Source organism: Nothobranchius furzeri, chromosome 11 (assembly GCF_043380555.1).
Source record: "Nothobranchius furzeri strain GRZ-AD chromosome 11, NfurGRZ-RIMD1, whole genome shotgun sequence".
Taxonomy (NCBI): Eukaryota; Metazoa; Chordata; class Actinopteri; order Cyprinodontiformes; family Nothobranchiidae; genus Nothobranchius; species Nothobranchius furzeri.
In genome coordinates, this window is record NC_091751.1 from 43,556,871 (window position 1) to 43,701,049 (window position 144,179).

At 41.1% G+C, this 144,179-nt stretch overlaps 1 protein-coding gene across 1 annotated transcript; it reads right to left on the reverse strand.

Moving 5' to 3' along the window:
• Nucleotides 1-2,455: 2,455 nt before the first annotated feature.
• On the reverse strand, nucleotides 2,456-106,120 carry LOC107383561 (collagen alpha-1(XI) chain). The gene is made up of 67 exons (XM_015956284.3): nucleotides 105,775-106,120; nucleotides 97,210-97,374; nucleotides 94,544-94,757; nucleotides 91,827-91,989; nucleotides 81,005-81,133; nucleotides 73,184-73,282; nucleotides 72,811-72,909; nucleotides 70,709-71,014; nucleotides 69,600-69,665; nucleotides 67,851-67,892; nucleotides 67,421-67,483; nucleotides 64,338-64,412; nucleotides 63,841-63,924; nucleotides 62,067-62,123; nucleotides 61,601-61,654; nucleotides 61,475-61,528; nucleotides 61,077-61,130; nucleotides 60,883-60,936; nucleotides 60,259-60,312; nucleotides 60,130-60,174; nucleotides 59,411-59,464; nucleotides 59,268-59,312; nucleotides 58,587-58,640; nucleotides 57,761-57,805; nucleotides 57,295-57,348; nucleotides 57,167-57,211; nucleotides 55,940-55,993; nucleotides 55,818-55,862; nucleotides 54,928-54,981; nucleotides 54,731-54,838; nucleotides 54,393-54,446; nucleotides 50,954-51,007; nucleotides 48,110-48,154; nucleotides 47,905-47,958; nucleotides 47,685-47,729; nucleotides 47,329-47,382; nucleotides 47,145-47,198; nucleotides 45,968-46,021; nucleotides 45,467-45,574; nucleotides 45,123-45,212; nucleotides 42,147-42,200; nucleotides 38,686-38,793; nucleotides 38,492-38,599; nucleotides 36,974-37,027; nucleotides 36,582-36,635; nucleotides 32,650-32,757; nucleotides 14,868-14,921; nucleotides 14,273-14,326; nucleotides 14,115-14,168; nucleotides 13,596-13,649; nucleotides 12,631-12,738; nucleotides 12,340-12,393; nucleotides 12,059-12,112; nucleotides 11,621-11,674; nucleotides 10,077-10,130; nucleotides 8,842-8,949; nucleotides 7,701-7,754; nucleotides 7,533-7,586; nucleotides 6,904-7,011; nucleotides 6,693-6,746; nucleotides 6,562-6,597; nucleotides 6,399-6,452; nucleotides 5,981-6,239; nucleotides 5,744-5,856; nucleotides 5,603-5,671; nucleotides 4,625-4,858; nucleotides 2,456-3,139 (listed from the first exon to the last, which is right to left on the reverse strand). Exons 1-67 carry the CDS (start codon nucleotides 105,887-105,889, stop codon nucleotides 2,993-2,995), a joined length of 5,478 nt encoding a protein of 1,825 aa, XP_015811770.1. The 5' UTR covers nucleotides 105,890-106,120; the 3' UTR covers nucleotides 2,456-2,992.
• Nucleotides 106,121-144,179: the final 38,059 nt, after the last annotated feature.

The window sequence follows — 144,179 nt, forward strand, 5'->3', positions numbered from 1 at the left end:
ATGCCACAGCAAGTCATTTTGTCCAACAATTGCACAAATAATATCCAAAAAAGAACGCACAAACACAGAGACTCAAAATACCGGAACAGTTTCCAAGCCAGACCGAGGCTCTACTGAGGCCTTTCCCCGGAGCTAGCTCTGTGGTCACGTGGGTCTGATGCTCATTAATTATACAGAATGTTAGGCTTTTAATACACTTAAACAGATGAGTGAGAAAAAAATTCACCCCCCTCAGAGTTGTCATGAGTGTAATCTAGATAATTTAAACCAAAAACATGTTTTGGAACCAGGCTGTAAACATGTTTATTTCTGCTGTGAAATTGGTATTTTTAACATGGGAGTCAATGAGGATTTGCTCGCTTCTGACACCAGCCCCCAGTGGAGGAGGGTGGAACTGCAATTTATTTCACTTACGCATTGGACTCAATTTCTGTCCCGCATTGTGGGGTCTTAGTTTGACCGCGTCTCTCGGGGGGCCCTGTGGGGGGTACTCCGGGAGTATGGGGTACCAAGCCCCCGATACGGGCTGTTAGGTCCCTGTATGACTGGTGTGAGAGCTTGGTCCGCATTGCCGGCAGTAAGTCGGGCTTGTTTCCAGTGAGAGTTGGACTCCGCCAAAGCTGCCCTTTGTCACCGATTCTGCGAAGTGTGCACCCTTTTCGCGACCCGACTCCGGATAAGCGGATGAAAATGGATGGATGGATGGCATTTCATTTTTCTTATCTCCTGAAAATAAAGTAACTTTTCAATGTGACAGCCAACGTGCAGAACAACCTCGTCACTTATTTCCTTCCTGTTTGTTTAGCGATGGGAGTCATAATTGGTTTTCTGTCTATTTTTTGAGACGTCTCTGAATAAATGGCATGCTTCGTTTTCCACGGGCTTTCACAACATGGCTAAAATGACTAACTCCTTGGAAAGAAAAGGTAATTACTGCTGATTTGCATTTGTCGTGGACACTTGAGCGACACGGATAAAAGCTGTTCTATTATCATGTCAACATTACACGGATCATGCTGTTAATCGTGCTTCATGTGATCCTTGCATTTCATTAACGATTTCAAATGGTGACAATCGGAGAAAAGATAAGGAAGAGTGCAGAGGTCTTTTCATGGCACCAGCACGCTCTCTGACACAAACCAACTGATGTAGCTTCAGCAAAGTGATGGTTGTGATAATAGTTGTCTTGAAAGGGAGTAATTGTTGATAACCCTCTGCAGCAAAGGCTTTTTTCTTTGGTTATGCAGCAACAATTCCAAAGATCCCACCACAGTGCAGCTTTCTTAATGCTGCATACCCAGCAGGATAGAATCTAAGAAGAAAATGAATAACTTAGCTCACCCACAGCTGAAACAGAACTAGGTTTATAATGAGGTGAAGGTCAGGTCACCAATTATGGTGTGGTGATCCAAATTTCAATTAAGGAGCCAAATCGGAGCCCAAACTAGCAAAATAATCAACTTAGAGCAGCTGAATGCTGGATCCAAGTCAAAAACAACCCAATTTAGTGGAAAATGAGTCTGGTTCACCATCCTAAAATGAGTCCTATGAACAATGGCAATTTTTTTCAGCTGATTACATGTCCCACAGGAACGTGAGGTGTAATTAGGAATCTATGGCAGGCTGAGCATTGTTCTCATGCTGGTGAGATCTCATTGTGCATTGTGGAGGCACTCACTTGTTACGCTTGGTTTTCTGTCATACTATGTAATCTGCAAGTGAATGCAAATGATCTCAATGTGCACTTAGCAAAGCACCAAAGATTTATTTCAGTTGCACAAAGCTTGTAAACATACACAGGGTCGGAAGGAGATCTCAAGTCTGCTACCGCGGCCTTAAGTTAAGACGGTGGAGATGCAAACAGACCGTGATCAAAAATCAAATCTGAGTCAGAAACAAAAAGCTGAAAAAGTTAGTAAAACAATCGAATCCTCGTCTTTTTTATTATTGTGACCAACAACGGTGATGCCAACAGGCCACAGAATCACAAAAAGGGAACAATACATTCAGCCCAACTTGTTTCAGAACTCCGTTTTAATTGGCACTTTAAAAAAAACACTTTTTGTTCATTGTTACAGAGAAAATATCCACATGGCCTCGCTGTGATTTTACCACATGATAAAATGTAAACATGTTTTAAGCTAGTATGTCAAAGTTTTTAGAGAACAAAGAGGTACAACAATGATTTTTATCCAAAACTATTTATATTACTATCTTGGTTTGTTATGGCTTAATTTCCTGATGGGAATCAGGCTTGTCATGAAAAACACAAACTGCTCTTTTGGATTGAATTATCACCTCCTAGTTTGTTTAAGCACATAAAAATAAATCCTGACAGTAATATTTACAAAAGGACTGATTCATAGTTACAATTTGAGGCTGTTTTAAAAGTATATCATGGACATGACTCTCTTCTAAGAAACTTTAAATATAATCATAAAATTTATTCTTCAAGCATGATTAACCAAATATTTATTCAACCCTTAAGAGGCACATGCAGGCTTTTAGAGTGGATTTGGTGAGGAACAGTAATGTACAAAATTGCTATGTTAAAAAATAATTACAATTTTATCAAAAAGCACTATTTGTAGCACCTTGGGTGTTTTGTGATTCTGCACAAAAGCACCTCCGTGGTTGTACTCTGAGCATCACCTGGAGCATCCAGAGAGGAAGAGGAGGTGGGAGGGGAGAATGTGGGATAATTGGGTTTGGGGGTGAGTGGATCCTCTCTTTAATGCTGAAAGTGTGCTACTGTCCACCACAGCATCTAACCTCCTTTTCCTGATGTCACTCAAGTTAAAGTCATGTGGTTCTGGCCCTACGAGGGCGAGGAGGACTTCCCCCTGGTCAGACGTCTTCTTTCCTTCCTGCTTGATTGGGTCTTCTTTGCTTCGTAGGGAGAGAAGGTGATGGTTGTCAGATCTCTGAGTGTGGGTGTTATTATGTACCCTCTGACCCTGTCTTTCAGCTGGGAGGGGTGGGGAGGGGTCGTCTAGCCGAGGAAACACACGGCACCAACCTCAAAGCCAAACCTCTGGTTGGTGCCCCCAAAGTCATTCAGCATGACGTCAATGATGGGCAACTGGTCGATGCGGGGAGTGTTGATCTCCAACGTAGTCCTGGAATAGCCCTGCTTTAGCTGCAAAGTGAAGAATACATGAAAACGTTGTTTACTAAATGATCAAAAATGCTTTTTAAAATACACGGAGATGGATGTGTAGCCACAAAAGTGCAGCATTTAGAATTCAGCGCATTCTAGATATTCAGGTAGAAAAAGTGATGAAGCTCTTACGGTTGAAACGGTAGTTTTCTGCACTTTTCTGTTTAAAAAAACATTGTTTCTTAGTTGAAATACTAAAAATATTCAGCCAAGCTAAAAAAAAGACGAAGAAAGAAATAGAACTGTGTTGCCTTGTTTCTGAACCCACTGAGGTTAAAGGTGTAGGAAACTCATTTAATCAATACATTTGCAGTTGCCTCTGGTAGGAATGAATTACATTGATCAGCATGGACAAGTCTGCAGCAGAGAGTGGCGGGATTAGGAGTCTTATTTCCTGATATTTTGGCATCTTGCCTCTGATTGGACAACAGCGACGTGACTCTACCACTGTCTACATTTGCTCTGCAACATGGATGTTTTCTCTCCACAAATAACACAAGCTTGGAGGAATGATGCTGTGTGGTGGAGTTGCTAATGGTAACGGTTAGCTTCTGCAAGCCAAGATATTTTCTGCTGCTTCCTGGACGCTAAACCAACGACAGCCTTCCCCGTCGTGAGTCAAGACGGGTGAGTCCAAGCGACCGATTGACATACAGCAGTCAGGATTTACAAATCCTAGAGTTTCACTGTATATTTCTATCAGAAGCTAATGCAGGAAATAGATGTAGGAGATGATTTTTATGTTCAGCCTGTGTGAAAAACACAGAGTGACTGATTATAATCAGAAATAATTATTAAAACGTGTTTTTTCAGTGTTCTATGCCTTTAAACTAATTTAAAAAATGAATATCTTGAAATGTGGATTATCCTTGCTCAAAACTAAACTATAATCTGAAGGAAAAGTAAACTGTTTTCATTTCATGAAGCTTTATAACAGGAAGTTTGTCGTCATTTCTTTAAAGGTAAAAGAACATGAAGTCCTAACTGCCAGAAAACAACAAAGATGAAAAAGATCAGAAATAAGGCTTCTGCATTAATTAGGAAACGTCAAAAAAGTTTATCTAGTAACATTTTTCCTTTTGCAAAATGAGATTTTTATACATGACTCTTTTTCCAGAAGTTCTAATGTCTTGAATTCATATTATAACAAATAAGAGGAAATTGCACAAAACTAATGAATAAAAAATCTACAGCATCAAGACAGTTAAAAAAGTAAACAAATAAAAAATCTTCCAGCACTGGTGTAGGAGAAATCAACACATGTTTTTGTAAATAACTCCACGAGCAGTTTTCAAACAACAATACCTACCTATTAATTCAGCATTTACTTTTGTCTCAAACATACTTTCTGACACTTTTCTACAATCTTCTGTATATTGGTGAGGATTAGTGTGACGTCTCTGGATTTAGAAAAAGTTTAATTACAAGCACTCAGTGTGAGAACGAGAGAAAGCGAGTGTTTACCGAGCAGCCGTCCATCAGCGGCTTGATGAAAGGATTATTGTCATAAGACATTTCCTCATCGTTGGAGCCCAGGAAGCGCAGCGCCTTGTCGTAGCTGTCAGCTTTGGCATCATACCAGGCGACGGATTGATGGCAAATGTAGGTGAAGTTCTGCCGGGCTGAGGAGCTCAGCAGCTTTAAGAAGGTTATCTGAACCATGTTGATGGTGTTCTCTGCCATGTCGACGTAGTTCAACTGGGGACAGGCGAAGAGAAAACAAAACTTAAAAGGAAGAAAAGTCAGAAGGATATTTAAAAAAAGGATGTCTCAAAAGTGTGGAGCACTCGTTTAATCAATACAACTGCAGTGGTCTCTGGTAACACTGAATGAGGGGGAACAATTCCAGTGTACCATTTCCTGGAACTAGAAGTGAGCCACATCACAGCTGAGCTTCAGGCGGCATGTTTTCGAGTTTCATTTCCTGATATTTGGACATCTCGTGACTCTCCCACTGACTTGCAACATGGATGTTTCATCTCCACAAATAACACAAGCCTAGAGGAGTTCTGCTGTGTGTTGGAGTTGCTAATGTTAACGGTTAGCATCTACTAGCCGAGACGTTCTCTGCTGTTTCCTGGATGCTAAACCAACAACAGTCTTCCCCATCGTGAATCAAGATGGGTGAGTGAATGAATGATAAGTGACAGTGTGACGTAGATCTGTCAGGATTTTCAAATCCTAGAGTTTCACCGTCTATTTTCTATCAGATGCTAATGCAGGAGATAGTTGTAGGAGACTATTTTCATGTTTAGCCTGCATGACAAACTCAAGAGTGATGGATTATAACAAGATTTTAATAATAGATTTTCAGTGAACCACACCTTTAATGTGGATGCTGGAGAAAGGTGTGTCGGCTGAAAGAGTGTAATGAAATTGAAAAAAAAATAGATGAAAGGGAGAAAAAAAGAGGTCTGCGAGGAGCCATGTGGGTGGACTTACGATTTTCCCTCGTTTGAATTCACTGAACCAAGAACCTGGAGACTCCTTGGGCCAGTTAGATATTCTAACCTGTAACAGGAATGTCAGCATTATGTTGACCATTTGTGTTTTCTACTGCAGTTAGTAAGCAGCGTAACTCACTCCTGTAGACTTCTTGTCTGGGTAAATACACGTTTCTCCACCTGCTGTGAAGTTACAAAACACTTTGATGGCGTCTCCAATGCAGCCCTGGTTTGGATCGATCCAGTATTCACCTGAGAGAGAAGCAGAAGCGTGAAACACTGCCAAACACAAGCTGTTTGGTTTTGACCATCTTTAAGGTTTTTTCCACGATCCCGAGCAAAATCACTGATGGCTAAAGCATTCTCTCTGTTGTACCATCTGGGAAGTCGGGCTGGCTGAGGTGCAGGTCGTTGCAGGTTCTAGCAGGGTTGTCTTGCGTGCCCATGGGGAACTTCATGTGTTCGATGTCTTGTTTGAGGTTGTTGAGAGATCCAAAGACATCCTCCATTCCCTCTGTGCCCAAACCTATGCCATAGTCGGCCAATGCCTCGTCTCCCTGCGTGTCGGCCTGCCGCCTGCTCTTTTTGCTAGGCTGATGAATGGGCAGCGACTGGATGATGTCACCAGGTGGACCCTGCAGTGCAGAAATTAAAGATTGGCTTTTATTATTTTCCAATATCAAATATGTATTTTAGTTTTGTCAAAAAGGAAAACAAATCTGAGGAGGAAATTGGTTTAATATTTTTGTAAAATATTCTGTTTTGCGATGAAAACAGCTGAATCTTTAACTTACAGGTGGTCCAGGTTGTCCAACCAGCCCAGGGTCTCCCTTCTGACCAGCCGAACCCTGACAGAAAACAGAATTATGAGCATGTGGGAAAACAAAAACATTTCCTTCCAACATCCATTAAAATAAAAACATAATCCAAACACCAAAACAGTAAAACGTAACTTACAACTGAACCCTTAGACCCTTTTTGTCCTTGTGCACCCTGATGAGATAATAGACAATATTCAGATATGAAGAAAAGAATCAGTGAGACAGAAAGTGTAAAATCACATTTGTTCTACAAGAACTACGACTTACAGGAAGTCCAGGAGGACCAGGAGGACCGAGAGGACCATTGGCACCCCCCAACCCCTTATGACACACAACAAAATCAAATTAAACATCATGCCGAAGATACATTATATAAATCATGTTTTATCTCTGGATTTGTCAAAAACTATTAAGTGTTTAAATGTACATAAAGTGAGAGTAAAATTGATTTAGTTTAAAGTCACTCCAGGATACCTACAGCGTCTCCCTTACCACCTGCAGAACCCTGAGGTCCAGGCAGACCTCTGTCTCCCTTCTCTCCGGGTTCACCAGGAGGTCCAATCAGACCAATGAGACCAGGATGACCCTGAAGCAGAAAGGGAAGCAAATCGTTATCTAGCACTACCAACCACCTGCTCAATAAAAAGTCACGTCCACAGCAAAAACAGTCTACTTTCTGTCCGTTTTTCTGTTTGATTAAGTTAAAACCATTCATGCTAGTTCACGGACAATTTTACACAAAGCGGCTACCTAGACGAACCCTGAGGGTTTTTATTTCTATCAATAAATAATCTGAATGCTCATTGTGGGTGTCATATTTAACAATGGTGTGTCTCTGCATCTGCTGCTGGGCAGAGTTATGATCATCTGCTTCTGACTGCAGCACGCTGGCAACCAACCAATGACCATTACAAAGACGATATCATCAGACTTATGCATATTCATTTAGTGCATTAAATCACTGAGTGGAAAAACCAAACTCATTTTCATCTCACTGGGAGAGAGCAAACCCTTTGCTTGCTTTGAGAGCTTCAGATAAGGCGCAGAAGTAGATATGGAAAATACAGCATGAGGGAATTTTAGATTAGCATCCCAATAATGTCTCACCTTCTCTCCTTTGAATCCAGAGTCTCCTTTCATGCCGGGAAGTCCAGGGGGTCCCTAAGGAGGAGGAATCAGTTTGTTAGGAGGAACTGAAACGCCAATTGTTGCAACTGAGGTTTTAAGTTCAAATATCAAAACAAAACATGCAGGTAGAGGAAAGTAATGTCTTACAATGGGTCCAGGAGGACCATCTTGTCCAGAGGCACCTGGAAGTCCTTGCTCACCCTGAAAAAATAGTTAAAACAAAAAAAATAATAACATACAACAGTTTTTGACCAACAATTTGACAACTTCATAAACATATTTTATGTTCTAGTGCATGGGTAGGCAATCATGTCCCTTAGTGCCACTATCCAGCAGGCTTTTGTTGTTCCCCTGCTCCACCACACCTGATTTTAATCAGTAGGTCATTAACAGGCTTCTACAGAGCTCAATAACCTGATGAACAGGTGATTAAACCACTGAGATAGCAGGAAAACAACTAAAACATGCTGGACAGCGGCACTCGAGGGCCTACCCTTGGAAAAACGTGACCTTGGAAATTTGTCATTAATTCCCGGTTATGTACTGCCATGTAAAATGTATGGGGACGAGGTCCTGCCTCAAGTGGAGGTGTTTAAGTATCTCGAGGTCTTCTTCACAAATTAAGGAAACATGGAGCGGAAGATCAATAGACAGATTGGTGCTGCATCTGCAGCGATGGTGGCAATGTAGTATTCTGTCCCGGTGAAGAGAGGTGAGTTGGAAGACGAAGCTCTTGATTTACCAGCCAATCTATGTTCCAACCCTCGCCTGTGGTCATGAGCTTTGGGTAGTCATCGAAAGATTTGGATCAGGATATCCATTTTTTCCCCCCCCTTGATTATTACAGAGCGTAGCGAAGGGATCTGGGATTCAAGTGGCCAAATTTAGTATTCTCTGCAGGGTGTCTGGGCTGTATCTTAGAGATAGGGTGAGAAGCTTGATCATTCAGGAGGGGCTTGGAGTAGACCCGCTGCTCATCCACGTCGAGAGTAGCCAGGTAAAGTGGCTCGAGCATCTGGTTATGAAGCTTCCTGGACGCCACCCTGGTGGGCTTTTCCGGGCACGTTCAACCGAGAGGAGGAAGACCTAGGACATGATGGAGGGACCGTGTCTCTCTGCTGGCCAGGGAACGCCTTGGGATTCCTAGAAGAACTGGCCCAAGTGGCTGGGGAGAGGGAAGTCTGGGCTTCTCTGCTTAGGCTGCTGCCCCCATGACCCGACCCCAGAGAAGCGTACAAAAATGGATGACTGGGTGGATAAAATGATAGCTTTCTGCTCACAAACTCACAACAGGGCCAGGAATTCCACGCAGACCTTCAGCACCAGCCTTTCCGGGTGGCCCCTGAGGTCCCACAGGTCCAGTTTTCCCAACAGGTCCTTCTGCTCCAGATTCTCCCTAAAATCACAAATACCCTCTAATTATTAATTATTTTTGACCAAGCATGCTTTTACTTGCTGTAAAGGAATTATTTACAGAAAAGAAACACCCATTTCTACCAACTAAAACGTTAAAACGAGCACTTTCCTAATTGAATCAGTCATGTGATTCCTGCTCTACACTATATCTCTCATGCTGTCAACTCTGTCTTTAGATAATTGTTATTCAGTTTAAGGACTGAAGTATTCCTGTTTCCCTGAAACACATTGTTCTACATTCCACGTTTCCCATCACAGAAGCTAAGAGTGGGAGGATACGAGGATTTGCAACGCTCAGACAGATCATATGTTTCCAGGTCTCATCCATCTGAGCAGGAATAGCTTGTTTTCATGTATCGATGCTCCGCAGATGTGATATTGGCCGTGATGATAGATGAAGGGAATTAAACCATTTTGACAGGCAATTAGGCCCAGATTTGACAGAGTTGAATCTTCACGCAGGCTTTGCCTTGTCTGTCAAATTTACTCTAATCTTTTACCTAAATGTTGATGGTGTTAGGTGTGTGTGTGTGTGTGCATGTGTGTGCATATGACTGGGTGCACGTGAAGGGTAGAAATAAAAGAAAAACAAAGAAACAGATTGAGACTATTTTGGTCTTCCAGGTTTTCTGACGGTGCAAATCTGATGTGGTATCAAACACTGTCTTTACGGCTTAAAGGGTTTCTTCCTCTTCATGCTCACTGATTGTGCAAACACCAGGATGTTAAAGATTTCAACAAAGCAGTCTAATATTTTGATTGTCAAGAGACAGCATTGCTTTTTATGTGTGACTAGTTTGCCAATTTTTAATAGTATATGGGATTCCTGAGCGGGGTATCCAGGGGAGACAGGCTGCGCCCCTGGGGATCCGTGACATTTTTTGCTTCCTTTTAAGATTGCCTTCCTGAGGAAGGTTTGGAGCAAATAAATAATCCAATCCACAAAAGTGACTCTCAAAGCAGTGACAGTTGACTAATAAAACACCGCTGCAAGTAGGACAGCTAAAATATAGAGCTGAAGTTGCTAAAAAGGAAAGTTAAGCTGAAAGGTTGATTTCATGGTCAAACTCAGACTGACAACATTTTATTTCAATTACCAGAGCTTACCTTGGATCCCTTTTCTCCTTGCCTGCCCTCTTGACCTGCTTGTCCAAGAGGTCCCTAAAGATAATTAAAAACAACATTAGATTTTTCTGATGATCACTCTGCCAACATTCCCTAAAAACCATTAATTCTGATAAATATCCAAACATGTTCTGACCTTGAAGAGGAATGCAGCACCAGTGCAAAGAAAACTGTTATACAATCTAAATATAATTTGATAAAAATTGAGCAACGTTTCGTCCCCAAAACAGCCTCTAGTCACATCTTGTAAGTGGGCTGACACGTGGTGTTAAAAAGCCTAATCACTTTGACCAAACAAAAGCCACGGGTCTTCGATGTAGGTTAAGATCCCTGGCAAATATGTGTGAGTGCACAGGGCTGTGTGTGTGCACCAAAGCGTGACTGTGTGCTAATGTAGTCAAAGAGCTCCACGCATCAGTGAGCACCAAAACTGGAATCGGTTTTAAGGAGATATTGCAAGAGAGGCTAACCCAGAATTACCTTGAAGAATGAAAAATTATACCACAAAGTTCATTAGTATGGACGGCTAACCGCGGTCTAATTAGTTCTGTAGACTCCGATGCTAACGTGAGGAATACAAACTCAGGCGACATAAAAGTGCTTTCCACACAAATTTGTCTCCGAATACACAATCACTGCTTACATTTGAAGTTAGGCCATTGTAAACTAAAAAGACACTGGTGTCCACTAAACATTTCACACAGTTAAGTGGATTTTACATCTCTCTGGCGCTGTGACCATTTTCACTCAAGCAAGAAGTAGACTTGATTCAAAACACACGATGAGCTGGAGAAATTAATCTTGTTTATTCTAAACAGAAAGTTGGTACATTTGTAAAACATGCTGTATATTTTAGGTACTAAATGAAGAATCATATATATATATATATATATATATATATATATATATATATATATATATATATATATATACACACACAATGCAAAAGGGCAATGTTTTGCTGTTTTCTAGAAGTTAAAGTGTTAAAAGTAGATTTATCAACAATATCAGATTTAATCCTGATTTATTTCCTAATCACTGTCAGTCAAAATATCTTAATGTTGATAATTATAAAACAGCATCACTGCCTTCTGCGATCCAAACTCGTTAGACTGTTTTCACTAATGGGCCAGGATTCCTTGGAAACATGAGAAAATCAATCTAAAATCTTGTTTATTTATGTTTATTTATATAGCAGACACTTTTACCCAAAGTGACTTACAATTTATAACCTATAGGGCATGTTGTGATCTGTGGGGGAAACCAGAGTACCCGGAGGAAACCCACGCATGCATGGGGAGAACACGCAACTCCACGCAGAAAGGCCGCATCCGAGTTTCGAACCAGCAACCTTCATGCTGCGAGGCAACAGTACTGACTACCATGCAGCCCAAATCAAAGCGTATGATCATAAATATGCATCAGCGGGTAATGAAGTAGCTTGGGGCTTGTTATGAACACTTAAAAAGAGAGAAACTGGCTAAAGAGCTGTGCGGAAGTAAAATTTTTGTTTGAAACATACTCACCCTTTTACCAGGAGGCCCTGGTACTCCGGCTTCACCAGATGGACCTGGAGGGCCCTAAATTAGAGCAGATAAAACACTCAAACTCCACTTCTTAAAACATCAGAGCAATGCTACATCACAGGACATCCCAGTTTGGAAAAAAATGATATTTTATTTCACTGAATGAAGCTGGCGCTCATGAAATATGACAGGTTTGCTCTCTCTTTTTGACTCTCAAGACTATATTTGAATTTAACAATGATCTGCATGTTTTATCAATGACTACTATAATTTTACCCATAGATGTGAAATAATGAACAAACGTCAGAAGACACTGGGAATTTTAAATATCACACAAAAAAGTGACTTGCATCAATATTCTCTCAATCTTAATAGCAATATAGAATTTAATTGTGGAGTTTATGTGCTAAAAACAATTCTGATTAAAAAAAGACTTACTGGTTGTCCTGCCTCTCCATCATCTCCCTTATCACCAGGTAAACCATCAAGACCCTAAACAAACCACATGTGATTCAAACATGATTTAATAAAAATGTAACCAAATTACAGAAGCACATAAGACATTATATTCGTAGCAGCATGGAGTCGTTCTTATCATATTTGTGTTGGGGGTAATTTGAGCATGTAATTATATTCACAAATGCAATTGTTATTCATAGTCATAACGGTTCATAGTCAATAACGGCTATTCAGAAAGAAAATATAATTTCAGTACTTACAGCAGCACCTGGCTCACCAGGGGGGCCTGGGTCTCCTGGGAAGCCGACAGGACCCTGCAGACACACAGAGACACTGATACGTCTGAGCCTGACTCATATATTTGACACTGTGTCAACAACAGCACTGTCAGCAGGCAACTCAACAGAGAAATACAACACAATTACGCTGTCAGAGAAAGCTCTAATGACGCACCAGCTGTGTGTGTGTGTGTGTGTGTGTGTGTGTGTGTGTGTGTGTGTGTGTGTGTGTGTGTGTGTGTGTGTGTGTGTGTTGAAATGTTGGAGACGTACAGGGTTACCCTTTGGACCATCATCGCCAGGGGGTCCTCTGGCGCCTGCAGGCCCAGCAGCTCCAGGGGGGCCAGTCTCTCCCTTCTCTCCAGTCTCTCCTCGAGGGCCCTGAGTCAAAATTCACCATCACAAGCAAGTAAGTGAGAGTAAAAACAACAAAAGACACACAGCTGGGATCAAAACAAGCAACAAGAATAACCTGAACAAATAAAAAACAGAAACTCAGGTTTTAGAAAATCCTCTGAAAAATATTTTAATGGAAGAAAATGAAACCCTGAATATCCCAGGGTTGTTTTAACCCTAGACCCGATGGACACAGGTTCTTCCAGCTTGCTTCAGTGCAGCAGCTGAAGCCTGATTGCAAGTCCAAATTTATTAGCTGGCCCATTAGAGCTGAGCTCTTCACTAGTCAATGCCAGTATGGCTCTTTACATCTGGACTGGGATGACTCTGTGTGTCACTGTAAACAAATATGAAGCACAGATCGATCTGTCAATACAGTCTGAGTGACTCAGACACAAGAAGTCTCACACCTGTGGCTAGGGTGAGACGTGCCTGGCCTTGGAGGTGCTGTGGCTACTCCTCAGCCAGGATCAATGGAGCAAATCTGATCTGAGGTTTTCCACCAGCTAAGAGTTGAAACTAGAACCATTTTAAAAGGTAGCAACAATCTGAGATGAGTCATCATTATAGAAATTGATGCAATGACGAAAAATGACAGTAAACTAAAAAAAAAAATTCTAAGTAGTAAATAAAATCAATACTTTTCTACATTCAGATACTGTGGAAACAGGAATGAAAATCCTGTCTATGTACAATTCAAACCCCATTATATATATATATATATATATATATATATATATATATATATATATATATATATATATATATATATATATATATATATGTAACAATCTTTCATTTGAAAAGATACAATGATCACGTTACTGGAGTTTTACACTTACTCCAATACCAGGTTCTCCAGGTGGTCCTGGGTTACCAGCCTCTCCAGTTTCTCCCTGTAAGTAAATAAATAAGAATGAATAAATAGATAAATTAATTAGTTAAAAAAAACAACAACAACAATAATAACCCAGCTTCATCAGCTAAATATTGTATTAGCTTCCACCTCAGTGTTTTAGTACGTTTATAGTACACAAACACAGCTCAGTGGACTAGTATGAGTGTCCACCCTGAGACTGGGAGACTGTGGGTTCTAATCCACAATCGGGTCATACCAAAGACTTTAAAAATGGGACCCATTGCCTCCCTAGTTGACACTCAACATTAAGGGGTTCGACAGGGGGATTCAACCACCAAATAGTCCTTGAGCGCGGCCATGTCTGCGGCTCACCGCTACTCCAGGGGATTGGTCAAATGCGGAGACATCATTTCACCATTCCGTGTCGACCAATGAGACTTTATGTGTAAACATTGTAATGCATCACTACTACATTATTAGTTTCCAGTTCATTGGTTCTTACTTTCTCACCGACAGCTCCCATTGAACCAATACCTCCAGGAGGCCCTTGTGCACCCTGGAGATAAATTAGAAACACATTAATGAAATTAAAACACCATACCAACATGACATGGATTTTTACATCCTTTAATTTTGAAACAAACACAATATAAAACCTACATCAGCACCACTGGGGCCCTGTGGACCTCTGGGACCAGGAGGACCTGGTGGACCCTGTCAAAAAGAGATATTTACTTTTAGGAGATGTTTACAAGCATGTTGATACATGCATGAAGAGACATATTCCTGGACTGATTTGTTACTTATTTCATTGTTTTAACAGAAGTGTTATCAAATGCAGTTTTGAAAGTTTAAGAAAAGGTTTCAGCTGAGAACTTCCTACTGAACATCTGCAATACATGATGGTGACATACTAAAGTGTAGATAAATTACATAATGCTCAGATCACGCTATGACAATGTTCAGATGGTAAATGTGTGAAGATTGTCAGAAAGAGAAAAGGTCGGCTGCTTTTTCATTCATTAAAATAAATCATCAGACACTTGCTACATTTTCCTTCACTTTACAATTTATTCTGTAGCTCTACAAAAGTAAAAAAAACTGTGCACAACAATAGTGATTGCAAAGTTTGAACAAGTTGCAAACGTATAGTGTATAGTGTGTATAGACATGGGTCAAAACTTGCAAAAGAAAAATGTGAAAATCCAACTAAAATGAAATACTTGTGAACAAAGAGAGAATGAGCTGCGCTCACCATCGCTCCAACGTCCCCGTTTTCTCCCTTCTCACCGGGAGGACCGGGCAGACCCTGTGAAGAGGTCACAGTGAAAAGGGTCACGAAGCAGCACCTGAGACCAAACTCCGCCGGCAGGAGCATGCACACATTTCGGTTTGCTCATTACCAGATACCTTCACATGACACATTTTGAATAGTGGCCTTCAGGATGCAAAGTGAGTGCATTAATACCAGCAGAACCCCCTGAGTATAAACACGCAATTAGTCAAAAGGACACCTATTGTAATTAAAGGGTACGGGAGGCTTGGGTGTAATCAGCCTGTGTAAATTACAGGGTGGGAACTCCATCCATCTACGTCCACACCAGCTTGAAACGAAGACCGCTGCTATGCAGCTTTTACAGTATATTTATTCATGCCTGACCAAACAGGAATGAGTGCACCTCAGAAAGGTGCCAGTGTAACAACAACAAAGAACCCACCACTCGCTCTTGTAGATTATTGTTCATCTGCATGATTGTAGTCATTATGTTGTGTTAGATTAACTATAATAATGGAGCATGAATAATCAATTGGTGCACGGAAAGCTGAAGTAATAAGTTGCTGCAAAGCTGAACTGATGTGGACATCAATCACTGAAATAACATGTGCAGTTTCTGGTCCATTTTGTTGATTTAGTTTCTCTGCAATAAGAGAGAAGAGTGATATTTATCAGGACTCTTGTGGGATTTGTGTCACAAGGGTTGTTAGATTGGAGAAATGGATAAGCCAATTTGATGTACGTTGGAAGAGAAAGCATTGATCCATGTTGGGAGGGTTGTTAAGTATGTGTGCTAAACTCTGAACATGTCAAAAGAAATCAATAAAAACATCAGGTTTGGCATTTTCCACATCTATCCTCAAATGCAAGGAAGTTTGATACGAGCAAACTGTTTTTAACTCTCCTCTATGACCTAATTTTAACCTCTTAATCGGAGGAATTCTCCTGCACACCAAAGACTAATATTCCACAAGGAGCACAGCTGTGATTGATGGAAGGCTTTCCAACCGAAGCCATTTATTTCCCCTCTGGTCAAAAATCGTTAATGCTACAGATAATAGCGCTGAAAAGCTGAGCTTGTGGCAGCTGCTGCCTTGTATTGAAGGGCAGCTTAAGCAAAAAATAATTTAAAAAAAGGGCGATGGGGTGCATTATGCCCAATTAAAAGCCAATTGCACTTAATTACATTGTTATCTAGCCCTATTGACCAGCGAAGCTTTGCTCTAATTTCATCCTCGGTGGGTCTTTGGATAATGACTTAGAGACATTCTATAGTTTTTTTCTTTTTTTAATCCATTGCCACCAAAGGATGCTTCCTAAACGTCATCCTACTGCTCTAAATAAATCAGTGTCTTGACCTTCTGCAGTATTTTTTTTTAGTTGCCATTTTAAGGAAAGGGGGCCAAAAGAGAGCAGTGAAGCCATAACATCAATCTTCTTCTCGATCAAAGCAGTCATTAACGGCCCGGGGTCAGCCTCTTAACAGCAGAGATATGGCAAAGGCAGCATCCTTCTTCTGTTAACACGTCTGTAGCTAGATTAGCCTTCATGTTACTTTTCTAAAGTAATGTCTATCTTAATGTCTCTTTAATTAATTTGATCTTTTTTCTTCACATTTTAATTAAGCACCAAGGTTTACTGAGGATCAAAATGACTTTTCATTGCAAAATGAATCATTCTAACTAAATGGCCTGTATTTGATTAATCACTTCTAGAGTCCTGGAACCCCCCAAGGCACTTTACAACACAATCAGTCATTCACCCATTCACACACACATTCAAACACTGGTGGTGATGAGTGACATCATAGTCACAGCTGCACTGGGGCACATGACTGAGGCGAGGCTGCCGAGCACCGGTCCCTCCGAACACCACCATCAGGCAAAGTGGGTTAAGTGTCTTGCCCAAGGACACAACGACACAGACGGGCTGGGTGGGGATCGAACCTGCAACCTTCCAATCACGGGGCGAGCACTTAACTCCTGTGTCTCCATCGCCCTCATTAACCAAGTTTTGACCAATAGCTTTCTGCTTTTACAGTGGGCATAGGAAAGAATCACCCCGTTTGACAGACTTCAATCCTTTTGCTTTGAAGCCTAAATGGAAACACTTTTACCAGCTTTACTTATCAAATGCAACCAATAACTTTCACTGAAAAATATCAAAGTTACAGTTCAAGAAGAAAAAATAAATGAAAAGAAAATAATAAGAAGAAGACAATTAATAAAGTATCACCACCTCCTTAAAAGAAATTTTACACCTAGTCGGGGGGGGGGGGGGGGGGGGGGGCACCACTTCCTCAGAAGAACATGGTTACTGGCTTCCACCTGTGATCAGCTGTAATCAACGCGATTAGTGGAGCTTAAACCACAGCTGTTCCTGGAGCGTTCTCTTGCTTGGTAGTGCAACTGACAGCAAACAACTGACTCTGGTTGACATAAGGCAGGAGACGGATGCAAAAGAATCTCAACGGCTTTAGCAATCCCGCAGAACACAGTAACGCCTCTAATAAAGACGTGGAAAGCATTTGGTACCACTAGGATCCTCCCTGGACCCGGTCGTCCCTCCAAACTGGTTACCAAGAAGCCAGTGGCCACTCTGAAGGAGTTGCAGGACTTCATGCCAAGAGTGGTCATTCTGTGCACTTGACACACTTCACAGATGTGGCTTGTTCGGGAGGATTGCAAGGAAAAAGCAACTGTCCAGAAAGGCCATATTAACTTTCATTTGAGCTTTGCCAGAATGCCTAATGAAGATTCTGACACCAAATGAAAAATTGTCTTATGGTCAGTTGAAACCTAAATGGAACTGTTTGGCCTCAACATCAAACTGTACACTTGGTGTAAATCCAACACTGTTCACCATTTACAAAATACCATACCTAGAGTAAAGCATGGAGGTGGCAGCTTCCTGTTGGGGGTGCTTCTCTGGCTCAGGAACTGAGGCTCTCATTAGGGTTGAAGGAAAAATGGATGGGGCAAAAGACCGTAAGACTCTTAGGAAAAGCCTTCTACCTTCTGTCAGAAAGTTGCCGATGGGCAAAAGAGTCACCTCTCAACATGACAATGATCCAAAGCACACAGTAAAACTGACCGCACAGTGGCTGAAGGAGGAACAAGTGAACGTCCTCATGTGGCCCAGTCAGAGCCTAGACCTAAATCCCACTGACAATCTGATTACAGATGACCAACGCCTAGACCCAACTGGAAGTGTTCTGTAAAGAAGAGCAGGCAGTAATTGTTAAATCCAGACGTGCAGTTGATAGAAAAGTTCCATAACTGACTGTTATTAAAGCAAAGGTTGGTTCAACTAAATATTGACACTGGGGGATGATCCTTTATTAATCTCAATATTTCTTGTTTTTTATTTCTGAATTGTGATATTTTCCTGTTGGATGTTGTTGGTTGCTTTGGATAAGTAAAGCTGGAAAAGGATATTTTGTGTTTTGATTTCAGGAAACAAGTTTCAAATCTTTCACAGGGGTGATTCTTTTCTATACCCTCTGTATGCATGCTGACAACAGCTCCCCCTTCCCAAACTGTTTCATGGATCCAAATATCAATGTAATCAATACCAAACACACTTTGGGTATTGATGACATGACATATAAGTAATGAGATCAATAGTCCAGTTTTACTTTCTCTCCCTTGTTCAGTGACTTGTTCCAATTAAATCTAAAAGTAGACATCTCTTTTCAGATTCATGTTTAACCCTCCCACTGTTCTAATGGGTGTGACCCCGCGAGGAAAGTTGACCATTGAGCAGGGTTGATGGTTTATCCCTTGGGTCCATGTGGCAGGGGTGAGGAGTGAGCACCACCTCACCCCTGCCATGTGGACCTCAAGGGATAAACTATCAATCCTGCTCAATGGTGTTGAGGGTCTGACCTCATGAGGAAATTACTATGCAGTGATTTTCTCCAAAATGACTGTGCTTAAATTGCTCTGAAAAGCAAATAATCACATCAGCGCCAAGAAACTTCATTTCCCATGATGCTTTGCACACGGAAGCATTGTGATGACGTCACCGCCTAGTACCAGAAACACGTTCTGCGCATGTGCGGGAAGCCGTGGAGCTTTTCCCGCGAACTAAGACCATAAATCTTCAGCAGAGACAAAGAATCCTCGTTCTTTTGCCCAGGATACCTGGCGGTAAGGACACGCTTGTCAACGCTCCGACTCCCTTGAGCACGCGGAAGCTCTAAGTGCCCACGTTGAGCCCACGGAACTGCTGGAAACTAAACTGCAAGCCCATCAGATCTGCTCGTTTCTGCTCCCCTCCAGCTGATGTTTGAGGACACAGAACTGCGGAGGAAAGCAACAACTCCATCAAGCACGCTGTAAGTTATAACTCAGCACAGAAAGAAACTGCTGTCTCTGTCCAGCCCGTGGAGAAACACTCGTGAACGCCAAACAACGGAGAAAGCATCAAACCGACGGATGACGCTGGAAACTGCGGAGAAAAACGGAGAACCGTCAAGTCATAACAGCGGGGGACGCCTTGCTGCTTTGGTGATCAGAAAACTCATTTTTTTCTCTCATTCTTTCCTTCTCCCGTTTCCTCTATAGTCTCAAATAAGCAATAAACCGCGTCTATTGCTTAAAAAGTAGCTTCGTGTTTTCCTCTTTCGTCCCAAACACGTCCGTCGGGTCATTTTGAAAGAATAAACTGCTTATTGATCATTGTTTGGTATCTTAAAATGGTTTCTGTCATGGCCAGGCTGAAACTAAAAGATATTAATTTGTGATTAATCTTTTGTGTTGTTTCATGATCTTTTGAAATGTTTTGAGTGATTTAAGGTTAAGTTACTACTGATTCTAAGTGCTTTGGAAGTTAAAGTGCAAGTTGCCACCCACACTTTAGCCAGACAAAGGGGTCAGCCATCTTGTATTCAAGACTCCATTTTGAATCCATACACACGCACACACACACACACACATACACACTACTCCTTTGTGAGAACAAAGGACCCCATTCATACATCCTCCATCACATGCAAACACATCCATCTTCAATCATATCACACGGTTATTATTCATCTATTCCACTGTTTATTCATTTGACAAATTGTTAATTAAATGTTATAAAATTCAGATTTTTGTGTCCAGTAGCTTTGTTGTGTCGAAGAGAAGTCTCTGCTCCAAGGATTCTACGAACTTCAAGAAAGACTGATAAGAGTTTTGGATTCAATTTTTCCCCGGTTAAAGGGGAATGGTGCCCCGTATATCTAAGAATATCTTAATTAATTAATAAATCAGTAAATATTCCCATATTTACAGAATTTATTGAAGAATCCAAAAGTAAGTTGAAGCTTACTAATTGTTCGCTCCTAATAACCCCAACATTTTATTGGTGCCCCGTGTGAGGCTTGGATACACAGAGACTTTCTATCCGACACAAACAAACAAATAAATCCAAAGAGCTTGAATTAAAAATAATCAGTTGTTCAGCCTTGAACCAGCAACAGAGTGGTGCTGATTTCGCTGAGCAGGAAGCTGCATCGAACTCTCACCAGTAACTCAGTGCTTCTTTAAAGGTGCAACGTGTAAATTAATTCTGGTTGACCTTTTAGGTTAAAAATTCAGTTTTCCTTAAAGGTGCAACGTGTAATTAATTCTGGCTAACCTTTTAGGTTAAAATTCAGTTTTCCTTAAAGGTGCAACGTGTAATTAATTCTGGCTAACCTTTTAGGTTAAAATTCAGTTCCTCATTAAAGGTGCAGCGTGTAAGTAATTCTGACTAACCCTTTTAGGCTAAAATTAACTGCTAATTTAGCGACTTTAACTCACAGTGGCTATTGTAACTAACTGAAACCTTCACTCAAAGACTGATAACACCTTGTTTGCTAATATTCTGAAGGAATAACTAGCATATTTAACACTGCAAGTGTTGTAAGACGTTGCTACGGCAACGCACCAGCTTTTGCTAAAATACTGAAAGGAATAGTATTTTAGGCGTTAGTCACGGCATTCCGTGCAATCTTAAAACGCTAAAACCTGTGCGCACAAAGGTTAATTTAGTGTTTTTCTGCTACAAAGCTAGCAGTTGCTGCCCAAAAGGTGCAGCTTGAGCTATCTGCAGAAGCTCTACTAGGCTATTTTTGGTTCGGTTGTTAAAATGGAGGGACAGAGTAGTGAACTGACCAACTCCCAGCAACCAGGTGGCGCTGCGGCCCACGACTATGAACCTGGCCTACTTTCTGGACAAATATTGTCCAAACTGGTCGCAGTTGCTCGAGAACCCGACTACCCTTCTAGGGATTTCACTGAAGAACAGCGTAGCGACGAGCTAGAAGCTGTAATTGATCAAATAGAAAACCCGGATGGTACAAAACCAATCCAGGTTCACTTAGCTAAGTTAGCCTTGATCCTCTATCAGAGAGAACTCCAACATGATCGAGAGATCATGAACCTCCAGAGTATGCTAGCTGAAAAACAGCGAAATGGAAGGCTGATCGAGGAAGACGACACCCGCACCGATTCTGGGGAAGATGGGGAGGAGACCCCGCCCCCCTCTGCTGATGACAACAGACAGTGGGAAGGGGGGAAACACCAGGACTCTCTGGACGGACGCACGCCGCAGGAGAGAGATGAAGCTCATCTGTTCCAACCTTCGGCCCCGTTCCCTACACACACTATAGGGCATTCAGGACCACCTAGGGGCCGAGAGCAGTTCACCCTCAAATCCCAGGTTGGACCCTCATCTTCACGGCCTTCTCAATCAGTGAGAAGTCGACCAGCTGAGCGGCACCTCTATTTAGACCGCTCCCCCAGTCCACGAAGGGTGCAAGGTGCCGGCTGGGGTTATGCACAAGCCCAAGCTGCACCTCAACCATCCACCCATCCTAGCTACTCCGGTATTCGGCATGCCGATAACCAGCTGCAGGACAAAGCATCATACGCCAGTCCGTACCCGGACAGAGCGTATTACGCAGAAGCCCCAGTTGAAAGACGCAGGCTGCACTTCGCAGACGTGCCCCGGGAGGAGGACCTCCCAGGACACCCACGTGACGTGCCAGCAGCCCGCCACAACATGCCGAACCCCGATTTGGGCCCCAGGAGTCAACATTGGGAGCCCAGAGCACACCAGCGATATCCAGCGCCTTCTGAGACAGACCGTGGGTCAGAGTCAGAGGATGACGCGCCGTACCGTGAGTCAGGGCTCCGTGTACGTCAAATTGAATCGCTAGCTAAAGACATAGAACGCTTTGATCCTAACACCAATGAATCCAACGTCGACGATTATCTCAGGGAGATAGAACGTTGTCTGCTTGATCTTCCAGCACCCTCTTCAAGGGAAAAGCTCAAGCTAATTTGGAAAACCACATCTAGAACGGTGCACGGTTTCATGGAAACTCTACCACCTGACATTCGAGATCGGTACTCCTCGCTCTGCCGAGCGTTGAGGGATGAATACGCCACGTATGCAGACTCTGCGTCAGCTACAATGGGGGCCTTCTCCATCAAACACGGGAGAAACGAACCCCCCAGAGAGTATTATCGCCGACTCAAAAGTGCTTATTTCCAAGGTCGAAACGGCCCTGGGCTCGAGGAAGACCCTGCCTTCAGATCCCTGTTCATTCACAACCTGCACGAGTGTGTTCGCTCCGAAGTCTCAATGTATTGTCGGATAAAAAAACTGACAACTCAGGAGATTAGGAGATACGCTCAACAGGCTTGGGAAGCCGGCGGAAAGCCTCAAAAGCCTGATGCACATCACCGCGTCATGCACCTAGCTCCCGACGCCGAGCCGCGTTTGGAGCTCGAAGGCACAAAAGCTCCACCCACTAAGCCAAAATCTGCTAAACCTAGACCTGATAAACCACGAGAGCAGTCCCAATCTCCTCAACAGGGGAAGGGGGGTGCTGATTGGCCGCCTAGGTCTGGACAATCAGACAGGAAGTGGCCCAACCAAAACCAACGGCAGGTAGGTTGGAACAGTGGAAGGTTTAAGGAGCGCCGCCCACAGGTAGGTCCCGAACACAAGTCCGCAGGTGAGTACTTGACCAAAGCCGACCTCCAGGAGATGTTTCAGCAGTTCCTAGCTAAACAGAAGGAACAGCTGAGATCTGCAGATGAGACCCCTGCACCAAAGTCTGCTTCTAAGAAGCCAGACCCAGAGCCAACGTCCGCATGACTAGGCGTGGCTCAACCTCCCAGCGTGGCCAGGACCTACCTGATCAGCTGGGGGAACACTACTGGTAGATCACAGGAGTCTCCTGAAATCTACCCCCCAGAGAAACCTGATACTAAATTTCTGAAGTTCCTTGGTGACTTAACAAACCATGATCATGCTCGCCGTTTGTACTGTAGCACCAACGTAGGTGGATGCATACAGGTTGATGCTCTGCTGGATACTGGCTCAGAAATCACCCTGATATGCTCCACATTGTTCCATCGCGTGTCTGACACCATGCGGTCGCTCGGGAAACCAGTCCAGGTTGAACCTTGTGACCTGAAAATCACCAGCTACACCCAGACCCGGGAGTGTATCACTCACCGGGCGTGGCTGGATATCACCTTCCAAGACATGACTCTGGTTCACCCGTTTTATGTCTGCCAGCTAGACACTGAACCATTTCTCGTTGGTCAGGACCTGCTTGAACGTCTAGCTCCCCTCATCGACTGCCAGAAGGGTCAACTGTGGGCCCAGGTGGACACACCTAAGCCCTGGAACCCAGATAGCAGCCGACCATCCTCCATTCTTGAAGTCAGCATAAGTGAGCCGCAAAACCCTTGTTCCAAGGTCATGCCCCTCCCTACAGCTCCCACAGACGATGTCCGCCTGCAAAGGCATGAAACCGCTCCTGGAACTCCGTTCCGCACACATTCATCTTTTCTCTGCTCGCTGAAGAACGTCAGCCTGCAGCCATATGCACCACACATAGTTGGTGGTCTTACCATCAACTGCACCCACATCTCAGATGCTCGCCTTGCTCTTTGGTCTGAAAAGTCAGCCATCAGCCAGCAGACGTTTGAACACCTGCGTCAGAAGGACCCCCTTCTGGTCAGTGTGACACGTAGCCATCGGCTCTTGTCACCTACTTGGCCGCAGAGGCTCCTGAAAGCGCCAGAGGTCTGCTCTCTGACTATCCAACTTGGAGCAAGACAGCTCACACATACATTCAGCATCATACCACAGCTTGATCCACCTGCACTCATTGGAGCAGATCTGCTGGTTCGACTAGGTGCCCAGCTGGACACTTGCCATCAAGTCCTTTGGGCCCGGGCCACACCTTCCTCTGAGCCTCGCTCAGAAGGCCGTGAACACTTGCTGTCCGGACAGACCATTCCACAGGCCTGCCGTGCAGTGGTTGAGGCCAGCACGGTTCTGCCCCCACTGGTCAAAGGAGTGCCTGTTCGTCTGACTCTGATGAAGCATCAGAAGCTGCCAGGCACACAGGCCTTCTTCCAGCCATCACCACACTTCTTGGAGCTCAACTTAGCCGTCTGTGGCACGCCACTCTTGGAGCTGAACAATCGTTCTGCGTACTTGTTGGTCGAAAATCCGACCCAGAGTCCTATCCACCTGCCGGCAGGAAAGCCCTTGGGCATGCTGATAGATAGCTCATTCCATGACTTTGAACTTTCAGTCCCCGTGATCGGACAACTTCCGTTGTTCTTGAACGACAGACAGGTTGGTGCAGACACATTCAGTACTTTCCCTTCACAAATGATTACCATCAAGCGGCATGAAGCCCTTCCTAAGGAACCCATTTGCAGTGCAACCTTAGATACTGACAGCGGTCAGTGTCTAACGGTTTTTGCAATAAATACTCAACCCTCTGAGTCACCGGTTGAAAGCCCGGAACACCAGAGACCCTCCTCCTCTGAACCTTATGACGGCTTCGAGGCCGAAGTCAGCCAGCAGCTTGACAAAGCGGATGCGCTGGAGTCAGAGGAGCAGAGAGCAGCGCTTAGAAGCCTGTTCTATGAGTTTCAGTCCATCTTATCCAGGGACTCCCTGGACTGTGGACTCACAAACCTGCACACGGTTCGCATTCCGACGAACCCGAATGCCCCTCCTACTTTTGTACGTCAGTACAAGATTCCCCTCGCTGCTTATGAGTCGATCCAGGAGATCCTCGATCAGCTGAAGGAGAAAAACATCATCAGAGAGTGTAACTCCACTTACAACTCTCCCATCTGGCCGGTTCTGAAACCGACTGGGAAATGGCGTCTCACCATAGACTATCGTGCACTGAACAAACAAGTACCTCTCTCCAGGTGGCCTATGATCCATTTAGATCAGGAGCTAGCCAGAGTCAGAGATGCTCGTTTCTTCTCTACGGTTGACGTAGCCAACGGCTTCTGGACCATGAAGGTTGAGCCGGCGGACCAGTATAAGCTGGCTTTCTCCTTTGGAAATCGCCAATATACTTGGATTCGCTGCCCCTTTGGCTACTCTGACTCACCTGCCGAGTTCAACATCTTCCTCCACAAAGCCATGTCAGATGCTGCTTCCAGAGGGAACCTCATATATGTCGATGACATCTTGATGAGGAGTCGAACCTTCGAGGAGCACCTGGCCGAACTCCGTCACGTGCTGCAACAGCTCGCTGACGCCGGAGCTAAATTGGCGATTCTCAAGGGACAGTGGTGTCGAACCAAAGTGGAGTATGTTGGACTGCTGGTTGGCCCTAATGGAGTCGAGCCCCAAGCGGGACGCATTAGAGCCATTCAGGACATCAAAGCCCCAGCTAATCTGACTGAACTCAGGAGCTTCCTCGGAGTCTGCAACTACTCCAGACAGTTCATTGAGGAGTACGCTGAAACAGCGAGGCCCCTCACTGAGCTGCTTCGGAACGACACACCTTTCGTGTGGGACAGACCCCAAGAACTCTCCTTCCAGTTCCTAAAACAGAAGTTGGCATCCGCACCCTGTCTGGCTTACCCAGACAAGGATAAAGAGTTCTACATAGAGGCTACTTTCTCCTCTCACTGCCTGAGCGCTGCTTTGAAGCAGAAACACGATCAGGACATGAGAGTTGTGGCATACGCCAGCAAGCCTCTGAGCAAGGTGGAACTCCAGTTCTCAGACTGCGAGAGAGCTCTCCTCTCTACAGTCTGGGCCGTCGAACACTTTCGTAGTTACATCGGTGGACAGAAAGTGATCATTGAAACGTGTCATCAGCCCGTCACCTTCCTAAACAGCCAGCGTCTGCGCGAAGGAAGAGTGTCAAACAGCCGCATTGCGACGTGGATGATGGTGCTCCAAGGATACAACATTGAGGTCAAGTATGGTCAGAACACCAAGCTAGCACTAGGACAAGGGCTAGCAGGCTGCCAGCACTGTGACTCTGACTCCGTCATGGCCCCCCTGGACACACCTGCCGCAGTCTACCCAACCGCATCCAATCATCGCTACTTTGATGAGAATGTTTGCCAAGGGCTTCCGAAAGTTTACACTGACGGATGCGCCTACCTTCACGAAGGCCAGCTCCGTGCCGGGGTTGGAGTCGTTTGGGTGGACTGTGACACTAAGCAACCAAATCACTACCGGTTGGGCCAAAAGTCTAGTCAGTACGCCGAAATTGCTGCAGTGTTGATAACCCTCCAGCAGGCGGCAGCCTTGGACATCACTCAAATCGTCCTTTGCTCTGATTCAAACTACGCTAGACACAGCTTCATCTCTCACTTCCCCATGTGGAAGGAGAACAACATGAAAAACGCCAGGAACAGAGACGTGAAACACTCGGAGTTATTCCTAGCGTGTGATCTGCTCACCACTGAGAAAGGCATAATGGTCTACTGGAAAAAGGTCAAAGGTCACTCCAGGACCCTAGGTCCAGAGAAAGATGGTAATGACGAAGCTGACCGCCTTGCTAAGCTCGGTGCTGACCAGGGAACCTGCTGGGAATTCAAAGACGAGTGGCTTCCACCCAAGGCCGTTCACGAGGTCTGCGCGATTACTCGTCGCCATGCTAAACAGGCAGACGAACCTCAGAACGTTGGGGTACCCGTGTTTCTAGGCAGACAACCAGACGACGCGGACCTAGTCACCATGCAGGAACAAGATCCTGACCTGAAGCTCATCCGCGAGCTTCTCCAAAAGGGCCCGATGTCTAAACAACCGTCACCACCTACTGGCGCAAGCCGAGATTTGGTAACCCTGCATCGTCAACTCGCGCATCTGAAACTACAAAACGATTTGTTAGTTTACATACGTGACGATCACAGCCCGCCGCGCTGGGTTGTTCCACTCGACCACAGAGGAGTGATGCTTGCCTACGCCCACGACACTCCGGTTGGAGGTCACCGCGGAATAAAAGCTACCCTCGCGTCACTGACAGAAGTAGCATATTGGCCATCGATGTCCAAGGATGTACACAGCTATGTCCAAGGCTGCCTCATCTGTGCCCAGTTTCAACCCTCCCAGCCGCTTGCTAGAGCACCACTGCAACGCAGGGGAATAACCTTCCCTTGGTCCCACCTGCAGATCGACTGGGTTGGACCGGTTCCTAAATCGGCAAGAGGAAACAAATATATGCTAACTGTAACTTGCAGTTTCACAAAGTGGGTGGAATGCCTTCCAGCGCCAAACGATACAGCTGTCACAACCGCTGTACTGCTGATTAACCACGTTTTCAGTCGATGGGGACTTCCACTCTGCATTGACTCTGACCGAGGAACTCATTTCACATCCAGTGTAATGACGTCCCTGTTTGAACTTCTGGGAGTGGAAGTGAGATTCCACCTCCCCTATCACCCACAGTCATCCGGACAGGTCGAACGGATGAACCGCACGGTCGTCTCTATGCTCAAAAAGTACGTCTGCTCCACTGGGAAGGACTGGGACGTCAAGCTCCCTCTGGTCCTGATGGCCATACGGTCCACTCCACAGCGATCCACTGGGGTTACGCCCTTTGAGATGATGACCGGCAGACTAATGACTCTACCACTGCACCTCCTGTATCACCCAGAGGATGTCAGTGTTGCCACTGCCTATACCGCTCATCAGTATGTGGCAGACTTGAAAACACACCTCAGAGCTACGTTCGCGCACGCTCAGAAGAAACTGGAGACCAACGTAGAAGGCGCTAAAGCCTACTACGACCAAAAGACAACCAGCCGCGAATACGAGGTGGGTGACAAAGTATTCTACTTTCGGTTCGCCCAACCGGCACGCAAACCTAAGAAGTTCCTGCCCTGCTGGTCAGGACCATTTGAGATCGTGGCAAAACTCTCTCCAGTTGCATACAGGTTACGCATCACCAAAGCGAGACAGGAGCCTGTCTACAAATGGGTGCATGCAAACCAAATCAAACCCTACGTCAAACCATCCCCGCGGGTACAGAGACCAGACTCCCCGCAGGAGGTAGACGTAGTCGCTACATAGTTCTATGCATGGAAATGGAAAAGGGGGGGAAGTGCACGTTTAACCCACTAACATGTACTAACCGACAAAGAACCAGGCCCCCCCCCCCCCCCCCCCCCGCCGTCACTTTCACTAACCAAGAGAAACTCCTTCCTAGACCGCTAACAGGATGTACCTACTAAAACCTTACAGGGTGCTCTGGTACCTATTCTAGGCTCTGATTAATGAATCTCTACGTGCAATCAAGACTTTGTCTGAAACCATACCTCAGGATATTGTGTACACACGAGTGGTGAGAGATTTGATGTAGGACCTGCTCAGGGAAGTAAGTTCCACGCTGGACAGCTTGGTTGAAAGTCGTATTTCCCCGTACTTGGTACCACTGGACCTGCTCAAAGTTAGCTTGACAGCTGCTACCCCTCTACTGTGCACCTTTCACAAATCCACCTAGCGTACAGCCTAAGTAGTGCAATGCCCATTCACGTTGGAAAAAAATTAGAACTCGGTTTCCTGTTAAACGTTCCCATAATTGTGACACCTCACATCTATAAGTTTAGGTCGATGCTGAACATTGGTATTTGAAAGGACGGTAGGCATTTCCACCTTGAACTAAAAACCTGGCACTCCATCACCTCAACCTCGAACAGCATGATTCGGAGATTGAGATCATGGACGCTTTCCAGGGTTATAACTTTACCATCGATTTAGAAATTGACCAACAATTACTGATTGAAGGAACCAAATTTGCTGAGTTCACACAAAACCCGCGTGAACTTACTTTGACGCCCAAGACGCTACATTGACACAGATTATACGACTTTAATCTGCACATTGGTCGCCCTGGGGATGGAATGGCTCATCACGGCCGTGATTGCTTATTCCGCCTACAAGCGTGTTAAGAAACTCCAAGATAAGATGCACTTGCTCACCTACGGTGTGCCTCGTAACTGCGTTCTGGGAGACTCCAAGCGTGAATGTACCACACCTGTCTAAAGGGGGTGAGCAACATTTTCTTTGTTATTCTGTAAACCTAAGAGTAGTTCTCATTTTAGTCTACCTCACATATTTATCTGAATGTTGCAGTATGTCACATTCTTTATAAGCTACACACTGAATGTATGACCTAAGAATGTATTTTATGAGACCTCAAGGTTGCTATGAATTTTCTTGGATGTTATATGTTACATGGTTTTTTTTTGGGTTTTCTGTATTTTTGTTTCTTACTTGGTCACATATTAACTAGTGGTTATGTGCCGGCCCAGCTCAGTCTGTCAATGACTCTGTCTGACGCACCAGCACATTGTAGTACCTCTTAGTTTTATGGTCCTTGTTTTAGCCCAAAGACTGTCCTGATCCACCCTTTGGACCAAAAAGGGGGGAATCTTGGGACCACATAGGTCAATGCGCGTTTGCGAACTATGGACCTCGTACATCACCGCGTGCTCCATAAACTGAACTGTATGGCCGGCGGTGAGATGCCTTTGTGTCCACTCGTGGAGTTAACCGCCCACCGACCTTCCTCCTTCTACACTACTACCTCTCGCATGGACGACATCATCATTGCGTACCACCTGCGTGAGTGGCTTCTTCTCGTTATGCGCGTTGGGGACTATCCCGTTTCCTATCCTCTTTGTGCCTGACCAGGATCAAAGACCAAAGGCGCCAGGATCCAAGACAAAGACCAAAGACAAAGGCGTCCAAGGAGACCAACGTCCTAAGGGACAAACCCACCTGTGCTTCCGACAATCAAGTCGACCTACGTTCATGAGGAACAAACCCATCTGTGCTTCCGACGATCGAGCTTTGGGCGCGATCCCCGAAACCAAAAGGGGGAATGTTGAGGGTCTGACCTCATGAGGAAATTACTATGCAGTGATTTTCTCCAAAATGACTGTGCTTAAATTGCTCTGAAAAGCAAATAATCACATCAGCGCCAAGAAACTTCATTTCCCATGATGCTTTGCACACGGAAGCATTGTGATGACGTCACCGCCTAGTACCAGAAACACGTTCTGCGCATGTGCGGGAAGCCGTGGAGCTTTTCCCGCGAACTAAGACCATAAATCTTCAGCAGAGACAAAGAATCCTCGTTCTTTTGCCCAGGATACCTGGCGGTAAGGACACGCTTGTCAACGCTCCGACTCCCTTGAGCACGCGGAAGCTCTAAGTGCCCACGTTGAGCCCACGGAACTGCTGGAAACTAAACTGCAAGCCCATCAGATCTGCTCGTTTCTGCTCCCCTCCAGCTGATGTTTGAGGACACAGAACTGCGGAGGAAAGCAACAACTCCATCAAGCACGCTGTAAGTTATAACTCAGCACAGAAAGAAACTTTGCTGTCTCTGTCCAGCCCGTGGAGAAACACTCGTGAACGCCAAACAACGGAGAAAGCATCAAACCGACGGATGACGCTGGAAACTGCGGAGAAAAACGGAGAACCGTCAAGTCATAACAGCGGGGGACGCCTTGCTGCTTTGGTGATCAGAAAACTCATTTTTTTCTCTCATTCTTTCCTTCTCCCGTTTCCTCTATAGTCTCAAATAAGCAATAAACCGCGTCTATTGCTTAAAAAGTAGCTTCGTGTTTTCCTCTTTCGTCCCAAACACGTCCGTCGGGTCATTTTGAAAGAATAAACTGCTTATTGATCATTGTTTGGTATCTTAAAATGGTTTCTGTCATGGCCAGGCTGAAACTAAAAGATATTAATTTGTGATTAATCTTTTGTGTTGTTTCATGATCTTTTGAAATGTTTTGAGTGATTTAAGGTTAAGTTACTACTGATTCTAAGTGCTTTGGAAGTTAAAGTGCAAGTTGCCACCCACACTTTAGCCAGACAAAGGGGTCAGCCATCTTGTATTCAAGACTCCATTTTGAATCCATACACACGCACACACACACACACACATACACACTACTCCTTTGTGAGAACAAAGGACCCCATTCATACATCCTCCATCACATGCAAACACATCCATCTTCAATCATATCACACGGTTATTATTCATCTATTCCACTGTTTATTCATTTGACAAATTGTTAATTAAATGTTATAAAATTCAGATTTTTGTGTCCAGTAGCTTTGTTGTGTCGAAGAGAAGTCTCTGCTCCAAGGATTCTACGAACTTCAAGAAAGACTGATAAGAGTTTTGGATTCAATTTTTCCCCGGTTAAAGGGGAATGGTGCCCCGTATATCTAAGAATATCTTAATTAATTAATAAATCAGTAAATATTCCCATATTTACAGAATTTATTGAAGAATCCAAAAGTAAGTTGAAGCTTACTAATTGTTCGCTCCTAATAACCCCAACAATGGTCAACTTTCCTCGCGGGGTCACCCAATAAAACAGTGGGAGGGTTAAAACCTTTTTGCTTTAACAAACCATCTAAAATATACCCTGCTTTTTATTATGTTCATTGTGAAATAAATAAATTCAGAAAGTAAAGGAAAGGAAAACAAACAAAATCTTAATTTTCACTAAAGGAATAAGTTTTAGAAGTAAAACTGGGACATTGCATTCATAAATTAGGACAAATGGTCTTTCCCTTCATGAACGTACATTAGTTACTTTAACCCTAACCCAAATCTCTTTCTGGTTTATAAGCTCTACCATAATAAAAATCGAAGGACAAAAAATATGAAAACATTAATCTTGGTTTCCCAAAACTTTAACTGGTCTAAAAATGTCCACGCATTCCATGGCCCTTTAGGATTTTCTTTTTTCGTTTCCAAATGGACAAATGTTTCTTTGGTTCTCTGATGATCACAGGGGAAATCGATGAGCTGCTGCAATGAAAAATATGGATCGATGTGTCAAGCTGGAAAGCCAAACTGTGAATCAGTTATCGATGAAAGCCTTCAGATCGCTCTCTCCCATTACCTTCAACATGCAAACGCTGCAGTGGCTGAGAATCTCTTAGAAATAAACTCATATTGGGAAAAATAATTGAACTAGACCGTATTTAGAACATCTGAACAAATACAGATGATGTAGGTCTGAGGGCACTGCAGGAGGGTCATTTACCATGTGACATTAATGCAGTCTGAATGTAACCCCCCCCCCCCCCCCACACACACACACACACACACACACACACACCACACCTACCACAAATGCAGCAGAAAAACATCAAACGTGAGAGACAGTGATGGATTTGTGGAACGGTCTATAGCAGAGAAAGTCCTTGAGGGGAAAAGCATTATTTACCCAGGATTTAAACAAAGTACTGTCAGGAGTCAGAACCACATAAATAAAACAGCCTTTGTTTTGATGTAATATAAATAATGGAAATGAAATGTTGGAGGGTTTAAGGAGGGAGGAGGTAATTCTACTGCTCTGGATGGCTCAGACAGACAGAAAGTAACACTCACACCCATGGGGCGACATTTGGTGCGAGTTTACAAAACAAAAGCAAACAAATGGAAATGAGGGTAAAAAAGGCATACCTGCAGTCCGACGGGTCCTGGTAGTCCTGGAAAACCTCTGGGTCCTTCGTCTCCTTTCTGACCGAACATGCCCTGCTGTCCTCTTGGCCCTGCTTCACCATCGCTGCCCTGTGCAAAGTCAGGGTTCAGCAAATACAACTCCTCAAATGCTGGCATGCATTCTTTGTTCGTGCCTTAATCACCTTCAAGGTTGTGAAGTAAGTTCACCTAGCAGAGACTGATTCCACGGACAAATTCGGACATTTATTTTGTTGAATATCTCAAATCTGAAGCTGATATTTGCTTGTTATTATTTCTGTTTCATTAATTTGTTTGTTTTTCCTTGATTTTGTGAGGGAATAGAACTTGTCCAGGTCCTCATGTTGCAGAGGTCAAAAGCCAGCATCGGGGTTAACTCATGAGCTGGAATTTGCCCTCAGAAGCCATTTTGAGCACCGTGTCTAGCTGCATGAAGTCGGTTTGTTTGCAGAATAAAACACCAAAACAAGTGTGAGGCAAACTCCAGCCGGAAGCACGGCTCTGCTGTGCTACCTGAGGGGAAAACTCCGATATCCTAACAGAGACTCTCATCAGCAAAGGCAGGATACAGTAATGCATTGCCACAGGGTCACAGTAAACAGTGTATGTGAAAAATGCTGACTTCTGTGAAGGCAGAGGTGCACTGAGCTACAGAGGATAGAACGAAGAGACTGTGGGGAAAGAGTGAAGTGCTGACAGACTGTGAGTTTTCTGTTCAAACACGTGTCAGCACTTGAAAGTGCTTGAGGAGCGCTCGCTGAGCCCTGGGACAAGTAGGGAGCCTCGGGAACTGCTGCTGAATGCAGATCAGTTTAGAAGGAAACGTTAGGTGATTATGGGTGACACAAGCAGAGCTTTCCAAGGAAAAGACAAGGTGGACTTAAGCTTTTGAGACAAAACAAAGTCACATATCTTATCTCCTCAAGGGAGACAGGAAGCAGAGATGTGTCCAAAGCTGGAGAGCTTGGATTTATATGCTGTCCTAATTTGTTATTCGTTGTAGAACAGCGTGCACAACTAATCGCTATTTTCGTTGACGTAAGTGAAACGGTTTGATGGAGACTCTTAGAGGAACTGTCACAACATGGAGGCAAGCATGTGACTGTCAATGCCACCAATTCACTTGTGAGCAGTTGCACAACCATCCAGTAGAGTTTGTTCTTTTGACAAGAATTCAAATGAATTTAATTTCATATTTGAATCTTTAGTAAAATAATGAATATGGGATTCTCCTGTTATTAAAAAAGAGGAGTAACTTTATTATTGTTTACACATGCATTTTCCAGGAACATTTACAAAAATAAAAACAAATTCTACAAAGTTTTTGGATCGTAAAGCTGTAAAAAGTAAATTGAAGCTATAATCTAATAACAAGACTTGTTTTATAAGTTTTTTAATAAAATGCTGCATTTTGTCTACATGTAAAAACTGTTTTTCTTCAGTAAAAATGCTTTAGGAATAAGAAAGTCATAGAAAACTTTGCTTTGTGTAGAAATACTTGTCTTGTAATTGTTTCCTCTACTTAAGGCACATCAGCTATGTTTGAGTATTTTCTTTTTCTACTAATTCATTATTTAAATGAAATGCATTTTTTATTTTTTGTGAATGGCTTATCTTTAACTACCATTTATTTCTGCCCACAGATGCCCGCCAGAGTCTGAAGATTTGTCAGCAAACTTGACATTTGAGCTTAGTCTTCTCTTCAAAACACTCAGAATGCTTGTGAAAAAAAAATCTTTTCAGGTCTGGTGCCTAATTTCCCCTAAAATTTACATTTTTACTCGATTTTTAATCTGGTCCTACAGCATATGGAGACAAATCTAAAAGTCTTATTTTTACATCCTTGTTAACAAAGGAGAGCTAATTATGTCGAGACAACACAGCATGAGTCAGGATTCAGTCGTGGAGACATGAATAAGCAAACGGACTCTCCAGGATAAACAGCTGTAAAATAAGTTAATTTTCAATGCGGGTGCTCAACCTGCTTACAGCAGTTCGTCTCACCAGGACTTGCCCAGCCCCCACAGAGCCCTGCAAATGGTAGATTTTTTGTTAAAGTGGCTGGTTAGGCCTTATTATTATTTCTAGCAATCATTAGGCTCCTTCTGGTCGTCAGTTCCAGCAGGAACAGGACTTTCTCTCTGAGCGGAGGATGTTCTGCACTAAAATTCAGCTGGTAATCGTGCTGAATGAACTAGGGTGAGGATAGGAATGGCAGCTGGTAGGCACATCATGTGGTTGTTTTGTAAATAGAAGACGTTTAATTAAAATGTGGACTCACAGTGACAGAAAAATGTTTGACTTGATCGCCACAATAAAAATCTTGCAAAAACGATGCGGCATTGCAATGGCAAAAAGAGGTCTCCTCAAGATTGGAATACATTACCTGCTAACTTAAGATCTATTTAATCTTTTCGTATATTTCGTAATTCCATTTATGAGCATGTGATGACAACTTGTAATTGTTTTGCCTATTGTGTTTAATATGGTGGCCGCACTCAATTTATGTTGTTTCTCTATTGTTAAATTTTTATCTGTTAATGGATGTGTATGTGTATTTTATATTTGTTGTTACAAGTATGCCTACATATACATGGGGTAAGCCACAGCAAGTGTTATTATTATTATTATTTATTTTTTCTTAATTTGCTTTGGTTTAAGGACTTTGCCTTCTTATTCTTTACTTGTTGTATGGTAGGAGGACCTGCTCGAAAACGAGATGCCACATCTCAAGCAGTTTATCCTCCTGGGAAGAAAAATATAAGTTAAAATAAATTTAAAAAAATAAATAAATATGAACCTGTGTTTTTGGAGGAGCAGAAACAAATAAAGGATTCCAAAAGGCTTGCACCCATCCTTACTGATATGTGATCTGCTGATTTGGGAAATAAAATTACTTATTTAAAAAATTGCCCTACTAGTCCCAGCAAATCTTGTTTTCCATTTTAAGCATTTTTTCATAATTTTGTGGACTAATAAAAATGAGCTTTTAAACTAAATAAAACAAATTAATAATTATAAAATAATATCAAACCCTCAACAGTTACTGACTGCCTGCTGAAATAGATTCAACTTTTGAAAATAGCTGCTGGTGAATGTTTATTTCATTGTACACTTGTGCAATCACAATGAATTATCTTGAATATTTATTAAAATCCCAACAATATATTATCTAGCATTCTGAATGTGATCTGTTTTTTTAAAGTTCTTGCAGCACATTTTTGAATCTGTATTAAAATATCAAGTCAAGAAGGAAAAGAGAATAAGTCTATCTGACACAGACGCTGCTAAATCTAGTGGAAATATTATTTTATTCTGTAAACAAACAAAAACAGCTTAGAAAATGTGTGATTTATTTTCTCATCAAGTCATTTTATCCCCATTTACTCACAAGTATGGTGATAGTATGGGGTTATTGTATTAAAACAAACCGTCTTTAAATTTTTGGATAACTTGTATCAGAAGAAAAACATGTAAGATGACCATAGAATGAACATATGTGTATTTAATCAAACAGGCTGGGATCATCAGGTCACATGTTCCAGTGGTTGTTTGATACACATCTCCACAGGCTCCATGAGGCCTTGACTAGAAAAAAACATTCCACACCTGGGTGCATAATTCATCGCTTCTCCTTGAGGCTCGAGGATAAGATTAAGCAAGCAACACATTCTTATGTAAATAAAAATGCATTAAAAATTCAAGATGTCTCAAATAAAAGCTTAAAGCCTTTTATATAAAAAGAAAAATATATTTGGGGTGAATACCGATGTTCGGGTGATGTCTAGGATTTAAATCATGTATTTTTCCTCACTGAGAAGGACATTAATAAACGTTCAAGTCAATAATAGAAGGTTTATTTGTATTTTATGGGGAAATTTTCATATCAGATGGTTTAAGAAGCTGATACTTACAGCTGGACCAGGAGCTCCAACCACGCCCTGGACACCTGTTGGACCCGGTGGACCCTAGGGATAAATAGGATGATGTCATGAAGTACGAAAAAGAAGCTGTTTATGCAGAATTATGGAAAACAATAACTGCTAAATCTAATTATTATCAATAATCTCAACCTAAAACTAATGCAAATGAATGGAAACATCTAAATATTAACTCTTAACCAGCACCTTTGTTCTACTTGAAAAATGAAAACAGCTAATTGCTATTTATGCTTAAAACAAATAATCTATGCAGTTAAGGCTTAATGAACGCTGGTCTCATTATTAATTCATTGAGTTGATCAATTAGATCAGTTTATAAAAAAAAGCCTTAACTAAAAATGAAATTAGATGAGAAAAAGACTCACAGATTCACCCTTGTCTCCTTTGCTGCCCTTCTGTCCAGGTCCACCAACTTCTCCCTACACACACACACACACACACACACACACACACACACACACACACACACACACACACACACACACACACACACACACACACACACACACACACACACACACACACACACAAATCTGTCATATTCCTCTTCAACATCTTTAAAAGCTTTTCCCTCCCATATTTGGTCCAAGTCCTATATCTTCAAATGTCACCTTTATCCTGATTGGCCAGTGAATCTTTCTCAAGGGATTCTAATTTGATTGGCCCAGAAAGACCTTGGGCAAGTGTTTTCAATTAATTGATTGGCTCTCTGTCTCACCTCATCTGCAGAATGATTGACAAAAAGGTTCGATGGGAGACGTGACTTGGAACAGGAAGGTATGATGGTTGCAGATGTAGAAATGCAGATTAGTGATTCAGTGAGTGAGACTTACTGGCCTAGGGGTAAACATTTTATGTATACGCTGCTGCTAGTCTTAACACAAACCATGAGAACCGAGCACATCATTCCTGTTCTGAAATCTCTGCACTGACTACAAATAAACCACAGAATCAATTTCAAAGTGCTACTACATGTTTATAAATCACTCAATGGCATGGGCCAAAATACATGTTGGATCTCTTTGCAGTATGTAAACCCAGCAGGGCTCTGATAACTTTTGGAAGCAGTCAGCTGGTAGAACCTTGGGTCAGAACTTAAACAAGGTGAATCTGCTTTTAGCTACTATGCAGCATACAGATGGAATCACCGTCCTCGTGACCTCAAATGCGCCCCAAATCTAGTGGCTTTTCAATCAAATTAGAAAATATTCATTTATACATCTGCCTTTGAATTCATGTTTCTTATGCTGCAATCTCTGCACTGTAACTGCTGTCTTTAACGTAGCCTCTTTATTTTATTTCTTACATCTAATTGTATTTGTGTATTTTTAAATGCGGCTTTATAATCTGCTGTTTTATGATGTCACGTTGATTTTAATCTTTTGTGTTCCTGATGATCTTGCTCCTGGAAAGCACATGGAGTTACCTTGCCTTGTCGAAACGAGCTTTTTCAGTGGATTTCTTCATCCATTGTTGCTTGTTACAATACGTAACAAGCGCTTTGTTTGTCCGTTTTGGGCATGTGAAAGGGTTTATAAATAAAGTTGATTTGATTTACGTCTAGGGTTAATACAAAACATCTTTATGAAGCTTTTTGTACAAAATCCCTCTCACATAAAACAATTTCAGAATTTTTATTCTAGACATTTTCAAGAACATCCAGACTGAATGGTTACAGGGCTCTGTCAGTTTATAAACAAGCTGGCGCTGGCCACGCCCACCCACCCCCCTCCAGGCTGCTATAAACTAAGAAGCTCAAATACCTCCTCATGGTCCTCCAGCAGCAGCTCGCTCTTGAAAACAAGCGGTAGTTCTAAAAACTAGATTTTCTCTCCTTCTGTCTCTTCTTTTTTGGTATTCACACAGCAGGTATTATTCTTTACCTTGTCACCGTCCTCTCCAGGGGGACCCTGAGCACCAGCTGGACCAGGAAGACCTACCGGGCCTTGAATCCCATCACGACCAGCTGGACCCATGGGACCTTTCTCTCCCTATGAATAACATTAGTCACAATTTGACAACAATGCACAAATGCAATGTTGGAAAATAATGTTTAGAAATAAATAAATAAACTTACAGGACCGCCTTTCTCTCCAGCAGGACCAGGTGGTCCTTGTGGACCATTCCGTCCTGTCTGACCAATAGGACCTCCAGGACCAGCCGGACCTCTCTCACCAGGAGAACCCTGTCATCAAACACCATCAGTTATTGCTATACCCCAACTCCCCAACTCTAACCTTAACCATTGCTGATCTATTCCTAACCCTAACCTTAACTAAAACTTAATTCACACCATACCTCTAACTGGTATAGTAAGCTTCTGGTAAGCTTCTAAAAAAAAAGTGAGGACCCAATAAAATGTCCTCACTTTGTAGGGAAAATGGTCAAATGGTCCTCAGTATGTAATACACACACATTCTCATCTTACATTCATTTTGAGGACTGTCATTGACTTCCATTTATTTTAGTGACTGGATTGCGCCTAACCCTAAAACAATTCACACCAGACCTCTAAAGCTAATGAGTACAACCCTGTAACATTGTACCAAAGTGAGGAGCAGGCAAAATGTTCTCACTTTGCTACTAATTTTCTCAGTTTACAGGTGAAAAGTTTGTCATTGGTTCTCACTCTGATGTATAGACAAGTACACACACACACACACACCCACACACACACACACACACACATTGAATAATTCCAATAGAAATAATAATTTAGAATGACGACAAGGTCTGTAAACCCTGTTATTTAATGGAGGGTTTTAGTCGTTTAACCAACACATTTGTGGTCTATAGGAATTAATTCCTTGCCAGTCGTACTTGGGGGAAATATAACGGTGAACCATTTCTCAGACCTAAAAGTTTCCTTATCACAGCTGAACTTCAGACGACAGGACTTGAAGTCTTATTTCCTGATGTTTGGTCATCTCGCTCCGTATTGGACAACGGCATGTGACTTTACCACTTTGCGACATTGATACTTTAGCTTTACAAATAACACAAGCCTGGAGGAGCTTCTGCCATGTGGTGGAGCTGCTAATGCTAATGGCTAGCTTCTATTAGCCGAGACATTGTCTGCTGTTTCCTGGATGTAAACATTTGATGCTGAAATTTAAGTGACAGTGATGTAGATCTGTCTGTTTTTTATCAGAAGCTAATTCAGGAGGTAGGTGTAGGAGACTATTTTCATGTACAGCCTGCATGAAAAACTCAGAGTGACTGATTATAATCAGAAATAATGTTTTAATTGTTTTATATATTTTTCTACTTTTAACATACTTTCTATTCAGATGAAATGAACTGAAAAACACCCCAAAACAAATCCAGGTGAAAACACACATTGAAGTTGTCATGTACATTTTGAATAAATCTAAATCTAATTCCTGTAAAGCTTTTTATTCTGCTCCTAGGTGAAATTTCAGTTTTACTACAAATTTACTGTCTAGACCAATAATGCATAAAACCCTGTCAGGTGTTTTCAACAGCATCTAGTTGACATCTTCAGTTGTTTTCCTGACTAACAGGAGCAAACTAACTTCCTCTGGCAAGGCATTATAAGGTCTGGGCAATCTTTTCCATCATCAGCATTGTCTTACTTTTGTGTTATGACTTTTCTAAGGTGGAAGCTCATCACTAAATAGGAGGCCTTAAACACCACCATTTTTATGATCATTGGTCATTGTGTCACAGGGAAAGTCTTGGGCTGCTTTTATAAGTAAACAAAATACAATTTGTACATAAACAGGCAAAAACAACCAGCCCATTCACACTTTTGCTCACTGAATCAGCTGCTGATGTGAGCTGCCGTGCACCTGGCATCCTCACATCATGCCTGATCTATTTCATGACACACACGATGCTTCAAACTGTCACCCAAAACCTGCCAATCTGCCCACCAGGACTAACACACACAGATATAATCCTCCACCGGAGTACGTTTGACAGAATATAGTTTACTATTCTTCCCTTTGTTTTATTCACATTTTCTTCCCACACATTTGATTGTTTGCCCAGAAACAACAACAGCAGTAGCAGCATGTGCTTAAACACACACACACACACACACACACACACACACACACACACACACGCACGCACGCACGCACGCACGCACGCACGCACGCACGCACACACACACACACACACACACACACACACACACACACAACTTGTTTCATTCTTTTTTTTTTTGTGGTAATCTTTCTCGGTCCGCCTCCTTCTGATACACAAGCCTCTAAAAAGACAATGAAAAAGGAACACACACACACACACACATTTTACAATTGCACAACGGCGGCTTGATCTCTGGCAGGAAATCGATGGAGGAAAATATCAGATATCTCGTGTGTGTGCCCGCCGCATACTGCCTTCTTTATTTATTTATTTTTTCAAACATTACCATAACAGCCCATCACCTGAATCCAGGAAACGGTTCACTTTTCAAGCCAATTTAGGAAAACTGTCTCACTTCGCAGAGGAAATGGATTCGCTCGTTCAAAGGCTTCTTTCTTTCATCATCTTTTCATCCCTGCCCTGCATATCTGCTGTCATCTATAGCGTTGCTCCGTCGCTGCTGGTGAGCATGGGGCAATTATCGCGAGCCTGCGTTTAACGCTCGAACAAAATGACAGCCAGTTCAAAGCTACCTGTCAGTCAAATAAGGAAACAAAAATCTCTATTTTTTGCTGTCTTTATATTTAACTGAGAGGTTGGAGACTAAGGCAGGAACAAAAAGCATCCCACTTATTATTGGATAACTCTGCCCCTCCTACTCCTCTTTAATAGTCAAAAACACAGTCTGATGGTAACCAAATGTACATCATATATTCTAATATTGAAGCTATCATATGCATTGATTAATGCCAAATAGGTCGGTAACCCTAACCCTTTCTCCACAAGTGGTCTTGCATAAAAGACTTCTAAAAAGTAGACAAATGAAAGGCTATTTATCCATCTGCCACAACAGTTGCTATAGCAACTGTGAAGAAAACACCCATGACTAGTCAAGCAACAAGAATTAAACTGGCTGTTGTTCGATTAGACAGTGAAGCAGCGATTAGGTCACATTTCATGGCTAAGAACATGGCTAATAAAGCAGCAGCTCTAGCTCAGATTTACACATATGTAGACCATGGATTTTAAGCTAAACAGAAGAATTTACTGCCGTTCAGGAGCTGCAGTGATCTCTAACAATAAATGTCACTGTTAAAGTTGGTTTGTAAATAAAGTTTAAAAACATCTGACCTCGTGTTCCACATAAACTACGTTAATGTATAAGAGGACATCATAGAAAGTATTAGCAAAAATAATAAACATTTAAAGTAACATTTCAAATCTGTGGAAGAATAGATTTCCTCCATACCGCCACACTCCCCTCAGCTATTCTCAACACTGCAGTTTACATTACACTTGCTGCTGAATGGCCAGAAGATGAAGCTGCGCACAGCATGCACAGCTCAATTATCTAAACACACAAGTCACTATTCCTTGCACTCTCTGTGGCTAGAGATGAGGTAACCATAGTAACAGGTTACTTACAACAGGGCCAGGGGGACCCTGAGGCCCTTCTCCTCCCTTTAAGCCAGCTGGACCCTGAAACAGAGAACAGGAGAGGGTTACATATTGCTCACACTGAACCACCTCTCAAAGCTATTCAAAAAGCAGCAATGGCAGCTGTCAAATAGCCATATGAATGCCCATACGTGTGTCTCCATAATTAAGTATGCACACCAACTTACAATGGAGGGAATTCAGAAAAGACAAAGTAACGGATATCATTGTAAAATATACCTGCAGTGGTCGGCAGGACTTTTTCCACTTTCACATGTCAGTGACAACAAATTTTGCTTTTACACAATCCGATTTATTGGTCATTTTTTAAGTTTACTCTCTGTTGCACACAGTTTTTGTGCGGCATGCACATACACCTTAGGTGTTTAACCACCTGATGACACACTATGTTTCTTCATGATGCATGTCTTTGGCTGCAGAGTTTCAAAGGCCAGAAGAAAATGCTTAAGCTTCTTTAAAACACTCTGCATTTAGCACTTTCCAATAAATCTGATCACTTGTTTCTGTCACAAGACTAAAAAGCTGGTTCTAGCAGAGTCACTTAGAGGAGGGCTACTGGATGGCTAGCTGGTCCAGTAGACGGCTACTGGAGAAAATAAGACACAACTGAATGAGAGGAAAAGTAAAGCAAACTGAAGTTGCAAAGGGGACATATGTATATTTATAGAATAGCTTATGCAAACTGTGTAAAAACTGTAAAAATTATTCTCTGAATCTCCTCCACACCTTGGAGCAGCGGAGACTGGATTGCATGCTGGATGGGTGCAAACCCTCCTGGTGCAAAGGAGATCCCTGCCTCCCCCATCCACCACTCGTGCATTAATGTTGTGGTCTAAAAATGTGCTTTTATGTTTGATGTGTTTCCCTTGAACCCCAACTCTTCCCCCGCTGGGATCAGGGTCCTGTTTATCTCCCTATTCCCTCCCGAAGTCACCCCCGTGAGTGCCGTGAAGTGGCTGCTTTCACAGCCTGCCTGAACCTGTTTTGATGATATGTTTGTGTGTATCTCTTGGTCAGGTTGTGCTGTGAAGTCAAATGTCCTTGTACCAGGATGCTAGTTCAATGACAATAAAGATGATTCTGATTTAGATTCAGTTTCACGGGCTCAGTGGAGTAGTGGTATTAGAGTATTAGAGTCCACCCTGGAACTGAGAGATTGTGGATTCAAATCCACGGTCGGGTCATACTGAAGACTTGGGATCCAATGCTTCACAGTTAGGAGGTTCAACTGGGGAGTTAAACCATCAAATAGTACCCGAGCGTGGACACACCTGCAGCTCACAGCTCCCCATGGGGATGGGTCGAATACTGAGATGTGTTTGAAGACTAATGGTACTTTAACTTTAACAAACCAACAATCAGGTTTTTTTGGGGTCTTGGCTCTACTCTAACTAGTCGTTTTCTCATCTGTCCTGAGGCATGTAAAAAAAAAAGAAAAAGAAAAATTCAACCATCCCATCATGTGTAGATTATTTTTATGCTGGGGCAGAAAAGTTACATCAAGATAGCCAAAAGATCACGTTTGTAAACATCTGATGACAACAAAAGCAAGAAACCCTCAATCAGAGAGCAATTTGCCCAAGGTCCAAAAACCAGAGTGCTAATTCAGTATTAACACAATTAAACACACATTTATGTATTTCCAACATTTCATTAGGCTGCAACTCAGTTCCCTATTAGAGGTAAAGTGTCTGTTGTTTAATAAATGATGTTCTAGCCGAACCTGTAAGCGTATTCATATAAAGAATGTGATAGAAGTCATTACACAAGCTTCAAAGGATATGAAAAGAGAGGGGAGATGAAAAGGTTCTAAAGCCCACAGTGAGTCACAACTTTGAGTTATAGTCCATCTATCTGTAAACCCTTATCATCGCTTTGAGTTTCCAGCCCTCTGAATGCCAATGGCCGTGCTGAATCACAGCACAAGGAGGCTGTGGCTGCATGTGGAAAACACAGCTGACTGACGGTGCTAAAGACTTTTATTATAAAAACTCATTTACAGGATCCAGCAGAGCCAGGGGGTGCAGAGGCTGCCAAGCAGGCTCCCCACCTCTCTGGCTCATTTCTCCACAGTGCAGTAAGAGGCTAGAAGCATTTTTCGATGCTGAGCTCATGAAGTAATTTTTTGGCACAAATATTACCACCGTGCCTTTTTCTCAAGATGGGATAAGGACGCATTTGTGGGGGTATGTGTGGGGGTTTTATAAAAAACAAGGAGAAATTTATACTTGCTGTCACTAACCCAATAGACTCATGAAAGGGTGTGTGTGTGTGTGTGTGTGTGTGTGTGTGTTTGCCTGTATTTGGTGTGTGTGCTTCCATTATTAAAGGAACATCATCCCTCTGCACACATGGGACAAACACAATGGCTGTAATAAGTCTGCTCTGCGCTGTTGCATGCTCTCTTAATGGTCAGCCTTGAAATGAGCTCTGGTCACAGTCCCTCACACAGATCTCATGCAGCCTCTAATAGCCCTCTTCTCTCACCTTCAACTGTTTTCTCCCCTTTTTTGGGGGAGAATAAGAAAAATTTACACGTAACATAGTCACATGACATGTTTGAAAGTGGAAGACATCCATTAAAATGAAACAAATTCACCTGCACAACTTTAATTAATTGCACAAGTCTATGAAATAAGGGCCGCCTAAACTTGCACTGGTGGAAATGATGACACATTTTTTGCAGCAACTTGCTTAAAAACTACTGACTTAATTTTAGTACTTGTCAATATTCTGTTGCTTACTCCTCTCATAGTTTTATGTGAGCCAGTTGTACGCTATTTCATCATGAACAACTCTCAAGCCTGACATTTGGTTGACCAGCAGGTTGTTAGTCTGGTAACTGATGTTTAGAGCTAAAAATCAACTGAGAGGATAACCAGGATGTCAATTTGCATGCTTCATACGTATAAATGAAGGTGGTGAAATGGGAAAGAGTGTTACCATAGCTCCTGGAAGACCTCTTGTCCCTTGGAAACCTCTAAGGCCAGGAGGCCCCACCTTGCCACCAGGACCCTGAAGACCTGGATCTCCCTTAATTAAAAATAGACATTTTAAAATGTGTGTTTTCTTTTTTTTTGCATGGCATTTGATGGAAATATGGGCATGAATTTGCACAGGTTGTATAAAGAAACAACTTTTAAAGTTTTTAAAGTTTTTAAAGTTTAAAGAAAATATGTGAAAGAGACTTGGCCAAGGTCAATAAATAAGAGAAAATAAGAAAGTTCAGTAGTGTAAATTTTTAATGGATACAAATGAACAGGTATCACAAATGCATTTATTTTCACCTTTCCACCCTCCTTTCCTGCAGCTCCTGGTAAACCTTGCTCTCCAGGTGGACCAGGGGAACCAGGGTGTCCTCGCTCTCCACTTGGTCCTGTCTCTCCAGTCGGTCCCTGTCAAAAGACCACAGAACCAACAATAGATAGAACTGTCCATAAGCCAGGTGTTCATGTTGACTCTTTTATGTGAACAGAACATTAGTAATTACTGCGTTTCAGCCCTGAGTGTGAACCTCAAGACAAAAATAATTTTATCCAGTTCAGATTCAACTTAATAAGATTCAAGTTAAAAAGGTTCAGTGTTTAAAAAAATGAATGACTCAATTGAATTGAATTGAGTTATTCAACAATGTTTTAAAACTACTTGTAGCAAGATTTTGCATACCAGTCTTTTTAATTAAGAGCTATTGGTACACAGAGAAACTTTGAAATGTCCCGACTCTACAACCACAGATCCACACCGAGGAAGAACAATTAACACACAAACAAACAATGTTTTATTTGTACCTGAGGTCCAACCACTCCTACGGGTCCAGGGGGTCCATTTTTTCCTTGGAAGCCCTGAAATGTTTCAAAAACATGAGTGAAAATCTGAGACAAACATGTACCAATAATCAACGTGCATCAAGTTGCATAATTATTCCTATATATGTCTCTGCTGGTACCGAATGACATTTAAAAAAATAAAATAAAAAACACAACTGCGCTTTCAGGTAAACATAATAATTTTCATTTTATTAACATAAAAATTTTTGCTCTATTTCATATAAAATGTGATGGTTAAGGTTGTGAGTCATCCAGGTCACGGTAATCCAAAGACGTTGCTTGAAGACATTTTGCTTCTGGGATAGTCAAGCTTATAAACAGTAGCTGCCTATTGTTGCCTAACGAGCAGAAACTACTTATGAAGACCCCTGCTCCCTACCCCCTGATGAGATGTTGAAATAGTGCTTTATTGATGGTATATAATTTATTAATGCTCTCTAATGAACTGTGTGTAATGTATATAATTAAAGCATTTTAGACAATCTGTGTGAAATTGAAGTAAAGCAAAAATATTCTATCAATAAGGTTTTGCAAGGTCAAATAACATGCACTATAACTATGTAGTGTGACTCCCATTCCAAATGTTTCCTTTACAAATAGTCTAATTTAGGGAATATTTTTAAAATTATGATCATGAAATTAAAAGTTTCATTTCTACATTTGTAAACCACATTTGTATGTACACAAACCTTTTTAATCACCTGATTTAATATACACCTTTACATGCCATTTAATGAGTAGTTTTTGTTTGATGTACCTGCAGTTGTTCAATATTCATTGTTTGAATGAGTCATTGCTTCATTTTCAGTTCCTTGGAGTTTTCTAATACTTTCTGCAAAAGTTTTAGTCCCAAAAACATGTTTGTAAGTTAAAATAGAGCCTATATCTCAGATTTAAACCTAAAGCTTTAGTCCTCACATTTCACCTCCTGGACATGTGTCCCACGAGACACGATAAACCCGTGCGTGTGTGTGTGAGTGTGTGTGTGTGTGTGTGTGTGTGTGTGTGTGTGTGTGTGTGTGTGTGTGTGTGTGTGTGTGTGTGTGTGTGTGCGTGTGTGTGTGTGTGTGACTAATCTAAACTGTATCAGGAGTCAGAATGACAGTCAGAATTTCTATTAAAAAAGTTATACACTGACCGTTTCTCCCCTCTGTCCAGGGTGACCGGGCAGCCCATCTTTACCTGCTGGACCCTGGCGTAGTACAATTTGACAGAAATCAACAACATCATAAATGTAAAACAATTTGAAAAGCTCATGAGAGGAGGGTCAGCCTTGTTATTGGTAGTAAAAGCTCACTGACAGTTTGACAGGAGCTACTTACATTTGGTCCTTTGGGTCCAGGGAAACCGACAGGTCCCTGTGGTCCTTGCGGTCCCTAAACAGCAAAAAGAAATCAGAAAAATATGACAAAATGACAATTTAGTTGGAAATTAGGTTGCAATTAAGTTAGTAAATGTAGCTTTTTCTCCAGTCCCAATGACGTTATCTTGCAAAAACAAATAAACAATAAATAACTTGAGTTCAGCCTCTGGTGTGTTGGAATTTGATGCAACAAAGACCTTCAACTGACTTTGACTTTAGATTCAGACATACAGCTCCTGATGTGTTTTCTGTTGTCACTGCAGAAAGAGTAAGAACAAAACACAAGATAACGATGAAATAAAATCCAACACTAACCCGCTCTCCGGGTGGGCCAGGAGGTCCATCGCTGCCGGAGGTGCCCTGTGGAGGAAGAAAAGCCACAGAGAAGCATCTTAAACTTTCTCACACCTCACAGACTGTAACACATGGACATAATCCAGTTGCATAAAAAAATTTAGATGTTTCACAAAACCATAAATGTTAATGGATTCATAATAAATCTGTGTTTCTCAATTAAAACATTTAATCATCTCACCTTTGCACCTGGTTTTCCTGTCGGTCCTCTTGCTCCTCGTCCTCCACGGGGACCCTTTGTTAATCATAAATTAATTTCATGAGTAAAATCAGATCCAAATAAGAATAAAATTGATGTTAACTGCTTGAAAATATACAAAACATGTAAACACAAATACTGTTATGATTTCAGCTTGTGTGTTTAGTTAGACAGATGATTTGCTTACAGTTGGACCTCGTTGCCCTCTGGGGCCGGATTTTCCAGCAATTCCCTGAAAAAGAAAAAGAAATTATTTGATTTCAAACAAAACTAGTTTTTAATTATTCTGTGTGCAGATGTTTCGGCCATGTTTCTAATTTGCATTTCCAAATGAACCTAAACACTAGACAGCAGCAGCTGCTGAAGGTACAAGTGTCATGGATGAAATAGAACCATCAGAGCATCACTGGACAAAAATAAATAAATAATAAGATCGCTGTGGTAAGTGGTTGCTCATAGGCACTTGACAGCTGGAACTACCTGTCACTTCAGGAATTCTGGGGCCAGACGTGTCTGCATCTCAGTGTCTGAGAGAACAGATGAGCTTGTCCATAACAAAGCCCATCCTTCAGCATCCCTCACTGTCCTCCATTCAGCTGTAACCCTTTTTGCCTGAGTGACTCAACAGTTTCGTTCGCACGGTAGAATTCAGAAGCTAACGCTCTGGAGAGGTCCTTTTCACTTCACAAGGCCAGGAATAATACAAGTAATAAAACAAATGATTATGATGTTTGCATATCTGCTTTTTGAAAAATGTAAAAAAGAATGAAGTTCAGAAACATGCTAACTAGGATCTGTAGCTGATATGGAACCTCATGGTGCATTTTCAGTCAGTGCACATTTTGACTCAACAAAACATGTTAAAATACAACAAAAATGAGACATTTAATGCTTTTGTTCCATCATTTCCCTGCAAAATAAATATGTCACAGGAGTCTGGATCTTATCTATGATTTAGAAAGGAGCATTCCATTTTGGTGGGGTTGGTGAAGTCAAATTGCAAACAATCAGAGACTTCATTGGATTTTGCAACAGAACTGCAAAAATTAAATCTGGATGAATTTTTCATTTTGTTTACGGTTTGTTACACATTTGAGGTTTGATGTAAAACCCCTCACCAACTAAGAAGTCTGTCCATGACCCATAGACAGAGCGCAGTAGTACAATCTGCTGTTGTCTTTCAAACTGTCTCCGCATGCAATTGGACAGCGCTATGACCAATCAGAGCAAAGCACAAAGTGAAGTAGCAAATACACCCTATTTCAAAATAAAGGACACAAGTACTTCAATCTGCTAATGTTTCAAAGTAAAGCTCAAGACTATATGGTCTAAAGTTGATTCCAAAGCAATTTCAAATGAGCATCGTTCCCAGGCTGATGCCATCTTTGTAGTTTTTCTTCATCGCAGCTCTGGTGCCAAGCCCGCCCAGTATCTTTCTACAAACATAGAGTGCTGTGATTGGCTGTGATTGTGTCAGTGATGTTTTTAATGTGTGTATGTTATACCCCTGTAAAAGGGGAATAGAGAAGGAACCTCGCAGACACGATGAGTTCAGCCGTTTCCACTGTATTAATGAATTTTCAGAACATAAGGCAAAACTTCTGCATTACAATTACTCTATGTGCAAGAAAATCATACAAAATAAAACTAAACCGCATTGCTTATTATCCTCCGGAATTATGCAAAGCAGTATGGACAACAAGATCTTTCTTTATATAAGAGATAAAAGCACAGTTTAGCTTTTTAACACCTTTTTTTACCTCACTAGAAAATGTGGAGATGTAATCTAGAACCTTCCCTACAGCCGCCATCATGAAACTCGGCCAGCAGGGGACCTACTCTAGCACATTGGACTTTCTAACCTGGCTTTATTTGCTCAGTTTTTCCTGCAAACATTTCCCTGGCCTTTCCCATGTTTAGAAAACATGAATATAAATTTAAACGGATTACAGTCTGAGTTTTTACCTGTAAAAGGGAATAGAGAAGGAACCACGCATGCACGATGAGTTCAGCCATTTCCACTGTATTAATGAATGAGTGGAAGCTCTGCGTTTCCCCTCGCGCCAACTCAGACCTGACTAGTCAATGCCAACCCAGCTAAAAACGTTTAATAACACTCTCTAGAATAGCAATTGGTCTCCAAAAATAGATAAAACTGTAAACATAAAAGATAATACTTAGGCAAATACATCAGAAGCACTTTTCATAAGCAAATTTTGTGTCGTCTTGACAAGGCAGGAATAATCTATCACAGATCACTCGATCTTAAACTGCAGTGCATTTTAACTCTCACTCATTAGCTAAATGGCATTTTAGATAAACTTGTCTTCTACATTACGAAATAAATCAAATATTTTAACCTGTTAATCACAGAATAAAGGCTATTGTTTTTAACTTATTCAGTCTACAACCTCCACATGTACAGCACTTTGGTTTGCCTTCTGGCAGTTGGAAGGTGCTATATAAATAAAGTTGTTGTTGTTGATGATGATGATGATGATGATGATGATGATGATGATGATGATGATGATGATGATGATGATGATACACAAAACTGTTCGGTCCAGTAGTAGACCTGTTGAGGCTACAATGGATTGTGGCTAGACCAATCTGCAGAACAAAATATTTTGCTCCCGCTCTGGTTTGTCTAGATTTCTAGGCTACTCGCCAACGTGATTCCTACTAAAAGTGCTGCACAAGATCTAACTACCCTGAGTGATTTTACTCAAGTCTTCCTTGGAGAAAGTGGGTCAATAAACCAGCTGATTGGTAGTTTTAGAAAGGAGATGTTCCAGATGTCCCACTTCATACACATGTAGTGTTCAAAATGATCACACGCGATTTAGGTTCATGTCAAACATTCAGCCAAATGACTTGCTGTTGAACTTATTTTTATCAGTGAGAGCCCTGAGATGCACTCTTCCTTCTGTGATTGACAATCAGACCATCTACACGACTTCATCATCCTTATGTTGTGTAAAACTAACTTAGAGGTACTGAATGTGTACAGTATTGACATATTTGTGCTCACCCTTGCTCCTTTTTCACCATTTGCCCCAGGGAATCCTGGGAAGCCATTGGAACCCTGCAATGCAAGAATAAATTAGATCAGAAAAAGGAAGACAAAAAACGTGAATTAATGTAACTGACAATAAGATTTTCCTTTTTTTCATTCCTCTAAACTACAAATAAAATAGGATTTCTTCATTTTCAAGGTTCATAATTTGATCATGTTCAAAGGAACAGCTCTTGCATCAGTTAGTGACAGAGGTTAGGTTGGGTGTTTAGCAGAGTTAGGAAAAACACAGAGAACAAAATAAGCTGTAGGAGTAAAGAGAGATAAAGTGCAGGAAAACAGTGAAACTCTTTGATACCCATCAGCACATTAGTTCTGTTTTTCGCAGGCTGTGCTCCCGGATAGAAACAACGGCGCCAGTCAAACACATACTAGTACAACGATTACTGTTGACTAAATTAAAAGATTAGCATAAAGCCTGAAGTATAACCTTACTTTTTGAAGACTTTAGCAGCATAAATAGCCTTAGCTTAAGTCAAGTATGCCTTAGCCTCAGCTACGAACCAATGTCACGCGCTTATGTGGTCAGTGTTTAAAACATTCCCTGATACAGCACGTAATCATAGTGCTGTTTTTTGTGTATATAAATCTATAACAAGAACGTGTGCAGAAAAGGCAAGGACACAACAACAATGTTGCATGGGCAAAGCTGCTACAAACACCCCAACATTGTACAAACAGCAAGAAAGGGAGAGCTATGGTGCTTAATTTGCTTTTCACAGAGGCGCCGTTACAGCAAACTGAAAGAAGAGCAGGTACTGGGCAAGCATGACTTGTGCCACAGAGGTAAGGCAGTCTGCTGATGCTTTCCCAAAAGGCATCCAGAATTAACGATGTGAGGAAGCTGTTAACAGAGAGTGATGGGGGCAGCAGCCAAAAGAGGCTGACAGAGGAAGGGGGGAAATCCTCTTCCTGGCTAATAGCTCAGTTCCACTGTGAGATGTGGGACAAGATAGGGCGAGTCTGGGCCGCTGTTATGTTTGTCCATACCCTTATTTTGTAGGTCTATAGGACAATGGAGCAGTATGGCTAGGGCGGAGCATCAAAACAACACGGTCCACTGATTGGGGGACAGAAATGTGTCACTACTTGCGTCAAGCGAAACAAATCCCAGAGTTTTGTTGTTTGTAATATCATTAGTTGTACACGGATGTGAGAGAATTCCAGCAAGTAGCAGCAAGGATAGGTCACCCATAGAGCTTCAAACATTCCTCACCATCTTTGGCAATAGCCACATTCAGGCCGAGCTAGACGGATCGGTAAGGAATAAACATTTTTAAAGACGTTTCTCAGTGTATGGCAGCCGAAGGATTGGAAGATACATTTGTAGGCATGTAGGAAAATATTTATATGGCAACATGTTGTGATATTTTTTCCAGGCATATTGTATTGATATTCATATCGATATGTGCCTGCTTCTGAGTACTTAAAGATTGTTTTAAGTCTGTTTAGACTGCTTGTACATATTGCAAATGAGAACAGTCCGTTGTCTTTATGTCTGATTGTTTTATCTTATTTTTATCTTGCATTTTTTTTCTTACCTGTTTTTCTCTGATGTAAAGCTAACTACGTGTCTGTTGCTGCTGCCTCTTGGCCAGGTCACTGTAAATGAGAATTAGTTCTCAATCGATTCATCTGGATAAATAAAGGTTAAATAAACTCTAAAGCGGTTTATCAAAACTATCGATATGACAATGTATCGTCATATTTTTTCGTGCGATATTATATCGATATACAAAAGCTGTGTATCTAATTTTTGGAAGAGTTTACAAGCAAACATTTGTGTATTTTATTTCATTTTTGGTGCAATTCAAATGCCAACTGTAGTTGGCAGCAGTGTGCAATGGGTTTTGTTTCCACCATTGAAATTCTCTGTTATGGTTCAGATACCTCGTGTTAAACATGTTAAGTATCAGTTTGGACTGTTTATTGACTATTCCTACAATACATCCTGGCTAAAAAAATCTCACCATTTGCCTGAATGTATCGCAATATATCGTGATACATTGTATTGTGATACGTATCATATCGTACCGTTGGAACAGAGTTGGGCCAAGCTGAAGAAATGAAAAGAACCGGTATGACACGACTGTACACACTGATGCTTAACCTCACCCATTGTCAGTTACAGATCATCACCAGAAGATTCTAGATGAAAAGCAAAGACGACTCATACACAGTAGATTGAGTAGATAAATACATTGCACTATAGTGTCGAGTTGTTGGTAATTGTTGGAATTTTTTTAATAGCTGAGTATTTGTTGCTGATTCACCGTTAGTATTGTTAGCTCAACCTCTAGCCTTCTTCCCCTGATACTAGATTAAAACAAAAAGATGCTTTGGCTTCTTAGGGATAAAAAAAAATAACTTCTGGGCTGCTCCTCTCACTGGCTAACATTCTCTTCACAAAGCTGCTGCTTTTTGCTGACCGTTGAATAACAAATGTTGGTACAGCAGTGTTTGTCGGTGCAGACTTGGCAACCTCATGGGCTCACAGATAGTAAGCCAAGGCTATGTTTTTAGACTGTTTAAAAGGAGGAAACCTGACCCCCCGCCCCCATCTGTTTCAATGTAACCTTCCTTCCAACATGCGACATTAAACTGTTTAGTGATTATTTCTCTGTTATATTTTGTCTCATTTCACCTTTAACTTATGATAATATTTTATGTCACAAATTAAAACTAAATGAGCAGAAATACATAATATGAATTAATTCATTTGTTCTGCCTTGCTGGGATTAATGAATTAGGAACATAACCCTCCTGAGCCTAATTTCTGAGATGCACTCAGCTCAGGTTTGGCTGACTTTAGGACAGAGTTGGAGCCATGCCGACTTGAATGCTGCGAAAGCGGGTCAGATCGGTGCCAAGATGTCAGTGCTGACAGAAGCAGAGAGGAACCAGCTGCAGCAGCACATCCTGATAGTGGAGCAGCAGCAGAACGGTCAGCAGCGCTGCGATACAAGGAGAGCGAGACTCTTAGATAATAACAGCTGTGGTTTAAGGAGGGAGGACAGCTGACGACTACAAGGGATGACCGTGCCTGTTATGCTCCCTGTACGAGTCATGGGGAGTGTACAGTAGGTGTCGGGCTGAGTTTGTGTCTGCGGGTCAAAGCTTTAGTCAGCAGATTTTAGAAAGGCATGATGGGCAAAGTTTAGTAACGGGCAGATTTGGATCAGTAGGGCTGCAAACAAAAAAAGATTCCTAATCAATGGAGGTGTACATAAGTGAAACCCCACAGATGGCCTTATTTAATCCTTGCTGTAATGAAAAATATTTAACACAACAGTTTTCTGCTGTCATCAGCTGCTTGTAGAACTTTTTCAATGATGAATAATGACTGAATGTTGCTCCTTTGATCAGGAGAGGATATATGACACCAGTTACACACCTTGGGGCCTTGTCTTCCAGGGTATCCAGGCAGTCCAGGCACTCCAAGCTTTCCCTAAGAAGAAAAAAAAAACTTAAATTCTGACTGCAACATCAAAGATTTTGGGAGTCTTAAAAAAGCTATAAACCTAATTTGACACAAATATTTGATTGCTGTGCACAATCTTATTTCACCTTGTTGTTGTGGGCAGACGATGATGTAACCGGTCAGTTGATTTATTTGAATAACAAATTAAAAGTAAAATTTCTATTTTATTTCCGTAGAAGGGTTCTTTGTTATCACACAAAATAAATTAAGCACAGTAAGTCCGTAAGTCCTTTGTCAGGGTTGAACTTTACCTTCTCTCCAGCTAAACCCAACGGACCGGTCTCTCCGCTTGGTCCCGATTTCCCCTTGGGACCCTCAGGACCGTCCTCTCCTCTGGGTCCATTTACACCAACCTCGCCCTGAGAGCAGAGAAAACCGATGTAACATTTGTGATTATGTTTTCTTTCCACTACAGCCATAGACGTTTATTTGAAAAACAATCAAATACCTTGTCCCCCTTGATTCCCATGTCCCCTTTGAACCCAGGAAACCCATCTTCTCCCTGGAAGTTAAAGCAGGATTGTTCACAGCTGAGTGATGGGTCATATTTACCATTTTTCACATATTTACATAAACATAACATAAATATACCACAGAAATAAATGAAATCAACTAGTTTATTATATTTGTTAGCAGTTGTTCTAAATTAGCTTCATAAATAAATTAGCCTTGACTAATTTTTGACCGATTATTGATAAACCACAGAAATTTATTGAAAGACAAATTCAAATTCAAGAGATTCAAAGCTCAAAAAGAAAAATTAATCCTGACATCTAGTGGCCATCTGAGGAAAGCTTCAGTACCATCTAAGCAAAACAATGTGGCTTTGTTGTCATTTGTCTGTTTTACTCTGCTGACATCTAGTGGATTAAGTTGCATTCTTCAAAAGAAATAAACACTTTAAAATGTTTTTTTTTTCACCGTTGTACTCAGAGCATCAGTAAAATTGACAATAAATCACAATTTACAGTAATTCTTGCCTCATAATAATCTTGATCAGTAAGAAAACTGTGCTTTTATATATATTTATTGGATTGTGAGTCAAGAATGTGAATGCAAACTTTTTGTTTTTATGTTATGATGGCGGAGCTTCGGCATCTACAGAAAGCTCTTAAGGTCAATCACCGAAACTGTGCTGCTAAACAATCTCGTCTCAGTTTGATGTTTCACGCTCCATTACAACTCAGTGGCACGAGGGCTCAGCCGCCAGCCTGATGGGCCTTTAATGGTTTTTCCACTTGCCCAATTCAGTAGAAGTTTCTTAAAACAAACACAACATTTTCAAAAAGGTTCATTTCTACGTGACTGTCGTCTTGAGGAGTTTGAGTAGGCGTTTACCTTTTCTCCTTTGTCACCTTTGAGGCCTCGGATTCCTTCAGCTCCCTGTGAGTGAGCAAAACAAACTTAAAAACAGAAAACAAATGATGTTGGTATTGAAGGTTTTTGGAGATGGAGCTTACTTTGACACCACGAGGACCGGGATAACCGATGGATCCCACTGGACCAGGAAAACCCTAGAAATCAAAAACAATATTGGTCAAGCCTTTCCTCCTGTTGGTTGTTTTAACTACATAGTGAGAGGATTTAATCCATATTTCCATAGTCTGTTGCTAGGAAATTGCACTTAAAGGTGCAGCGTGTAAGAATAGAGTTAGAAGACATCCTGTAGTTAAATTTGATTACTGCAGTCTCTCGCTCACTCCTGTTTTGTGAGTCTCATGGTTGCCAGTTACAGATCAGCACCAGAAGATTCTAGATAACAAGCAAAGATGAGTCACACACACAGTAAGTTGATAAGTAGATAAATGCATTGTCATATTTGGTGTTAGCACTTTTAGGTGTTTTATGGTAGGGAGCACTTACTGCACTTGTTACGGTAATTGAGGAAGTGTTTTTACCATCTAGCTGCCTGTAGCTTGCTGCTATAGCTATGAACGACTCATTTAAGGAAGTGAAACACCACGTTTGACTAATTATTCACTTCACACACACGTTTCACTGTAATATGAGTTGTAATTGAAAAAGTAGCTTGAGATATTTTAAGAGCTGACTGTTTGCTTCGAATTTACCGTTAACATTGTTAGCTGAACTTTAACCTCTAGCCTGCTTCGCTCGATATTAGAATAATACAAAAACATGATGTGGCTTCTTAGGGGTACAAGATATAACTTTTGGGTCACTCCTGTTACTGGCTTTGGTTCTTTAATCAACTCTGGAGCTTTTTGCGGGTCGTAGTCTAGTTACAAATGCCAGCACTGCATTCTTAGCTCACAGGAGACATGGCAACCTCACACTCACTGATGGCAAACTGTAGCTACGTCCCTCCTTCCTTCATTTTGAAAGGGAAAAAAAAAAAGGACAACTCCTGCATCCAGCTGAGAATGAACTATGTTTTTAACAGGATTGAGACATTAGATTGTTTTGGTATTGTAGAAATCCTACGTTATTCTTACACACTGCACCTTATGGTGCCGACATGCATTGGACGATATATCAAAATTCTTACAAAAGCTGGGTAAATAAAAAACATAATTGGTTTACTTTATATTATTATTGTTGTTGTTGTTGCTGTTAGTGCCACGTTTATCACATAGAACATCAGTTTTGTCATCAGCATAGACATTTAGATCCATGCCAGTCTATGTGATGTCATTCAAGTCACTTTTGAAGAAAACTATTCAACTTACAACTGATCCTTTCTCCCCAGGAGGACCCTCCTTTCCCGGGTGACCCTATGAAAGCAAATTCAGCGACTGATCATTGGGATTCATTTGAACAAACGCAAGAAGAAAAATACATCAGATGTGCTTCTTACAGGAGGACCATCAGCACCAGCAAGTCCAGCCAGACCTTGCTTCCCTTGAGGTCCCTACAAAGATACAGCAATAAATATGTAGACAGAATAGCACATCTATTTAAAATGTTAGACATTTCTCTCTCTCTCTCTCTCTCTCTCTCTCTCTCTCTCTCTCTCTCTCTCTCTCTCTCTCTCTCTCTCTTCTCTCTCTCTCTCTCTCTCTCTCTCTCTCTCTCTCTCTATATATATATATATATATATATATATATATATATATATTTCAAAACCACAAACTGCTTTTCATGTACCAAGTATGTTCAAGCCAATAAAATGCTTTTTTATACGAGTTCCTGCCTTCAGAGGAGTTCGGTAGATGCATTAAAACGTAGCCACAGATCTGCAGAATCACTTATGAGTTCTTGACTGCAACATGCACTTATCAGAGAAGCAGACCAAAGTGTTTCCAAGTTTCTTCTTCACTTACTTTTTCACCAGGAGGCCCGATTGGACCTTGAGGACCAATGAGACCCTAATTGACAAAAAAAAAAGAAAAAGGAATTTATATGACAGAAAAACAGAGACTGTACATTTGAATTAAGTTAAGCATACATTTTATAGTGCTTGTGTTAGCAATATGTTCAAAATATTAGCCTGTTGCTTTTACTGGAATGCAACAATGTGGATGTGGTTAAGTGAATAATTTATTTATTCAACCTCCAAAGCATCAGTGCAGGTTTCTACTCATACTTTCCAGTACAAAAACTCAACTCTGGTCACACTCAGCAGGACTCGAAATCTCACCTGGCAGTGGTCATTCAGCTCTAGCTAAAATACTGGGCATCCTGATTTACATTAAATCCGAATAACAAAACGGAAAACCGTTGCGACCATTATGATGGTTATGTGTTCAATGCAACATATCATCAGCAGCTGATAAATCCATGCTAGCATTCTTAAAGCATTCACTCTTTTCTGTTGAAAGTTTTGTGACAGAAAGTGCATAAGTTAAAAAAGAAGAAAGAAGGGCGAAAAAAGGGCGAAGGGGGGAGAAGGAGAGCAAAAAGGAAAATAAAATCTGATTCAGAAACCAGGAACGTGGAAGATCGTTGGAGATTATACAGCTCCCTGTTGCACTGTCAACATGGCAAAGAGGATGAAAAGGACAGACAGGCACGGAGCTGAGAGGAAGGGAGAGATTAAGAGTGAGAATGAGAAAATATACAGTGGGGGAGAAAACAAGAGAGACAAAGAGATCAGACTGGTTCCGAATAAAGGAGTTTACTCAGAGAAAACAAATTAAAAAGCATTACATGAGGACCAGGAAGGCCCTGCTGCCCGGGAGGACCTGGCTCTCCTTGTGGACCCTAAAATAAAACATAAAGTGGCATATAAATGTTATATTCCATCATCAAAGTTCATTTTAATATTTAATCTACTCCTCCACTAACCATTCCAAATAGCATCATATCAGAATAACTTTGGTAATGAAAACACTTGCAGAAACATCTAATTTATGGAAGTGCAAAGGCTGCAAAGCCACGAGCTCCCAGACTGACTAGTGGTCTGACTCGTTCTGACATCGCCGCTGACGTTTAGTCAGCAGGGATCCATTCGTCGGAAGCCAAACACACAAAACGTTCCCTCAAAGATGACACGCTGTTCCATAAAGACTGACAAAAGACCTTTGTGAGGATATTTTCTCCAGCTGTTTGAAACCAAATAAACAAACATTTCTGCAGACAAATTAGGTGTCATTGACAGAAGATGCAGTAATTAATTCATTCTGAATGACAACGGCTACAAATTTATTCAAGTCTAATATCATTCTGCAAAAACCATCAAAAAAATCCCATAAAACTAAAGTCTAACTCTCGCTACTGGAGTTAAAGGTCACCAGCCAACACTGAAGCAAGCCCGTCGGTTAGGTGGTCCTTAAAAAAATCTGATTTTCCACTTTCTTCTAAAATAAACAAAACACAAATGCTTCTCACCATGTTTCCTTTGGGACCGGCCTGTCCATCAAGTCCAGAGAGACCCTGAAAAGAACAAAATTGCCAATAAAAGTCACTGAAGGACAGGACGCACATTATGTGAAGGATGAGGATTAAGATTTATTGGAGAAGGTCGTAGTTACAGGCTGTCCTGAAGGGCCGGGGGACCCTCTGGGGCCGAGTAAGCCTCTGGGACCCTGTTCATGAAAAAATAAAACATTTTAGAAAAAAAGATGCTAAATATGTCTTTGTGTTTATGAACTACCCTAGAATAAATCATGCCACTATAGCTGTGGAGTTATTGAATGTGTGCAGCACTGCCCCCTGTGGGTGGTCCGTGGGAGGGGCAGGTGTGAAGTGTAAACAAAAGCATTTTCCCTTTTTCTGAAATTTTAACATATGCACTAAAAGTTCAACTCTTTGCTCTTTAAACCCACACCAAGCGTGTGATGAAACACCGTGCAAGTGTTCCCATAAACGAACAGCGCTGTTTTTGGGTACGACGGGGAGCTTACTGCTTCTCATGCAACCCCATGGTTCATTTGAACGGCACTTGGCAGAATATGGAACTTTCTCACGGGTAATCACAGAGCAGCACATTTCCCAATTGTACTTTTTTAAAAACTGTTATGCAAAACTGCTCTATCGTGTCAAGGTCATAGTTAGAAACTCTCTACAAACAGGAATGCCATTACACTTAGGAGGGAGGGATGGGAGGGTAGCGTTTAAATAGCTGCAAGGATGAATTTTTAAGGAGGATGGAGTAGGTGAGGAATAACATGATGGTCTCATTTAAATCTGATGGAAATATTTTCCACTGTAAAACTCTAGTTTAACATCCTGCTTCAGCAGATGTACTCACACTGTCTCCTGCCAAACCTCTCTGCCCAACCTGGCCGTCTTCACCCTGTATAATAATGAAAAAAAGGGTTATTTAAGAGCAATTTTAAAGCCATCCGAGAGCAACATGCATAACTAATGTGCAGCTCACTCTTGGGCCATCTTCTCCTGGTGGACCTGGAGGACCTGTGGAGCCGTGTTCTCCCTGGAGAAGAATATCAGCAGAAATTAGGAGAGTTAGTGTCACAACAAAGCTCTCTAACCCCAACCCAGCTATGAAAAAGATCCTAATTTACAGGTTTAGAAAAAAAAACCTTAGATGTGGGCCTGAAATTTGGAAAATTGATGGTAACACAGAAAGAAGCAATCTAAAGTAAGCATGGTCACCGCAGCTGGCTCGAGCCAACATTGTACGGTTGTTACTATTGCTATATAGACACAGAACCACCTCTGGTGGCCCTGTAATTACCCGGTATAGGATGAAGTTAAAATTCACTCTAAAAATAACACTCTGTGATCTTTGCTGTTTCTATGTATGTCCAGATTCCACAAACACTAAACTCGGCGTTCTACAGTAGCCTTGAGGCCTGGTTAAACACTGCTTAGGGGGTTATTGAGTTGTTGCCGACTCCTATAACTGGGTAAATGCAGAAATTCATTATTTATCTCTGATTAGTGTTTGAGGCATCATTTATCATCTTATCTTGTGTTTTAGGGGAAAAAATACCTCTTTTTTAATGCTTGTGGTATTGCCATGGACTTTCTTCACACTTACCCTATGACCTTTCTCTCCTGGAAGACCAGGAAGCCCATCAAAACCTCGATCACCCTGAAGAAAACACACAAAAAAACTGCTGTAATAATATCGCATTCAACCAGTTTTAAATGAAACTTACATAATACTGTAAGAGCTCCAAAAGGAAACCATTCGTGATTAGTTTATTTTTTTAAAATTGGTTTGCACTTTACCTTGGCTCCTGCCTCTCCTGGCATTCCACGTGCCCCATCAGCTCCATTCCGGCCCTGCAGAGAGAAGGAAGGGAAAAATAAAATTTACAATACAAAACTGTTGTCTTTAAGGTTTATTGACAGTAAACACAAAATAAACGTGTTTTTAACCTGGTTTCCAGCTGAATAAACATGAGTTTAAGCATTTAAACAGCACGTAGACACAATTATTGGATGCAGATGAATAATTTGAAATTGGGCCATGCTTAAAACCTAAAAGACTTTTCTATTTAGACGTTGATCTAAAATGATACCATTGTTCTGAAGATTGCGAAATTTATAAAATTACAGCGAATTATCTGCAAAGAATGCAAAACATAACAAACAACATCATTCAGCCAAATAGAAAGTGTTTTTACCCTCTTCCCTGCTTTCCCTGGTGGACCTGTGGGGCCTTGAAGACCTCTGGGTCCCTAAGAAACAACATGTCTCAATTAAATATTCCAAAAATTCAGAAAACAGGAGGAAAAGATGAGTTATCTCACCTGTGGCCCAGTTTCACCACTGTCACCTTTGAGTCCATGTGCGCCAGGCGGTCCCTAATTAAACGTATGGGCACAAACACCAGTTTGGTGAACAAATATGTCTTCAATAAAAGCAAATATTTAGTTTTTTTTTCTCTCTGGCTTAGACGTGATTCATTTTGCAATGAAATGCAATGAAAACCCAAACAGGAGAGTTTTAGTTTAGTTTGAAAAACACAGCAGCACAAAAACAGCTTCTTTTGCAATATCAGAATAAAACTGGAAATAAATTGTATTTATTTAAATTAATCATGCAAATTAGATATATGTTGTTTAACTGAAAAGTATTATCCCAATTTGTTTAATGTGCAGAGGAACAATAAAAGCTAAAGAGCTAAAAAATTGCATTAAATGTGTTCTTTGATTTAATTTGTTTGCAAAATCGATTGATGCTAAGCTAATTGACACGTGTCAAAACTGTACTCACCACTAGACCGGATCTTCCTGCCATGCCTGCAGGCCCTGGAGGACCTCTCATTGTTAGCTAGAGATAAGACGGAAAACATCCATCTGATGTCATGAATTTAAAGGAGTTCAGTAGATTTAAAAGTGTTGAACACTCATTTAATCAATACATTTGCAAAAGTCTCTAGAAGGAATGAATACCTTTAATAAGTCACATTTGGGGAGGGGTGCAAAATACATGCAGCACAATTTCCAGGAACTACAGTAGAAGATTGTCACCTATTTCCTGATAGTTGGACAACTTGCCTCTGATTGTCTAACAGCAACAGAACTCTACCACTGAGTTAGTTAGCTCTGCAACGTCGATGTTTTATCTCCACAAATAACACAAGCCTGGAGGAGTTCTGCTGTGTGGTGGAGTTGCTAATGCTAACAATTAACTTCTGCTAGCCAGATGTTCTCTGCTGTTTCCTGGAAGCTAAAACAACAACCTTCCCTGTCAAAGATGCGTGAGTCCATGAATGTTAATTCACAGTGTGATGTAGATCCGTCAGGCTTTTCAAATCCTAGTTTCATAGTCTATTTTCTATCAGAAGCTAATGCAGGAGATAGGTGTAGGAGACTATTTTTATGTTCAGCCTGCTTGAAATAGTCAGAGTTACTGATTTTAATCAGAAATAATCATTTTAAAAATGGATTTTCAGTGTTGTACACCTTAAATAGTAACAATGATGTAAGCTTTCTTTCATCTAATATTGTATTATGACAGCTAACCATACACATGCTGGCTCCTTTAGCTTTATTTTAGTTTAATTTCAGTCTGCTCTTGCCTCAAGAAAATCTAATTTTGAAATACTTTTTGGTATTTGGTAAGAAAAATATGATATGCCTATACTGAAGCATGAGAGAGAGAGCAAAGGCTTGTGAAATCAAATCAGAAATTTCTGAACTAAATGGTCATAAAACTGTTGAGTATCTGCAAATAATGAAGAAAAGAAAGAGAAAAGCACCATTCAGTCTCCGTTGAAGTTTTGTAGAGACTTATATTGGGCAGACTTACTTTGCTCTTGTCCACAGTTTACCACCATTTAACCACAACATGGATGAGCCAGAAAAGCTCTCTGGTCTTTAGTTACAATCTGATTCTTCAACGACAAAGTTTTCTAAATAGGAAATTCATTTGTGCCCCACTGTGATGACTTTACCACAAAAATCAGTAAACGAAGGCCCACTTTGTTCTTTTTGTATTATTCTAAAGTATGGAGGAATACTCCTTTCTCCCATTCCTCCACTCTGGCTTGACACTAATGCTCTTGTAAGGTGAGGAATTGTTTCTAGGCATTAGTAAAAATGACTTTTGGGAGCCATACGGCTCCATAGACTTCCAAACGTGTAAATATTCTGTTTTTATGCAACACTTAACGAGCTCCATGTGTTTGACGACAGATCACACTGAGCTTAAAGCACAGAAAGTCACCTTTTTTTCAACAGTTGTGCTGTTGTCAGAACCCCTGAGTGGGTGTGAACATCTGTTGTGGCTTTGCTCACCACCCAGCCTGACACAGGTCCATATTGTGTAAATGATGGCCTCTTTAATAGTGACTTTTCCTTTGTTATTCACCTTAAATTGTGATTTTATTTGAAGCAAGTATGTTTTTAAACATTTACGCAAAGTCTAATGTGAATATTGCCGTATTCCTAATAAAACTAAAGCGTAAATATTGTGCTTGTAGGAAACTGAAGTCAAACTGCAGATTAAACAGTATGTTAGGCTGACGTTTAGCAGCAATACTTACTCTAGCCTGAGACAGGATGGCCTGAGCCTGAGCTTCTTGAGCTGTGATCACGGGTCCTTTGTGTGCTTCACCGCCGGCACGGAACTGTCAACCACGAAAATATAAAAAAGCACAATTAAAAATAAACAGGCTTGCTTTCCTTTACACACCGGTACACCTAAAGGCATCCCCTGGTGGGTGTTTTCACACTTTTGGTGTGCTCGGACAAACCTATAAAGTTCTCTTTCCTCTCAAACACAAGCGCATATACCTGCACTCTCAAACATGTGTCACTAAGCATTTCAAACTCTCCGTCATTGGTTCCACTCCATTGAACCAGCTGACATTTACAAGGAAGAGATTTGTAACCCAAAGAAAATAAGGCTGTGATCCCTGCCCTGTTGTTGAGGCAGAGTGGTAAAATTTACTAACTGAAAGGAGTTCATGAACAAGCGCCTGAGTTGGATGGAAGCAAGGGAAATAAGACAGATGGAGAAAATGATCATGTGCAGACTTACTGGAAGCATCAGAATGGTACCTGGAGGTCCAGGAACACCGTCTGAACCGGGAATACCAGGACGACCTGGGGGACCCTGTGAATTTGAAAGGAAGATAATAAAAGTTGTTCCATCTCAAATTTACATTTATTTTACTGTGAAAACAAAACAACTGGAGCTTAGGGCAAACGACAATCCATCAAATGTAATAGCTGCTGCTGCAAAAAATAAATAAATAAAATGAAAAACCTCAGATTATTTTTGTTGAACAGTTCTTGAAGTGAAGAAATGCACTCATCAAACAATTGTATAAGCATAAACTAAACAACCTTTTTTCTAGAAAGATAATTAGAAATAGCACTGTTTTTTAATTTTTGCCTTAATTTTGTATCTTTGTTCAAATGACAAAAGAGAAGTCAAAAGACAATTAAAATACAGAACGGACAGATTTAGTTGTAGTTGCTTTTCAAGAACGATTCCCACGAGACACATCTTTTATTAGACCATGAATCCAGGAAGTAAACTTACAATACCATAAAATACTCAAAATCTATACCTTATTTTTTAACCAGAAACAGTTTTAAATAAACAGCTTTTTTAAAATGCGCTCAGTTTCTCAAAATGCCACTTGAAGCTCTAAAGTAGAGCCCTTTTTCTTGAAGTAGCAACAGCTAGTTTTGTTTTATTTTATTTTATTTTTATTTTTTTTGTACTTTAAGCTAGAGCTTTAACATTGATGCCAATGATTGTTGAGTTAGAAACATGAGCAGTTTCATATTACTATGATACTGACCAAAAACCACACTTGATAATTTTGTGGTGTGGGTAGGTGCCCTATAGGGGGAACTCTTTATCTGATTTATGGCTGTTAGCTGTAATGCTAGCAATTAGCATTTTCAGTTTGTGGATCATAAATAAAAAACACAAGAAGAACATAAGTTAGCTTCCATCCATCCATTTTCAGCCGCTTATCCAGAGTCGTGTCGTGGGGGCAGCAGCCTAAGCTGAGAGACATCCAGACTTCCCTCTCCCCAGCCACCTGGGCCAGCTCCTTTCGGGGGAATCCCAAGGCATTCCCTGGCCAGCCGAGACACATTGTCCCTCCAGCGTGTCCTGGGTCTTCCCTTGGGTCTCCTCCCAGTTGGACATGCCCGGAAAACCTCACCAGGGAGGCATCCTGACCCGATGCCCCAGCCACCTCAACTTGCTCCTCTCAATATGGAAAAGTTAGCTTAAACCAGCTAAAACCAGAGTGAACATCAATGTGGCCTACACTAGTTTGAGGGAACTAAAGGAGGCTACAAAATCATGGACTGATGGTGACCTGACTTTGTTACTACTGGAATTGTAAGTTATAATATTTTTGTCCAACAGTGTAGATCTTTTTAGTTTATGATCTATTTTAGTATTAGTTGGTTCATGTTCATGTTAGCTAGTTGTTAATGCTAGCTACCGCAGGCTGCAGCAGGGTTGTTTATGACAATTGTAATTCCACTTTCAACCATAGGGCGTAGGAGCAGGAAACTGTTCACTGTTAGCTTAAGACGGATTGTTACAAACTCTTTATAGCAGCAATATTTAAGTTTAAAGCTTGTGAAGACAGATGGTTTGGGTTTCTTGGATGGTGGTTTGGTTAACCTGTGAATTTGCATGCCATCCAGGGGGTCTCAGTTTGATACAGCCCCTACACTACAGTTCTGGCAAAATAAACTCAAGTGAAAAACCAAAGATGTCACCGAAATGTAGAAGTCAAAGACCCAAATTGTACTCCATGAAGTGAAGGGTGGTATCACATTGGCACATGTTTCTCAAAACATCTGCGGTTTGAAGCCAGATGCAGAAAAGACTCTTTGTTTTCTGATTTACAGCACTTTATCCAAACACTATTAAGGTATTTTAGACAGAATCTGCAAATAAATAAATAAATGCTTATAAACATTCTTCATACTCAGTGATGACAATACAAAATTAGCATGTTTACATGTCTATCATTACATAAAGACCCCAACATATTAGGACATGCCTAAGGAGTGTTTGCTATTTCCTGAGAAACCAGGATCTATTTTGCAGTCTTGACATGTGCAGCAATCTCATACTGGTTCTAATTGATGCCATGTGTTTCCATTTACCTACTCCAAGGGGGGTGGCTTTCCTTGTGATAGTGCGCACAGCGACATCTAGTGTTAATGAAGGCCTTACACCACTAGGGAAGTGGTGTTTGGGTGAAACAGAGGAATTTGGCATTTAATAAATTGAGGATCCGATTAGACGTTGAGTAAAGGCAAACGGTAACGGCAACGGAAATCCAAAAGTCTACAAAAAAGATTCCTGTTAACCCTCATGTCGATCTCTAGTAACAGTTTCTCATGGGAGAACAAAAGAAGGGAAGTAAGAGTGACTTTTGAATGAACAAATCACGTTTGATCACGCTGGTTCTGTGGGACCATAAAACTTTTATATTAATGACAACTGGAGGAAGCCAATTAGGGCCTCACTTCTAGACATAGAATTACCTTAATGGGCATAAAAAATTTCACTCTTCAAAAATAATGGCAAACGTATCTAATTTAAAAACAGCTAGATGGATTTCCAACAGCTGGGGGGAAATTATATAGAAAGATTTGACATTTGCAGCTTTTGTAGACTTTTTTCAGAGAACTCATTGAACTTCTGAGCAATCCCAAAGCACAGCAGCACTGCATTTATTCACAACCGTTCTCTGTTGGTGTGTTGGCAGTTTGCAAGAGACCTCATTTCCCAGCCTAGCTTTTGTTTCTGTTAAAGTACTGTAAAGGTAAGCTGAGCTGAACGGTCTCATGCATGCTGTTGCACGTGTCATTAAGATGATATATAAATACAACTAAGGCATTTAAAAAAAACATCATACTGGAAAAACAGTAAGCTACTAAGGATTAAAGTTAGCATTTTATCTTGTTTTGAACCAAATCTGGTGACAAGTTTGGATCTTGCTAACAAATCTAAACTTATTGATCTCTTTGTGTTTTATTCTCCTTTTAGCAAAATACAAATCTTAAAATTGGACTTTTGCAACAGGTAGAAAATGTGTGGAAGGAGCAATGAAACAGGCTTTAGTGTTCACTCACCCTCTCACCAGGATCTCCTGGAGTACCTGGGGGCCCTTGCAACCCTGGGGTACCAGGAACACCCTGGAACCAGACACAAGTACATTTAGCATATTACCCCAAACCACGGCTAAGCAGTCTTTCCACCACAGTCAGCTTATCAAGTGCTTCACAGGCAGAGGCCAACAAAGACAGAAGTGAAACCATCAGTTTGAAGAAAATTAGCCTCAAATATACAGCAGCCCCCAACCCAACCAGCCATCTTTCCCCCAACATGACACACACACACACACACACACACACTCATCCACAAATGCACAACTTGACAGTTTCCGTCAACCCACGCTCCACTGCCGATCAGGACTGAGTTTTTCCATAAAGACATTTTCCCTCTTTAGCTGTTCTCCATCTGTGAGAAGCAGACAGGAGAATGGGAGAATGTGATACTCACTGCTGGGCCAGGGACTCCTTGGGGTCCTTCTAAAAGCATCCCCTGGAAAAAAAAAAAAGTGGATACAGTAGCATTATATGGCAGCTGTAAATTCACAGGCAATCAGAAGCAGGGGAGGAAATCTGGAGACATTTTTGCACTTTGGGTGAAAAGTTGAGGAGTTTACTTGCTTAAGGGTAAAAAGGTGAAGAATAATGCACTTATCATTTGTTGCATAATGTAATCTGTGTGTATGTGAAACATTAAACCATCCCTGTGCTGATATAGATGGTACCAGGGTCTCAATAATGGCTAAAATTCCAGTCATTGTTTAGTGACAAAGTACAGAAGGTTCACCCTTCTTCTCCGTCTGGTCTTTAAGACCAGAACTAAATCACATTAGTGGGCAAGATAATCCCAGGTAAAACAATCAGTTTTGGTTCTGTAGTGTTAAATCGATGAAAGTCAGATGCATGTGGATGTAAATCAAACACATGAAAGATTTTTTAGAGATAAAAGAAGCCGCTACTGAGAAAATATGCAGAGAATCTGATTCAGGACTTTTATAGTCAAATAAACCATTTGGTACAACCATTGTGCTGGGATGATATGAAACTCAAGTAGTACACATAAAGAAAGGAAAGAAATGTATTGATCTGTTTGTTTTCCCTAAAACCAGATTTGGAAGCAATTTGTTTTACTGCTTGGTGATAAGCTTTACAATCAATTTAAGTAAATTTGATATGTATTGATTTAATAAAAGTTCTTAGTTTTGTAATTATCAGGTTATTGTCATTGTGGATGGAGCAGTATAGATGATTTGTATCTTTGGAAAAATGCATTCTTTAGTCAAATAGATATGAAGAAAAAAACTAAATAAAAGTTTACGTAAATAATGTAACATTGACCTATTAGCTGCATTTATGCAGCAGATTTTTCACTAGTCGTCTTTCAGAGTGCTGCTTCTGTATTGATTGCAATGAAGTTCACTCTAGGGTTTGAATTAGTAATGCTTCCTTAGCTTAGGTGAGATTAGGTGTGTGAATCTAAACCACTTTGGACCACGATTTGACAAATCTGGTTTAGTTGAGCTAGATGTAGACCAGTGGTTCCTAAACTGGGGTCTGGACCAGACTGGGGACTGGGGTCTGGGCTCACTCCTCACTCCTGCAACGTGGACTTCAAGGGATAAACCATCAACCCTATTCAATGGTCAACTTTCCTGGCTGGGTCACCCATGAAGACAGTGGGAGGGTTAAATTCAATGACCTAAAATAACACAATGATTGTTCATGAATCAACATGTTTTCAATTCCTCAGATGTAGACAGAGATGCTTTATTTTTAAACATGTAAATGGATGATCCATTGGTAAAAAAAACTTAACAATAAGGATCCCTTTATCGATGCTATTTAGTGCATTTTTAAGCATTAATAAACTATTAAATGAAGTATTAACAACTGTTTAACCATATTATGTAATGTATTACTAAGCAGACATCTCCACTGCTTTGTCCTAAACTTAAGGACACTTAATACTTAACAATAACGGTAACGTTAATAAAGGGACCCTTTTTGTAAAGTGTTACCACAACAGCTTTTGGCTAGAATCTGATCTGGGTTGAGGTCATTTGGTATTTTTGGGTGAGTTTTGTTATTGAATCAGTCCAGTTTGTTTCATCTGTCCAGCCTGACTTGTTGAAGTTGTTTTGAACACCTTACCTGGGTTTACTTAAATAAAGGAATCAGGACACCAGCCTGTGATACTTACAGGCTCAATGACAGCTGGTTCACCCTTCTCTCCTTTCTGACCCAAGTAACTCTGACCCCCGATTACCTGAAGATAAAAGACAGACCATGAAAATTCCTCAACACCATAAACTAGTTCTACGTACATGTACATGCAGTATGTACGGGTCAGTGATCAATGAGTAGTAATTGTCTTGTCTTTAGGGTATTTGAGTTATAATAATCATCAACAAAACTGTTAAAATATCTTTGAAATTTGTTTTTAATCCAAAAACTAAATTTTAGATTTTGTTATGTATCCCTGACTTCAAAAGCTTCAACAGAAACGACCCACTGGACATGAAAACTAATAATAATAAATAAAAAATCCCCCGAGTGTGCTGATGAAGAGGTCGTTACATGACACTACACATACAATGACTTCACAAGAAAGGAATCCACAAACCCACTGTGTTCAAAACCCACTAGACGGTACAGTTTAGCCTGCAGAGGAAACAGGTACTTAATGAGAAATTCATAGAGTGGGGCTGGGATTGCAGCATAGGCAGGAATAACAGAGCAGTTCAGATTAAAGCAGAGCAGACAGATCCCAAGCCAACATCCAGATAAGGGCCATCTCACTTCCTCCCTCTGAGAATTTGGATCTTAAGGCAAAAGAAAAGCCTGAAGTCGAGCTACTATTGACACTAGCTCTGCAACTTCTGTTTTGTTCTTTTTTGACAAATTAAAAAAAAAATAACATTTGCAAAAATTTGACATGCGATTAAACAAACAGATCATTGGTGAGATATCCTGGGTAAGGTATGTCTCCGATAAACAACGGGGGCAACTGGGGTCGAAAGGTTACAGAGGGTACAGCCTGTGCTGACAGCTGGGCCGACAGCTGTTTATCTGTGGAAGACAAGGTGTGTGTTTGTGTTTCCTTGTGTATTTGTGTTTCTTGCTTGTGTATGCAGAATGCCTGAAGCTAAAATCATTAACAACAACAAACAAAACGAGCAGAGAAAGCACACTCCATCAGAGCAAAGCCAGCAGCCACAGCTTTTAAGATTCCTGAGCATCACCACCATGACACCCCCCTCACCCGTTCAGTGACCATGACAATATTACACCCCATTCCTAGCCACTTACAGCACTCTCTCTGATGTCTGTCTCTGCTGGAACTCCAAGGCCGAACTTTTCTTCGTACGTTTCAGTTGTAGGCTTGACATCGGTGGGGACGTATTCGTCATATTCACCATAGTCGTATGTTTTTCCTTCGAACTCCTTGGTATCATACTCCTTCACGTTGTATTCCTTAAACTCGTACTGGTCAGTTGTAGGATCCACACTCTTATTGGTGTCCTCAGGGACAGCAGCTTTCGCAGGAACAGTGGGGTCCACACCGACCTCATCTACACCAGTGATGTAATCGTACTCTACTTCCCCTTCATAACTCTGGGAAAGGTCCAGGGGTTGCAAAGAGGAACAGAGACAAAATGTTTAATTAGTGGAAACATTTTTGAAAAGTTTTAATAAACACACATTTTCCCAACATCCTTATAACTAAAACTCATAGTTAAGGCATCATTATGATCTTTTGCAAACTGACTAAACACCAACAGGAGAAACGATTACGTGACAGCATGTGAACACCACATGCAAAACTTCTCCTTTCAATAGTAAGTAAAATGACTGATTTAGAACAACTGTTTACATAAAGCAAACTCAGTAACTTGTGACGTGTTGCAAATTCCAAGGTGTGACCAAATAGCTGCTTTGCAAGTCACAAGTAAGTCACAAGTCTTTCCAGTCAAGTCTCAAGTCTAGTCCAAGTCAAAGACAACCAAGTCCAAGTTGAGTTCAAAGTCAATGAATTGGAAGTCAAGTCCAAGTCCTTAAAGGGGCATTATGGAAGTTTGACAGTCAAAACATGTATAGAAATAATACATTTTGTCTTAATACATTCTCCTGCAACGCCCTGGTCCTGTAGAATGAGCCCTGGCATTTTTATTGTAATTGCCTATTTTTGTGTAAAATCACAGAAAAAGAGAGCTGCTCGGGTTGAGCAGGCTTTTTCATGCTCGTTCACGCTCAGGCATAGCCCTCCGAACCGTTCTTTGAACGTCGTTTCCGCTGTGATCAAGGATATAAATGTTACATATACTACAGCCACCATTGGTGGTTTAGCTTGCCTTGTAAGACTTCGGGCTTTTGTGCAGAAGACCCGGGTTCGATTCTGGATGATTTCTATACATTTCTATACATTTTAGAGTTTCTTTTTTACATTAATGATATATTTTTTTACAGTAAGATGCCCAAATTTTTATTTGAGACTCGCCAAAAGGCATTCAATTCACAGATAAAAAAGATGTGGGTTCAACTTTCATTTTGGAAAAATTTTTCAAGCAAGGGAATGGAATTATCTGAGCATGCAGGAGGATTGACCCATCTTAAACCTTTGTTGGCTGTGCTGAAGAGAACGGTACAGACCTAATTAGCTGGGCCCTAATTAATTAGCTGCACGTTCTCCTGTCCTCTGTCCTCAGGGCCACACACACACACACACACAAGGGACTATCAGCTCTCAGAGCTCTGTGAAGCTGACGGGGGTCAGCTTCACAGAGCTTCGTCTCAGCTGTTATTTTCGTTAAGGAGTGTGCACGTACAGCATGGGCGCCTTGTGCACGAGCCTCCTATTGAAGCTGCCGCTACGCTTTTGGCCTGAGGGGGCAATCGCAAGCATAAAAATTCAAAGCTCCGTAAGTCCCTTTAACTTTGAATTTTCAAGTCATAATCTAGTCATCTGTCCAATTTCAATTTAATGACAATGATAATAAATGAATTCCAAAAATAAAGCTTCTTAAAGCTTCATTTATTCGTTCAAACAAAGTAAAGTGCAACTGAACTTGATTTTAAACAAAGTGCTGCTGCATTTAGCAGTACAAGATCAAACCCAGAATGAAGAATGATTTATGATTTTTGTCCATGTTGTGCCACTTTTGTGCTAAAATATAAAATCAATTAAATCAAAGACACTTTATTAATCCCAGAGGGAAAATATGCTCAAGTCATCATCAAGTCAACAGATGCAAGTCAATTCAAGTTGCAAGTCATCTGCGTTCAAGTCTGAGTCAAGTCGTAAGTCTTTATGGATTTTATCAAGTCAAGTCAGAAGTCATTAAAATAATGACTCAAGTCCAAGTCAAATGACTCGAGTCCACACCTCTGCAAATTCCACATTTAAAGTCTACCTGGCCTTGTGCTGTAGACTCAGTGGGAGTTTCAGGCTGACTTCCATCCAGCTTGGTATATTCATACTCTCCATTGTAGTAGTCATCACCGGCATTAGTCTGATGTCAAAACAGGAAAAACGTAAAGTTTAATATGGGGAAATTAGGTTGCTTAAGATGTCTACACCTTGGTGAGGTGTCTGCAACACAACAGGATGATGCTGTTAGTGTTTAGATGTGCTTATGGGATGTGGGGCATGTGCTATAAATAAGTCCAATGCTATCTTTAAAAGCACAAAAACTACAAATAAGAAAGAATGGGAAGAGTAATGCATTTTAAAGGGTTAATGTTATCATGGCATCAACTATGAGAACGGTATTAGTAATGGTTTACCTCGGTCTTTGGTGGAGCAGTGGGGGGAATGTGAGGGGTTATTTCTCCTTCACTGTAGTCTTTGTAATCATAGACGTCACCATACTCATAATTAGTGTACTGTAAGAAAAATCCAATAAAGTGCAATTTGTTAATAAATGTCATTATGTAAACAAGGCAACACATTGGATGTGCACCTTTTACATGGCATGTAAGGGTGTACGCTTCCCCAAAACCATTTAATTCCCAATTTTACAACATAATGCAGGTTAAAGTGTTTGTGTCATCATGCCATATGGAATCAGGACACACCATGTGAGTAAACTGGGCTGAAATCTCACATCCATGTTAGAAAACTGAACAGTTTCCTGTATGGATGAACTCAGCGCCCCTTGATGTTTCCCTGTTTACTCAACTCTTTAAGAGAGAGTTCCCATAGCCAAGTCAACACCAATTAGTAGTCTTGTTTGTTCAAAACAGGATGTTACTGAATTCATGCAGTTCCAATGAAACCCTCTGCAGATTATTTTGTGTACCAACAATAACCTGCAGCATTCATTAATGGGTCTTTTAAACAGAATTATCATGCTGCTAACTTAATTCATGTTGGTAAATGATGGGGTCAATAGAGATTATAGTAGCAGGGGGTAACAACCACAATTATAATACTCACTGCTGTAAATAAATGAGGTAATAACACATTTAGTAGGGAAAAAAATTCAAGATGTTTTGAAAACAAACTGAAGACGAAAACAACCAAAAATCTCTTAGTCATCACGTGTGAAAACATGAATGAGGACACAGGAAAGCAATCAGGAAGGCAGTTTCATATTGGAAATTAAATGTATCAACGTGTCTACATGGTGGGTCTGTTTCTTGTTGTTACCACTTAATCACTGGTCGCTCATCTGGGATTTAAACCCCAAACCTCTCCCTACATTTATGCAGCCACATTATTGTTGAGTCCTAAACTTTAGGTTGGAGTCGTGAACATGTTGTTGATGAAACATAAAACAATCGGGTGATCAAAAATGTCTTTTTACCTCAGATCTATCAACTTGGAGTGTTAGTTTTAGTTTTTGCACAATACAACATTCACACTAACATATTTTACTTATGCACAGCACATGATGGTGATTTGAATGACTTTCACACCTCACACTACTACATTTTGATTTAAATGTACATGATGTAAGAGTGACATCCTGTGATCATGTTACAAAACAAACAATTTCCCACCTCCCTCCCATCCGCCAATTTGATGGTAGTTACCAGCTACAGATCAGCGCCAGAAGACTCTAGATAAAGAGTGAAGATGAGTCATTCATAGTAAGATATTAGGTAGATAAAAACATTTTTATGTAATATTGAGAAGTTGGCAATTGACAAAAGGAGTTTGAGATTATTTTGGCACAGTTAGCTCAATGTTAGCTTCTAGAGGGAGGGATCACATTACCCCAGTTTTAGATCCCCTGCACTGGCTTCCAGTGAACCATCGGGCAAGATTCAAGATCCTCCTCTATGTGTTCAGGGCACTGCTCCACCATATCTAGCTTCATCGTTGCACAGGCATGTCCTCTCTCGGGCCCTTCGATCTGCTGGGCAGCAGTTGCTGGAAGTCCAGCGCTCTAAACTGAGATCAATGGGGGACCAGGCCTTCTCCGTAATGGCACCAAACATTTGGAATGAGCTCCCTCTAACATAAAAGCAAACTCCATCTCTCCAGGTGTTTTTTTGGTCTCGCTTGAACACTTTTTTTTTTTCTGGTTAGCTTTCCCCCAACACCACTGACATTGGTTTTCATATTTTACCTGCTTTTTAAAATAGTTTTTAATCTGTGTTTTTCAATTGATTGCTTGTATGCTATTTTTATATCTTTCTTAATTTTTTTTGTACTGTTCAGCACTTTGGGCCTCCATCAAGCTGGTAGAAGGGGCTATATACATAAATAAATCTGAATCTGGATCTAGACATTTTTTCCCGATATTAGAACGAAACAAAAGTTATTGTCATTTCTTAGTTACATGAAATAACTGCCTAACATTCTTTCAATAGTGTTTGTTGGCAGATGTTAAATTACAAATGCCAGCGCAACAGTGTTTTGACAGCTTAGACTCCGCAACTCTGTTGGTTTACAGATCTTAAACAAAGACTACATCCCTCTTTGGCTTTTTTAAAAGGAGAAAAGCTGACAGCCTCCCAGCCAGCTGAGAAGGAAATCTCCTTTAATGTAACCTTCCTTACAGCATGATCAAAACTTTTAGACAGTTTAGATGTAAAATAATTAATTAATTTTTGTTTATTTAAATTGAGTTCAAATTAGGTTCAAAATCTTTTACTAGCGTTTACATGGTCACATCACTGAGGGCTCGTCCAGGATTTAAACCCTGAACCTCTCCCTACATTTGTGCAGCCACATTATTGTTGAGTTGGCTTTTATGAGCACATTACACCATCTGCACCCAAAATAACTTGTGCACACCCTACACAGCTGATTTGACTGACCTCCACACCCTGCAATTAAAGCCATTTGATGTTAATGTAAACACCGGTGTTGTGGAAATCCACATTTTATATCCTCAGATTAACTTTGTTTGCATTCACACGAAGGAGAACATAACTTCACAAAGTTTTTCTTCTCACATTTAGCAGAAGAAAATAAAAAGGGGAATTTGAAACTGGCCCGCAGTTTGAGCATTCTGGTTAACTCCTACATTTTCTCCCAGGAACTTAAATTTTACCAAGGGACTTGTTAAGCCGGACATTATCAGGACCTGGTCTGTCTTATCTCAACCTGCCAATAACTGACTCTCCCCCAAGGCCGGGTGCTCGTAAAACTTCTCTAGGGTCATTCTGGAAGATTCCAGGATTTAGCCTTTATCAAAACCGTGGTATTTTTCTTTTTATCTATAATCAAAGAAGGTGTTTAGGTTGTTTACCCTTAAAATAGAAATCAAGGGGCTCTAAGTTAAAATCGTATCAGTTACAAACCTAACTGCTTGTTTCGTGTTTTTCTTTTATATTAAACCTCTGCCAATGTTTGCTTCTCCAGTTAAAATTCATGCTAATGGTAAAACTGTTCAGTTTTAAGACATGGATTTTATTCTTTCCAGTTTAAAGTAATACTTTGATGCTAAAGTAATACTTTTTGAGGCTTTATATGAATAACTGTATTAAATTGTGATCATGAACTTTCCATCTTTGAGAAGGTAGAGTTTATTTGAAAGAGCCACAGTGCCATCCAGTGTCCAGTGGTTAGTGAGTGAAATACGGGTGTGACCCAGGAGGTTATAAAGCCACAGTGCAGACCTTGTGGGGCAGAACAAAGAAGAAAGATGCCTTAAGCGAACCTCTACTGGGCTTGTCATCTGGGCCCAGCACCAGATAACCTGACACTCATAAATTTGTTAAGCCCTTAGCTCTCAAAAAATACGGTAAAAATCAGAAGCAACCCCATTAGTTTGTTTTGACTTTCTACGTGAAACCGGAAGGCGGTCGAGTTTGTATATTAAGAGTAAGAGCAATTTGGAACAGTTTGAGGATTCGGCTCCGTTTGCGATAATTTGGGCCCACGATCTGATTTCCACGTTTCGAGGCTGCTGAAGTGAAGGAAACTTGAGTCAAGCCACTACGGGAGAACACCTCCTTCTATACACCACAGACACCGTTGACCTAAGCTGAGGTGCCAAAAAGTCCTACGGCCCCTGAAGGCCGCATTCAAGCTTCTGGACCGGCCTAACCAGCCCACAGGATGCCTCTTTGGTGACGGAAAAAGGTCTGTGAAGCATCTCATCTGGCTGACTTTTTGTGCTAAGCCCGATTAGTGAATTCAGATTGGTCCATTTCTTTATGGCGTGTTGTTATTTTGATCCCAGATTCACATTAGCCTTCAAGATCCCCTTTCTTCTTCTGCCATAACGAGCCACACACACACACACACACACACACACACACACACACACACACACACACACACACACACACACACGCACGCACGCACGCACGCACGCACACACGCACGCACACACACACACACACACACCCTTCCTTGGTTCTCCTTTTAGAAATTATTCCCTACTTTTCTATAATCCTGATGTCACCGAATTTACACTTTTATTAGGGATCAGTTATTTCCGATCAATGCCATAAAGCTTTGGGTTACAATTTTCTTAATTCCATGCATGAAACTATAAGCTGTGTTTGATCCTTTTGTCAATGTATTAGCTGATGTTGTAATAAATTCACAAAATGTAAATAACGCCTGATCTTTGTCTAGTACTTCTCGGGAATACTCAGCGCATTCTGTCAAGAATTCATCCTTTGGATTAATTTGTGGCATTAACTCAGACTAATTACATTGCAAAGATATAGATATTAAATCAAATGGTCCAGTTCCGAAAACTGGTGATGCCCCGATTAATTAATATAAGATTATAAACAAGTTAAATCTACGCCACATTTGAAATATAGATATAAATCTATATTTGTCGCTACACTGGTCAGCTGTTTCTGAGCAACAAACCCTTCATGAAGTTATTTACTGATTTGTTTAACTTTGTTGCTTCAATATTTTAAACTTATGTGCCAACACCTGCCCTGCGCCCCTCTGACAAGCACCGACTGGTGGTCCCCAGGGCCAAACTTAGGTCACGTGGCGAAGGTGCATTTGAGATTTTAGCACCAAAACTGCGGATACAACTTCCACTTGAGATTCGAACCTCAACCACACTAGGGATTTAAAGCTAGGGTTGTTCAATATCTTAGGATGGCTTAAACAGCGTTTGATCCCTTTGATTTGGTTGACCTATGACCATTTACCTGGTCTACCTGCTATTGTATTTTGTGGACTAGCTGACATGCCACAGTACCACAACTCAGTTTATCACTTTTATGTTTAGTGAGGTTTTATTTTCGTTTAAGTATCATTTAAAAATCTTTTTTATCTGTTTTGTGAGTTTTTATCATTATTTTAATAATTGGTTATTTTTCACTGTGTCCAGCACTTTGAGCCATCATTATTGGTGGCTGTAAATAGCTTTCAATGAAATGAACAGAATTAACTTTGTCAGAGTTTTCCAACTAATAATAGTATTTTCTTTTATAAATACAAATTTTCTTCAGATAAAAATTTTTATTTTTATTTTAATGACACCTTAAACCTGAAACGTAAAAGACAGTTTCATGCTTTATCGTTTATCTCAACATGATAGCGTAAGTTTCTGAAGAATCCACGTTCATGAAAGCAACACTGACTAGAAGGATGTTACTCTTTTACACAGTACATTATTCCAATTTCTGTAAATCACATTACAGGACAAAGAGTCAGTGAAGTAAAAAACAAAAAGGGAGGGACTGAAACTTTTGGCAGGCGATCAACAGAATGGTTGGGAAAGGAGCAGGCTAGCTACAGTTTGCTTTTAGCTTTAGCTTAGACAGTCACTCTCTTTCAAAGGAAGATTCACAAACTTCAAAATCTTCTTTTCTAGCTTTCACCATCAGGCTGGAGACTAGAGGCGAGTCAGAGCCACAAGGCTTATCGAGTAGATCATCAAAGACTACTTTTTGGATCAGTTCCATCTTCTTGCAGTAATAGGATAGTCCTAATTATTTTTGAAACAATAATCCATTTCATAAAGTAAATCAGGAAAAACAATCTCCCATATCTCTTGCATTTTCTCTCAAATTTTGGACTACTATTAAGGGACAACCTGCAGAATAATAAACTGCCCAAAACTTTCATATCATAAAATGATTCAGCTTCTTCTGTCATTAACTCATTCACTGCCAATGACGACTAAAGTCGTCTTTTGCAATTTTTTACTCTGTGGGCATTGGAACAAGCCCCCGCACCGTGAAAACAAACATCTCAGCTCTAAAGTCGATCTTTATCTGCATACGTCACACGTCACGTGATCAGGAAGCAGAAAATCCATGTGTTAGGAGATCCTTTTGGGCCGCTGCTGTAAAAAAAAGTGAGGCGCGAACCGGAAACGCGTCTGCCGATCACAATTCAACAACGGATTATGAAAGAACGGATAAAGCTCAAAACGTGCGGATTCTTCCCGATGTAAGAGGTGAGTCTCCGCTTTGTTTTGGTTGTTTTGGCGTCAACATCATCCTATCGTGCAACGTTCTGTCACTCTTTAAAAAAACTGTAAAAACGATGAGAAACGCTGGCCGTGATGGGCTTTACTGATCAGGAAACGGCTGGCAGCGAATGAGTTAAGAACAGGAAAAAAAGTTTAGTTTACCAAATGCTGTCAAAACAGAAGAGAGGTAGATTATGTGAACAGAACAGCCTCTGATATGCAATACTTCAGCAGCAGAGGAATAAGTATTAGTCCCAGGGCAGCTGCTAAGCTAATAAAAATATTACAAGAGCCACTGCTTGCTGCTGGCCTGGCCCACGTTATGCAGTCTGGAGAGAGAAAAGGTCAAAAGGAAGCAGCCCTGTCCAGGCAATCCAGACAGACTGAGGAGGAAATAAGAGAAGGCAAGGGTTTCAAAGTGACCCAGACAGTCAGATTTATGGTGTTGACACACTTGGGATGCCTTCTCTTTAGGGTTTAATAAAAGATAAATAGAAGAAGTCAGCTTTCCTCCTACTGCATCATACTTTTTTATAATAAATATAAATTAATGTGTTTTAAAATGATTTGTTCTGCTTGGAAGAAGCTTTTGTTTATTTTTTGAAAGAGTATGTTTTTGTAATATGCTAAGTTGGAATGTAAGAACATTCCGGTCTTAACCGTACAAAAGCTAAGTGAATAAACCAGATTTGCAATGTTCTCCAAGCCAAACTGCTCCCTGCTGTCTATTTGGGATTGACAAACTCCTGCTGTTCGAACTGAAAAGTCACTTGATGATGAAGCAACATTTTCCAGCACTGGTACCCACTGTTCAGCCAATATTTTAGAAAAGAGAACCGGCTCTACGTTTTTTCCCCTCACACCAGAGATCTCAAGTCTACTTTTCCAGGTACTAGAAGTATAGCTGGAGAAGAAAAAGCTTAAATTTCCATGTGAGTCTGCAGAACTCGTTAGTGATATAAATCAAAGGAAAACTCTGAATTGGGCGAGGGCTTCGAGGCAGGAAAAAAGGAAAAGTTTCCAAAGTGAGCTCATCAGATATTTGGTGTAAAGCTGAAGGAAAATATCAGGAAGAATCGGATGAGCTAAAAAACACAAAACAGAAAAACACAAGCCTTCTGTTTCAGTTATGGTTGAAGAGTCAAACTGTGATGCTTTTGAGGCAGTATAATAAAACTTACATTTCAAACTCAGCCATGCATTTTATGTGCCAACATAATTTCCTTTAGTAAAAGACAAAAAAGAGTCACATCAGACATTGTTTTGTTCTTCTCCTCTTTGAGCAATTACTGGATTGGTTTAAAAAAGAAACACTTATCCCATATAATGTGCATGGTAGTTTGGAATTAGGGAAAATACAAGCATGTAATGCAAAAGTGCTGAATTTGAAGCAGCTGTAAACGAATAGATTAATGCTGCTGAAATGAAGGCATTTAAATAAAACTAAACTTTTCTCTGTTTCCTCAACAAAACAAATATTTAAATCTTTATTTCTTATAAGCAACATCATTTTCATCCAAGCCTTATACTTTGTTTTATTGGATCTTTCTTCCTTTGGTCTTTAGCTCATAAACATAAAAGTATAAAGAAATACTTTTAAACTCCTGTAATTATCATTCCAGACTCTTTTTCCCCAACTACTACACACATTTCTCTGTCTGTCTCTGTAAAGCTCTCTTGCACTTCCTCCTCTTAGTCATAAACCTTCTCTTGCTACCCCCCGCCCCAGTCCGGACCCCCTACAGATACTGACCACGTCCTCTGGTTCCTGAGCCTGCGGGATGTCATGATGGCTGGGTGTTTCACAGTCAGGGCTGTAGAGTTCACAGTAGTCATAGGCTGCTCTGGGATCTGCTACAATCAGCAGCTGCTGGATGTCACCCTAGAAGAGAAAAAATGAATCAGCAGAAGTTGAGTCAAGATATCCCACTCCCACAAGAGTGTGTTATCAAAATGGTATAGGACAGCAAAATATCCATCTATGTTTTTGATTTCTTGTTTGGAATAAATGAGAGGTACAAAAAATAGAAAAACTCTACTTTTATTTATTTGTTGTAGCTGGAGATAGAAGCGTTCACTCAGTTTCAACAATCGACTGTATTTTCCAAAGAATTTTGAATGAAAACAGCTGGACTTCTTTGGTTTCTAAAGACATTTCGCTTCTCAATCAAGGAGCTTAGTCAGTCCAAATTGAGAAGAATTTCTGTCCCAAATATTTCTATTTCCAAAATAAATTAACATTTATTGTGTATTTCTGAATTTCTTCTTGTGCTTTTTTCCGTTCCAGTCTCTTTGAGGCCCTGAATCCTCTGATTGGCCAACCAACTGGTGCAGTGCACACCTCTGTTGTTTCTTTGTAGTGTCGAGTTAGCCACTATAGAGAGACGTTATGCAAATGAGATTCATGGTGATCTACCATAAAGAGGTAGAGTTAAAGGGAAAAATCAGCTGTATAAATCAGGTAATTACCTAATTCTAAACCAGCCTTCCCTTTAGAGAGGACCCTCTTTTGGCGTAAACCTGTGAGTTTTGTTGGTCTTTGCGTGCAAGAGAGGCTATAAAACCCTGGCAGGAGTGGAAACTCTCAGGAAGCATCTTCAATTTTTGACTGATTGCCTAAGGTCTGCACCGACAGAAAGGTGATAAAACGAGAATAAAACAAAAGGTGTCCTGACTGTTAACTAGACATACTGTAAATTTATGGATTGACCTAAGGTTTTAAGGAAGTCTGTAAGCTCTTAAAAGGGGCTATTCTACAGTTACCCACACACCGTCATTAAGGCAGGCAAGTCCCTGAACCTAGCAGATATAACCAAGGTCTGTACTTATCTGAAGCCGTCTGTTTTTCATGAGCCTCAGGAAAAAGGAAATTAGATCTCTTCTGCTCCAAAAGGCCCCTTTTCCATGATACGATCCTAAAGAATTCCTTTGGTTAAACGGCTCCACCACTGATCTAGAGAATTTTATCAGCACATCTCCACCACATGAACACCTCGGCTGACCTTTTTTTCCACATTCCACCTGGACTACGTAGGAAAAAGGACAAAATGGAGGCGAGGAATACCACAAAGGCTGTGAAAAGGTAAATGGAGGCCACGATCAGGGTGGCCCCTTAAGGGGAAGCACATACACGCAGAATGCATTAAATTACAGGAGACAACATCTGTACAAGCTCAGATCCCTGGAATGCATTAGCTTCTCAACACTCAATGCTCCCATAATACAGCAGCAGTAAATCTGAGCAGATTAGTGAGCAACTTAAACAAAATATAACTCCACTGAGCCGTTGGGCTTGTAGACAGAGTTCCAGAACACCTTCTGTTGTGCCATTTATTCAGTTTTTTGCCAATGTAGATCATCACCCCGTCAGCAAAAGGGAACCAATGCTAACAGGTAGATTTTTGTTATGTATTAAACGTTATGCGGAGGAAAACAAACTAACAAGGATTCCCTCACTAGTGGGGAGATACAAAAGTTCCTTTTGCACCTTGAGAAACTTCCCAGCAAGGAACAAAGTATGTAAAAGTGGCAGCTGCAATGCTGCCACTGAACTCTGTCTTTTCATATTTTCAGAATTCCAAGCCAGAAGATAAAAGGAAAACTAAAAACACAGACACTTTGAGTTTGGCTTGATCTCCGTCTGCTTCCTCAACTTTGTATTCTCCTCTGTGTATGTCTGAGTAGTAACTTTTCATTTTTTTAAGTATTCCTCACTCCTTCACTTTGCTGAGATGAAATAAAACGTACTGCATAAAGCAACAGAGCATTCACTGAAATGAGAAACTATGTGGGTTTAATAATGTCATCAGAGACTTGTCAGCAGACCACACACACTTGGCTCATTTCTAAATCCAAGCCATGATTCGATTCATCAGACACTCCCTGATGTTTCTCATTCCATGCCCCTCCTTTTTGAGTTTTTACCCTCTTCCTTTTGTGCCTTTTGTTGTTGTTAATGTCTACGTCTTATTGCTCATCTTGCTGGCATTCGTTCAGGTTCCTCTTTAGAATTCCTTGAATGATTTGCAGCAGGATCAGTTCAGCGCTGGCACAGACACAACGGGATAAGTCATGTGTCTAGGATTTGCTGCAATCAATGTTGCATTATGTGTATAAAAAATATAATAAAAACAAACATATTGATTCTCATCTAAAAGTGGACAATAAGAAAACGGATGAATCTGACATTTCCGTTTTACTCAAAAGGAAAGTATTTGTTTCTTCCTAAAGCTGGCTTCTTTTATGTCTGATCATGAGAGAGGCAGCTGCAGCTCAGTCTTCTGCCTCTACGGTGACATTCAACACACAACGTTTACCCATAAGCAACAAAAATCACACTAAGCAGAAGAACAGCGGATTGTTGGGTTTATGTAAGAAACCATTACGCCCTAAAAGCTGCGTTTGGTAAGGTTTTGTTAACGACGAGTTGAATTAAATTGTCTGATTGCTCCTAAGATTGTGATTGGGTACGTGTGCATTGTGTACACCGTCTAACATAGAGCCCAAAATGTACCAAAGAATAAACAGAATTTGTTGTTGATTAGAAACAGATAGTTTCTGCTGGCACCAGATCACACAGGAAAGGAGGTGCAGAAGTTTTCTAATCATGTCTTCACTGAACCAATTTAAACACGTAAACAAATATGTAGCTCATTTTCTAACTCTACTAAATCGGGACCATACAGTTCGGAGTACTTGGGGTTAAGATATTTAGCCAGTTTCAGGTACCGGAAACACTTAAAGCGTGATTTTTTTTCTCTGGTTTTAAGGGTTTGTGGCCTTCTGTATTTATGTTTGCTGTTTATCTATTTTTTTATGGCGCTACACAGCACCAACAATCGTCTGGAAGATTTTTTTTTTTTTGGGTGAGGTGTGTTCTGGCCTGGTTAGCTACCAAGTACCTGGATGATATTTTACATTTGAACAGAACAGGTTTATGGATTTTTTAAGAACTGAAAATGGTGACTGATTTTCACAAATTTTGAAGCGTTAGTGGTTCAGAGATCTAGACAAAAGTCTCAGGAGGTGGGGCAGGCATTCTGTGTTTGCACCGGTTTGCACTGAGACTCTGGAACCAACTCCCATTGTACATTAAACAATCTGCTTCTTTGCAGAGTTTTAAAGGCACACTTGGTAGTTTAGCTTGCTATTAGCACCCCCTACAGTTCATAATTGCTGTGCGTTCATCTTTTTAACGCTTTAATCTAACTGCTGAAATGTATCCTCAGCTTTCAATAGGTTCTACAAGAGGCCTGCTCCTGTAGAGTCCCGGAATTGAAAAGCCCTGATCTAAAACATGCAGGAAACATGCTGGAATCAGACTGCAGCGCTAGCGTGTCAGCTCCACTTTACTATTGACTAACAAGGGTCAGCCCAGGCACTCTGAAGTAGCAAATGCGGTCTTTTGGCCACGGGGGTGATCGGGGCTGGAAGACTTTACATTAACCTGTTAAAGGGTCCTTTTAGCACATACTGGCTAACGTATATTATTTAAATCTATGAAAAAGTTGCATAGTATGGCTTTGAATCCAAGCTGGTTTAACCCATTTGCTCCATGTCATTTGATTAACTGTTTCTGTGTTTCTTCGCTTTTGCTGTTTTAATTGTGTTATGAATTTTTTGCTTTTATCCTTGGGTGAGGGTTTAGGGAAATCTCATCTGGTTTTTTAACTTCTTTTATATTTTTATCTGTTCATCTATTTTTAGTATGCATCACTTTGTGCCACTTTGACTGGTGGTATAAAGGTGCTCTGTAAATAAATAAATGAAATGAAAAAACAAATTAGGTTCCTTCAAAACTTCCATCACCAACAAAACAATCTGCCAATAATGCTCAACTTTTAGTTGCTCCATCCGCCAAACCATGCGGTCTAAAACTCAGTTTTGTCATACTAAATTCTAGGACAATGCATAAAAAATTTTGTAAATAATTTTTTCCACTCCAGTTTTTTCCCCCCTTATAACTCATCTAATCACCCCTCTGCAGTCTTGACATATAATCTAAAAGTCCTTCTTCATCAATTGCCAACATCTTAGAAGAGCAAACAGACCAAATGCATTCAGACAAGCAGCGAAGACAATAATTAATCAACAGGCACTGAGCATGGAAAACATCAAACTACATAATACTCTCCAGATTTTTCCCAGAGTTTTATTAAATCCAGTCATTGTTGTCGGCACAGAATCATCAAGGACCGATGCTTCACAAATGTCTTCCATTCGTCCAGAATTAAAACCCTTTGCCCATAAATAGTTCATAAAACTGTTCAGGCCACCTGTTTGCCTGTTACGCCATTTTATTTTCATCTTCCGTCTCCTTTTTCTCATTTATTATTGTGAAATTATTCAAGGAATTATTCTGAGTCAAGCTTTTTGTTTGAAAATATCAAAAAGTGGGACTCTTAGCAACAAAAAGACCAAATTTTCCATTTACATAACTGTAACCAAAATATTTTGTGACAAGCCCTCAAGAGTGAGGAGTGACCAAGGCACATGAGAAAGAGTCATCTTACTCCTTTTCCTGCCAACTTAACCAAACACCATAAACAATGATTCATTTAAGGTTCTGAGCTCGTCAGACGCTCGCTGTTCTTCTGCCAGAGACTGTCCTGATTGAGGAAGAGCGTTTTGGAATGGCAGGCACATAAACCTCCCTCTCACAGACACACGCACACAGACGTTCAGCGTGAAAAACAAAAGACATTTAGGATTCTGAAAAGTGGAATTTAAAAAAAAAAAAGTAAGATGTAAACTTCATTTCAACTCCAAATGTCACATTTAAAAATTTGACTCAATGGGAGGGGGAAGAAGCACTTAGAGATCAGGTCAGTGAGCGTATCTCTAAAACATCTGTGCAGTTCCAGCCAAGACTAAGCACACAGACTGCTCATATTTTCCCCACAGCTTTATAAGTCCCCCGTGCTTCGAACTTTGACACCTGCTTACGCAATCTAAAGCAGACTAGTACAGATATGCAAAGTAATTAAACTGCAGGTTCATGCATGCTTAGACTTTATGTCTCATCGATTTACAGTAACCAGTATGTTAACCTGCTTGAAGAAATACTTCAAGACATTTAAATTTGCAGCAAAAAGCCAAAATCACTTTTAAAGTATAGTCTTTTGTAAACTCTAAACTTCTTCATGAGAGCAGGATACCACTGCTGCAGTCTGTTAAGATACATTTAGTGAGCAGAGAATGTTCGAGCTTAGAATTTGCATCTTTTGAAACAACCACATTAGCCAGGAGTATAAAAGTCTTCCTTTTTGCTTTGCACCTAATGCAAATACACACATGACAGAATGGGCATTTCAGAGATTCTCATTTTAAACCATGTCTTATTTATTTCCTGCAAGTGGCATAGTATGTCATTTCATAAGATATGCAATGAGTCCATTTAAATAAAATGAATAAATTTTTAGTTGATTTCTGAAATGGAGACTGGAAAATGACCAGGCATCTCTTTTTATTACAGTTTTTATTTAAAATACTACAAGAAGACTTTTCTAAACTTGCTTGTTGTGCATGCACAGCTTTTGAAAAGGTTTGATTTCACAAGTAAAGCCTGGTTTTTACTTCTCCATGAGCTTCGCAATGGAGAGACGCACACGGAGTGTCGGAAAGGTTTTCGCATTCGAACTTCTGTTCAGGCAGTGGAGCATTGCAAAGCAATTCCCTGCCAGGACAACAGAGGGCATAGCATTTTTCTGGGGTATCCTGCCACCATAACACTCATGTATCCGGTCTGCAATCATGTATTTACTAATGTGTTTATATATTTCAGACTTTATAACAGGGACAAATTTGTCCTTCATTCTCCTCCATCTCTTCATGCGGTCGCCACCTCTAAACCTACATTTCTCGTCGTTTCCGTCCGCGTTTGTTCCGTATTTTGTACTCCTTCACTCACGGGTGAATAAATGTTCATTTTTTTGCACTTTTTCCACGATGTTTTCTTCAATCTGCTCTAAGTCTGCAACTAAATTTCTTTTTACTATTTAACAGGGCAACGGTGGTGCTGGTGAGGAATTTACAGGAAGCGGCGTCCTGACCAATAACAAGCTTGCTGTCTCTGTCATTTTCGACGGATGTTTAAAATTTAGGGCATGTCTCCATCACTGTTTCTGAGCCCGTCTCTGAGCCCTTGCGCCGACGCATAATGGCGTTACGTGTCTCCGCACCGACGTCAACGGAGAAGTATAAATCAGGGTTAAAACCTAAAGACTTTTGTTTAATTTATTTTTTGTTTTAAGAAGTGACAAATAGGTGTTAAGCAGGATGGCGTCCCAACACGGTCACTTCATAATCTATAAATCCTGAGGCATGGACTCCATTGAGGAAATGGAATAAAACACTGTTCTGGATCATAGCTCGGGACGTAGGGCGGGTTGTCTTGTGAATCGGAAGATTTTGTGGGATTGATTACCGCTCCCGCCAGGAAATTTTGTTTTTGTGTCCTTGGGTAAGACACTTCACTCGACTTGCCTGTGCTGGTGGTAGTCAGATGGGCCGACGGTGTACAATGGCAGCATCACTTCAGTCAGACCCCCCAAGGGCGGCTGTGGCTACATAGTAGCTTGCCATCACAGGCAGTGTGTGAATGTATGAGAGCAAGAATAGCTTTGAGTGCCTTGAAAAGCACTATATAAATTCAATCTATTATTTTTATTTGTGAAATCACAGAATTACCCTTGTTTGACACAATGACTAAAACCACTTTGTAATGTGTGAAAAGCTGGAAATTGTTGAACAAAAGGTGTAATTTTCTCCTTAAGCAGAGAACAAACCAAATTACTCAGTAATTTAACACCATTTAGAGCTACATGCGTTTAAACACCGAGCCAATTAGCTGCTCCGGATCATAGACTAAAGTCTTAGTCAAGCTATTATCTCCTATTTGTCCAAATGACTTCATTACAATCTAATCTGTGTGGCATTCACTTACACTCTGTGGAACGTATTAAATCAAATCATCAAATCAACTTTATTTATATAGCACTTTTCATACAAAAAAATGCAACTCAAAGTGCTTTACAGATTAAAATGGCCCCATAGATCCCACATTCCTATCCCAGCCCCCCTCCCCAAGTATAAAACAATTAAAAATTACAGTTCCCCTCCCGCACCCAACTTCCAAAAGTGGACATACAATCACCCGCACACTCGTCCATGCACACACACACACACACGCACACACACACACTCGTGAACACCAGAGTAAACAATAGGCTGAGTTCAGATGGGTCAGGTAATGAACGACACATCATCAGCGGAGCCATCTGCCCTGGCAGCAACAGATCCACGGCAGCAGCCAAGACACCGGCCCATGACGCCCAGTGGCATAGGGCAGAAACCCCCACCAGTGCCCGGGCACTACCCGGGGAGCGCCCCGGCCGCCGCCGCCCCTGACCACCGGCCCCAAGGCAGAGGGCTCCGCAGAGGAAACACTGGAGGATTTAAGATATATAACATATAAAATAATAAAAGCTAATAATGATAAAAAGTAACTGATAAAAAGTGATTATAAAGATAGTAAAAGAAAACATAATCATATAAAAACACTAAGATGTAGATAAAATGATTAAAAAAAATAAAAGAGATAAATATGTACTTATAGATAAATTGTGATCAGTTAAAAGCTAAGCTAAAAAGGTGGGTCTTGAGCCTATTCTTAAAAGCCTGGATGTTCCCTTCGGACCTGAGGTCCTCCGGCAGCCCGTTCCAAAGGCGAGGGCCGTAATACTTGAAGGACGCCTCGCCGTGGGTGTGAGTCTTAACTTTAGGGATAACTAGGAGACGGCTGCCAGAGGAGCGCAGAGACCGCGAGGGTTTATACAGTAAAAGCAGTTCTGAAAGATAAGAAGGCCCAAGACCATTAAGACACTTAAAAACCATTAAAAGAACCTTAAAATCGATCCTGAAACATACGGGGAGCCAGTGCAGTGATTTTAAAACCGGAGTGATGTGCTCCCGCTTCCTGGTCTTCATCAGGACACGTGCTGCTGAGTTTTGTAAGAGTTGTAAACCTGAGATGCTCTTTTTGGGAAGACCAGAAAGCAGGGCATTGCAGTAATCAATTCTACTGGTTATAAAAGCATGCACTAGCGTCTCCGCATTGGCCCGAGAGAGAATGGGTTGGACTCTGGCGATATTCTTAAGATGGTAAAAACCTATTTTTGTGATGTTTTTAATGTGGGGGATAAAGGTCAGCTCAGAGTTGAAAATAATGCCCAGATTCTTCACTTGTAGTGATGGATAAAAAGACATTGACTGTAGTTTAGGTAAAAGTTTCTCTCTCTGGGCCTCAGGACCGATGACTAAAACTTCAGTTTTGCCCTGGTTGAGCTGGAGAAAGTTTTTAGTCACCCATGATTTAATATCTAAAATGCAATTAAAAAGTGTTTCCATTGATAGTGTTGTTATCTTAAATCTGTACAATATGTGAAAAGCAAATATATAAATTCCACTCATGAGGACAATCAGGACGTCGTGTGTTTATTATTTATAGATGCAACATTGTTATCTGGCTGCCAAAAACCTATTAGTGATGAAAAGTAGCATCAGATTTTTTGGGGTAGCTTCACGGTGGGAAAGTCATCTCTGACCTGGAGGCAAACAGTCTGCAGGCTGCTCTGCTTAGCATGCATTCCATGTGCAGACATCAACGAGCTTTAAGCTCACTTTTTCCACTAAGCACAAAGGAACCTTTGCGAATCCTTGGTATAGCAAACTATTTCATACAAAGTAACCCGTAAAGTCTGATTCTGAAGTCTGGATGTTGTTTTGTTTTTCAAAAAAATGACTTAACATTTCTTTTTAGTCAAGTTTCTAAACAAATTCAGTCTGTCTGGAGAGTGAAAGCAGACTGAAGACCGCACAACTGGACTATTTAAAAAGTGAACTAAATCCAGGATTTTTCTGTTAAAAAATCCAGAATAGAATCTTTTAACAAGTTAGAAAAGACAAATGAAAGCTTCGCACTGAAATGTGGCCATGACATTTAAATTGTACAAATAAAAAACTAAATTCTTTCCTTTTCATAAAAGATGAGCCTAAAAATCATATTCAAGCTTATTGTATGACAAGTTTCATCCCCTTGGTTTTACGATTTGACTTGTTTTAACCTCCTGAGAACCAAAATTGTAGTTGGTGTGATTTAAAATAATAAAACACTTCTGGTCATTACAGATTAGTCAACGCTCATTAATGTGAAAAAATAATAAATAAATAAATAAATAACCTGAAATTTTTTGACAATCTTCTGAAAAGAAAAGAAGGAAAAAAAGAACTTAAAGTAAATATCAAGTTTTTCTAAATAATAAAAAAAGGTCTAAGTTGAATAAATTAAAATATTACATTCGAAGAAGTCTTGTACAAATATGGACGTATTAGGAGGTTAAACATTGTACGTCTCGATAATAATATAATTTATGAAAGCAAGTGAATGTAAAAATAAAAGCAGCTCAAAATAGCCTTTAGTTAGTGCCTGAAAAAGCTCCAGGTCTTAATTATTATTGTTATTATTAGAAACGTATTTTGTGTGGTTCTTTTCCAAATGAATGACACAAAATAAATAATAGATAAATACTCTCCCTATGTCTTTTTTTTATTTTTTATTTTTTTAGGGGTTGGGAATGAAGAAAAAATTGATTGATAAAAGCTCTGTTGAAATCAAACTGCTCTTGCGGAGGGTCATTTTACATACGGAGCAGTTCATTTCACCATTATTATTTTCAAGCCAGGGATACAGTCTGAGCCAGTTAGCCTGAAACTTATCTTAGGCTGCTCGCTAACGTTAATTTCAGTGACGCTATCTTTTTGAAAGTCCGGAGGATCTGTCTCCTGTCTCATTCACAGCATCGCTGAAATCAGCGCTGCCTCCCGCCCTGCCTCCAGCGCCTCCTCCCTCGCTGCCTTCTGCGCTGGGGATTTCTTGTAAAGTTTTTTTGGGAGCAGGTTCCCCTTCTGTGTTAGATTTCCGTTTTAACCAGCGGTCTATGTCTGCGTGCAGGCGTTAAATCCGACAACCAAAGCACTGCTTTGCTGCTAGCTAGGGACTGAGCTCGTATTTTGATAAGTGGAGAAAAAAAAATAATAATCCAGCGCACCGCCAATCATCAAGATGAAGAAAGGGTTCGATGTTGTGGGATTTTAACGGTTCCGATACAAACGTCCACATTCGCTGCAGGCTGTGCGGGACTTTCCCGCATTGTAAAACTAGATTTGCGAGAAGCGACTATATAACGCGCAATACCCGCAATACCGCAGTGAATTTCAGGCCCTGAATTCTGCAAGATAAAATGTTAGTTTTGGTAAAAATTTACTTATTTTTTAAAACAACATCTGAAATAAAATCCAGCAGACGCCGGCCCACAGCCAGACAGGGTCAGATGGGGTTTGAAGGACCACTTGAAACTGTGACTATGGCAACTTCAGAAACAATCCTCTATCTCAAACACAGGGAGAAGAAAAGTTATCCATCCTCTAGTGAGTCATCTTTGGTTACATCAACCATTGTTGCTATCATCTTAGTGTAACTAGAATGTTATGATTCATGTGAACAAGAATAGACTTACCTCAAAGACTTCATCGTCCAGGATTCTGGTGCCAAAGACAGTAATGCCTTCTGTGTTGACCACAGCTTGGTCACTTCTTTTGAGAGGCTTGGTCACCTTCTTTTTACAGTCTACAATGATTGTCACACTTTTCTTCTCCACGCTGATAGCGACTCTGTGCCATCTGAGTAGAAAACAAGCAGTTTGATCAGAAACAACTGAAAATGTTCCTTTTTTGCAAGTTTGGTTAAAATGAAAACATCTGGAGTTGTTATTAAACTGGACAGCATTATCACATTTTGCAGCTTGTTTCTCTTGTATTTGTCTAGTCTTCAAACTAGGACATTTAGTCCTTCTACACATCTACATACTAGGGGTTGTATCAACTAGTCGGCTAGTCAACTTCACTGCTCTGTACTGACTTTTTATGCCTTTCATAGACTAGTCGCTGTCACATGATAATGACCGACAAGATAGAGTCCTCGGAAAAGATAGGTGACGAGCCCCTGCGCGTTGGGAGGCGACCCGTTGTGCCAGAGCATCAGCATCTGACGCCCGCAGTAAAACGGACATTTGACCGAATTGTGACCTTTACCCTCTTGCAATTTAACCTTCCCCTCACCCCCAGCCTAAACGTAACCATCTTGCGCATGCAAAACATTGTTTCACATTTCATCGTTCCTCTCAAATACGCTTAACGGAAAATTTAGACTGACATACTGGGTAAAGGTTAGGGTGGGGGTGAGGGGAAGGTTAAATAGCAAGAGGGTAAAGATCACAATTTGGTGAAATCTCCATTTTACCGTAGGCGTCAGCTTCACCTCCCGACGCGCATCGGAAAAAAAACGCTCGGTCACCTATCGTCAGTTTTAGCCGCTTCAGATGTATGACGTCATCAATGATTAGTCAAAGTCAACTAGATTTTCATTACTTGACTGTTGACTTTAAAAAAAAATTAAGTCATGCATCCCCTACTACATACAGTTCCAAAAGGACAAAATGGCTGTTCTTCATTGAAGTTGAAGTTATTACAGCCTTCATTTTGTCTACTTGGGTCCAACACATGGAACTTTCATTGTTTTTTCTAGCACATGATGTTTTAAATAATTTATGCTCTCTAACTGCATTCAAGGAAGTCTTTTTTTTCTGTGTGAGCTGCTGTAAGAAAGCTGCTCCTAAAAAAACTACAGCATTAAAAAAAAACTAGTTAACGTGGTGCCATGCCAAGCAGACCTAGATACGGTTCAAATCTGTTTGTGGGTTGTGACTAAGAACCCATTAGACAGGCCAGCTGAAAGTGAGTCAGGAAGTTTGCAATTATACAGCATCTGTGTTACACACAAAATAAATGACAAAGCAAATTAAATGTGTACTCTCAAAGGATGGAAATGTTCTTTATATTTAAACAGGTTTCATAATTGTGCACCATTTAAAAGTGTGGAACACTCGTTAAATCAATATTTTTGCAGTGGTTTCTAGTAGGAATGGATGTCTTTTAAGTCGTACTCTGGGGGGTAAAATACACAGGATGCACCATTCCTAGGAACTAAACGTGAGCCACATCACAGTTAAGCTTCAGCCGACAGATTTTGGAGTCTTATTTCCTGATATCTGGACATCTTGCTTCGTATTGGGTAACAGCAACACCACTGTACCGCTGACTGGCAAAGATGATGTTTTATCTCCACAGATACCACAAGACTGGAGAAGTGCTGCTGTGTGGTAGAGTTGCTAATGCTAACAGTTAGCTCCTACTAGCCGCGATGGTCGCTTCTGTTTCCTGGACTCTAAAACAACAACAGCCTTCCCATTGTGAATCAAGATGGGTTAGTCCAAGAACGTTCAGTGACAGTGTGATTATATCTGTCAGGATTTTTAACCTTAGAGTTTTACCGTTTATTATCTCTCAGAAGCTAATGCAGGGATGGGTGTAGGAGACTATTTTCATGGGCAGTCTGCATGAAAAGTTCAGAGTGACTGATTATAATCAGAAATAATCATTAAAAATGTTTTTTTCAGTCTTCCACTGAAGATATTTCAGGGTTTTTTTAAACGTGAAAAACTTTAATGCTTCTTAAACTGAAATCAGTGTTCATATTGTAAATATACACTTAAATGCTTTTTAATAATGTAATTTATTACAGCTAAACATTCATGAGGAGCCTCTTCAAGGCATCTCTGCTGGTGTTTATACATATGAATAATGGCAACCAGAAAGGCTGGTTTTCATAGGAAAACTATGCATTTCATGACGATCCTAGCCATTACACCATATCATTGTACTGCTGCTGTAAATCATCAAGAAGAAAACAACGACTGTCATTAAATTGTTAACTGCAATTTATTTGTCATTATTGTCTGACTTGTTCCATGTGGTATTAATGACTAAGCAAACATGTGTTGATAAAAAATGTGCAGCGCTATGAGCCATGTCTCCATGCCAGAAGAGTTCTTGATGCCTGAGAAAATACTTCAACCCGATCGGTTTCTTTTAGTGTGAAATACGACCTATAAATCTTACTAAAATTGTTGGGATGAGCTTTAAACTCTGCTGCTTTGTTCCTGAGATATTCTCACAAGATGCATAGCAAACTCAATAGGATTTTTAAATTCAAAACAAAAACCCAAGAGCTAATATGATTGAACAGCGTGACTCGAGTGGTTCAGGAAATTCAAACGTCCGCCAACCACGTTTTACCACCTGTGTTGTAAAGACCTCTTCAGGGGCAGTCACTTACTTGCCATCAGCGAGGTTGATGGAGCGGAACAAAGGGTACTCCTCTGGGGGTGGTTTGCCATGCTGGTCCTCATACATGAAGACAGGAGCGCGACCCACCTCCACCCCGAGCTGCTGAAGGCCTTGTTGGTTGTAAACTGATAAAAGGAAGGATTGAAGTCCAGCCTTGGGTTTGATGGTGAAGAGAATAGAGAAGTCTTCTGGGAAAATCCCCCCTAAATGTGGAACAAGAAGCAGAAAAGCAGTCTGATAAATTAAAGAAGTTTAGTGGAATAATTTATTAATAAAACCAAAATGAAGTCATTTGTAGATTTGTTATTTATTTCTTTCTCAAAAATTTTCCATGGACATGTTTGGTCTAAACTTCAGTGGTCTCCGTTAAAAGTAACTGAAAACTCATCCGTTCAGGCTGGTATTCACGTGACTTCCTGTTCATTCTGTTTCTGTCTATTCAGACTTTTTTCTTGTGTTTACTGTATTTGTTTTTATTTATGTTTTTAATCAGTTATTTTCTCAGTTTTTTATTATTAGAATTTTTTTTCACAATTTTTATTATATTGTGATTTTTACCTTGGGGGGCACTATGTAAAAACAATTTCTTATTTTTCTTCTTTAAAATTACAATATGTAAGAATGACATGCTGTGGTCAAATTAGATAACTTTAGTCCATTTTCCTAAGCAATAAAATAACATTCCTACTCCTGATCCTTGAGGTTCATGGCTGTTGACAGTTACGGATCAGCATCAGAAAATTCTAGATGACAAACAAAAATCAGTCATGCACAGTAAGTTGATAAGTAGATAAATACATTGTTATATCTGGTTTTAGCATTCTTGGATGCTTTACAGTAGGGAGCAATAATATTTCTCTGGCATTACAGGACGTGTGGTTGTTTGTCGTCTTGCTGTTAGCTTGCTGTTATAGTTCTGAATGACTCATTAAGGAAGAAAAATCCCACGATTGACTCATTCACTTCATACATTTCACTGTAACATTGAAAAAGTAGCTTGAGATAGAGTTGCGCTACAGTAATTCACCGTTAGCATTGTTAGCTTAACGTTAGCCTGTAGCTGGTGCCTATCTCCAGCGGTCAATGGACAATCAGGCGGGGTACACCCTGGACAGAGAGCCAGTCCATCGCAGGGCAACACAGAGACCCACAGGACAAACAATCACACACACACTCACACCTAAGGACAATTTAGACAGACCAATCAACCTAACAGTCATGTTTTTGGACTGGGGGAGGAAGCCGGAGTACCCGGAGAGAACCCACGCATGCACAGGGAGAACATGCAAACTCCATGCAGAAAGATCCCAGGCTGGGAAGCGAACCCAAGACCTTCTTGCTGCAAGGCAACAGCTCTAACCACTGCGTAGCCCTGTTTTTGTACATATTAATTCTTACTCCTGTGTTTTTCAGTAAGTACAAAACAAAGAAGTCCTCAAAATGTTAGAGGCACTTCAGCTAAATGAAAATAATTCTGCTGTCAAGTACTGTTTGCAAGGGTGTTTTTCTTAAAAACCCTCTTTGCATGTTAGCACAAGGGCAGTTGTGTTATTAAAACCAAAAAAGCAAGTTTATTAGCTTTCTAAATTTATCTTTTCACATTAAAATCTAAAGTCTAGCTGTATTTATTATGAGAGCTCAAAGTGCCCTTGGCATGGGGATGCAGCTCCAATAACTTCACAAAAGCTGCAAATGAAAAAGCTTAAAATGTTACATTTTAACACCATAAAAGCAAGAAAAACATTGTTCATTTAGAACAGTGCAATCATCCTAACTGAGGATTTTTCTGACAAATCAATGAGCTCCAACAACTCTATGGCTTTAAGGTATTTATCAAGTTTTTATATTTTGGTGCATTGAAGTCTCACTGTTAAAACCAAAGAATAGATGCATTTATAAATATTCTTCCTTTTTTTAGTGTCTTGAGATCCGTTTGAGTACAGAATGACATGCTGCAAATACTGGGATAATTCATTTAAATGGGTTTAGTTTTAAAAGAAATTTTGCCAGATCTTCTTGCCAAGAAATTTTCAAATAAGGCTTTTGTTCCACTCTTTACCCAAGGAATTAAGAAATAAGAGGCCACAAAGTGAAGTGAATTTTGTGATTATATAACATTACCCATTATGTGGAAGCATTTCTCAATGGTTCTCTTTAAATAGCTGAATAAGTAAGATATGCATCATGAGCAAAAGTTCTAACAGGAGTTTATTTCTCCCAGTGATTCTCCACATCAGCCCTTTGCCGATATTGTATTTAAATAATCCCACAATTTTTGCTTCATATATAAAATCAAAATAATGCTGTCTTGTGACTTTCATCCCCATAGCCTCATGAAATGTATGTAAATATCTTTGTAGTAATACTGTCAACTGATTTATGGAGAAGAATTATTGGTTTGTTATTAAAAAGAAACATTTTGAAGATGAAAACAGCATGCTCTCCTTAAAGCAAGCCAGTTTGTATGGTCTTAAATCCATCAGCTATAAGTGAATTTGACTTTATTAAGAAATGAATTCTAACATATCTTCAAATGCTCACTGCATTATGAACTGCAAGCAGATGGAAAGATGGACATTTTGCTCCTTTTAAAGCACAAAAGTTTCCATTTAATTACTTTATAATCTGAGATTAATGTGAAGACTTTCTACAAACCTGGGAAGAGCTGCTTGGTTGGCGCGCTGATCTGAGTATTTTTTCCCACTCTGTAAGCTATGTCAGGTTTGGATCCTCTCCGGACTGTGCAGAAACCCGGTGTTTTCCGTACTCCTTCAGGGGAACTCTGGAAGTCTAGCACTTTTAGCACATCCACTGGTTCAGCTAAGAAGACAGAAGAAAGAACTGATTAGACTTCAAGTACACGTCCACATCACTGCCAGTGTCATTTATTCAGGTGGCACCTTGCTGAATTTTTAACAAACATCTGTTCTAACTGAATGCTTTGTGCTTATTTACAAATTATATTACAAGGAAATACATCACAGTGTGCATTTAAATGGAACATTCATAAATGTTGCTGTATTTGTGAAGGGTAGGAAAAACTGAAAACCTGCTTTCTAAGAAATGAAATGTTGGATTAACTTTACCAAATTATGTCAAGTGGTTCCACTAAACCTAATTGCTTAAACGTTAAGAGTGATATGTATTTACTTTCACCCATGGATGTAATTTTGGGGGGGGGCAGATCCACCCTTTCCCCCCTAAAATTTTTCCAAAGTCAAGTTTTGACCCCTGCACTTTTTACCATCCCAAAACAACATTACGCTATATTACATAGACACTGGTTGAGCTCTAGGACCAAGCGGAAAACAACCGTTTGTGTTGAAGCCTGTTCCTCATTAGAACATACTGTAACTCCAACCTTAACAATGTATGACAAAGTACATTACTCTTGACAATTAAGCAACTGGCTTTAGTGGAACCAGTAGACATAACATGGTTAAGTTAATTCAATTTTTCATTTCTTACAGTGTGCACGAAGATGCATTTTCAGAATGACCCAATAAAAGGCCAAATTTGACTCTATTAAGTGTCATCATGGTGGATCCAAATTTGCATTTTATTTTATAATTGTGCACATGGAACAATTTAAAATGAAAATATATCCAAATAAAATCATGAGCTTGTGTATCAGGATGATGTACAGCATTCTGAAACAACAGGCTCTATAATAATATTGTATGGAGCATCCTGCATGTGGATTTAACAGTAGTGAAAGAAATTCTTAAGGGTTACAAGAAGATTTAATGAGATCTGACAAGTTGATGATAAATCAACATTTACACCAATTAGACCCTTTCCCTGATCTGAGACTGCTGGCCAAGTCTGCCAGCTCAACGTTTTGTTCGTTTATGAGCTGCCTTGGTAGAACAGCAGTAAAAATGTGAGCGACCATTCAGCAGATGTAATTAGTCCCCCACCTAGAACCTAAACCAACATCCTCGCAGCTCAAAAGCTACAATGTCTTTGTGGCAATAGAACTCCCCGCTGCTGATCACCAGGTCTTCAGAATAGAAAGCACGCAGAGGGAGGCAGCTTAACAGGGTTCTAAATACTCGTTTACACCCCCACGATGATCCGTTCTATCGGTGGACCTGGGACTTGTGGCGAACTGCTGTGCAGTCGTAAACACGGTTTCTCGTGTGTTCTCTCCCCTGCTGCTGTCTAAGTCATGGGCTAAATTTTCACATAAGGGATTATAGGTTTGAGGGGGAGGGTTGGAAACACAACGTTTTACAGGCTCAAATCCTGAATAAATTCTTTGGGTTTACTTACACACCCTTTTGTGAAAATACATTTTTTGGATTACAATCTCTGCAATTATTCATAGATATCACACATATGTAAAAACTGTTAATTTTTTGGAAGGTGATAGGGTTATTTGTGTGCTAATAATGCATCCTAACACCTCAAAGCCAGTTGTGTTGACCTGTTTGTGACTTGTAAAGCATCCTGGCTGTTTGCTTTGATTAAATTCAATTCAAAAATACTTTATTAATCCCAGGGGGAAACTTATTGCTGTAGTAGCTCAGAATAATACTAATAATCAAGTCATCAAAGAGTTGTTGTATATTACAATGGCTGTTGGCAGGACGGATCTCCAGTAGCAGTCAGTGTTGCAGCAAAACTGAAGAAGCCTCTGACTGAAGACACTCTTCCGTTGTCGGACAGTCTTGTGAAGAGAATGCTCAGGGTTGTCCATAATTTTCTTGATTCTCTGGAGAATCCTTCTTTGCATTATCTCCTCCAGTAGTTCCACAGTCGTCCCCAGAACAGAACCAGCCTTTTTATTAGGCTGTTGAGCCTTTTCAGGTCCCTGCTTCTGATGCTACTACCCCAACAGACGATGGCTGAAGAGATTACACTCTAAACAACAGACTTGTCGAAGATCTGCAGCAGCTTGCTACAGGCATTGAAGGACCTAAGCATCCTCAGGAAGTGCAGCCTGCTGTATCCCTTCTTGTAAATGGCTTTGCTGTTCTTTCTCCAGTCCAGTCTGTTGTCCAGGTGAATTCCAAGGTATTTGTATTCCTCAACCACCTCCACTTCTTCTCCCATGATGGAAACAGTGTTTGACTCCACCCTGTTTCTTCTGAAGTCTAAAATCATCTCCTTTGTTTTGTTCGCGTTCAAGGTCAGATGATTGTTTCCACACCATGCCACAAAGTGCTCCACCAGCTCTCTGTACTCAGCTTCCTGTCCATCTCTGATACACCCGACAACTGCAGAGTCATCTGAGTATTTCTGTAGATGACAGGTATCTGATTTGTACTGGAAGTCTGAGGTGTACAGGGTGAAAAGGAATGGTGAGAGTACAGTCCCCTGTGGTGCTCCAATGTTACTGATCACCTGGTTTAATGTGCAGTTCTTCAGCCTCAAACTGTGGTCTGTTTGTCAGGTAGTCTTTAATCCAGGGGATAGTTGAGGCCCCACCTGTGTCTTTTGGAGTTTCTGGCAAAGTACTTCAGGCTGAATTGTGTTAAAGGCACTGGAGAAATCAAAAAACATGACCCTCACAGTGCTGCCTGCTTTGTCCAGATGACAGTGGATTGGTTGAAGCAGCTGGATGATGGCATCTTCAACTCCAACTCCATGGTGATAAGCAAACTGCTGTGGGTCCTGATATGTTCTAGTTTGCTTATTCAGGTGGACCAACAAGAGGCTCTCTGGGACCTTCATGATGTGGGATGTGAGGGCAACCGGTCTATAGTCGTCATTGACTGATGGGCGAGTTTTCTTTGGAACTGTAACAAGGCAGGATGTCTTCCACAGGACTGGAACCTTCTCCTGGGCCAGGCTGAGGTTGAAGAGGTGCTGCAGAATCCCACAGAGCTGCTCTGCACAGGCCTTCAGTACTCTGGGCTGACACCACCTGGACCTGTAGCCTTATTCCTGTTCAGTCTCTCCAGCTGTCTCTTCACCTGACTTCTAGAGACAGATAGAAGGGAGGGGGAGGCAAATGGGGCCGCAGCATCTCCTGACTTGGTTGAAAACAGATTTATAGAACCAGAAGAGTCCATGACTGTGTTAGAGGACAATAGAGCTGGCGTGTGATAGGAAAATGTTGGATCAGAGGAGGATGGGATGTCTGATTGGCTGGGGACAGGCGAGGAGGATGCTGGGTTTGTTCCTGAACTGAACCTATTGAAGAACTTGTTCAGTTCATTGGCTATGTTCAGGCTGCCATCTGTGCAATCCATCCTCTGCTTGAAGTCTGTGATCTTCTTCATCCCTGACCAGACATCTCTGATATTGTTCCTCTGCAGTTTGTTCTCCAGCTTCTTCCTGTATGCCTCCTTGCTGTCTCTGATCTTGATCTTCAGTTGCTTCTGTATACTCCTCAATAATTCCCTGTCTCCCTCCTTGAAGGCTCTTTTTTTCTCATTTAGCAGATTGTTCAGTTCACTGGTGATCCAGGGTATGTTATTAGCAAAGCATCTCACTGTTCTGGTGGGTATGATGTTGTCCACACAGAAGTTTATATAATCAGTGACACATCCAGTCATGGCATTGATGTCCTCTTCATATCCTTGGCAGAGAGTCCTCCAATCTGTGGTCTCAAAACAACCCTGCAGGGCTTCTTCAGCATCCTGTGACCATTCCAAAACCAGAGTAGAATTTTATCCTGATTTAAAATAAAAAAATCTTTAAAAATGTTTTCGATTCTAATTTTCCTACTGAGATGCATCACGTGCTGCTCCACAATGATGGTCCTTCCTTTGAGACAATGCAAAAAACTCATGATGCAAACTTGGCCAAAAACACTGAGGAGAAATGGTGAGAGTTATTAGTCTGGTTGACAACGCGAGCAATGTCTCATTTGAGACTCGTCCTTCTTCACTTTTCTTCTTTCCCTTGCTTTCACAAATCTTCCATTTTTTTTATTTCACTCCAATCCCTAAATTTCTAACCAGTTTGGGATGCTTTTATAATTTTGAGGTGGTGAAAAAGAAAGACAATTTTACACATTTATAGGAGGGACTGGGCTGCAATGATCCATCTTTACAAAGTTCTCCAGTTGCTGACATATATTTATATTACAGATTTTTAAATGGGAGCATTCTGGTTTTGGGGTAACCCAACACACATAATTACATTTAGAACACACAGCTAAAGACATCACTGTATCCTAGAAGAAAGGAAGCTTTGGCCACGGATACCCATGCATTTAGATACAGTGGGCATGTCCAAACTGTCCAACCTTGTAATGCATAATTACATCCCTGGTCGCTCACTCTCACTTCCCCTCCAGTCTTTTGCTCTCTGCAACTGTTTGGATTCTAAAGCTCCAGTGCCATTATTTCCTCGAAGCACATCATTGCCTACAGTGTGATTATAAAGTTATCATTGAGGAATTCTCAGAGCAGCGTTGGCGTCATCTGTGATTAAAGCAAGTCTGCTAGAGGCTGTGTTTATTTGAGAATAAACGGTAAGTAGATGCCATCGGTCCAAGATGCTGTCAAAAAGTAAAATGTAAATCTAAAACAAAAACTCATTGTTTGGACTACAGTTTGAAGGTGCAATATGTAAGAATGACGTAAGTGTGACATCCTGCAGTGAAATTTGATCACTGCAGCTCATTTTTCAATCAAAACGAGTTCCATTTTTTACCCCCATCTTGAGTTTCATGGCTGTTGCAGAACCAGAAGATTCTAGATAACGAGCAAAGATTAGTCACACAACGTAATGCGATAAGTAGATAAATACTTCTCAATGTAAGATTGAGTTGATCATAGAAAAAGTAGCTTGAAAAATTTTTAGAGCTGACTACCTGTTCTAATTCACCATTAGCATTGTTAGCTCAATATTAGCCTCTGGCCTGCATCACCAAATGTTAGAGTGAAACGAAAAGATACTGTGGCTCCTTAGAGGCACAGGAAATCCAAATATCCTGAAACTTCTATGTCACTTCTGTTACTGGCTAACTATCTTCACAAAACGCTGCTGTGTGATTGAGACATTAGACCTTTTTAAGATTATTCCACTGTGAAATTATTGAACCCCTAAAAAGAAAACGCAATAAAAAAATCAAAGTCATACTTATATATTCATGTTTTTGGTCATGCTTAAACTCTTTATTTTGCTGATTATAATCATTTTCAGGCTATCACTAACTAGCATTAGCTTCTACCTGACATTCCATAACCAACAAAACGCTTGAAGCATTAGTTTGATTAAAGCTTTTATTGCATGCAAAAATAGAAGAATTTACAAATATTTTTCAAGTTTTACTTTACATAAACATTAATCAAACATTTGACTGATTATTTAATATTTACTTTTTTAATGGGTTAAAATTAGGGGCTTTGGAGCTTATAATTCTCCTTTGTGAATGCAGATTTAACCATTCTTCTGAAATGGAACCAGCTTACAATTTGCCAACTGAAACCAATGAATCAATCTAAAATCCTACAAAACCAATGTGGCTTTTTTACAAATGCAAACGGGGCTTTAAAAATATTTATGTGGAAATTCCTTAATGTCCAAATTCTAAGAAAAAAGATAAACACTTTTTATTCTTTTTACAATACATACATCTTACACTGTAGCTGCCTCTAAATAAAAAGCCATGGACATTTTAGTTAAACAGAATCTCCAGCATCTTCCATTTTTGGTCACATGGTGATAGGAAGTGCTGATTGTGCAGTTCCCAGTTGCTTTCAAAGGCCAGAACTGGTTCTGATGGGCGGAGCTAACAGTCCACATGCTGAAGCCATTATAGAGCTGGCACAACTCCCTTTACCCCCTAACTAAAACATACATGAGACCAAAGTAAGAGGGCCCCGTCCCTGTTGCTACTTTCAGTGTGAATAATACTGACTTGAGCCGTGATTCAAACCCTTTTCAGCTGCTTTCATGCTAAGAAGATCATGAGATGTGTCCCAGGCTGAGTCTGTAAAAGAACTGGGGTACCGAGATCAGTCCAGATAAGTCGGTGTTACGCTTTGGGTTAAGAAAATATAAGCAAGAACGTCTTTTATTTTGATTTCCATGAATTTCAGAGAAGATTTTTCTGCTGAGGGTGTAAAAATGCCTCCATAAGTGACTCAGCCAAAAATGAATTGACCGTTATTATTTGAACAGAGAAAAACTTGAGGCATTGAATGCCAGGTTTAAAACCTCACACAAAATGGCTCATCAAAAGGAAAATAGTCTGCGGTTCCTCTAAATATTGTCCCAAGTACAGAGCTACTGGTTCTTGAAAAAAAGAAGAGCTTGGACCAATGGTCTCTTTGTGAGTTTCAGAATGCCTTTCTGCATTACTGCATACCTCAAGGCCTCATATATTCCAGATGTGCTGAATTGGCCAAGAACCCCCCACAGACCCACCCACCAGCACCCCTCACTCCTCAGCCCCCACTCTTTCCACAATCATTGCTCCACAGAAGCCCCGAAAAACCGGCAGCATCCCAAAACCCATTAAAGAACCTGAATGAGCAGGAATGGATTTTCTGCCTCTAAGAAGGTGCAGACATCACGCTACGCTCTCAAAACTAAAAAAAAAAAACCTTTTATTTGTCAATAAAAATAAATCTAATGATAAGGATGCAAAAAAAAACCTTTTATTTGTCAATAAAAAAACAAATCTAATGATAAGGATGCAAAACCACAAGAGGGAGCAGACAGGACCAAAGCAGTCTCTCCACAGTCTCGTCTGAGGGATCATTTGTCAGTCTCTGATTTTTAATGACACATCCGATGTTGCTGTGGAGCGCTTTTGATATGCTAACAAGTAATAACAAGCACGTGTTGACGTGACAACCCCTGCAGGATCATTAAAGCAATTTCATGAGGCACCTTTAAACATAAACATACCACTTTGAAAACAATTCAGAACTTTCCATCTTAAAAGTCACCCCCGCTCATAAAGTTAAGCTTAGCGACAAGCGTTGAATTATGTGATATTCTAACTCAAAGTCCCTGCGGCTGTGTGGTCACACAGCAGCATCTTGGGATGTCTCGTCCATCTTTTCCTATCACTGCCATCGCCTGAGATTTGGCAACACAGACAGCAATTAAAGGCACACTGGTGAGCTTGTAAATGTGTGGTAGCTTATCATGCAATTATGGTTTACCTAAATATCTGTCAGTTTTCAGAACTCCAGGCAATGGGCACAAGTGCCTTTGTAATCGTTTTATGTAGAATGTTGGTCTAATTCCAACCATAATGGGAATAAACTTTTAAAAATTTTGATTAGGTCGTATCTGAATGTCAACCTAGCAAAGCAACACTACAGTGTGGCTCCTTTTATGTCTCTACAAAGAAAAGTATTTGGTATGGCACACATATACGTACTCTTAAAGCAATGAAAATACTCCCCCCATACTTTTTTTTTCCAATAACGCCCCTTCTTGGAATCAGTGGAAGCCTGGATAATGTGGAAAGAAGGTGATCCTATGAGGGAGAATATGAATTTCGCTCAGAAAATTTCAGTCTTGTGCCCAGATATTATATAAACTTTCAAAACCATTACAGTCTTTTTCAAAATCAGTGCAGGTACCACATTTAAAGGATGTGTGTGTGTGGGGGGTGGGGTGGGGGGGGGTGGGGGGCTGGCATTTAATGGCTTTCTTGAATTCAATTACTTGATATCCTGTGCATAGGCAGTAAATGGTGCGTAAAAGTTGTGCGTAAAGCCATGAATGTTTCCAGACTGCTCCAATTCCAAAGCGAATCAAATAGATTTGATGCAAATATCTGCATCATCCAACCTGAATAGAATTGCAATTCATAAACGTAGCATTTATTTTCTGTACGCTTAGTAATAAAACGACGGATATATTTGCGTCAAAACGCAGATGTCCGCGCGCTCCATTCTGACCACACCTGGATGACAGGCCATCAAATCAAAGGGGCTGCAGCAGAACATCTGTCCAAGACAAGGTTGAGTGTTTACTTGTAGTATTAATATTATTCATAGTATTATTGCAAACCGCACTAACTGCGAGCCAGACCCATCAAACGGAAGCTATCTTAGGATACTTTTAAAAAGCCACCCAATAATAAAAACCGAGAAAAACGTCTACTCATAACTCAGATTGCAGAACTTAAACAACAACTTAAATGAGGCGAGGATAAATCACGATCTCAGGTAATAAAAATGTTAGGAGCAGCAGCTGTCTGGGGCTTCTGTGAACCCACTGCCACCTCCAGGCTGCGTGCCAGCTCCTCTAACTGTCCTGAATTATTCCACACGGGGACACAGGTGTGGAACTCACCTGCTCTGACGCAGGACGTTTGTAGGAATAAAAGTAACGTGACCACAGCGGCTTGCGTGGAATCCAATAGACGCCTTTTCGTTTTCCACCTGATGGTCCATCTTTGCATCTCCATGACCGAGCGCCCGCTGCAAAACCGTAAAACGGGCGACTTTCTTTTAAAAAAAGGAAGTGGTTCCTTTGAAAATATAAAATCCACAAAAAATGTGCGGATTCTACAGCGCCATGTGTGAAAGTTGAAGGATTTCTCTCTCAGCCAGACCGGGCCCCTCAGACTCGCTCCCCCCTAAGCCCAGAGCTCACACTGATGGTTAAAGGGCTTTCGTGAAGGAAAAAAAAAGACACTTTCCTCCCTGAGCGTTGCGCACCGTGAGGAGGCAGGACAAACGCCGCGACACTAAACATGAACTGCTGGCGGGAGACTGGCACTCGGAAACCCTGGAAAGCTGTTTCCTGGACCGCCCCTCTGCGCTCTGATACAGAAAAGTAGCAGCATCAGTCGGAGCATCACTGCATCCCTGTTGAACCTGAATCTAATCAGAGAAGCCCAACACCAAGTAAAATCTCCCCCTTTAAGGGAACCAGACAAATAAAAGCTATTTTGCACAAGAACCGCTAACCTAAATGCAACACACGCAAATGAAGCCCCAGAGCTGTCTTTTTAGACATTTCCTGAGAAAAGCAGAGCCAATTAGCCCCTATGGTTATAGAAAACGTTCGAAAGCCATAAAAAGTTTCCCAGACCCTGGGAACGTCCTGAAGAATTTTTCTTTTGACAGCAGAGCTCTGGGGCCTGATAACAATTAATGCAAAGAGATGACTGGAGTAAAGAATGGAAGCGCTGGTGGTGGCGATATAGTTGTTTTGGTTTTAAGTGAGCACAGCCATGGAGGGCTTCTGTAGTGCAGTGGAAGAAAAACCACATGGCAGCAAGTTTGTTAGTGAGATAAACTGTACTGATTAAAAAAGCAGCACACTCAAAAAATGACTGGCCCAAATACCGGCTAATTTTTTTATGTTGGATTTAACTAAAAGTTTTAAAATCACAACTATCATTTTTTATGATTAAGTCAAATAAGGTTACCTTAAAAGATCTATCAATGACTTTTTTCAATACAAAAACACGGAAAATTTACATGCAAATACCACAAGCCTGGAGGAGTTCTGCCGTGGTGAGTTCGCTAATGCTAATGATTATCTTCTAGTAGCCAAGACATTATCTGCCGTTTCCTGGACGCTAGACCATCAACAGCCTTCCCCATCGTGAGTTTAGATGGGTGAGTCCTTGAATGTTAAGTGACAGTGTGACATAGATCTGTCAGGATTTTCTAATCCTAGAGTTCCACCGTCTATCTTCTATCAGAAGCTAATGCTGGAGATAGGAGTAGGAGACTGTTTTCATGTTCAGCCTGCACGAAAAAATCAGAGTAACTGATTATAATCAGATACAAGATTTAAAAAATGTTTTTACAGTGTCCCACACCTTTAACCCTCCCACTGTCTTCATGGGTGACCCCGCAAAGAAAGTTGACCATTGAGCAGGATTGATGGTTTATCCCTTGAGGTCCATGTGGCAGGGGTGAGGAGTGAGCACCACCTCACCCCTGCCACATGGACCTCAAGGGATAAACCATCAACCCTGCGCAATGGTCAACTTTCCTCACGGGGTCACCCATGAAGACAGTGGGAGGATTAAGTTGCTTGCATAATTATTTTGTGAAAGTTATGAAAGCCAACGAGCTTCTTCAGGATGATAAAAAGATTCTAAGCAGCCGGACCTTTTCTTCCTGGTAGTCGGTTTGCATTTTGTTTGACGTTTTTTGGTGGAGTCAGAACCTCGTTCTCTTGTCCCTTTCTTGCAAAGTCAGTCCAACGTTCTGGTCCTGGTTCAGTGCGCTGCCAGAGAATACATGTGAACAACCAGACATGAAGTTTTCATTCTCAGCTTGGCTCAGCCAGTGGGTAAACTGTACAGATGGATGTTCAGACAGACTTGGCTTCGGCGCTGCTCTCTCGGTACTTGAAAGCATATCATTATAAGTGGTGCATTTACTACAAATGTGTACTGAGATGACATTGTATAATTATTCTATAATAAGTCCCCTCTCTGTGCACGGTTCAGACAAGTGCAGCTGTAAAAATAATTCTCTAAAAATGTGGCCCAGTGGTTTTGTTTCTCTATATAAAGTAGTCTTTAATCAGCACTTTCAAAGTTTTTAACAAAAAAAATATTTTTGCTACAGTCCAGAAATATTAAACTGGCACTACTTTAGAAGGATTTCAAATTAGAGGATATTTCAAAATGGGCCAGATAAAAATGATCTAAAATTACTGTAAACCATTTTTAAATTAAAAAAAAAAGTGTTTTTTGATCTTCAACTTGCGTTTTAGTTTGCACATTCTTGTTTTCACAGTTGTCATTGTGTGTGAAATTATTGATTTTCAAAATAAAAACATCCTTAGAAAAGACAGAAGCAATGTTCAGTGAATACAGACTGTTTGAACAAAATCTGCCATTGTTTTACTGGCACATTGCACTGATAAACCTGTTATTCATGGATGTGAAATGAATCATCACAGAAAGGTTTTCTGGATTTTTCTGTTTGAATACAAACAACATTGCATTCATGCAAGAGTTGAATGCATGGAGCACGCTCAGTCCCAGTGATGGGGTACTTTATTTCATTGCTGTTGTGGATTCCAAACTATAACATTCTCATATGTGCACCAAAATGTTTTGTAATTAAGTTTCCAAAAAGTTTAAATGACTTAAACTAAATTTAAAGTAACTGTTTAGGTTCATCAAGACGTACAAAATGCCACATTCGGTATAATGAGGCAGTTCTGCACCGCAACCACTGAGTTCATCCTCACCTCTTCAGCCACCATGTGGTACGCTGGAGCTGCCACCAGGGACGAGAAAGCTGCAGTGTGTTGTACTCTCTGCTGAGAAGGTCATTGGCTGCAAACTCCCCTCCATGCAGGACCTGTACACCTGTAGGTCGGATCACAGCAGACCCGTGTCATCCTGGACACAGTCTCTTTGACTTGCTCCCATCAGGCAGGAGGTCCCGATCCATCTGAACCAGGACCTCTCGCCATAAGAACAGTTTCTTCCACTCTGCAGTTGGACTCATGAATGACAGTCATAGGGCTGCCCACTCCTATTGCTTGGTTTAAGTCACATGATCATGTGTTCTGTTTGTACCTGAACTGATCTGCTCTGATCAGTACCTACACTGTATTTATACTATAGTAGCCATTTCTCTAATTATTGCCACTTTTTAAAATTATTTTATCATGAGTATATTCTTACTTCCTATATTTGCTCATCTCTTATTTTTATCTTTCTACTTTGCACCAAGTACCACAGCAATTTCCTAATGTTGATGCATATGGCAATAAAACCCTTCTGATTCTGATAAACATGGCACAAAATTTAAGCATTTGCACAATCAGTCTTAAACTGTTCATTCAATCATGATTCATCACCTTTACAAGGAACAATTTGTGAAGATTTTGCATCTGTGAACTACACCTGTGGGTAGCAACTCTTCAAAAATGTGCCAAAATTCTCCTGCTGGTAATAACGTGTCCTGAGCTTCAAGTGCCGTTCAGTGTTCCAGTCACAGCTGTATGACTGGAGGGCCACTACCTGCCTGTGTTCAGATTCCCTGAAGCAATGAGAGATTAACAGGCTTTTGAAGAACTTGATGACATGCTGAAAAAGTGATGCAATTAAGGACTCGGGTGGGTTGGAGCCAGCTAACAGCTAAAACATGCAGGCTCTTAAAAAAAGTGTTACCAAGTCAGTGCTTTGCAAGTCACAAGTAAGTCACAAGTCATGAGTCAAGTCCAAGTCAAAGACAACCAAGTCCAAGTCGAGTCCAAAGTCATTGATCTGGAAGTCCAAGTCCTAAACTTTGAATTTTCAAGTCATAATCAAGTCATCTGTCCAACTTAAATTTAATGACAATGATAATAAATAATTTCCAGAAATAAAGCTTCTTAAAGCTTAATTTATTTGCTCAAACAAGCAGAAAGTGCAACTGAAACTGATTGTAAACAAAGTGCTGCTGCATTTAGCAGTACAAGATCACACCCAGAACAAAGAATGATTTAGGATTTTTGTCCATGCCGTGCCACTTTTGTGCTAAAATATCAAATATGCTCAAGTCATCGAGTCAACAGATGCAAGTCGCAATTCATTGGCGTCCAAGTCCGAGTCAAGTTGTGAGTCTTTATAGATTTTATCAAGTATAGTCAAAAGTCATTCAAATAATGACTCAAGTCCAAGTCAACACCACCACGCTGGGCCATCTTCAGCAACTCCAGGTTGGGGAATGGGGTGGCATGTGCCAAGGCTGGTCACCAGCATGATGATGAGGTGTGTATGCTGTATTTTATTTTATTTTATTTTTTACAGATGTAAAGTGCAATCACCCAATTCACCAATTAACTTAAAACAACTTAATAGTTTCTGTTGTTTTTTCATGCAACAGCATTTTGGGTAAAGTTAGGAAGGTTTTCAGCATACAAAGCATTGCTTTAGCTCAAGTGACTAACTTTGAGCTATCCCTCCTGTCGTCAGTAGGAAAAACAAAGATCTTCATTACTCTGAACAGTCAAATTTCCTGTGAGTGCCAAATTAAAAGCGATTCTCTTGAACTCAGACATCCGTTACCAGATTAAGAGCAGAAGTAACCTCAGGAGCTCCACGTTACCATTAATTATCCACCGTGCAGCTGGATGGGGGTGGAGAGCGATACGTTTTAGACTCCTCAGACCACAAAACCATCAAGTGGAATGTAAGTTAGTCTGGGCATGCTTATTCTATGTAGCACATGGTGCTGAGATAAAATCACCTAAGACTTTGTATTAGGAGACAGAAAGAATTGACAGCACAAAGCAATAATGCCAGCAGCATCAACCATAGACTTACTCAATATATTTAACAAATATCCATATGCATTGAAATGTCTGAGCAATATTTAAATGTTTTCATGCAAATCTGATCTTTTTTACAAAATATTTTTGTACTAAAGGGTTACTTTGCGACTTTTTCTTACTTTTAAATCATTTTAAGCCAGTCTGTGCTAAAAGGACCCTGCAGGGTTAACGAAAGGCCACCTAACCTCTATCCCTCCCTGTGGCTAGAATATTTCACTTGCAACTTCAGACTAGCAGGTTGCTCTGTTGCGACTTAGAAAAAAATGAACTGACATACCTGGTGCTGCAGTCTTGTTACAACATGTTTCCTGCAGGTTTTAGATCATGAACACAGCTGATTTGTTTAATTTAGTGATTGACCACTCCTGTAGACACTAAAAAGTCTGGGGCACACTGAGGTGGATGCACCGCATCACACCCAAGATTTTGAGTAATCAAGTGGTCACACATAATGCACCACGCCACTGAGCGCTTCTTGGAAAGTCGCGAGATAGTCACAACATCACGCGGGACTTGAGAACAGAAAGTGGGAAGCGACTCTTTTGTTTATGCGTGATCAGACTTGCCGTCATGATTAATTCGTTAAAAACGGGTAAGTTTGCTGTTTCTTTGAATATTTTAAGATTAATAATACTTTAAACTTATCAAAACTGCATCTGAGTTTGTGCCGTAAAGCCGTTCAGCATCATAATGTCTGCTGTAAATTACTCCACAATGTCGTAAACAGCTGTGGTGCCGCCACACCAGCGTGGCGCTCCCCCTGTGCCCGCTCTAATGAACTATAATGGCTCCTTTTTAAAATGACGGTGCGTGCATGGTGTGGGCGTGGCACAGGCACGGTGCGTCCGCCTCTGGTGTGCTCCAGACTCCCGAATGCTGGGAAGACATTTCAGCTGTTAGATTAAGGTGTTAAAAAGATGAATGCAAAGCGAAGCAACACTAGGGGGTGGTATAAGCAAGCCAAAACTGCCTATTTCCCCTTTAAAGAAAACAAGTCAATCAGAAAAAAAATCAATACAAAATTGAACTTCATTTTCCCATTGAAATAGCCTCGTAAGCCAGACTAAAAAAATGTTATTTAGATGGGCAAAACTGCTTTTCTTGGTCATGGGACGGGTTAAACCGTTGTCTCCGCATGCTACTAGACAATGAACAACATGGCGTACTCAATGGAATGGATGTTGGTAAACGTGGCAGTCCACTGTTGAAGAAGGTGAAAATATATCCTTTTTTCTAAATAAAGGACGTAAATACATATACAGTATCTGCTCCAGATAAAGCCCAAGTCCAAATAATCCGAAACTGATGTAAAGGCCATTTCAATTTTCAAAGTCATCTTGTTCCACTCTGTCGCATCATACTGCTGACCAGACAAAGGAAGTCCCCGATTGGCCCAGAAAGCAGATTGAGTGCAATGATTGGTCCACAAAGCCTATGGAGAGCTGTGGTTGTCCTGCCAGAATGCTGCTAGGAGCTGCAGAGGTTCCAATGGAGCGTTCCTAGACCAAACTCTGTCTGCAAGTTGCAAGTGATCCAATACGTCCTTAGAAACACACCAAATAATACTGTTCAATGTTTTTTTTTCCATGCCTTAACTCGTCCCAATGGTGTTGCATTCTAAAACATTTCGTAGGCACACATATCTACAGTGGCAGAAGGAAAAAAAGATTTCTGAATAAATACAAAAATGTAAATAGATTTAATAACAGAACTAAAACTAAATGTGAATACTAATCAAATCCCCAAGACAGTAAACCATGCATTTAGTTCTTTAGTTATTTACCTGTTAGTAGGTGAAAAGTGAAAATCATAATAATGATTGGAATTGTTCCTGCTGCACAAATATCAACAAAACAATTTGAGATAATATTGAGATAATTATCTTTGTCTCAGTTGGTAAAATGTTTGGCACAAGCATGAGTTTCTGTGTAAAATTACGAAACCAATGTAACCTCGTTAGAAATCAGAATAAAGTGCAAAATGAAAAAAAAAAAGAACAGCAGATTAAGGAAATTTTGTTATCACTCAAACTGTTTTAAGAAATCAGGTGCTTAGCCTCCAAATGTACATAAGAATTGATGTTAAAAAATAATGGCAATGCTGTTTAACATTTTTTGAGAGTGATGAGTGCCAGTGAAGTGGCTGTCGTGGTGAGTTAAGTGGAGAGGTCTGTGATAATCTAAACATGCCTCAAGCATCTCATATTTCATAAGCAAAAGTCTCCTCCGACCTCTTCTCCATCTGTCAGCAGTAAAACCGACAGAGGGGAGCTGGCCGACACCAAACGAGGAGGCTGAGATAAAACCTTCTGCTGCATCAAGTCTTTCAAGCCTTAGGGGCTCGACACACGGGAGGCGACAAACGACCGCGATCAGTGAAATTCGTCGCTGTCGCATTTATTACCTGACACAAGGGAGGCGATCTGCGGCAGCGGCCAGCGGCAAAGCCATCTACGCGTTCTGTTCCATGGCGAAATCGAAACTTCCGTTGTTTTGTTTGGCTGTGCCAGGTTGGAGGGAATTAAGGTTATTTAAGCGGTTCAGAATTAAAAAAAGTGGTAGATATGATGTTTCACAAGGTGCTGCGAGTCATGTGAAATCTTACTTCTGATTTTACTGTATAAAACATAATAATAATCAACTTCTCTTTGCTCAGAGATGTACGGAGCATCCTGTCCGCTCATTGGTCAGTGACTGAAACCTCCGTTGATTGGTCCTCGTCCGAGCGACAGCGATGAAAAGTTGAAAATATTTCAACTTTCTGGGATCGCGTTGCTGGGTCGCCTGTGCACGACACGTGCATGAGCGCAAAAATTCACACGCACGTTTTTCGTGTTTCGCTTAGTAGGAGGAAGACCCGCGATTATCGCTTTGTCGCGCATGTCTCATTGAAAATGAATGGAGGAGAGGCGATGTCACCTCCCGTTTTGTCGAGCCCATTATACTGCAACAAAGAATTTGTCAAAACTGAAATAAATGATCAAACAGAAAAGAAGCCTGTTCTCGCCACTCTAAAAATAACCTCTCATAATTATGACTTAGTATCTCAAAATTGTGAGATAGCTATCTCCACACTAAAAAATACAAATTGTATCACATTATCATGATGTAGCTGTCATGGTTATGTGATACAATTTGTATATACCGGTATATATATTTTTTTATCAGAGTGGCAGGAATGGGCTTCCATAGAGCAAATAGACTTTTTTTAAAAGGAAAAACAAAGACAAAGCTCAAAGGGGATTTGGCAGACAGACTCAAAGAGCTTGAGCACCAATCAAACTTCTGAACCGTTTTGGATTTAGACCATGTTGGGAGATTGTGTTGACACATGCCATGAATTTTCCTCATTATTCCTGTTTGTTGTGGTTAAACATTAATCTCTGTGTCATCTTTGATGCTTTGTATGAAAACTTTTATTCAGAGGAGTCTGTTTCGTTCTGACATTTACACAACAAGCAATTGTTTCAAATGACTGAGAATAAACTGATGCTGGGATCTGTCTCATAAGTGCAGATGGAAATGAATTATTTCAAATTCTGGGAATCAGTCCGAGGAGGTGAGAAGTAAATCTCAAACTGAGTTAAGCTGTTCCATCTGAATGATGCTCAAAAATATCAGCATTCCTTAAAGTTGTTTGACTTGTTATGTCTTTAATGAAGCTAATAAATCTTCTTTATAAACTCATGACATAAATAAAATGCTTAGATGCTCTTTGTAAGTTCAGCGATTATCAAAGGACATCTGAATGCTAAGACTTCTAGAATCACACAGTTTTTCTCTGTAGTATTCACAGGGACAAATGGTGATTTGACCATTAATAATGAAGATCTTTCATGGACGTAAAAAGAGTCGGAGTACCCGGCCCGGAAGGGTTAACTGGGTCCCACCCTGGAGCCAGGCCTGGTGGCCGGGCTTTCGCCCATGGGGCCCGGCCGGGCCCAGCCGGGCCCGGCCTGAACTGGATACATGGGCTAATCCAACTGTGGACCCACCACCCGCAGGAGGAGCATGAAGGGTCCGGTGCAGTGTGGATTGTGTGGCAGACCGAGGCGGGAGCCATGGCGGTCCGATCCCCAGACAAGGAAACTGTTTATTGGGACATGGAACGTCACCTCGCTGGCGGGGAAGGAGCAGGAGCTTGTGGCAGAGGTTGAGCAGTACTGGCTAGATATAGTCAGACCCACCTCCACACATAGCATTGGCTCTGGAACCCAAGTCCCTGAGAGGGGTTGGACACTCTCCTTTGCAAGAGTAAGATGGCGCTCGCGTGGGTGCACGCTGCGAGCTGCTCGTCCTCTTTATGCAGTGGTACCTTGCTTTTTACTGGCTTTTATTGGTGTTTTATTGGCTTTTATGCATTTTTGTTGTTTCTGATGCTTTTTTTGAACGGTTTGGATCCTCTGCTGACATACGATCGAGCTGCGCTGCTGAGGCTTCGTCCTTCCATTGATGTAGCGGGCTGCGCGTGCTGGGAACCTCACGGATGGTGCTGCTGGTTGGACTGCCCGTGTGCTCTCTCCCCCCAAGCCGTGATGTGTCGGCCCTCTGTCCGCCCCAGCTCGAGAAGGAAGCATCGGAGAAGACGGGGAAAGAGAGGTAGCCGGCGCGTGAGACATCGGCCTGGATCCCTGAAGAAGCGGCTGGCCCGATTCGGCCCAGCTTCTGACCCAGTGGTTCCGAGATGTCTCCTGGATTACTCGGCGCCCTGCCCAGGGAACTTGGCCGGCTCTGAGGGTGAACTGGCACCGCGCCACGGCCGATCGGCTCGAAGATCTCGCCAGACTGGGGTTTGCTGGGAGAATCTGCGCTCGGTTACGGGCACAGAGTTAAAGGAGACTGTGGTCGTGCGCGATCTCGGTGCTGCAGCCCCGCCGCAGACCCGGTTTGGTCTGGTCAATGCCAGGTCTGTGCTGAACAAAACTTCTATACTTCGTGACTTTTTTATTCAGCATGACTTGGGTTTTCTCTGCATCTGTGAGTCATGGATCCCGTTTGGTGACTCAAGCGCCCTGCTGGAGCTGGTACCACCTGGCTGCTCCTGTTTTAATATCCCCAGATCACGGGGCAGAGGTGGAGGGCTGGTTGTTGTTTTTAAATCCAGCTTTCCTTGTAAACAGCTTACACCCGCCATGTCATTTTCTTCCTTCGAACTATGCTTATTTGAACTATGCATCTCCCCCCGCCTGCTCGTTGTGCTGATTTATCACCCTCCAAAGACTGACTTTAACTTCCTTAATGATTTCTGTGATCTTGTGGCAGACTGCATCCAAAAATATGACTATGTCCTATTTTTTGGTGATTTTAACATCCATATCTGCTGTCCTGACAATGTGCTTGCTAAAGGTTTTTTTAATTTGCTAGATTCATTCAATCTAACTCAATGGGTATCATCCCCAACTCATGCCAGGGGTCACACCCTGGACCTGGTTCTCTCTTTTGGTCTCCCTGTCATGAACCTTGTGACTTTGCCTCCTGTGTTCTCTGACCAGTCTCCTATACTCTGTGATGTTACGTTGCCATGTCCTGTCCCTGTGTGTGAAGCTCCTGCTACTAGGTTCAGAGCCCTGGATGCAGAAACTATTTCAAAGTTTGTGGACTGTATGTCTGTAAGATTAGAGACCTTTAACCCTGATCCATCTAACACTGAACACTATTCACAACACTTTGATTTACTTTGTAATCAGGTCCTGGACGTGGTTGCCCCTCTCAAACTTTGCAAGTCTCTGCCTAGGAGGGAGCCATGGCTCTCTGATGTCACACGGGCTTGTAGGCGGGCGTGTAGATCCTCTGAGAGAAAGTGAAAAAAGGATGGCCTACAGGTCTCGCGTGAGTTGTTCAGAGCATCTCTGGTTGCTTATCAGGATGCTGTGAGGACTGCCAGAACGGCCTATTTTGCAGATATCATTGAAACAAACTCCACGAATCCCAAGACTCTCTACAAAACACTAAACTCTGTTCTGGTGTATCAGGAGCCTAGCTTCATGTCTCCTACAGCTGCTGGAAACTCTGAAGCTTTTCACAGATTCTTTGTTGATAAAGTATCAGGCATTAGAGCAGCTATTTCCGGTAACTTTATTGACACTGTTCCACTTCCTCCATCACCACCCACCCTGAGCTCCCTCAATAATATTTCATATTCTGAGCTGAGTAAGCTTGTTGCAAGGCAAAAGCCATCTGGCTCTCCACTTGACGTTCTGCCGCCTCGTCTCTGGAAGGCTTCCTTTCCGTGTCTTGGCCCATCACTTGGTCAGATTATCAATGGGAGCCTCAGCAAAGGTGTGGTCCCAGCTGCTTTGAAAGCAGCAGTTATTCGGCTGACCCTGAAGAAACCTGGTGCTGATGTCTCTGTGATCGCAAATTACAGGCCTATCTCTACCCTGCCTTTTACATCAAAACTGCTTGAGAAAGTCGTTTATCAGCAGCTGGTCTCACATTTAGCTGACTGTGATCTGTTTGAGGTTTTCCAATCAGGGTTCAGGTCTGGCCATAGCACAGAGTCTGCTCTACTGAGGGTCTTAAATGATATCTATCTTTCACTAGATCAGGGTACATCTGTGGTGCTTCTGTTGTTAGATCTGACGGCAGCCTTTGACACGGTCGACCACGCGATTCTACTCGATCGCTTGGAACGATGGTTTGGGATCAAAGGGTCTGCTCTGGATTGGTTTAGATCGTATCTCCACAACAGGACATTCTGCGTTAAACTGGGTGATGTTTTTTCTTCTTGGGAGGGGCTCCACTGGGGGGTCCCGCAGGGATCGATCCTTGGTCCTCTTTTGTTTGCCATTTATCTGCTACCTCTGGGGTCAATCTTCCGTAAACATGGCCTATCATTCCATCTCTATGCTGACAATTGCCAGATTTACTCTCCATTGTGTCGGGCGTAAGGTCACTCTATCCATTCCTTTGTGTCCAGTATTAACGGGGTGAAGTCTTGGCTAATGTCCAACTATCTGCATCTGAATGAGGCAAAGACAGAGCTCATTGTTTTTCACCCCAACAGCAGTAATGTGGGTTGTTATGTTGATCTTGGCCCTCTTTCTCCCTACTCAAAACCAGTTGTTACCAGTTTGGGAGTGAAAATTGCTGCTGGACTTAAATTTGAGGCTCACATCAACTCAGTGATCCGGTCCAGTTTCTTTCACCTGAGACGCCTTGCAAATATCAAGCCTATGCTGTCAAGAACCCACCTGGAGCGGGTACTGCATGCCTTTGTTATTTCTAGGCTTGATTACTGCAACTCTCTTTATTCAGGGTTGTGTCAGTCATCACTGCGTCTCCTACAGGTTGTGCAGAACAGCGCAGCACGGTTCCTGACTGGGACCAGGAAACGGGACCACATCAGTCCGGTTCTGTTCTCCCTGCACTGACTTCCGGTTTGCTATTGTGCACAATTCAAAATCCTCGTCTTTGTTTACAATTTCTTCCAGGGTGGTGCTCCCCCCTATCTGGCCACTCTCCTGAACAAACATTCCCCATCACGCGCTCTGCGCTCCTCTGACCAAGGCCTGCTCGCTGTCCCTCGTTCTAGGTGTCATACTCGCGGGGACCGGGCTTTCTCAGTCCTAGCACCGTCACCCTGGAACCAGTTGCCACCCTCAGTTAGGCTGTCCCCATCTCTGCCAGTCTTTAAGAGTCGCCTAAAAACACACCTTCTCCGCTTGGTGTTTCCTGAACATGTTTGATTTGGCCCTCTTTTACGTTGAATTTCTTTCACAGTTTTCATTGGTTCACTCTATCCCTTGTTTTACCCATCTGTCCTGTACTAGAATGTTTCACCTTTTTTTGAAATATGTATTTTGTAATTTGAATTGCTTTTATTTTTGAATTGCTTTTATTTTTGATTCATTCACTATATTTGTACTTCTACTGTACCATGTTCAGCGACTTGGGCTTCCTGACAGGGTTGCGGAAGGCGCTTTATAAATAAAGCTTTGATTGCCACTCCAGGAGTATGGGGTGGGTGGCCTTTTGTTAAGGGCCATTCAGTCCCTTTACCAGAGGAGCGTGAGTTTGGTCCGCATAGCCGGTAGTAAGTCGGACCTGTTCCCGGTGAAGGTTGGATTCCGCCAAGGCTGCCCTTTGTCACAGGTTCTGTTCATTAACTTTATGGACAGAATTTCTAGGCGCAGCCATGGTGTGCATTGTGTCGAGTTTTGTGGCAGGACAATCTCATCTCTGCTTTTTGCAGATGATGTGGTCCTCCTAGCTTCATCCATCTAGTTGGAATGCTGCCCCCGCGACCCGGACCCGGATAAGCGGAGGAAGACGACGACAACAATGACGACGATAATGAAGAATATCACTATGTAAGGATTCTGAATGTGTGGTAGTGCTGCTAGCTGTGGGGCGACAGTGGCACAAGAGTATGTGCTTGCCCAGTAATCGGAGAAGACATTCTCACACCCAAAGTGGTTAAAACTGACGAAGGGTGACCAAGCGTTTGTTTCTGAGGCGACGAGCTGTGCCAGAGCATCTCTTTCCGACGCCCATGGTAAAACAGAGATTTTAGCAAGCTGTGACCTTTACCCTCTTGCAATTTAACCTTGCCCTCATCCCCATCCCAACCTTAACTCACTTGCGCATGCAAAACTTTGTTTCTTGTTGTTTCGTTCCTCTCAAACACGGTTAACGCAACATTTAGAACAAGAAACTGGGTTAAGGTTAGGATTGGGTGAGGGGAATGTTAAATTGCAAGAGGTTAGAGGTTAAATGTCAGTGAAATGTTTGTTTTAACACGGGTGTCAGAAAGAGACGCTCTGGCGCAGCGCGTCACCTCCCGATGCATTGCAGCTCCCAAAGTGTCAGAAACAAACGCTTGATCATCCTTCGTCAGTTTTAGCCGCCATGGGTGTGAGAATGTGTTGAGTCGGAAGGTTGCTGGTTCAAGCCCCACCTAGTCTTTCGCTGTGTCCTTGGGCAAGACACTTAACCTCCTTTGCCTGCTTGTGGTGGTCGAAGGGACAGGTGGTGCCAGTGCTCGGCAGCCTCGCTCGTCAGTGCACTCAGGACAGCTGTGGCTACAATGTAGCTCATCCCCTCCAGGGTGTAAATGTGTGTGTGAATGACTGTGTTGTAAAACGCCTTGGGGGGTTCCAGGACTCCAGAAGGCACCATATCAACTACAGGCCATTTACCTTTCCTGCGTTTTTTGATTTATGGTACATTTCTTGGCACAACTGGAAGCAGGTAGCAGTAATCTGGACATTATTGATCACAAAAGAACCCTGACAGCACTCACGGGCTACGGACACAGAATCTGTAAAAACAAAATAAAAATTCTGTTTTGCTGGTGGCAAAGTAATTTTGCTACCGTGGGGTTGAAGATGGTCACTCATAGCTCAATGACAAAGCTGAGGTATTGTTCCTCTGATGTCATGAGGGAGTGTCTTTGCAGGGTTTCCAGTCATAAAAGTCATCCCCGGGAGGCATCATTTCCAACTAGCCATCAACTTTTTTTGCATAAAAGTCGCATACAAATACATACTGGGAAATTGACTGAACCAGCTATTTGCAAGACTGCATTTTAATATTTGGCTCTTTTTAACTACTTTTAGAAATACCGAAATCTATTTGGACACACGTTCTTTCAAGCTCTTTAGAAGGACTTTGACTTCACTTCACTAAAAACTGGGAATAAAACCAGAAACAATATGAGCTCCAGGTTTTTAAATGTCTTGGCATGTTGTGTTTCTTACAATACTGAAGGGTTTTATTTGCTGGATTACAGAAAACGTAATACAATGCAAATGGATTAAAAACACTTAACTCTGTCTCAAAAATCAACATGTATTACCATAATCTTTATCTAAATACTCTCTAAATCTGAGGAGACACTAGAAGATTGTTTTTGCCAGATTTTATCCATCTCACCATGAGTTGAGGACAGTCATTAGTTGGCTCAAAAATCTTTTACTGTGTGAGGAGTAAAGACCCAACCCAACTTCAGTCACAGTCTGTCGGTTCAGAGCAGGAGGAGTAGGACCCAATATGGAGAGCACCAGACGACATGAGGCAGGAGTAGTTGAAAAAAGGTAGAATCCTTTATTTTGGGGGATTCTCCAAAAACGACAGACAGGAAGTCAAGCCAGGTATCCAGAAAACACGAACAAGTTCAGGAGCCATTAAACGAGCAGGAGTCTCAGGATTTACACGGGGGAACAAAACACACTGACAACAACAATGAACCGACAAACACTGAGGGACAAGACAGGGCTTTTAAACACAGACAGAGGTAATCAGGGGAACAGGTGGCAGGTGAGGAGTGAGAGGGACGACTGGTGAAATCAATTAACTAAATGGGAAGGGAAAACCAAGCAGAGGGGAAGATAACCATAACCTATAAACTCTCTAAGTAAATAATAAACCTAACAGACTAAGGGCACGGGAGACTAATTAACAAGTGGGGAAGGACAAAACACTAAAGGGGACTAATAAAATGAAAAACTAAACCTATAGAAAAACTACAGAGGGGTGACTAGGCGAGACCTAAGGGAGCTGGGAAACAACAGGAGACACATGAGGAGAACACAGAGGACGAACAGGAGGGGGCTGGGTACCATGGGGACACAGAACATGACACAGTCAGTCCAACATGTTAGAAGATCTGGACCCAACTGGGTAATTTGAACTGATCCCAACTGCAAACTAAATCACCCAAAGCCAATTTAAAGACAGAAAATAGCTGGAATATCAGAACAATGGCAAACACCAGGAGGACAATGTAGACAAAGCGACTCTCCACCAACTGGTATGTTTTTGGGAAGGCAAGGCAGCTTAATTTATAAATCACAATTCTCACACAGAAGCAATTCATTGAGCTTTTCAGATGCAAGCACAGCAAAAACATAAAACATTCAAATCAACGCAAAAACATCAAACAGCAGACTAAAATCAAATTTTAACCCTTTGATGCATGAATTATGAAATCTTCAACCATGATTTTTTTTAACAATTTTTTTCATTCATCTTTAGGTGTGACTGAAACAAATTTCATATTTACATATTTTTTGTAAAATTTAATTTACAAATAATTTATTACATGTCCACCTCAGTGGACAGTGTGCATTCTGAATGTGAAATATGTTGGCTTGACTTACTGAAGTACAAATGGAGGGGTTCAAATGCAATAAAGTCTTCAACAGCTGTGCTTAATAACAAAAAAAAATAAATAACAATTTTAAGTACCTGTCCACTGTAGTGACCATTATGCATCAAAGGGTTAAAATACACAAATAAAATTAGATGTAAGAAATAAAACAAAAATACAAGTTAAAGACTGAGCAATTACAGTCAAGAAGGTGCGGCATAAGAAACATTCATTCAAAGGCTGATGAATACATGAACATTTGTAATTTTGATTTAAAAGCTACAAGAGCAGATTTGAGGTCATAAGGAAGCTGATTCCATCTGTGTGCAGCATAGTAGCTAAAAGCAGCGTCACCCTGTTAGGTTCTGACCCGAGTTTCTACCAGCTGACCGCTTTCTAAGGATCTCAGAGCCCTGCTGGGTGTGTTATAGCGACATGAAGGCCCTCATTTGTGACCCAAGGTCACACTTCCCCAGCAAGGTCACACTGTCCTGGCTGAATTTTTGTCCACAGATTATACATCACAGGAGACGTACAGTCTGCTAAAATCATCTTTAATCTGACTGCCTTTTATCGGTCTGCTGTTCCTCTGCAAGATGGACACTTCAAGATTTAAAATAATCATTTTTAATAAACTCTTGTTACTGTTTATTACAAGGTTCATAGTAATTATCATAAATAATCATCATGGTTCATTATAAATGTATTTAATTACTGAAATGACTTATTATTCTTTGGATTAATAATAATTATTGTTTATGATAATCAGAAATGTTTAACAGTGTGAAGAAGGTCATTGCATAACCTTCAATGGAGTTTTTCTTTTTGGGGCTCTGGTAGTTGAAATGGTAGTAGCCGGTGTCGGTACAGGATCTGCTCGGGTGCAGGATCGGCTCGTGGTCCTTCGACTGCCAATGACGTCAAAGTAGTTGATTGGCTGAACATGAAGCTTACGGAAGTTGTGTAATCACGTTATGATTTTGATTGGTCAGAACAACTTTGCAGTTGTGGTCTTAGCAGTTGTAGTCCTGTAGTCCAAAAATCAACACTTTGGAGAAAATATGTTTGAATTTCTAAAGGAAATGTAAGATATAAGCAAATGATAAACGGTGACCCCCAAAAGCTCTTGATGTTGATGAAATGGGGCAAAATAAAAGAATTTTACTGAAAGACACCAAGCAATATTTAGTCAAAAATGTATTTAGATAACAACTAAGGAAATATACAGACGAACGCCACAATAATACAAACAGATATGGCTTCATATATAAGAACTGTTCTATTTTTTTGTCAGCCCGATGTTGGTTTTATGCAGTTTCACATTCCTTACAAAACAAAGATAATATGGTGTTTTATTAGCAAATTACAATTACAAGGAAAACATTTAGGTGTTAACAAACAAGAATTTAACAAAACTGCTGATGTCTTTCCAAAATGTGCGTGAAAGCCGAGTAGATTCGCAGTAATGTGACGTCATCGGCAGTCGAAGGACCCCGAGCCAATCCTGCACCCGAGCAGATCCTGTACAAACACCGGCTGTTTCTCCTTCTCTGATATTGAGTGGAGAACCTCTCACACCATTGGTGTTCTGTTGCTAAATATGTGATGGCGTAATGAATGAAGGACTGAAAATAGTTGCTTTCAGTCTTAAAAAAAGTGTTATTGGTGGAGTTTTTAAGACAAATGTGGGAGAACAACTTCATACATTTTTACATTTCTTTTTTACTCTCCACAGTATTTTTCCAGCTATATTATGTTAGAACGTTGTTAAAATATTGGCTTAAAATGTTTTAAGCCAATGTGTTTTCCAAATTTGCCATTGTAGGTTTAACTTGTTCCAAACACAAGTGAGCCTAGGGGACCACAGTCACTAGGCGATAGAGCCAAGTAGATCTGGGTGTCATCTGCATAACTATAATAGGTAATGTTGTTATTGTATACGACCTGACCCAGGGGGAACATGTAGATATTGAAGAGCAGTGGTCCAAGAAATGAGCCTAGGGAAATCCCACACGTCATGGTGATCTGCTTTGATTTGTGATCACCAACAGAAAAAACACAACCCGTCAAGATGTGATCGGAACCAACGATGGGCTGTGTCTGATAGTACCATCCAGTTTGTGAGCCTGTCAAGGATGTTGTGGTTCACAATATCAAATGCATCACTGAGATCGAGCATGCAGTCTCAGTGGTGTTGTCTAAAGCCTGATTGAAAACCATCCAGGAGGTGTCACGAAACTGAACTAGAAGGACCCGAAAGGACACCAAACACTGAAAAGCACCTTAAAAGTCTTTATTTGATGCAGAGTTACCAGAGGTGGGCGAGGCTGGAGACAGAGTCGGAGACAGGCGAAGGTCGTGGTGGCAGGCAGAGTACAAGGCAGGGGTCAGGAGCGAAAACGAGGTCCGGAGGCAGAGATCAGGCAGGGTGGATGGCTGGAAGATTTACTTGCAAATGCGTTCAATAATCTGGCAGGGAACTGGTGGCTTACTGGTGAATATATAGCAGGGGGAGCAGGTGTGAGTGATGAGCTGAGGAGTCAGGAGCAGGTGAAGTGGATGAAGCTGATTGTGGTAGCCAGGGAAACAGGGCATGTCAGGAGCTTAGTGAGAGGAACCAGGTGTGCTGCATAAAGGCTGATTGAGGAGGCAGAGGAGGGTGAAGGACTGGAAGTCATGACAGGAGGTTGTTTGTTTCCAAAAGGTTGTTCAGATGGATCATGACTGCTTTTTCAATCATTTTCCCACTGAAAGGGAAGTTAGAGATTGTTCTATGATTATTAATCATTAAGTTTGCTTATCTTAAGAAGAGGCGTAACAGCAGCAGTTTTTAACGATTTAGGAAAATTAACTGATATTAAATAGACAGCATCTTCTGAACTTACCAAAAAATTAGATGCATTAATTTGGATTTAGCTGTATAGAGAATTCATTTAGTTTGTGATACTATAAAATACAGTTATTAAGTGTGTAATCCCAAGTTTTTCATTTGTCTCACAAGTAATCTACTGAAACTAGTATGTAAACTTTCCAAAAAGTGTTTACCTCAAACCTCTATATCCCACAGGGCTGCATCTGGTGAGTTGTTGGACTCCAAAATACAGCAGGTAAAATGCAAAAACATTCAGCTAGATACACACTAAATTGGTACACTGTTTTCATACAGCCAAACTGCTAATTAACAAAATCATTTGCATGACATTCTTCAAGATTTCATGCAAAAACTGCCTAACCCTAACCATACTGCAATTTAGTCTGTGTCTAAATCATGTTGTGGAGTGATTTGTATTTAACCTAAAATTTAATTACACAAATCAAGAAAATTGAGCAATTTGTTATTTTACAATCTTTGCACAAAGCTGTTCTGCCAACATTTCTGTGGGTAATTCATGTAAGGGGTTACCTCGTGTACAATGCATCTGATTTTCTTTCCCCAGTGTGAGAAGTAAAGGATCAAATGCCAAGATTTGACAGTTTTTGCTTTGTCCTTCAGAAAGATTTGTTTCCTACAGGCAATGTCACAACAGCACACTTGGCCAGAAAACAAGCCCTGTTGGCTCAGATTCCTGATATGGTCCATATGTGTTTCCATCATAGACCACATAGACAACTGTGGCCAATGATATGGAAAAGGGGATGGAGTAGATTATGATGTAATGTGCTCATAACACCCGCAAGCCTCAAAATATGAATGAACTGCCTTGTACCATTAGCTCTACATGAAGAATTTGCTTTAGAAAAAAAATCAAACAATTGGGTCATTGACTAATTTAAGAGTTGGTTTACATTTGAGACCTTCAGCTTTGTATCAAACATTATCTATTTATCCCAACATCTTCAATATTTAAACAGACTTATAGTGGAAAAAGCAAATGTAAAGAAGCATCAGCAGTGCACCATTTTCCATGTGCACCTCCCACAGTGAATGGATTGGGTGAGTTCCAGCATGGTGGTTTAGGGTTACAGTAACCACCAGCTGGATGCAGCATTGTTTCCACTGTGTCTGTAATTTGTGGAGCCTGTGCATCCCCCCGCAAGCTTCTTTAACAAGTCAGTCAGAACTGCGCCTTTCTAGTGATACGATGATAGTGGTGAAAGAAGAGTGAAAGATTAGTGAGGTTTTCATTAGTTTTATGTGTACTCTATACATTTCCACCAAGCAAAAGTTTGATTTATGCATGTTTGTCCAATTATTGAAAATGAAAAGCTCTAAAATGTGCACAAACTGGTTATATGGCCTCTTATAAGGTGTATATTTTCCCTACAGAAGTTCCAGGAAATTTCTGGGAGGGGAGAAGGTGAGAGGGAAAACATGATGGCTTGGTTCTTTCAGCCTATAGGTGTTTGTCCACTGTTGGAACTTCAGGGTAATTTTACCGGAACTTCCCAACATGCTCTACTTCACGGGGCCAGCCAAACCGGCCGTTTACTGGGCCGTTTTCAGGAATTAACAAAGTACCTGAATGGGTAGGTACTTGGAAAGGCCCGGCAGAGTCGCTGGGCAGAACCTTCAGTTAACCCTTTGGAGGCGTTAAAACCTACCTACCTGGTTACTCCTTATACCTATTTCATTCAATTCAATTCAATTCAAGTTTATACATACAGTGCCAAAACACGTCAAGAGTCGTCTCAAGGCACTCCACACAGTAAACATTCCATTACAGGCCAGTTCATTAAGCCAATCAGAGGTGTCCAGGAGGCATCCTGACCAGATGCCCGAACCACCTCAACTGGCTCCTTTTGATGCAGAGGAGCAGTAGCTCCATTCCGAGTCCCTCCCGGATGTCCGAGTTCTTGACCTATCCCTAAGACTTAGCCCGGTCCCCCTACAAAGGAAACCCTAAAGTTACGACAACGGAAACATGCCCATTGGGTCTCTATACAAAATAGGCCTTTCAGGACTTTGCTAAGACATCAGGATATCGTTATCATTTAGGCAGTAAGTGATGTCACTCATCAGCTCTAAAAGGCATCCATGAACTTTAATAACATTAAACATTTTATTCTGTAGAAGTACACAATACTTCATTCCAACTGGGGGGCCAGGGGAGGGACATCAAAGCGGCTCTGGACGACCAGAAGAAGCATCGTTTATTATGGTGTTTCATAAAAAACACAAAGCGAACAAATATACAATGTTGAGGGCGGATTTCCTCTACTAAATTATTCGGCATTGGGAGCGTCTTATTTTTAAGCAGTGTGAATGATGCTCATTCCCTTTTGCCTCTATTCCGCTTCACTAACAACTCTTTCAATGTTCCATATGCCAATGGTTTGTCTACATCTGCGGGTATGCTCTACTGCCTAATGAGTTTCTATCAGTTTCCCTAACTACTCTAACTGAAGTGATACAAAACCATGAAACTCACAAATTGGGTTTTAGATATAATTCCCACCAAAATAACAAAGGTTTAAGCTGAGAATTCACTAATCATTTTCCCTCTCCTGATAATAACTTTTTGCTTTCCTTGACATTGGATGTGCTACTGCTAGTTTATCCGTTTAATTATAGATCCACTAGGATAAATACAATAACGTTTATCTCTCACCAAATAGAATATTTACTAAGAAATCACAATATAACTATAGACACATTACTTTGTCTTGTGTGTGTGTGTGTGTGTGTGTGTGTGTGTGTGTGTGTGTCTGCTCTGTCTTCTCCATCCCCAGTGAGTCGTGGTGGATGGCTGCTTATACTGAGCCAGGATCCTCTGGAGGTTTCTTCCTGTTAAAAGGGAGTTTTCCTCTCCACCGTCGCTTTATGCTTGCTTAGTATGAGGATTGCTGTAAAGTCACTGACACTAGTCAGTGACTTAATGCAATTTGCTGGGTTCCTTATATAGGAAACATTATTTCTGAATGGCTTAATGAACTGACCTGAATTGTAATGTTTATTATGTGAAGTGCCTTGAGACGACTCTTGTCGTGATTTGGCGCTATATAAATAAAATTGAATTGAATTGAATTAATCACTATTTTTAACACTCTCTTTATTTAGTACTGTCCCAGCTGCATTCAAACATACTTTTGTCACTCTTAAAAATGGTGTCTGGGTGGTTTTGTTAATCTAGCTAAAGACCAGCGTCACATTTTCAAAGGTTTTGAAGAAAATAGTTCTTGGTCAATTGGAGCCATTTTTAGAAGAGAACTCTATTCTTGAATCATTTCAATCTGGTTTTAGATCTCGGCACAGAATCAGCCTTGGTAAAAGTCTACGTTGCTATAGCCAGTAGGTCTCCTGTTGTTCTGATCTTACTGGATCTCACAGCAGAGTTTGACACGAGCAATTGTTCACAACCATTCGATGATCTCGTTCAGACACAACGCTGCAGTTAATATTAAATGTTTCCACAACTTTAAACAATCATTTCACCCCACAACATTTTATTTTCTTTGTTATTTATATTTAATTATGAATGCATTAAATTGTAAATACGATTGAATTGACCGAATAGTTTAAAATGCTTTGAGTATTCATTTACTTTATTTTTTTTGTGCCTTGATACATTTTTGTGATTTGAACCCAAACAAAAACTTCTATGAATAATTCAGATTCTTTCAAACTGGCTGAGCTGAATTCCCTGTGTTTTATTTGAGGTGTTTTTGAGTCATCGAGTTATTAAATTTCTATTATTTGATCGCTGTATTTTTAGGTTTTGGTTACATCTCCATTAAGCTGCATTACTTCCCACAGCTCCTTAATCACTCTGTTCATTACTTTCACCTACCCTGCATCAGTCTCAGCTGTCAGTCACCACCCTCCAAGCTGTTAAATACTGCTCAGGTTCTAATTGGCTGACCCAAATAGGTGGGTTCCCTCCCCCTTTTTTAAGTTTATTTTTAAACATGTCACGGGGTGACTACTTTTGTTTCGTTCACTCTCTCCCTGTGTGTGTGTGTGTGCACATTTTGAATCCTCTCTTCCACACATCTAATGACAAAAGAGAAGTTAACATCAAACAGAACTGAACAGAAACGTGAAAGATTAAACAGACTCAGGCCCTGTCCACACGTAGCTGGGGATCTGCCAAAATGTAGATACTTTTCTACGTTTTGGCCTGCCATCCACACGAAAACGGAGTTTTTTCACACAAAAACTGATCTTTTTAAAAACTCCGGCCAAAGTGAAGATCTGCGTTTTCTCCGTTTTGGGTGTCTGCGTGTGGACAGACAAAACCGGAGTTTTAAGGTCCGCAGCGTCACTTTCCGCGACTAAAAAATGCTGACATCACGTGTGCGACCTGTGTTTACACTAGCCGACAGCATGGATGCCCTCAGAGCTGCGCTCTGTCACTACCCGATCCATCAATTGTCCAAGCGCTTTTTGCTTGTTTGTTTTTGCAAGCGGAATTACTGCTCCTTGCGGAAGACCACAGACGAAGGACGAGGTTAAGAACGGGGGAGTTACTGCCTTCTACAGGTCTGGCATGTCCTTAACAACGTATTTATCTGGGTACGTGTGGACAGAGTTTATAGTGGTGTGGATGCAAGTTTTTGGAGGGGTGGATATTCGTTTTTCAAAAACCCCGGCTACGTGTGGACTAGGCCTTAGATTCAGTCCAACAGACTTTTATTGAACTCAGTTGGAGTTAATCAGATGCAACAGAAAGAAAGTGATCTAAGTTCAGTTGAAATGAACTGAATCAGTTTGAACTTGATTGAAAAGATTTCAAATTAAATTGCACTAAAATAAACTGAACTGGATTTTATTGAATCAAAAGCCAATGGTTCAAATAGAATTCAACTTATCTGATTTGAAATGACAAGGCATTTAAATGAACTGAACGGTTCTGAACTGAATCAAAAATACAACTGAACTGTTGTACCCCAGCTACACATCTTAACATTGGGAGTTCTCGGACACTCTGAGTTAGAAGAACAAGGTTGTGTGTTTATAGCTGTTGCTAGCCAAAAGCTGCTGATGCTGCCTGTTGTGTATCTATGGATTTGCAGGTTTTTACTTCAGGATTTCTGTAATAGTGTAGAGAATATTTAAACTAGTGATTGTGTAGGGGGAATTTTAAGTTTACATCCTTTTAAAACTACAGGTCAAATTGTTTTAAAGTGAGAAATAACTCCAAGGTGAATTTGTGCATTAGGATTTGTAACTATTGTATCCAATCCAGCTGTTTTCTGTTCTTGTGAGAAGTTCAGCTGGAAGCCAGTGGCCGTAACACCTCCGTCTCCTGTCCCTCTTACCTCACACATAAGCTGTAGTGTCATGTCTCACTTTAGATTTGCTCCTTAAGTCCTTGGGGGAATGGCCTACAGTTCATTAACTCCTGCTCTTTACCAGCCCAGAAACATCTGGGTTTTCACAACTGTTAAAAGCTGCCTTTCCCATCCAGTGGCTGATGCTGAAAACTAAACATTGCTAGAGGTTTCAATTTAGATGTTTTTTTCCTTTTGGCTAAGGGCATCTGCTGAGTTTTGAGGTAGCTTAAAAAAGAAGAAGAAGAAGGTATCATTTTTATATCGCCTCTCAAGATAAAAATCATGAGGCGCTTCACAAAACAAAATGTAAAAATATAAAGATAACTTAGACAATGGTTAAAATATTTTTAAAATGAGCAGAAAAAAGACAAACGTGTTTAAAAAAATGTTAAGAAAGAGAGAGAGTGACTAGGAAAGAGGGAAATCAGTGGATCCTGAGGAAGGTGGAATAGGTGGGGAGAGCAGAATAAAGAGAGAGTGGTGAAGAAGGTCATAGAAAAGCCAGCTTGAACAAGTGAGTCTTCAGCTGCTTTTTAAAGGAGACCACTGAGTCCACTGATCTCAGGCTCAGGGGGAGAGAGTTCCAGAGTCTGGGGGCCACAGCAGCAAATGACCTGTCACCTTTGGTCTTTAGCCTGGTGTGCTGCACAACCAGTAGGCTTTGATCACTGGACCTCAGGGACCTGCTGGGGGTGTAGGGACTAAGAAGATCACCAATGTAAGAAGGTGCTTGTCCATGTAAGGCCCTATAGACCAGAACCAGGATCTTGAAATGAACCCTGACTTGACTGGCAGCCAATGAAGCTGGAAGAGAAGCGGGGTGATGTGGGTGTGTTTGGAGGACTTGGTCAGAAGCCGAGCACAGGCATTCTGAACCACCTGTAGGCGGTTCAGGGAGGTTCTGCTCAGACACGTGAAAAGAGAGTTACAGTAGTCTAAGCGTGAGGAGATGAAGGTGTGGATAACTGTCTCAAGTTCAGAGCGGGACAGAATGGGACTCAGCTTTGCAATGTTCCTGAGATGGAAGAAGGAAGAGCGAACAAGAGAACTGACATGAGAATCCAGGGTGAGAGCTGGGTCAAAGGTCACGCCAAGATTCCTGATGGAGGGTTTGGTGTGAGAAGCAAGCTGACCAAGAGAGTCTCTGACTATGGGAACCAGCTTGTCTGGGGCACAGATGAGGATCTCAGTCTTATCTTCATTCAGCTGTAGAAAGCTCCCAGCCATCCAGGTTTTGATAGAGTCTAAGCAGGTGTGTAACAGCTGCAGCTTAGACATCTCATGGGGCTTAAAGGAGATGTACAGTTGGATGTCATCTGCATAAAGATGGTAGGAGATTCCTTTGAAGGAGCTCAGGTGCTGAAGAGGGAGCAGAAACAGGAGGAAGAGCAGAGGCCCCAGCACAGAACCTTGTGGGACACCATGGGTAAGAGAGGTGGTGGAGGACCTAAGCTTGGAGACGTCCACAGAAAAGGAACACTCAGAAAGATAAGAGGAGAACCATTCCAGAGCAGTTCCTGATAGGCCTACCCAGTCTCTCAACCTCTCCAGTAGCAGGCGATGGTCAACAGTGTCAAAGGCTGCAGTCAGGTCCAGCAGGACCAGAAACGAACAGTCCCCTGCATCACTGTGAGTCAGAAGGTCATTAGAGACCCTAAGAAGAGCTGTTTCAGTAGAATGAGCTCTACGAAAACCTGACTGGAAGCTATCATAGATGTTATGTTCATCAAGAGCAGCTGTGAGTTGTTTAGCCACAACCTTTTCCAAGATCTTGGAGATGAACTGAAGTTTAGAGATGGGTCTGAAGCTGCTGTGGAGAGAAGGGTCAAGACTCTGTTTTTTAAGAAGCGGGTGGATTACAGCATTCTTAAAGTAAGCAGGGACCTGACCAGAGACCAGAGAAGCATTATTTATAGAGAGCACGCTGGGACCGATGGACTGAAAAGCACTTTTAAACAAAGATGAGGGTAAAATGTCGAGGGGGCATGCAGAGGTCTTCGTAGAGTTAACTAGTTTGGTTAACTCAGGCAAAGAAACAGGAGCAAAGCTATCTAGGATGATGGGCCTGGTTGGAGTCGGGAGAGGCAGCGATAAGGCTGAAGAAGAGATGCTAGATATAACCTTATTGACTTTGTCCACAAAGAAAGACAGACAGTTCTCACAGTCTTCAACAGAGTGGATGGAGGCTGTAGGAGAGGGAGGAGAGACGATGCTGCTGATGGTGTTAAACAGCACCTTGGGGTTTCCTTTGCTGTGGGACACCAGGTTGGAGAAATAGGAAACCCTCGCATCTCTGACTGCAGAGTTAAAGGATGTCAGAAGATCCTTTAGGTGCAGCAGATGGACGTGGAGATGGGTTTTCTTCCACAAACGCTCAATTTTTCTGCATTGGCGCTTTAGGCTGCGAATGCTGTCAATAAACTAGGGAGTACGGTTCACTGCAGGAACTGATCTGGTTCTGACAGGACAGATGTTGTCCAGAATTGAGAGGCAGTGCTCGTTAAACTGAGAAGTTAAGGAATCTGGGTCGTTATCAGAAGAACAGGGTGGATCAAAAGCAGCAGAAAAAATGCTAGCTGTGCTCTCATTAAGAAAACGAGAACTAACCATACGGCAAGCAGGAGGTGGGGACGCAGAAACTGACAAGTTAAAGAAAATGCAATGGTGATCTGAAATATAAACATCCTCAGGACAAACACTGTCAGCATTTAGACTCTGGGTAAAAACAAGGTCCAGAGTGTGCCCCTTGATGTGTGTGGGGCAAGAAACATGCTGGGTAAAACTCAAGGAGTCCATAAGGCTGGAGAAAATCATGGCAAAGTGATCAGAGTGTAGCATTATGGTTTATGCTCTTTTATGAAAGAGGAACCATTCTACATATTAATTTGTGATATTAATTTTATTAATCTAATAACCAAATTGTATAGTTTTGTAACGGAATAGAGTGATGAAACTATCTAGAGTTGTATTTTAATACACTGTAAGTAGATCACTTTTTATAAACAGAAGAATAGGCTGTTTTTATCATCAGGGAGTTTAATTAAACACTCTGTATTGACTTTGAGACAAGGAAAGAGAGAGAGATGGGATCGTTTAGGAATCTTTAATTTCTTGATTATGAATTCTAAACAATCTACCAGGACTAACTCTGTGATGGATGAAAATGGATTTGGATGTTGTGTTGGTGCGTGTGTGTGTGTGTGTGGTTGGTTCAGACTCTTTAGGCTGACGTCATTGCATCTGGTAGTCTTTGTTATGACTAGATATCACGAGGCTTATAAAGTGATGACATGAGCCGCTATTTTGCCGTGTACGTACCCAGTGGGGGCCTCCCAGGTAGATCAGGAAATGCCAGGTCTGGAGACCTCGGATGTGCGCTGGAGCTGTCGGCGCAGCGGTCGCAGCGTTTCAAAGCCCGTCTGGAGGGTCGACCCCGGTACCAACCGACGGCGTCAGCTGGTGCTCTTATTTTGAAAGGATGTCGTCTGGTTGTTAAACGACGGAAATCTCCAGCTTCACAGTTCTTAGTTTAAAGAAGAAAACACATCTGGCCAGTCTGTGCTTTTCTTTAGGATGACGGTGACTAGAACTGAAGTCAAAATGGAACTGACTTAAAATGGCGTTGCCTTGTTTTATATCTCTGAATTGTTGAAAGTTTTAGTAAAGCGGATTGGATACTTTAAGTCAACAAGCCAGATTCTCCTGCGGCAGCCGAAAGCTCTGATTGGTTGGAACAATGTGTCATGCGTTTCTATGGAGATGAGGATCAATATGTCTGTGCAGTAGTCCTGTTTTCATTAAACACATAATCTTTATTCCACAGATCATTCACTTGATTATTATTGATCAACATATGTTTTGCTTAATATTTTTAATCACAAATAAAGTACTTTGATTAAGTGAAGCTTCTTCTCCTCCTTCTGGCTCTTCTCCTGGAATGTAAACAGTCTGAGGAACACCCGACCTTGGCTTTTCTACACGGGTGTTACTGTGCACAGGGGGCAGCTGTGTGGAGCTGAAAATGATGAACTTCATAACCTTACAGTTTTAAGAAGACTCAAAGGTTGTTTTCATCGATAAACTGACGATAATATCCGTGTGTCTGTGTTTCAGTTCAATGAAGAAACAAGTTTGAAAGTTAAAAGTTTTAATTCTTCAAACTAAACTAATGATTCTTGAAATGACAAACATGGAAATGACAATCAACATTGGCAACTTTGTGGAACAATCTTTAACAGTTGATATGCTTGTTCAAATAGACCTTGTTTTGGAGGTGCTGAAGATTGAGAGTGATGTGATGTGATTATGGATGTGTGTGTGCAAAGTGTAGTGAGAATTGAAAATGAGGTGAGATGAATGCGTGTGTGCGTCTGATTTTGCTTCAGGAAGAAACAGGTGCCTGAGTGAAAAGTGATGGTTTGAATAAACTTAGGTTTTGTTGGAAAAGATGCATCAACGCTATCTATTGTGTTCTGCCTCACCCTACGAGGACCCTCGTTCAGATCCGGAACGTCAACGGACGATGTTTCATCCAGGTCACCTCGGCTGGCAGAGAAGACGAAGGTGCCCACCGGTCCGGTCCAGAGATGCCCCCTGGTACACCTTGATGATAAAGCGTTTGCAGATGCGCTTTCTTAAGTTTAATTACTCAGAAAATCAAAGACTCTGGGCGAGTCTGCGTTAGCGATTGTAATTCAGCTATTCCTGTCTGTCTTGGCAGGAACAGCGTGAGAGGGGGGGGGGGGGGGGGGGACAGGAGCCGGTGGGCTCCGTTCCCCCGTTAGCGGTTGTTCACACGTCCTCTCTCTCTCGTTGACCAACTCGCACTGAATCATCAGACTGAAACTTACCAAACCCAGTTCTCTTCTCAAAGCAAAACTTGTGCGTCAGCAAATGTGTTTGGAGTTTACTGTGAGAGAGTATGTGTGTGTGAAGGTCATTATAACATCTTCAAACATTATTTAATTAAGCATTGATTCATTAGTTATTATGATTACCCAAAGCATAATAATCATTCATTTGATTAAAACACATTTATAATGAGCAAAGTGATAATAATGATCATTTAACAACTTAAAATAACGGAAAGGAAGTTTAAGACTTTATGTTATGTTATGACTAGCTTTTCCATGGGAACACATCTTCTGGCCCTGCAGGTGTTCAGATGTTATGGTTTCCAGCAGACTCTTGCAGACTTCATGTCTGCAAAGGTCTCAATCTGTGGGTGAAAGTTCTCAGCGACCCAGCACTTGACCCAGCCGAGTCAAATGACCTTTGGCACAGAAAACCCATATTTCCTCACGTTACAAGAGGGATCATCAACGTGGATGTTAAAGTCACCGACAATCACCAGTATGGACAGCTTCACATTGGAGGATAGAAAGTCACTAAACTCATGAAGGAAAGAACTGTTTGGACCAGGTGGACGATAGACCACAGCACAGTAGAACGGGTTCTTACGCCCGACTTTAATCAGCTGCAGTTCAAAGGAAGCAAAGTGACCAGAGGTTGTAGAGCTACATGGAAGATGGTCACTGAAAACAACAGCAAGGCCTCCACCACGACCAGAACCCCGGGGCTGGCTAAGAAAAGAATAACCACTCGGGCAGAGTTCAATCAGACCAGAATAATCAGATGTTTGCTGCCAAACTTCAGTCAGAAACAGAAAATCCAGGTTTTTAGAGAGAATTAAATCATTGAGCAGGAAGGACTTATTGTTAACAGAGCGGGTATTTAATAGAGCCATGCTGACTGAAGCGGAGGAATCAGAAACTACAGAAACAGCTGGAGTTAGTGTATGTAAATTAGCAGGGTTAGATCCACGGTGTTTATAAAATCCACTAATGGAAGAAACAGGAGGAGAAACCACTGAGGAATGAGGATAAACTGACCTTTAAAAACTTGGACGGAGAAACCACTCTGCAACACGGCCTGGCGGGAATGCGGAAGTGGCGCTCAAGTCGCCAAACAAAGGACAAGAAGCTAGAAGGTCACGCCGATGTTTAGTAGATAAAGAGAAGTCTTATTCTCACCTGGATTCCTGCTCGTTCACCTCTTTCCTCCGACATTTTCCCGGGACCGGATAAACATCGCTGGAGGCGCGCTGGTTGGGATTGTTGTTTGGCTCTGGGCCAGCACACCACTTAGATAAACAAACAGGATGGTACGTCCTCGGTGCATCTTGGGCGATCGTGAACGAATGGAAGGACAGAAGAGTCTGGCGATCATAGGAGATGGTAGCAGGGACACTACTGAGGAGGATCACAGACAGGAGCAAGGTGGAAAAGAGGAGGTTAGTGGAGAAAATTTTGAAAAAGTGGCCGATGACTGTGGCTAAGCCAAGCACAGGCGCCATCTTGTTACCGACCGGAAACGGAAATCTGCTACACAATAACTGTTGCGATCTGAGAACATCTGTCTTTGATTTGTAATCACTGGCCCTTAAGATACTGACTGGATTATATTCACTTAACTGAAGTTTTCTGTCTTTGTTTCAACCTATTCTGCTCCACTTAACAGCACAGGCTGGCAACACCCAAGTCTTTATTCTATTTCCAACATCTGGCTGTCAGAGGGTGCCAAATCCTGCCTTGAAGGAAAGAAAGCTGCTGGGTGGACCTGCAAAACATAAAAGACCATAATAAACATTTCTGAGTGACGTTGATCAATTGCCTTTTCCAGGGAAGGTGCTTAAACTCTGAGTGGGACTCAAACACAAAGGTGACAGAACAGCTGGGTTTACATTTTCTGGTCCCTGATGTGTAATGCCATAGCAAGTCACTGACAAGTGATGCTGCAGCAAAACCTCTGCAGATCAACGGGTCAGCATCACCATTTGGGGGAGAAAAAGCTGATATTGGTGTTCATGCATCGTTGCTATCTGTTCACCCACGTCAAAGAGACAGGGTGAGCAGAACAGCTGTAATCGCTTAAAAGAGAGCAACATTCCCACATGTGGAATCATTCCTCCCAATAGGACTGTCATTGTTTCCAAGGACAGCTTTGCCGTTCAGAGTATTTCAGGTAGACTGATTCATCTTGAGTATTTCACTTTTCCTGTAAGCTGTGCAGCTGGTTAGGAAAACTATATAAGGTTTGACGATACGACGGCTGTGATTAAAGCAATCATTGTTTCACATTTTGTTGGCGCCTTCTGTGAAGGAAATGAACAGTGGGTAACATAAGATCCTGACCTCCAGCTCTGGTTTTAATTATCAAACTGGCTGAATTATTTTGTTACCATCTCTTAATCCCACAGAACGGTCAGAACCAACAAGGAGGTTTCCATCTCTCTGCACTCTGTGATTCATGTGGACTCGAGGTTGGCTGAAACATTTTATGTTTAGGATCAAATATCAAGATTGCATCTAGAATAAAGTGAGCATTCCTACTGGATGATTTTTATTTATTTTGCAAACAAACAAAAGCCTCTAGCAAGTCTTTTTTCACAAGTTTGACTTGAACAGCAGCAATCAGTGTATCTGCTAAAGAATAGCATCAGACTTTTGATGTGCCTGTGAGCATTACCAGCTGCAGGATGTGTATGCAAGTTTGACCTCAGCAGTTCCCATGTTTATTCAAACAAATGAGCATGTCACACAGCACAACAGGGCGGCTTGTTGATGTGCTGTACTTGTCTGATGTAGGATACATGGGAATGAGCTACATCTGGTTCCTTACAGATAATGCTTTTTAGTCAGGTGGATTGTTTCACTAGAATTGTTAAACTTCACATAAATAAAAAATTTAAACACACACCTGTGTTCACTGGCTCCCGATCGAGCACCGGGTTTGTTTAATATCTTGCTTCATGTCTAAAAGGCCCTACAGGGCAGTGCCCCTGTGTATCTTTCTGTGTTGCTGCACGAGCACGCCCCCTCACAGTCCCTGGGTCAGTGGACCAGGATCTGTTGGAGGTGCCACGCTCTAAATAAAAAAGGTAAAGGTCAACTTATTTATAGAGCACATTTATTGTTGCTTATGCGACCCAAAATATGTGCATGTAAATGGAGCCACATAAAAACACACCCAAACATATAACAAGTTCAAAAGTAGACAAATAAATACTAAAACCACAAACACAACCCTTATTATAAAGTATAAAAAAATGACTGCTAGAATTTTTTTAAGGAGTGGTTCACTCATTTTATTGTATTTGTGTTGGTCTCTAGTAGGAAGTAATATGGAATAGAATGCCTTTATTGTCACTATACAGATGTAAAGTCAGATACAGAGCATCTCCTACTCAGTGTAAAAAACATGCTGGGGGGGGGGGGGGGGGGCAGTTCTGCAGCGTCATATACATATGGACAGACAGTATCAATATCTTGTAAGTTGTTCTCGGGGAGGGGGGAATATAATAGCAGTCCATGAATGCTAATTCACAGTGTGGCATAGAAATGTCAGGATTTTTAAATCCTACCGTTTCATAGTCTATTTTTCATCAGAAGCAAATGCAAGAGGTATAGGTATAGGGGAATATTTTCATGTTCAGCCTGCACGGAAAACTCTGAGTTTTTTTATTTGGGTTGAGACACATAATTCCTGAAGCCAAACTCTGATAGACAATGGATCGATGATTTATTCATTTATTATTTTTTTGTTTTATTCATGTTTGGAAATGTTTTAGAGGCAGCAGAAACTCACATGGAAGCACAAAAGGATGCACATAGTGACTTTTGTCTAAGATGTCCCCAGAAAACTACAAAAGTGGCATGAATGACAGGACATCATCTCAGGATCTGTAAAGTGAAACAGAGAAACCGAGAGGATGATTGCTGAATGTGGACCAGCTGAGATAATGAGCAAACACAACACAGGTGGGGAGCTGATTAAAAGCAGCTAACACTAAGGGAGGAAACATGCAAAGACTAGAAGAGAACCAGATAACCTCAAAAAGGAAGAAAAACAGGAACTAATATGAATTGAAAATAACAATAAATAACCAAAGTTCATAAGTGCAACACTAAACTCTAAAATCATTTTTCTTTTCTTATTGGCAATTTAAAAACCTACATTGTTGTCAGTTTAAGAGCATTATCTTACCTGAATATATGCATGTGACAAATCTGTCATATTAACAAAAGTGTCCCTTTGACGCCTGACAACTTGAAGCCCCCCTCTAGCTCTGATTCATAAGTGCAAACTTCCACTGACTCACTCCCGTCTTATGCACGACTCTCCTTGTGGTGGTAAAGGCAGCTGGCCACATAGCTGCCTGTGGTGAAGGCCACTGCATGGGCAGCACTGGAACAGAAGCTTATTACTGGCTTCCAAGTCAAGCCGTGCACACCAAATTGATACTTTGGAACAAATATAACGTACAAAATCACATACATGCCTGAACTATGAGGCAAATGAACACCCATGAGGGAGATGGCGGCTCACAAAAGTTAAACACTATACTTTTAAAGTTCCTGTTTAGGTGTAAGTGGGTGCGAAATGGAGACTCTTCCGTCGTCTAAGAAAAGTCTCAATGGTTTACAGGGCAGATGAATTTAAAATAAGATGTGATTGTGAGCTTTGTAAAAGATTGTCAAGAACAAGAGAACAAAGTCTTCCCACCAAAGACCTAGGTCTACTTTTAGATGGCTCATCCTGAAGTATCAAATTTCATTTAGAGTTTATTAGAAGTTCCCTCCGCCATGATACATGTGGGGACTGGTTGAGTCTTGAGTGTAACTGAAGACATAATAATGTGACATCAGTGCCTAAGAGCTGAAGCTGTGTTGCAGCGACTGTTGTCACCCACAATTTCCAGCGTTGTGTGGTTTGTTAGACAAGCTCCAGATATGTGCTATTGGCTAGCATGTGATCACACTCAAAGGAGAAACAAAAACAGCGCAGGACTGACTGCCTTATATTGCATAGCTAAGCATCACAGGATAAATGATGATCTAAAGTTATAGTGAATCATAAAAACAGCAGCGACTGGTGAATTTTATTTTTTATGGTGAGTTGTGTTTTGTTACTGGACTTCAGTGCACATCATGGATTGTCCATAACAAACACCATGTTTCAGCATAAAGGTGTCCTTGTGTGCTCTTGGCACCAGGATACCTCAAGCTGCAGTTCGATGAGCGACTTTGTTGTTATTTCATGGGATCTGCAGCCGCATGTCTTGGACACTCGGGTGAAGAGAGGGGCCGATCTGTCAACTGACCTCTACCTGGTGGTAAGTTGGCTTTGATGGTGAAGTAGGAAGTCGGTCAAACTTGGCAGGCATAAACGTATTGTGAGGGTCTGCTGGGAACATCTGGTGAAGTCGCCTGTCAGGAGCTTCAATTCCCACCTCCGACAGAATTTCATGGTGACAGAGCTGAGCTGGTAAAAAGACTGCTAAACAACTGTGACACAGAAGACAGAAGGCCATGTCAGAGGTTTAATCAGTGATCAGTTTGACCAGAACTCCAAATGTGGAAAAAATGGACCACATTTGCCCATTTTTTTTAATTTTTTTGGGTTTTCTTTGACAAAACAATTACAAAAGAAGAATAAAAGGAAGGGGTTTCCCTTTAAACATGTCTCTGATGGAATTACAAGCCCCCTTCATCTTGCAGGCAGAGCTAATGAAGTTATGAGCACATTATGTACTCACCCACCTAATGTGCACTGATGTGAGCCTAATGTGGAACCAGGGGCTTTTTGTAATAGCCAGTTTGTTTGCCAAGCTTTTTGGCTGTCATTCAGCAAATCCTTAGAGGGACCTCTAGTGTTCTAAGCCTAAAAGTACACTGATGCCCAAGTGACGCTCTTCCTGTGACTCAGCTAGAGATGAGCAGATAATAGACATCCTGGGATAGGTTGGGTATCCAGCATTTTGATTCAGCTGCAGTCTGTTATAAGCTAAAGGCTCTAATCGGACTTGGCAAGAAGCCAGTCTTTCCAGAACACCTCATGGAGTAGCTCCAAAACAAACTTCCTGAGATTTCTGCAAAGTCTTTGCGCTTGCATCCATGTAACAGTCTAAAGGTGTTTGTCAGGGTTGTACAAAACTATAGACGATGGGAAATAGGTTTAGGAAGTGTGTAAGGAATAAGAAAGAAGATGGAAATTTAAAATGATGGTGAAATGTAGCTTGTTTAAACAGTCTTAGTATTAATCCTCATCTAACACTTATAAGTTGTTCTCTCTTTACAGCTCTTCCCAACTTGCAGAATACTAACGGACCAACAAGTTAAAAAAATACTTTTTCAAAGTTCACAAACATAGAATCTTTGGACAGAATTTAAGATTTCCAAACCTTGATGTGTTTTTAACATTGCTTGGAAGTTTGAACCACCTTTTTTAGGTCATTGTCTTGGGCCAGGACAAAAAGGGAAAGACATAATCGTCATGGTCACTCCTTCTCTGGTTTAGAGGTCTTTAAACTATCTACGATGCAACAGCTGTTTTTTTATTTATTTTATATTTTTTGTATGTAATTTCAAATGTAACCAGTTACTGATCTCTTCTATTGACGCCATGTTTGTTTTGTTTGTACCGCCCAAACCCAGAACTTTTGTCTGGTCTGAGTTCTCTACTGTGCCCCCTAGTGGAACACCCCAGTACTACGCCAGTGCAGCAACAAGTGTGAACAAAGATGCAGCCTGCATCAATGCCAGGTTAAAAAGCAAGTACATTCCAGGCTTTAGTCTTCAGTGGATCAGTCCATGTGTGTAATTTAGTTCCTTCAGTTTAAACCTGAAAGGTTTCAGGTGGCAGTTTCGGACACAGTGATTTAGAAAGTATTTGAAAATTGAAACCACTGTTGCATATAAAAAATAAATAAAATAAAAAAAAAACTCAGCAGGAGAGCAAACCAACGTTTTACACACAGTGTGCCATCTTCAAAGTTTTATTCCACTAATGACTTAATGTCTCTGGAAGTCTTTTTCCTTTTTGTTAGTGTTTCGTCCCTCACCCGGTCATGATTTACTTTGATCAGTTTTATCATTCATTGTTGTGTCTTTTAATCACTCTCTTGATAAATCGGGCTTACGTTTATGGAGAAAGGATGTGTTTTATTACTTTACTACTCCACTTCCCTGGTCTCTTTTTTTCTGCGCCTCCACCTCCTCTCAGTGTTTCTCTATAAGCGAGGGCATTGTTTCCTAATTAAAACACGATGTTCTTGGAGTGCATGCAATTGGAGGAGGTGCAGTAAAGGAAAGATTTAATAGCTGAAGATGTTCCCTACATAAACCATCTATTAGGAGCTACAAGTATTTCCTGTGGTTTTGAGTGTGAATGAAAACCTGAAGTGTTTGGTTTCATTTCACACACACTCTGTCTTTGTCAGGTTAATCTAACATATGAAATTCTTTACTTTGTCTTCAAATCAAACCTTTGCCATTTATTTATGCCTTTCCAATGCACATGTGAGACTTTGTTGGCAGTGCTATACAGAGGTGATACTTGGCTACTGTAATGTCAGTGAGTACAAGAAGTGGTTGGGTGAAGACAGGAACTTAGACAGATGTTGCAAACCTGCAGGACCATTCGGTTTATGACTGAAAACAAATAGTCTGCACTGAACAAATAACCTGGGCCTGAAGTGTTTATGCGAAAACTCATTAGTGGGAAATCAGGATGAGGTTTACAGCCAGTTACTTTCCTCTGCGTGCCAACAGTAGAGACCATTCCTCTATAAGGATCAGCTTCAGACCTACAGCATAATGTTTCCTTCCTTAAAACATATTATTTGTCTTCAGGCAGAAGCTAGGGGAGACTGTTTTAGTACATCTTCTAACAGACAGACAGACATCTGTGTCACACATTTCAACAAATCTGCAGTTGATCATTTTGAGGTGCTTTCTGGTTCCCAGCTAAAGGTTCTATTCATTTAAACATTTACTACTGTAAATGTGTATGCCTCAGTCTTGCTTGAGTGTTGATGTATTTGACTTTATTTTTTTTGTTTATGTAAATGTTTATAGTAAGTTGGATAGTTATTTAAGTTAGAAAAATACAGTAGATTGAAGACTGCACGCTCCAAAACTAAACGTGGGGGGCCTCATGGATGTGTACTAAGTCACTAGAGTTGTTTTATTGTGTCTTTAATTATTTCTGTATGATTGTATGAATATTTTAATTGGCAAAAAAAGTTTTGGGAATATCCAATTCTGAGCAACTTGCTCAGAATTCAAACACCAAGCATTTGACCAAGAACACATATGAAGTACTTTCTCAGGCAGCCATATTGTATGAGAACCCATGAGCCCATCTTCATCGTTTATCAAATAATTATTGAAAGCAACATGGTCAATTCCAACAGTCTTCTTGGATAAGTGTGCTTCACTAGGTGCTACGGGGTGGATGACTGGGAACAACCAAAATATGCAACAGCGTTTTCCTTTTGCAACAAGGCTGCTAAACCTTAAAGGCCAAGTTCATTGAGAAACTTTTTTTGCTTTTTATTTTGAAATATAATCACTGTGAGTTTAGCATGCAGGCTAAATGAGAAAATATATCGCTCCTATTTCCTGCATTATCCACAGATAGAAAATGGACAGGGAAGCTGTCGCATTAGAAAATCCAGTTATGTCAGACAGAAAATTAACATTCATGGCCTCACCTTGGCTTGTGACTGGGAAGGCTGTTGTTCGTTTGGCATCCAGGAGAGAACAGAAAAGGTCTTGACTAGTGGAAGCTAACCATTAGCATTAGAAGCTCCACAACATGGCAGAATTTTTTCAGGCTTGTGTTTGTGGAGATAAAAAAATCAACTAACAAAGGGAGTCAGCTGTAGTCACATTGCTGTTAGACAATTAAAGGAGGGATGTTGGAACATCAAGAAATAAGACTCCAAACCCTGTAGTCTGAAGCAGGGCATCAACACACAAGGCATTCATTAATAATACTGCTAACAACTTCCACATAAACAAACAATCAATGATGAACAAGAGTCTGCTTCTAGACCTGCAGAAGGAGAGAAAAAAAAAGAAAAGGGACACACAGCAACACAACATGAGCAAGCTATCACTGCGTCAACCTGATGAGGAAATATAAAATCAACATTGTTTTATTGAACAATCACGATAATAAATCACAGTGCCAGGGGCGGATTTAGGACTGAAGAAGATCCGGGGCTTAACACACGTGACACGCACTAGTCAACACTATATATATATATATATATATATATATATATATATATATATATATATATA

What these genes read in the sequence shown, in the direction of transcription:
- LOC107383561 (XM_015956284.3), bottom strand. Translation starts at nt 105,889, where the DNA reads ATGGAGATGCAAAGATGGACCATCAGGTGGAAAACGAAAAGGCGTCTA. An exon ending in TTGGAGCTCCTGGTCCAGCT is followed by an intron (nt 32,758 to 36,581) that starts GTAAGTATCAGC and finishes GACTTTGCACAG; the next exon opens with GGCAGCGATGGTGAAGCAGG. An exon ending in AGGGCCCCAGTGGTGCTGAT is followed by an intron (nt 14,169 to 14,272) that starts GTAGGTTTTATA and finishes ATTTATCTCCAG; the next exon opens with GGTGCACAAGGGCCTCCTGG.